General features: G+C 38.1%; 1 protein-coding gene and 1 long non-coding RNA gene across 2 annotated transcripts; one reads left to right on the top strand and one right to left on the bottom strand.

Moving 5' to 3' along the window:
- Positions 1-54,149: 54,149 nt before the first annotated feature.
- On the bottom strand, positions 54,150-112,867 carry ZBTB10 (zinc finger and BTB domain containing 10). The gene is made up of 6 exons (XM_036759919.1): positions 111,869-112,867; positions 101,654-102,572; positions 80,651-80,749; positions 58,347-58,523; positions 57,328-57,500; positions 54,150-57,001 (listed from the first exon to the last, which is right to left on the bottom strand). Exons 1-6 carry the CDS (start codon positions 112,865-112,867, stop codon positions 56,696-56,698), a joined length of 2,673 nt encoding a protein of 890 aa, XP_036615814.1. The 3' UTR covers positions 54,150-56,695.
- A 236-nt stretch (positions 112,868-113,103) lies between these two features.
- LOC118833497 lies at positions 113,104-114,797 on the top strand. The gene is made up of 2 exons (XR_005009321.1): positions 113,104-113,572; positions 114,108-114,797. It is a non-coding gene; the product is annotated as an uncharacterized LOC118833497 (long non-coding RNA).
- The last annotated feature ends 29,382 nt before the right edge of the window (positions 114,798-144,179 follow it).

Here is a 144,179-nt window from a genome sequence, read left to right as displayed (position 1 = left end):
GTGTGGTGGATAGATAAGGTTGTTGTTGGTTGCAGCGTTTGTCCTTTCTAGAAGAGGACCATGACATCAAGGAAATGATGACACGACTTGCATTTGACTTTGATTTGAGTGAGGGAAAGCTGTGCAAGATCACTAGCCTCACTTTCTCCTCCAGAGCCGTCTGGGTCCAGTGGCCTGATATTCACCAGGAAAACTGGAGATGGCCCAGGATGCATTGGGAGACCCTGGCCCTTCCAGGCTAAGGTGTTTTCAGGTTCTCATTTTGAGTGAGCTAACGCCCATTCAATGAATAGGCCTCTTTAAGAAGTTAATCAAGGGATGGCCCCTTTGAGCAAAAACTCAAAAAACTGGACCCAGAAGGCTCTGGAAGGGAAAGTGAGGCTAGTGATCTTGCACAGCCGTCCCTCACTCAAATCAAAGTCAAATGCAAGTCGTGTCATCATTTCCCTGATGTCATGGTGCTCTTTTAGAAAGGACAAACACAACCTGTGAGTAGTCTCTCCTCCCCTTTCCTCCTCTCCTTACCTGAGGGTGCTTTGCCCAAAGGAAGGTACATTTCGATGGCCGAAGGCTGCCCCCTTAACTTTGGCTTTACTGGCTAGATTTCTTTCTCAAACCCAGCCTTAAACCCAACTCACTCTGGAGCTCATAGATTGGATAATAGGTCCCTGCCCTCCTAGAACAGAGTGAATGTGAATATTAAATAGTAACTGTTTCTCTTTTGGGCAGGAACCCTGAGGGTCTTCCCCTCCCAGTTTGGATAAAGTGATTAAGGTGACAAAGGTCTAAGGTTCTAGCCCTAAGTCTGTAAAACACATGATCTGGGAAAGTCATTTAACCTCTTTTAGCCTCAGTTTCCTCATTTGGAAGATGGGACAATAATACAATACTTCACAAGGTGGTTGTAAGGAAGAAAGGAAGCATCTATAAATGCTTTGAAAGACTCTGAAGTGCTGCATAAATGCGGATATTACTTACCATATCCCACATGGGATCTTTAATAAACAATTATTGCTGTGTTTCTGAGTTACTAAAACCAAACCATGGAATATTGTGAGGTATGAATTTGAGGTTGAAGATTACAGATCTTTCTGTTAATTTTCAACAGGCCCGAATTTAGTGACCATGTCAAAACTGGTCATATCTGGTTCTATCCAATCCAAACCAGTTTCACTTGGTCCTAACCAGTTCAATTCAGTTTAATCCAGTTCAAACTGGTTTAATCTGATCCAGATCCAGGACAAACTGGTTAAATCCTTCTTAGAATAATTTTATTTACTGAAAGAAATACTGGATTTCAATTAGACGCTAGTGAAAATAAAGATATAATCTTTCCCCATACAAGTTCCTGGACCTCCTTATGTCTATTCACATATATTCCCTTGGGTGGGGGGTGAGGGTGGGGTTCATGGACTCTAGATTAAAAATCATTGCTTTAGGGCCTCCCTCATTTAGGAATCTGAGAAAGTCCAGAGGGTTGGTAGCTCCCAGGAGCTTGATTCACTTAATTTCTCTAATTACAGAAAACATTTTTGGATTTATCCCCTACACTGTCATGGAAGCTCAACTTTAGGCTGACCAAATAGCATTGTCTTTTTTTTAATTGGGGGGTGGGGCTAGGAAAACTACAGTACGGGATATTTATATTATACCACAACTGCTTCCTCAAGTTTTCTAAATATCTCTTTAGATCTTTGGTTGTGTTTAAAAAGCCCAAAACCAAAAAACACCAGGTGGTTCTATGACCTTGCTAGTGCACTCATCATTTCCTTTGCCATTGAATTCAGATGTAGTCATTTGAGGTCAGGTTTTCTCCTAACAGTCCTTTACAATTACTCATCTCTTGATTTTCTAAATGCTCTTTGTCTTTCTTGACACTTAATCCTTTGATGGACGTGTAAACGTCATCAGTGTGAGTGTTTCCTCCACTTTCTTAAACTGGAAAGATCAAAATGTCTGCATGCTGTGGAGGTGGAAGTAGCAAGCTGTCTTTCTTGTTAACCGAATGAAAAAAAAAATTTACCATTCTCTAATCCTGAAGAATATGTTCATCTGTTGCCTATCAGTGGTAGAAATACTGTGGAAAGTCAGATTCCCTCCCTGAGGAATGAGGGTTTTGAATTTGGGGTCCGGAGATTCTGGATTTCTTTTCCTAGAGAGTGGCCAGAAAGGGATTAGAGGTGCCAAGTAGATCACTGGACAATAAAACAATGGCAAGCCTGTCTTCCAGTTCCCAACTGTGCATTGGGAGGAAGTATTCTAAGCACAAGGGGAGATCCCATCCTTAGATAAACAAGGTAATTTTACACGAAGCAACGGCCCTATTGAGAGCTTGTTTTATGATCACTCCAGGCTTGATAAGGTCAAGGTAATTTGGAGAATTAACAGCAATATTTTTAAAAGTTGAGCAAAATTATTTTCCCCTCAAACTCAAAAGGATTTAGAATTCTGAGAATTCCAAGGTAGGCCCAAAAAATGCAGATAGGTTTTCGTTCCTTCCTTATCTACCTCCTCCCTTAGTTTTCTGCCCTAAGGCCAATAGGATGCCCAGACTGCCAGTTTGGAAGTCTCTAACTGGAATGAAGAGAAAGACTTCATCCAATCAGATCAAACTTCCCCCAGGGCCAGGTGAAAGCTTAATTAGCTTAACTAGTTCTCTACAACTTATTAGCACCTTGTTAAGTTGAATTGCTCTCCTTTCTGGAGGAAATGAAGCTTCTTTGTGGTGTTTTAAATGTAAGAAACTACTTGTTTTCTTATATTGTTATTGGTAGTTTTAAGAGGGCATAAACTGAATCCTATTCATCTACCCCAATTCACCTCCACATCCTATCCCGCCAGCCTCCCAGGAAGAAGCCTTGCAAATTATTGGGGGTGGGGTGTGAGCCAGGGAGTAGGAGTGGGTGGGGATGGGTGATGGGAAATCTTTCGTGTAGAGAAATCCTTGGTTATAGAAACCCTCTTTCCGAATTCAGATCAGTCATTTATAATCTTTGGACACCGAGAGGTTGTCACTTGTCCAGGGTCATCAGGTTGTGTTTCATAGACTTAAACTCGAACTTCCTTTTTCTTACACGTTTTAGATAGTCTGGTGTAGTCTTTTTTTAAAATTTCAAAAAAATTTCTACTTGTGAATTTCAGCAAATACAAGCATTGCACTATACAAAGAAGAACAAGAGGCTTGCATAAGATTAAATGGAATAATATGTACAAAACACTTTTGCAAACCTTAAAGTGCTAATATAAAGTATTATAAGAAACTATGAACTTCTGTTATGGACAATTTGAGCACAATATATGTTTATATAAACACATACATAAATATGCAGCATGTCCCAAGTCTTTCTGTAATTTTAAGCAATGAAAATTTATTATATATGTATACATACATGTATTTAATTTAACAAGGTAGTATCAAAATTTCTATTTGTGTCTCCTACAATTTTTTTCATGCTACCTTTCTATGTGTAAAATGTTTCCCAGGGTTTTGGAGTCTTTGGAGATTTTCAGATGTCTTACCTTCTTTTCCCATCCCCCCCTGCCCCCCAACTGCTACCAGGAATCCCTAAATATTCAGAATTTTAATGGCACATTTGCAAAGAGTGGGTGGTGGTAAACTTTTGGATCTCTAATCCAGTGAAGTTAGTAAGGGAGGAAAAGGTTTTCTGAAGGCAATTAAGTGACTGCTGAGTTTTAATCTATAACTCATGTCTATTTTGATTTACTATTGCTTAAAATACTTCAATGTAACTTCATAAACTTTTTCCTTTTAATTTAAAGTTATCTGCATCGAAGGATGTAATTTGGATTTCATAGATAATTAAATCTGTGCTGGTAGCAAAGAGCTCATACTGAGGTGGCTTTTAAAATTCAGCAGATTGTCTTCTTTTTATTGTATTTTTTTATGCTACATGTTGCTTTTGGCATCAGCCTTACTTTCTGCATAGTGTATGTAGTTCAGCTAATGTTTTATTGTTTATTGTTGAACATCTCTTTATTAAGAGATTTTGGAAAAATTCATCAAACTCAATAATGAATTAATTTTTTCATAACATACTTGAAATTATTCCTGATAAAATTATAAAATATAACAAGATATAAAGTTGACAATGATTCACATCTCACTTTCCAAAGTATCCTTTTCTGTGGTTAATATTATCTTCTCTCTCTCCCATCTATCCTACTTCTCCTCTTTAATTCTATGGGAATCCCCCAAAGCTCAGCCCTTTAGTCCTCTGCTTTGCTTTCTCTACTTTCATTTATTCTCAGAGCTCACGTAAGCTCAAAATATCAGCTCTCTATGGGACTGGTGTCTCCATCTTCACCTGTATTTCCAGTAACCTACAGCATATTAGATCATTGGGATCATGTCCATTTGGAAAGTCTGCCATGAAGATTAATCCTGGACATGTCAGAAACAATAGATTGATCCAGTCTGTCATGAAACCACTCTCCTCCTTGACTCCCAAATTCACAACCTTGGTGGACATCTTTGACTCCTCCCCCTTTTTCGTTCTAGTTAATTCCTGAAAAATCTTCCAAAGGTGTCTCTTGAATTCCAGCCCTCTCCCCTTTCCTCAGCCAACACTGTAGTCCAGGGCTTTGCCATCCCTTGTAACAGAATCTCTCAGAAGGCCTTCTGGCCTTGGTTCCCTCAATTCGTCCCCTCAATTCTTCATCCGGGCATCTAGGCATCACAGTGGATAGGAATGGTGGACTTTGAGTCAGGACGACCTGAATTTAAATCCAGCCTCTAGCTGTGTGACACCCTGGGCAAGTCACTTCACTTCTCTCTGTCTCAGTTTCCTCATCTGTGCAAAGGGATAACAACAGCACCTACCTCATAGGGTTAAAAATACTATGGAAATGCTATTATTATTTATAACTATGATGGCTGTGTTTCTGCACTAAAGACTTCTAAGTCGACCTCACCTTGCTGCCACAACTACATCTGCTTATACAAACCGAAGAGCGGCTCCTAGCCTTTGTGATGATTCTCCCTTACCTCCCACCCCAGACAAAGGTACTACAGACCTATCTAGTACAGACCAGTAAATTCAATGCATGTGTTTGTGAGTAATTGTTTCTTCAACTCGCAATTATTCATCTTTTGTAGATCTTTTTACTGCCTATCGACTCTGCCTCCATCCAGTTCAGGGGATAGTGGTAAGGGGGATGGGGAGAGAGATAGACAAGTAAGGACACAGAAGCACCCTGGTTCCTAACCTTTTATAGGTGTCATGGATTCCTTTGGCAGTCTCATGAAGCTCAGAAAAACATTTTTAAATACATAAAATACACAGGATTACAAAGGAAACTACTGCAGAATGCAGTTATAAAAAAAATTTTATTCAAAAAAAAATCCAAGTTCACAGACCACAAGTTGAGTTTGCCCCAGAAGAATTCATGACCAAACAAGAGATAAAGAGCATTATGAAATACAGGATAGAAAATTTTGATAATATTAAATTTAAAAGCTTTTGTACAAACAAACCAATGCAACCAAGATTAGAAGGAAAGCAGAAATCTGGGAAACAATCTTTACAGCAAATGTCTCTGATAAAGGCCTCATTTCTCAAATATATAGGGCCCCGAGTCAAATTTATGAGAATACAAGCCATTTGCCAATTGATAAATGGTCAAAGGATATAGACAGGCAGTTTTCAGATAAAGAAATCAAAGGTATCTATAGGCATGTAAAGTGCTCCAAATCACTTTTGATTAGAGAAGTGCAAATTAAAATAATTCTGGGGTACCACCTCATACCAATCAGATTGGCTAATATGACAAAAAAGGAAAATGATAAATGTTGGAGAGGATGTGGGAAAATTGGTACACTAATGCATTGTTGGTGGAGTCCAGAACTGATCCAACCATTCTGGAGAGAAGTTTGGATCTATGCCCAAAGGGCAACCAAACTTTGCATACCCTTTGATCCAACAATACCACTAGTAGGTCTCTATCCCAAAGATATCATAAAAAAGGGAAAAGGACCTACATGTGCAAAAACATTTATAGCAGCAAAATATTGGAAATTGAGGGGATGCCCATCAATTGGGGAACGGCTGAACAAGCTGTCATGTGTGAATGTAATGAAATACTATTATGCAATAATAAGAAAAGATGAACAGGTACATTTCAGAAAAACCTGGAAAGACTTGTACAAACTCATGCAAAATGAAATGAACAGAACTGGGAAAATATTGTACACAGTATAAGCAACATCATGCGATGATGAACTACTAATGACTCAGCTCTAATGACTCCGGATCTAATGACAAGGATCCAAGACAAGTACAAAGGACTCAGGAAGGAAAATGCTATCCACATCCAGATAAGAACTGATTGACTCTGAATGCAGATCGAGGCATATTTTTTACTTGCTTTATTCTGTCTTGTGTTTTTTTTTTTCCTTTTTCTTCTTCCACAACTGTGATGAATATGGAAATATGTTTTACCTGATAGCATATGTATAAACTATATCAAATTGTCTACCGTTTTCAGAAGAGGGGAGAGGAGGGAGAAAAATCTGGAACTCAAAATCTGGTAAAAATGAATGCTAAAAATGTTCTTGATATGTAGTTGTGGGGGAAAAAATACCATTTAAAGCAAAAAAAAAAAATCCCCCAATAGAAAGTAAACTCCTTGAGGGCAGAGACAGTTTCAGCTTTTAGTTTTGTATTCTGTGCCTGCCCCTCCACCCACTACACTGGGACAGAATAGGCACTTAATAAATGCTTGTTAATTGATTGTTGAGGAGAAAGTTGTTTTGTTAGAGGCTAGAAAAACTGGGGGAGGGAGAGCAGGAACCTTTTCAGGTCATCTAGGAATCTCTTTAGGGGGAGATGGAGCCAAGGAGTCATAGTTAGAAACCAGAGGCTCGTAGACTGACTTTGCTTTCTGTTGTGGCCCATGGGCTATCTTTATGCACAAATGCAAATTCTACCCATGCCTGAGCCTCCTTGCAAATCCTTTGCATTGTGCTCCTGTGCTGAGAGGGAGCTTGGATTTTAACCCTCTCTTGCTTAAATTGGGTTTTAAGTGCCTTGTGGGGCTCATGTTGTTGTTACCTGCCCAGCTCCCAGTGCTCTCCTACCTCTTCTTAGCCATCTCCTCCTTCATAGCCAGCTTAAGACTCATTTCCTCTGGAGCACCCTCTTGCCTAACCTCTCATTCACTCCTTCTTGCACCGAAGTGCCAGGCCTATAGCAGGCAATGGGAATACATTTGCCATAAAGACAAAAATGGAAAGTCCCTGCCCTAAGCAGCTTACATTCTACTGGAGTACAGCTGGGGTGGGGCTGGGGAGACTAGATAAATAGATACTCATTATATTCCGATTAGCTTGTAGATCCGAAGTGCTAACATTGGAGTGAAAAGATGCTTGTAGGAGGTGGCACTTGAGCTGATGGAGACAGGGATTCTAAGAGGTGGAGATGAAGAGGGAGAGCATTTAGGGAGTAGCATGTGCAAAAGCTTGTGAAGAAAAGAAACAACAGGTCATGTTTAGGCTACAGCAAGAAGGTCATTCATCTTAGATAGAAATCATCCTATACGGCTGGCATTACAATTATTTCCTCCAATTATTCTGAAGTCTGATGTTAAGAGACCTTGTATTCTTAGAATTCTAGGATTTAGAATAGGAAGGAAGGAAGGGAGAGAAGGAAGGAAGAAAGGAAGAAAGGAAGGAAGGAAGGAGGAAGGAAGGAAGGAAGGAAGGAAGAAGGAAGGAAGGAAGGAAGGAAGGAAGGAAGGAAAGAAGGAAGGAAGGAAGGAAGGAAGGAAGGAAGGAAAAAGGAAGGAAGAAAGGAAGGGAGAGAAGGAAAGAAGAAAGGAACAAAGGAAGGAAAGAAGGAAGGAAGAAAGGAAGAGAAGGGAAGGAGGGAGAGAAGGAAGAGAAGAAAGGAAGGAAGGATTTATGAAGCACCTACTAAGTGCCAGGTACTGTGCTAAGGGCTTTACAAATATTATCTCATTTGATCTTCACAATACCCCGCAATGAGGTAGGGAACTGTTATTATCCTCATTTTATAGATGATAAGTGCCTGAGGCCAGATTTGAACTTAGGACTTCCTGACTTCAGGCCCAGCACTTTATTCACTTTGCCAACCGGTTGCCTCCCTAAGGAAGGGACCTTAGACATCATCAATTTACAGGTGAAAAAACTTAGACCAAGGAAATAAAGTGACTTATTCAAGGTCACATAGACACTAAATAACAGAACCAGGACTCAAACCTAAGTCCTCTGATTCCAAATTCAAGGTTCATTCCTTTATATTGTACTTAAATGTGATGGCCAGCAGAGTAGAAGCTGTAGGAGTTCAGATCAGAAAGCCTTCCCATGCAGGTCCAATATCCAGATGGCCATCCAAGGACAAGTCTAGCTAAGCGTGGAGAAGCTCATCACCACAAGCTGTATATCTAGTGGTTATTTTTGGCCACAAGCAACTCACAATACAGTCTATTATGGTGTAGAAGGGGTTGGGATTAGTGCCAATGGAGGGAGTAGCATATAAAGGAAAGTACAGATCCCTGAAGGAAGGTTAATTATTTATGTCCTTAAACAACTTTGAAAGATACAAGATGTCTGATCAGTGCCACGACCAACTGTGATTCCAGGGGACCAATGATGGAGCATGCTACTCACCTCCTAACAGGTCAGTGATGGTCTCAACATACAGAATAATGAACATTAAATTTTTCACATGCCCAATGTGTGGATTTGTCTGATTTGACTATGGTTATTTGTCAAAATAATTGTGTTTTTCTTTTGTTTTTTTTTTCCCCATGGGGGAGGGGGAAGAAGAGAGGAAAAGGGAACTAGTTATCATGGTATCTAAAAAAAAAAAGAAAAGAAAAAAGGCAGTCATTGAAGATTTTTTTTTTACATGCATGGAAGAGGACAGAAAGATGTTAAGAAAGAAAGAAACAAATAGGACAGTATTCAAAGTAACATAATGAATTTATTGTATACTTTAGTTTTTCAAAGAGCAAGTTGTACATAATTGAGTTGTGGTTTCCCCTCTATTCCTTTTTATGCTCTACTTTGTATACAGAGATGTTCTTAGTATATGTATATTTGTAAAGTAAACACATATATATGCATATATATGATTAATTTCAAAAATTTACATAGGAAATTTTTTTTTTCCCCTTGGAGAATATAATCTACCTCCTTTAGTAGATGATAGACTTCTTGAGGAGTGAACGTTAGCCTTTTACATCTTTGTAGCTCCCAGACTGTATAACCTACGGCCTCATATATAGAAGGTAATCAACAAATATATATTGAATTAATATTGTCTGTGTTCCCAAAGGATGTGGTGCATAGTTTGAATAACTTTATCAGGCACTTGGTTTGGCTTGGTACTTGTTTCTTGTATTTGTTTCTTGCTTTTTAAATAGATCATTAAGCACCCAGAGACAGTGGATCATAGCTTCTACCTAATAGTAATTCACATTTATGTAGCACTAAGATTTACAAGAAGGTTAGCTCAGCATAGAAGACTCTTCTTGAAATCAAGAAGGTTTGAGCTCAATTATACCTGCCTCTGACACTTGATAGCTGTGTGACCTTTGGCAAGGAACTTGAAGTCTCCCCGCCCTAGACAGCTCTGTAAGACTTTGCACTGGACATGACCTAACAAAAATGACTAACAGGGAGGTGATACCCAAAATAAGGAAATAGTAAGAGAAAACCTAGTTGCTTATATTAAATTCAAGTCACCCAGCTCAGATGAACTCCATTCTCGGGTACTGGGGAAGATATGACTGATGAGACACTGTGGGTGATATTTGAAAGATTATGGAAAATGGGAGAGGTACCACAAGGTTGGAGAAAGGCAAATGTCCCAATTTTCAAAAAAGGGATCAGAACAGGAACTGCAAACTTTAGAGTTGTGGGTTTGACTGCTTGGTGAAATTGTACAATAGATCATTAAAGAAATGGTTGGCAAAGCTCTACAAAGGGAAGTGGTGACTATAAGAGCCAACATGATTTCATCAAGAACAGGTCTTGTCAGACCTACCTCATGGCCCTTTTAAACTAATAGATGAGTCAGTCAGTCAACAAGTATTTATTAAACCCTTACTGTGTGCCAGGTCCTGTGTGAAGCTGGGAATACAAATACAAGGGAAAAGAAAGATGGTCCCTGTGGTCAAGGAGATTACATTTTAATGGGAGAAGATAACACCTAAAAGGAAGCTGAGAAATGAGGGTAGGTGGGGAGAGAAAGAGCATAGTGAGAGTCCAGATTGTAGCCTGGTGAGAAAAGAAGATACGGCTTACCTGGCCACACTCCTTCAATGGAGGTTCTGAGAGGAGCCATCCAGTCAGAAGGAAGGGGGAGGTGGTACATGGGCAAAGGGCACTTCTAATGGGTGAATTCCAGTGTGGGAAAATTTTCTAGGGATGATAGATGAGTTCAGATTGAAGCCTGGTGAGAAATTAAGATGAGAATGCTATCGACATAATTTACCAAGATTTTAGCAAAGCTTTTCATAAAGTATCTCATACTATCATTGTGGAGAGAGTAGAGAGATGTGTACTAAATAATAATACAATTAGATGAATTCAAAACTGGTTGATTGGGCAGATTCAAAGATTCAATGTCAACGAGGCAGAGGTCACAGGTGAAGGGCCCTAGGGAGCAGTGATTGACCCCAGGCTATTTAACTTTTTTATCATTGACTTAGATAAAGGCAGACTGGTATTTTTCTATCTTCACAAAATTTGTAGATGACACAAAGTTTGGAAGGATAGCTAAAACACTAGATGACAGAAACACAGACCCCAAAAGATCTTAACAGGCTAGAGTATTGGGCTGAATCTAATAAAACGAAATTCAACAGGGATAAATGAAAAGTCTTATATCTGGGTACACAAAATCAGCCTCACAAGTATAACATAGGGAAAGCAGAGTTAGACAGTACTGGTTCTGAAAAATATCAGGTGTTTCTAGTGGACCACAAGTCAACATCATGGTCTGGCAGCCAAAAAGGCTGAGGTGATCTTGGGCAGAATTAATAAGAGCATGGCTCCCAAGCGTAGAGCAGCCGTAGTTTCATTGAATGGTTCTCTCGTCAGACCTCACCTAGAGTATTGTATTCAGTTCTGGGAACTATGTTTTAAGAAAGTTATTAACTGACATATGTCCAGAGGAGTGGAACTAGTATGGTGAAGGGCCTTGCATTCATGTCATATGAAGATTGGTTGTAGGAACTGGAGATATTTCATCTAAAAAAGAAAAGAAACTCAGGGTAGTGGGGAGATAAGAGAGCTGTGTTCATATATTTGAAAAACTGTCATATGGAAGAATCATTAGATTTGTTCTGTTTGGTCCCAGAAGGCTGGACCAGGAACAATGGGTAGAAGTTACAAAAGGCCAATTTAGACTTGATTTCAGGAAAAACTTTCTAACAAAGCTGCCCCAAAATGGAATGGGCTGCTTCAAAGGCATCTAAGTGGTGGCAGTGGATGGGGCCTGGAGTCAGGAAGACCTGAGTTCAAATCTGCTCTCAAATACTTACTAGCTGTGTGATCCTGGACAAGTCACTTAACCTCTGTTTGACTTAGTTTCCTCAACTGTAAAACAGGGATAATAACAATATCTTAGTTCACTCACAGAGTCTCTGTGAGAATCAAATGAGATATTTGTAAGTGCCTGGCACTGAACAGATAGTATAGAAATGTTTATTACCTTCTCTCTGCTCCAAGAGGTGGTAGGTTCTCCTTCCTCAGAGATCTTCAAGCATAAGCTAGATCGCCACTTATCAGCTATATTTTAGTAGGGATTGCTTTTGTGTATGGCTTGGACTAGACAGCCAACACAATCTCTTCCATCTCCCAACTTCTGTGAGGTACAAATGAGTAGACCCCTAGAGGGAGTCCTACTTCAAAGGAGTCACAGTCTCACATCTTGGAGTTGTCTCCAATGAACAGGATAGACCTCACCTCACCACAGTATATCTGAAGCTATGCGGTAGAGATTCCATTAAAGCTACCACCTGATGTCCAGTCAAGGCTCCATAGGAGTCTCACATCTTGGAGTTGTCTCTAATGAACAGGATAGACCTCACCTCACCACAGTATATCTGAAGCTATGCTGTAGAGATTCCATTAAAGCTACCACCTGATGTCCAGTCAAGGCTCCATAGGAATCTCATATCTTGGAGTTGTCTCCAATGAACAGGATAGACCTCACCTCATGTATTGGCAATCAAAATGGGTTTGAGTGACATGTTTGTGACATCAGAAGCTTTTAGACCACGTGGGTTTAAGTCACATTTTTGTGACAATTTTAGGTCATGTGGGTGAGTCACATGTGTGACTCACCCTTGACCCTGAAAAAGATATAAAACCAGGGGTTGGCTTTCCTTTTCTGGAGCTCTGAGCTGCAGCAGTAGTGATGCGTGACTCTGAGCCAGCCGTTGTCAAGCTCCCTGGCTGAACTCAGATGTTGGTAACTACGAATTGTATTAGGTCTGTTTATAATTTGCTTGTATTTGCTCTGAAGTTCAGGGTGTTGGTTTTTATCCCTGAACTAAGTGAATAATATTTGTGTGCTGGATTAAAGTAAGGTTGTTAACCCCTTAATGTTGCTTTCCTTAGTAAAGCAGATCAAAAGGACCTGGGCTTTTGCAGCGTTCTGTGAGCTGGTTGTTGTTGGTTTTACACCCCCACAGCAGCTGCTAGCCAAATTGTTGAAACACCTCATTACGGTGTACCTGAAACTTCACTGCAGAGATTCCATTAAAGCTACCACCTGATGTCCAGTCAAGGCTCCATAGGAGTTTCATATCTTGGAGCTGTCTCCAAAGAACAGAATAGACCTCACCTCATCACAGTGTACGTGAAGCTTCACTGTAGAGATTCCGTTAAAGGCAGACTCTCCCTGTGATATGTATTCACCTCTTACCCCTTCTCTTCATGCCCAAGTAGATGACAAGATCTTTGTGGGAGGCAGAGTCATGTGTTATTATTTAATCATTTTAGTCTTGTCTGACTTTTTATGACTCCATTTGAGGTTTTCTTGGCAAGGATACTGGAGTGCTTTGTCATCTCTTTCTCCAGCTCATTTAACAGCTAAGGAGACTGAGGCAAACACAGTTAAGCGACTTGCCCAGGGTCATACAGCTGATGTGTCTGATACCAGATTCGAACTTGGGAAGATGAGTGCCACCTAGCTGTCCATTCTACATACCAGGCACTATGTTGGCCTTAAATGGAGGTTTTGGGAGGAGCTCTCTGCTGTACAGGCAGCCAGATGGGTGTAGTGGATAGAATCTGGGCCTAGAGTCAGAAAGTCCCCCTTGTTTTGAGACTTCTTTTCAGTATGCCATGACTCCTTTAAAGATAATTAGACATACTCTTGGGGTATCATGAAGGCAGAGACATCCGGAAAAGGTTGAAGAATTTAAAGTCAAGGGAACCAGATACAAAGAGTGACTCCAACACTTACCAGTTACGTAACCATCGGAAAATGACTCTGTCTCTTTCAGCTTTGGTTTCTTCACTAATAAATGGGGATAATGATAATGGTATCTGTAGGATACACCTCAGAGTGTTATTGTGGAGATTTTTTTTAAACAATAACATGTGACTCTGCCCCCCACAAAGATCTTGTCATCTACTTGGGCATGAAGAGAAGGGGTAAGAGGTGAATACATAGCCCAGGGAGAGGCTGCCTTTAACGGAATCTCTACAGTGAAGCTTCAGGTACACTGTGATGAGGTGAGGTCTATTCTGTTCTTTGGAGACAGCTCCAAGATATGAAACTCCTATGGAGCCTTGACTGGACATCAGGTGGTAAAAATTTGGAAAAGGAAAAAGAGAGGATGGTAGAGGTGGCAGAAAAAGATAAACAAGTTGAATAGGGCAAACAGGATGAGAGGCAACTGACAGGGGTGGGGCAGTTTTGTACTGGATAATAATAACCTCATATTTATTTAGCATTTATTTTACTGTTTATTTAGTGGTGAATAATAATGATAATAATTCACATTTATTTCGCATGTCAAGGTTCAAAAGGTACTAAACATTTATAAACAGTACCTTACTTGATCCTTGCCAAATCCTCAATAGTGTGTTGGGACTTGGAGTCAGAAAGACCTCAATTCAAATCTTCTCTCTGACACTTATTAGTCGTGTCAACAAAGGCAGTCAATTAGCTTCTATGAATTTCAGCTTTCTCATCTATAAAATGTGGGAAATGCCTGTTGAACTTACTTTACGGGGTTTTTTGTGAGGCTCCAAAAGAGATAATGCAGATAAAACACACTGCAAAATATGTAAACTTCTCTATAAATGTCAGTTATCATTACTGGTGAGCTGTCATGAGATGGACGTGCAAGCCGCAAACCTTGTTTGGAGCAGAGATACATAAAATGTTCATTCCATGGTATATTCAAACCTAGACAGAATCCCGATGACTTTGCAGACAAGCTAAGAGTCTTTAATATATGACAACCTGACTTGAGAAGTTAGTAGTTCTCCATATGGGTCATTGAGAGATGAGGAAACCAAACAGCAATTTTCTCACCCTTTCCCCACATGCTGATGGACAGTTTCCTTACCCCCTCCTCAATAATATTCTGTAGGAGGTCTCTGGAGATATAGGAAATTGTATTCATTTGCTTATGGTAGGCAGATAATTATTCTGCTACTTGTTATTTACATTGATTTTATGTCTTAATGCTTTTACTACTGGATTTACGACTCTTTCATGGTCTTATAATAGAGAGTGCTGTAAAGGATGGGGGCTCAGGCCATGATATAAAACCCAATCCTGAAAACACCCACAGTGAACCTGGGAGAAGTAGCAAAGGGCCATAGGGCCAGATCTCTCAGAAATGTCAGGGATCCAAATTATAGCCACATATGATTGTTAGCTAAATTAGTATGTTATTAAGTGCATCTGAGACATCATGTGGATTGACATAAGAGACTTAGACATCCCTTTTAACTGGAAGATGTGGGTCTTGAAGGCAGAACCAGAACAGGATAGGACCAGATCAGAGAATGACAAGTAGTTTCATTTGGCTAAAGCAAAGAGTGAAGGAAGGGAAGTAATATGAGTAGTGAGCTCCCTGTCACTGGAAATGTTCAAGCTGAAGGCCAATGACCACATCAGGTATGTTATAAAAGGATTTTGGTATTGGCAGGAATGTTGGCCTAAACAACCACAGGAGATGCTTGCCCCTCTAAGGTCCTAGGAGTATCCCAAAATTAAAGGAGGCTAGGGGATATCACTGTACCGTCATCCTTTAATGAGTCACAGCTATCAATGAAGTGCATGAGGCAATCAGGAGGTCTTTGATTCTAGTAAGGAGCTTATCTATAGCATCATAAGATTATGAAGTTGCAGTTGGAAGGGAACTTAGAGGTCAGAGCTCAAACTGATGAATAAGACCCCCATCCAGGAAGGAAAATGGTGTCAATTAATTTCTGCCATTCCTTTTCCCCTAAGTTTTGCTTTTAGAGGAAATAACTGAGGTCCGTGAATCCTCTGGCACACAAATGACATGAAAAAGTGCTATAGAATAAAAAGTCAGTGACTGTTTTCAGTAAACATCATTATATAATACTACAGTCTGTCCCCCACACTTGGAATATAATTCTCCCCAGCCTCTACTTCTTAGGATTCCTAGCTTCTTTCGAGGCTTAGCTCACGTGTACAAAACCATGATCTTATCAGTTAGTCTTTCCTCTCTCCTCATTGTGGATTGTATATTCTTCAGTTTACATATTATATACTCCCAGTAGAATCCTTGTGGGAGTAACCATTTTTCATTTACTTTTTATCCCTATCACTTACTGTAGGGCCTTGCATGTAATAGGTGATTCATTGTTGTATTGGATTGGATTTCGTGATATATGTTGGGGGGAGGGGAAGAGAGAAAGAACCTCTTCCTTTTGTTGCTGTTGAATCCTGCCCGTGGGATGTGTGAGGTGTTCAGGGAGGGCTAGCACCTCTGCTGTGTGGACCATGGAGCCCTTTTCAGGGCTGCTCATCCACCTTTGGTCTCTACCTGATTCACCCAACTCTCACCTGTGGCTCCAAGAAGCTGTAACACACATAGCAGCCACACCCCAGTGAAATGGTCTCAGCAGAAGGGCTAAACCAGGTTGAGGGTAACCAATAGGCCTCGAACCTGTTAGTGAATTAGGGGGTAACTACCTGTGAAGACTTCCTGTAGTGGAATGGGCAGATGAGAACAATTTGTTCCAGTGGCCTTAAAGGTGGCTGAAGAAGGCACTGTGGATCAGACATCAAAGACACCAAGGTCATCTACTGCACCCCAGGTCATCACCAGTTGTCTTGACTTTTGTATTGCCACTGGACTTTGATGACTCTGGAAGAGAGAGAAAGGCTGATGACTTTGTGCAACTCTGCCTCACTTAAACCCAATTCACACACAAGTCAAGATATCACCCCATGATGTCATTGGTTCTCTTAAAAAATAAAGGAGGAACAATCCTGCCTGTGTGAGGTAAAATCAAGTCAGGAGATTTGGGGTCTCATGTTGTATGATTTTTGATTCAGTGACCCATCTCCTACAGTAAAGAGAATTTTGGCTCTGGAGTCAGAGGTTCAAAACCCAGGTCTGATTCATACTGCCTGTGTGACATTGGCCAAGTCGCTTAGTCTCCCTTGGTTTCAATTTGTTCCTCTGTAAAATGAGAAGGTTGGAGTAGATGATCTCCTACCTTCCTTCTCCCTCTAGGTCTGCACTTCTATGATCTGAGAAGGAAGGAGGGTGACAGCTTTCTAACAAAAGAGAATGCACAGTCTGGCAATTTAGAACAAACAGCCAGATACAGGCACTCTATCACTCTATCAGTCTATTCCTGCTCACCAACTGCTAGCATCTTCTCTCCCTACCTCCACTAAACTCCTTTGTATTTATTTTATTTTTATTCTATATAGAATTACATATGCACTTGTCTCCCTTTTAGAATGTAAGCTCCACAAGAACAGGTCCTATTTTAGTTCCATTGTTACATTCCCAGCAACTACCACAGCACCTGGTACTTCATAGCTGCCTAATAAATGCTTGTTGATGGATCGATTGTTTTAGGCAACCAGAGTCTGAGGTGGTACTCTCTTCTCTAGTGAAGTCCAAACAAGTAGGAATAAGCAACTAGAGGGATTAATGTAAAATGGAAATACTTCCCCACACTCTGGGACTGTGATGCATCATAATGCATTATCCAGAAGGAAAATGAAAACCAGCCCAACCCAACAGTTCTCTGATAACCCACTCTTCATAAAAGATACATAGGAGGGTGTGCCCCCATTGTAAGAACTAATGATAAATGGCTGCTTCCAAGATGAAGGAAAAGCAGCTCCTAATGGAGGGCATGACCAAGCCCAAAAAGCTGGAGAAAATTCCAGCACAGGGTTGCTCACAAAGTAGAGCTGCCTCAAACCCGGGCAGATATCCAGAGGATGGTGAATTTGAGGACAAAGTACCAATGATTTGGATTCCGGAGCCTGAATGATAGGAGGTGAATCTAGCACAAGTGACAGACATCATTCTCCAAATGAAGACTCTATTTTACAGATGAGCTTGACTTTCACATGGTGTCCAAAAAATAAAAATCAGGCAAATGAGAAAAGAGTAAAGTGAAAAGACAGTAAAGCAAGCTCCTAATAGTAATTTTCATCTGTATTTACATACTGATTAAATGAGAAAACATATATGTAAAGTGCTTTGCAAATTTTAAAGTGCTTTATAAAGACGAGCTATTATTATTTTTGAGTGGATGAGAGAAGAATGTTTTTGTTTTTTGTGGGTTTTTTTTTAACTGGAATGCCCTTTTCTGCATTCTCATGCTTCCTGGTCTTTGTTTGTGCTCTTCACTATGCCAGTATTCCTTCCTTCCTCCACCTCACATGTTAAATCACTCCCCACCCTTTAAAGCCTAATTAAAATGTCACCTCCTGTAGGAAGCCATCCCTGATTCCCTAGACCTATAACAACTTCTCCACTGAGACCTCACAGTGTTTTGTGACACTAATGGACTCAAAATCATACATTGCATATTATAGCTACTTGTGTGATAGGCAGCTAGGTGGTTCAGTGGAAAGCGTTCTGGGCCTGGCACCAGGAAGACTCATCTTGGTGAGATCAAATCTGACCTCAGACACTTACTAGCTTTGTGACCCTGGGCAAATCACTTAACCCTGTTTGCCTCAAGTATCTTCATCTGTAAAATAAGCTGGAGAAGGAAATGGCAAACCACTCCAATATCTCTGCCAAGAAAACCCCAAATGGAGGTCATCAAAAGTTGAACACTACTGAACAACAAACTCATTACCCTGCTAGAGTATGTCTTGAAGAGAAGACCTTACCTAAACCGTGTATCCTTCTAAGAGCTTAGCCAAGACCTGCACAACTTTAGCAGTACGTAGGGGCCAAAGTTAGAATAGGGTAAACTTCTTCTGGCCACAGGTAGGTTAGACTAGAGACAGAATGATGATGGTTGGTGACAGACAGAAGCGCGAGCAGTGGCATCCCTACGTTTTTCACCGGCTACCCGAAATCCTTTGGCGGGTGGCAAGGGGCCTGTGGGCTGTATATTGTGCAGGCCTGGCTTAGCCCAATGTTCTGCACAGAATAGGAGTGTGATAAATGTTTATTGAATTTGTTATAGGGTTGGTTAAATCCAGAAGTGTGCTGGTAAATGTTTAACAACCAGCTTGGGGAGGGACAGGAGGGAAGAGGGTATAGTACACAATCAGCAGTGTGTGTGAGCCTGATTAAACTTAAAACTGTGTCAATGTGTACATTTTTTTCCTCCAGAGAACTGGTTATTAAACATTTACTAGCATACTCCTGCACAGAATACACTTTTAAGTTTAATTTGCATTACTGGCATTTTTTTCATCACTTTGCTAAGTCTATACAATAATTAGCAATACAATAAATCAATCCCTGATTTATAGTGTTTGCCCATGTCCAAGGTATCAATGCTCACACTGAAAAATTAACCATAATCTTGGGAGCCTGTCTGAGCTATAATAAAGCAAAACCTTATAAATTCTAAATTTGTAATACTTTGGGCAAGGTTTAGGGGCTCATGTTGACCTTCAGTCCAAAACAAAGGGGCTGATAAGAAGCAATGTATAAATGTAACAGAGACAATAGTTTTAACTTAAGCAAATAAATTATTTTGAAACATTCTAGAAACAGCATTGGTATATGACATATTAATTGCTAACATTTCTGATCTAATCACCAAAATAGGTCTTGGAAGACTTCTACAAGGCAAGCTTGTTGACCAGTAGACTTGGTTGGTTACAAAGCAACTTGGTTGGTTCCTTCATTCTTCTTCTGGTTGCTCCTGATTCTCTGGACTTCTTTCTCCATTATTCTCTGGCCCAAGTACTTGTCCTCCTTTTTTCTTTTATGTCCTCCCCTTCTAGAATGTAACCTCCTCAAGGTCAGCAACCACATTTCTATTCATTTCTCTTTATATTCCCAGAGTTTAGCAAAGTGCTTAGAATTTAGTAAGTGCTTAATAAATGCTTATTGACTCGTGTTATTGTATACACACACACACATTTAAACACACAAACCAACCTAAATTTCTTTTAAAATATTCCATAATTCAAATTATCACCAATTTGCACTGGCCTTCTCCTTATTTAGTTCTATTGAATTTTTTTATTATACATAGTTTATAGCAATATCCCAACTGATGATTATGAGCTTTTTAACTACTTTTGAAATATGAAATACAGTATATAGTGACAGCACATACATAGATAACATCCCTTCCTAAGGATCTCCCAGCTATCTGGGATTTATCCCATTTACAAGTCACTTAAAACAAAATAAAGTGACATTGATATACCAGGTGTCATCCAGTAAAGGATTGAAAGTTTGGACAAAAATCCAGGTCTCCTACCTCCCAATTCACTCAGTAGCTCTCTGCCACTATTCAGAGCAACTGTTTGAACTAACAACATGAAGAATGTAGAGGGAGTCTGAAAATACAAGAGCTATTTAGAAGTGTAAATAAACAAGCATAAATACATGCTCTTATTAATAAGAACATGGAGTCATTCATGTTTCCAGAAGGGTTTCCAAGTAGCCTGAGCCAGAGCAAAAAATTCCATAGCCTTGACTCTTTAGCCACAAAGGGAAGGGGAAAACACCCTTTGGTTCATACATGTACTTATTTTAAGTTTCTGCTAATGTCTGCTATTAGCTACTGAATTATTATACTGCTGCTCCCCTTCACTGATCCAAATCCTACCTACCCTTCAAGGCCCAGATCAAATCCTAGCTATTCTGTGAAGACTAACCACTTCATTCTGTATTCATTCCAAAGAGCTCTGTCAACTATCCACATAGCAAAAACCATGTGGATGAAAAATGCCTATCGTTGAAACCATGGAATAGAATAGGATTAACAACTCATAGACTTGATCAGTAAGTATATATACACACATACATACACACATATAACATATATACACACGTATATAACAGACAGACAGACTTTACACATATATAACAAACTGGATGTAAAACTAAACAGGATGGTGGTGGACTGAATTACATTTGGGAAAGTATACAGTAGTTTTTTTTGTCAATGATCCAAAGCTTCTTCTGGAAACAGAGAGCTATATTTTCATTTTTAAATTTAATTATTTTCACAATTAACAAACATTTATTTTCTCTCCCTTCCACTTGCCGACCCCAATGAACAAATTTAAAAGAAAATAAAACCCTTATTTAAAAATTTGCTCATTTTTCTAGCCTTGAATTTTATATTAAAATTGAACTCTGATCACCTTGGAGTGGGGAGAAGGCATTGTCCCAAGCTTCAAGCTTTTTCATGCTGCTGTTTTCAGAGCTAGTTTTGGGAGTCTGCAAGTTTTTGGTGCTTCCAAGATGGTATGATCCTGGGAGAGGTGCGGTCACTGCTCTTCCAGTCTGTGTTTTTTACCTAGGAAGGTCCCCTGCTCCCCTGCACCTACAAGCACTGGTACTCCTCTTTGCTTTGGAACTGAAAGTAGGTCCCCTGCTCCCTTGTGATGGACCACCAGGGCTCCTCTCTTCCCTAGAACACCAACTTGGAACTGCAACCCAGAACTGCACATGGGCAAGAGTTGCCAATCAGTGCCAGCTGAACCCAGTACCAGCAATGGGTCCCCTGGAATCTCTTTCTGACCAGTTGTCCAACCCTCTTGATGTCTCTGGGCTAAGAGATGCCGAAGCTGCTGCCGCTACTGCTGCTGCATATGGGCTCTGGACAGGCCTTTCACCCACGTCACCTTGCCAACCTAATTTTCCTTAGGCCAGAAAAATGTCTCACCTTGAACTTTTTTTGGCTCTGCTACTCCAAAATTTTATTTGAGAGGTTAAAGTTTTTTGGGGGGGAATGTTGACTCAATTCAGCTGGATTGTCTCTAACCTGCCGTCTTCTGCCTCTCTTTTTGTGGTGGCAAAGAAATGGAAATCGAGGGACTGCTCGTCAAACGGGGAATGGCTGAACAAGTCATGGTATAGGATTGTGATGGAGTACTAGTGTGCTGTGGGAAATAATGAAGGGGGTTGGCTTCATAAAAACATGATAATTCTTATATGAACTGATGCAAAGTGAAATGAGAAGAGCTGGGAGATCATTGTGCACAGGAACAGCAAGGTTATAAGGATGATCAACTGTGAAAGACTTGGCTACTCAGATCAATACAGTGATCCAAGACAATTCCAAAGAACTCATGATGAAAAAAATGCTATCCAGTTGCTTACTCTGAGTGCAAACTGAAGTACAATTTTCTCACTTTATTTTTCTTGCTTTTAAAAAAATATGGCTAATGTGGAAATGTTTTATATGATTTTACATGTATTATTAATATCATATTGTTTGCCTTGTCAGTGGGTAGGGAGAAGGAGTGAAGGGGAGAGAATTCGGAACTCAAAATTTAAAAAGAAAAAAAAATCTTTAAAAATAAATAATAAATTTAAAACAACAACAACAAATATTTGTTATAACAATCATGTACACAAATACTTTAGAACTTTAATCAATGCAGTTACAAACCATGATTCCAGAAGATCAAAGATGAAACATTCTATCCTATCTCCTGATGGGTGACAGACTTAAAATTCAAAAAGAGACATACACTTTTGGATATGCCAATGTGGGAATTTGTTCAGCTTATCAATTTTGGTTTGTCATTGCATTGATTCGAAAGTCATTAAAGTTGCTTTTTCTTCATATTGTTGTTATTGTATAAATTGTTCTTTTAGTGAGGTTATAAAAATATAAATCAAGAATTCTCTTTTGTTCCCCTCCAGTCCCCATCTAGGAAGTTCTCAGAGGTTATCGAATCTCAAGCTCTTTTGTGCAATAACAACATATCTCAGTTCAAAATCTCCTGTTTCCTTCTTCTGTGTGCTTTACTACCTGTGGCCATCGATTCAAATGGTTAATTAAGCATTTCATATTAACACTAATTTAAAAGACTGTGTGAACAGGGGATTTAAAGAAAATTTCACTTTTGCAAAACAGAGATAGCTTTGAAATAAGCCCATGCTCTCCCAGGGAAGGAGAAAGAAGGGAAATGTAATCATCTTGGATCTGCCCCTCTGGATGAGTTCAGCAAACTAGTATCTGCCCAGATAAGCCTCAACCTGAAGCCAGATATCATGTAATAATGAGATACCTCATTGCTGTAGCTCTCTCTACTCTCGCTTTCCCCATAGCTTTTGCCTTCCTGGTCTCCCTACTCTGGGCTGCTTCCTTGGGTGGCTCTCTTGTGCTCACCAGTCCCCAGCATGGGTGGTGGTAGCAGCGCCTCTGCTTGCTTCTCCTAGAGGACATGGAACCTTGGGTCCCCAGCACAGCAGTCAATAGCAGTGGCAGCTATCTCCCTCCAATCTGCTCAAGCCAATCTCTCTTCCTTGTCCTTCTCTCCCCAAGTCACCCCATCAGGAGTTGTTCTTACTCCTCCCTTCCCCCCGCCCATCTCTTCCCCCTCAGGAATGGGAGGGGATCAGTCCACCTGGGGCTCAGTAGATAAATAATGTGGAATTCCTGTGAACATATGATTACATACATGGAAAGGATTTTGCAAATTTAAACCTCTCTATAAATGTCAGCTATAAATTATTAGAGACTGCTTCTTGGTGTAGTGGATAAAGGGCTGGACTTGCAGTCAGGAAGAACTGAGTATGAAAGCTGCCTCACATACTTAATAGTCGCATAGTTGTGTAGCCCTTGACAACTCACTTAACATCCCTGAACCTCAATTTCCTTATCTGTAAAATGGGGAGAAAAATAACACCCATTTCACAGGACAGTTATGAGGATCAAATGAGATAATTTGTGTAAATATTAGATAGTGAGCTCCTTGAGGGCAGGGACTGTCTTTTGCCTTTCTTTGCAAACCCAGTGCATTGCACAGTGCCTAGCACATGGTAAGTACTTTATAACTGCTTATTGACCAACTTATGGACTGACCAAAATGCTTTGCAAACCTTAATTTAAAGCTCTATAAAATGCTAATTATTATTATTAGTATTATTTATGACTTTGGACAAGATACTCCACATTTTCATAATCCTCAATTTTCTCATCTCTAAAATGAGAGTCTCCTAAAGTCCCTTCCATCTTTGAAGCTCATGGAATCTTGTAGAACCACAGACTTCTATGCTTCTCTCAGGTGACAGGGAATCCATTACAACTGAAATGATCCCCTGTTTCACTGGGGGAGGAGGAGGAGAAGAAGGAAGTGGGGTAGTGATGGTGATACAGAAAGAAAAATAAATGAAAAGAAAAAAAATGAGTTGTTGAGACATATTAAAAAGTGCACAGAGGAGTCCAGAAGGAAGTACAGACTAGCAAGGCAGTTTTGAAAGTAATGGACTGAATTTGTCATAGACATTTAAAAAAAAAAAGCAAACTGTATAGAATAGAAATTCACAAATTCATATATAGTCCCTTTTTTTGTGTGTTCTACTTTGTATGTAAAAAGGCTCATTTGGGGGATTCAACACTCCAAATGTAAACAATTAAGTTCTGAACTCAAATAGTTCAGAATTTAATGTTTTTTTTTTCCAAAAGAGAAGGAAATGGATCATCAGGCTCCATTTGTAGAAAAGAAAAGTCTTTCAGCTCTTAAAGCTTAAAACTGCATTAAGACTTTGGGCATACACACACAAACTTTCCAAATCCTCAAGTGCTATATAAATGCTATATGTTTTTATTACTATAAATTGACTCATAGTACACGCTGGGTAAATCTTGAATAAAAATGTCTTTTCAATTAGCCCAGTGACTGCACAAATGTGGGAAACAGGCAACATGCCCTGCCCCACTTTATAGCTTGCAAGTAAAAATGAAGACTTTACAGCTTCTGGAGTTATCAGGCAGGGTAACAGGGAGTGCTCTACTGGAAAATAGGCCTAAAATTTTGAATATTTTGTTGGCGCCAACAGAAATTAATTCTGTGACTTAAATGTTATAAGAATAGGATATTTCTATAACACTACAGTTTATACAGTGCTTTTTACCAGTACCCATCCTATCTTCTTTCCTGAATCAATCAATCAACCAATAAACATTTATTAAATGCTTACTATATGGCAGGCACTGTGCTAAGTGTTGAAGATATAAAAAGAGGCAAAAGACAGTCTTTGCCCTCAAGGAACTTACATTCTGATGGAGGAGACAACATGCGAACAAATATATACAAAGCAAGGGAACATGGGATCAATAAGTAATTGACAGAGGGGAAGCATTAGAATTAAGAGGGGTTGAGGAAGACTTCTGGCTTAAGAAAGGATTTTAGTTGGGACTTAAGGGAAGCTAGTGACAAGAGAAGCAGAGATGAAAGTGTGACCTGTAACCCAATAGTCCCCACGGACTTTGTACCCACACAGACTTGGTCCAAATGGTGGGTGGACCTATAAGGGCCAATTTCTCTCTTTGGCTCATTGCCCAAACTTGAGGTTCACTCTTTGTCTAGGTTTCCACAAATGTGTGTAACAGGATCCTCAGCCCCCATAGAGGCACTCAAGGTAGGAAAATGTATGCTTAGAAGAAAGCTTCTATTTTACCCCACAAAAAATATGCAAAGGATTCACAGGAACAAAAAGAGAAACATTCAAGACCCTTAGAGAACTCACAGCAGTCCACAAAAAGTTTCAGAAAACAAATGAAGTACTTACAGTAGCCCATGAGTTTCTTTTTCTTTTTTTTTGGAGGGGGGAAGGGAGAAGGCAGGGCAATTGGGGTTGCAGCTAGTAAGTATGTCAAGTGTCTGGGGCCACATTTGAACTCAGGTCCTCCTGACTCCAGGGCCAGTGCTCTACCATGAGTTTCTTTCAGAAGGGAACTGAACTTGCATTTGCCACAGTAGGGCAATTCCTTGTTACTGCTGAATTCTTTCTCATGAGATCCTTGACCCAGTCCCTCAAAGACTCAAAACTTGGACTCCCCCTAGAAGGCAGGTACACCTTAGTCCTGTTGAACAGCCAGTCCCTTTCCCACTGGACCTACACTGTCCAAATCTTCCACAGCAATAGCAGGGAACAAAGTAGCAGTCTTTTGCTCTCCCATCCAACAGCTTTATTTTAATAAGCCAGTCAGATCAAGAGGTACTAATGAAGGACATATTGTCTGTCCAGCCCAGGACTAGGTGCTATTGAGAACATAAAAGAAAGAGAAGACTTGGATCCTGTCTTGGATCATGCTGCCAGGAAACAACAACTGAATTGGTAAGTCAAACCAGGCGCCGATTTTTTAAAAAGACCAACAAGATTGACAAACCATTAGCTAATGTAACTTATTTTTTTTACAAAGGAGAATGCAAATCCTAATCCGCAAAATTACTAATGAGAAAGGAGAGATCACAACAAACACAAAAGAAATCAGGAATGTTAGGGAGTGCTACACATAGATGCAGAGAATTGGAGAATTTATAGTAAATAGATGATTACCTAAAAATGTAGCAAAAACTGACCCAGCAGGAAAATAATTTCATTTAACCAATCTCAGGGGAAGAAATAAGGCAAGCCATCAAAGAATTCCCCAGTAAATAAACATCTGGCCCAGGCATATACAAAGCAGAATTCTGTCTCTGTTCAAAGACTCTCATAGCATCATTACATCTAATTACAAGAAAACTGGAAACAACCTGGAAGTCAGTCAACAAGAACTTTATATTAAGAGTTTCCCATGTGTCAGGCACCATGGCAAATGTTAGGAATACAAAGAGAAGCAAAAATGTTCCCCGACTAACAACAAGCAGTTCATATTCCAGTGGATGGCACAACCTGCAAATAACTATATAAATGTAAATATGTTGTGTAAACGGAAAGTAATCTAAGAGAGAAGATATTAGCAGCAAGATGGACCAGGAAAGATCTCCAGAAGAAAGTATTGAAAAAAGCCAAGATGGAGGTAAGGAGAGAGAGGACTCCAGGCATGGGAGACAGCCAGTGAAGAAGTATTGAGTTGGGAGATGAGAACTGTCTGTAAGGAACAGAAAGTAGGCTGGTGTTGGATAATAGAGTGTGTGGAGAACAGTCAAGTGTAAAAAGACTGAAAAAGTAGGAAGAGGTCAGGTTACAAAGGGTTTTAAATGCCAAACAGAGGACTTTGTATTTGATCCTGAAGGAAACAGTTTATTGAGTTAGGGCTGTGGCATATTCAGACTTGCTTTTTAGGAAAATCACTGTGGCGGCTGAGTGGAAGATAAACTGGAGTGGAGAGGTCAGTTAAAAGGAAGGAAAAATGCATTAAACACCTACTTTGCACCAGACACTATGCTAAATGCTTTTAAAATGTTATCTCGTTTGAACCTCACAACAACCCTGGGAGTTAGATGCTTATTATCCCCATTTTTACAGTTAGGGAAACAGGCAGACAGAGATTAAGTGGCTTGCCCAAGGTCACACAGCTATTATCTGAGGTAGGATTTGAAATCAAACCTCCTTGACCTCAGGACCAGTGCTCTCTATCCACTGCATCAGCTATCTGCCTTAATTACAATAGTCTAGCTAAGATGTACTGACACCCAGTACTGGGGGTAGTGGCTCTGTGAGGTCAAAAGGCAGTAAGGCAGAACTGAAGTTCAGGAAAGAGATGAGGGCTAGGAATCATCTGCATAGAGACAATAAATCGAACCCATGGGAATAGTAAGATCACTAAGCTAAGTAGGATAAAGGTAAAAGAGAAGAAGGCCCAGGACAGAAGCCTGGGGGAGCACCCCTAGCTAGCCAGCATGACCTGGATGAAGATCCAACATGGGGCAGAGAAGGGGCAGTCAGAGAAGTAGGAGAAGAACCAGAAGAGAAATGTCTAGGGAAAAAAAAAACCTAGAGAGGAGAGAGTATCCAGAAGGGAAAAGATGGTGATTGATGGTGGCAAAGGCTGCAGAGAAGTCAAGAAGGGTGAACTTTGAGAAAAGGTCATTAGATTGGACAATTAAGAGATCATTTGGAGAGGGCAGATTCAGCTGAATGGAAAAGTCAGAAGTCAGACTGCAGAGGATTTAGAAACAAAGGAGAATCAAGCACAAAAAGACAGAGGTAGCTTTCACTGTAGTGTATTTTCACACCATAAGAATGTTGGGACTCCTTTTGGTACAGTAAAAACAAGGCTGTCAGATGCTCCATGTCTCTCTCATCCAGAGTTATTCCTTCTACATGGCTGCCTGCTGGTGTGCCTTTCTAGAAATGACTTCCTCCAGATTGCCTCTCCCACACTTTCCTAAGCTGGATTTCCTTGTCTCTATTTCTAAACTATCTTATTCTCTGTGTACCAGTTAGTTCACTGCTTACCAGTGCCTGAAATTCCCCACAGTTAAATCCTTACTCTCTGAAGATTTAATTAGTATTCTTTCGAACATATTTATGAAGACCCTTAATAATGATGTTAAAGAAGACACAGTCTAATACCAAACCTTACGGTACCCATGAGGCACCCTCATAATCTCGCTACTCAATACGATTCTTCTCGGGCATCACTACAGTATGCAACCTTCAATGAGCTCTTCACCCTCTGAAAAATGATCAGACATGTTCTGGTAGTACGAATCTTTGTATTAGGCCACAACTTTTAGAAGAGGCAGCCTCATAAGATGAGAGCCTATGGTATGTGAATTTAGGGATCCAAGGAAGGTTCGCTTGACAGCATCCCCTCTAAAGACAGGTTTTAATTGCTTCCTTTAACTTAAGGTGTCAATCCCAGTTAAAAAGTAAATCCCTGTGAGAGAGTCGGATGATATTTCAAGCTGTAATCCCAGTTACACTTCATTATGAATCAATTCAGAGCATTTCTTGTGAGCACCCTGGAGCAGGAGACACCTAGAGCTGTTTAAATCCTGCCTCTGACACGGCACAGGCCATGTGACCCTGGGTCAGTCACTTCTCGGTGCCCCAGGCAACTCTCTAAGACTATAAATCACAGAGGAGGTTCTAATATGAAATGTTAGAAGGTTCCTCAGTAGGACTTCCCTATACCTATGAAATCATAGGTCCAAGCTCAAAATCAAAACCAAAAACTTTGCAAGCAAGTTTAGCTCTGAAGAGAAAGTCTAGACATTGGGCACTAGGGGAAAAGGAAGGGAAGGGAGAAGCTGAGAATGGGGAATCTGGGGAATTAAAACCCTTACTTCACAATCCTGCCTGGGGCCAACAACTTAGCTCTGTAGAAAACATTTACCTTGGCATTTGAGACCTGCCTGCCTACTATTCAACCTAATGTCTTACACACATATACTCTACTCCAGCCAGAGTGTTCCAAAGCCTTATTTTCCCTAGAAGTAGTCTATAAATTCTCTCCTCCACTTTACTCAAGTCATTCCCTGGAAAAGCTTTCCCCTTTCTTTCCGCCTATCCAAATCCTGTTCTCCCTCTCTTAACTCAGGTCAAGATTCCCATTTGCTTCATGAGGCCTCCTCTGAACCTATCAGTACGTGACTTTTCTTCACATGCACCCCTGTGACATTTTTGGTTTTGTATTATTGAAAAAAAAAACCAGTATGTTGTAGTGGAGAGTGTTGGATCTGCTGCCTGAAGACTAGGTTCAAATGGGCAAGTCATTCATCCTCTTCCAGTCTTAGTTTCCTCATGCAAAATAAACCCACAGGGTTGTTTGAGGTTCAAATGAGACGGTGTACGTAAAATGCTATATAAATGTCAGATATTCTTACATTGTTAACTCATATTATTATATAATGTTTTTTGGTCCACAAGCAGCTGCTAACCAATTGTTAAGGAAGTAATTTTTCATCATCATTCAATGAAACTGTATTTTTCTTTTCTTTCTTCTTCTTCTTCTCCTCTTTTTTCTCCTCCTCCTTTTTCTCCTTCTCTTCCTCCTCCTCTTTCTTCACCCAGAGTCAATAAGACCCAAGTTCAAATCCAGCCTCAGACATTCACTAGCTGTATGACTCTAAGCAATTCACTTAAACTCTATCTGCCTCAGTTTCTTCTTCTGCAAAATGAAGAGGATAACACCTGCCCCTCAGAGTTGTTGGGAAGATAGTATTTGTAAACCATTTTGTAAACCCTAAAGCACTGTATAAATGCTAGCATTATTGTTACCGTAGTTATAGTTAACTTACAGCTTTAGACAGTTACTTAGGGAGCCGAGACCTTAAGTGATTTGTTCTGAGTCACACAGCCAGGAGGTTTCAGATGAAATCCTCGAGTCTTCCCCATTCTGAGGCAGGCTTTAATCCCCCGCAACATGCTGCCTCTCTTGGATTTCATAAGACATTCAAATTTCTTAAGCTTTCTTATTTTATGCCCAGGACAGAGGCTTAGAAAGCAACTCATGATTTGTGTGTGTCTATGTATTAACAAATGCCTCTTTGTTTACATAATTTAAAAAATAGCACTGACAATTTGGCAAAAGGCAAAAACAAAATATAATTCACGAATTTGGTCATTTTTCTTCCCTCACTGGACTTCAGCCAGAGAAACTCTAAAAGTGAATTGGATTGGGTCTTCAGAAAACCTGCATTCTGACCTCTGAACAACTTTCACTTTACAGAAGAGGAAGCTGAGAGCCCAGAGAAGTGAGTGATTTTCCCAGGGTCACACACATAGTAACTGGCAGAACTGAATTTCAAACCCAGGTCCTTTGTTAATCCAGTACTTATTTCCTATCAGCACACTGCCTCCTGTAATGTGTATGATTTTTGTTTATGGTTATTTCATAAAAATTGTTTCATGAAAGGCTAGAAAGATAAGTGGGCAGCTAGGTGACACGGTGGATAGAGCTCCAGGCCTGGAACCAAAGACCGAAGTTCAAATCCGGTCTCAGATACTTACTAGCTGTGTGACCCTAGGCAAGTCACTTCACTCTGTTTTACCTCAGTTTCCTCATCTGCAAAATGAGCTGGAGAAGGAAATGGCAAACCACTGCAGTATCTTTGCCAAGAAAACCCAAAATAAGGTCATGAAAAGTCAGAAAGGACTGAAACATCTCAACAACAACAACAAAAGAGAACTAAGTTATTCTGGTGGGAACAGCCACATGGTAAGGGAGCGAGCCCATCCCTGTAGCCCAGGCCATGAGGCTGGGCCTACATGGTGTGTGGGTGAATGAGGTCACTTTTTCAAAAAGGGCTGACTGGGCTGAAAGATTGAGCTTAGAGAAATCTTCTTTAGAGGACCAATGAGAACAAGTAGCAAAGGAGTGAACAACTTCTGAAGACACCAGGGCATGAAAATCTCTAGACAGGTGTCAATTCAACAAGTGCCTACTATGTACCTGGCATTGTGAGTGACAAAAATGAAAACAGTCCCTGCCCTCAAGTTGTTTATATTCTAATGGTGGAAAAAAAAAAAACCCACAAAACCATGTACACAATTAAGTGAATACAAATACACTCATTCACACACAAAGTAAATATACATATACTTTTGGGGTACGGGGTACTAATAACTGGGGAAATGAGAAAAAGCTTCCTATAAGAAGGTAGTACTTGAACTAAAATGCTGAGGCCTGAATCTAATGGATTAGTAATTTTGGGACCAAGCAAGAGAAGTTATTATTGAGAAGTCTGAGGGAGTACAACAGACTTTTCTAGGCCATGGGCAGGACTCAGAGGGATAGATCCTAGCCTGAGAGTTTCTGTCAGAGGAAAGTATAGGCCTAGTCTCGGACTCCTGTTAGAGAAGAGCTGGGAAGATGAATAGGATCACAGCATTTAAAGCTGGAAGGAATGTTAGAGGTCATCTAGTGTAATCCCCTTGTTTTATAGACATGTAAATTGACATAGAGAGATATTATGTCACTTGCTCAAGGTCCTCCAAGGTACCTGGTAGAAACAGGCTTTGAACCCAGGTCTTCTGACTCAAAGTCCAGCAAATTATTGAAGGTAGAACCAAAACATTTATTCAAACACCAGAAAGCCAAATCCATCATAGCAACAAAGAAATCTATACACAGTATCAACGCAGGGTGCACCGCCATCCCCAAACCTTCCCTCCGTTAGGGCCTCTCCATGAACAAGGGCAAAAGCACTCCCTCTCTCACTCAGGCTTGCTGCTGCTCTGTGTGCGTGTGTCTCTCTCTCCCAGCTCTGATTGTTCTACCTCACTTCTTCTCAGCTCTGCTCCACCCACTGGACAAGCTCCTTCCACCACAGACTCATGTGGCTCAGACAGGTCACATGGGCCTATTAATGGATGGGAAAATCTTCAAATTGTATTAACAATACACTCCTTTACTCACAGTGTCTCCTGAGAGACTATGTTTTAAAGGAAGAGGCCTAGAGTTAGAAGGGTCATTTAAATCAAATCCTTGATTTTATAGATAAGGACATTGAGGCCCATGAAGGTTAAGTACTTGCACAAGGTCACACAGGTAGTAAGCAACAGAGCTGACATTTGAATTTAGATCCAGGAACTCCAAGTTTAGAATTCTTTCCACTATTGGAAAGAGTTTCTGCTCACTACACGGAATGTTTATTAGATCATTTTAAATATGTTTTTAAAAAGGACTTAACGGTATCTTATGTCAAGCAGGAGAAAAGATAAAATTACATCACAGAAAGGGAGCTTTTTATTTACTTGACTATTCCAAGAGGTGGCAACAAGATGTCAGCGTAGTATGAAGCAGTACAGTGAGATTCTCCACCCCCCTGCCTCCCAGCTTCTTCATCTAGATCCAGAAAATGCCACAGATCAAATCCTGATGGGGAAATCTAAGAAAAAAGTCACAATGAGTCATTTTTCTAGGACAGGTTGGCAAAGGGAGACAGAGAGGTCTGCGGACAGTGGGGACCAGGTCTGGCCAGGAGGCCTACGCAGGGAGCACCGAGAGCCCTGACCCATTCTAGGGTACCTCCAGGCTCCTATCAGGGTACTAAAATTGGAGTAGGTGTCAACTGGCAGCATTATTGCTCACGACTCAGTCAAGTTTGGCAAAAGAGGTACAAAACCTTGCCCAACCAACATACCCTAAAAATCGGAATGGACAAAATAGAATCAGTCATTTCATGAGATAAGAAATATTAAAACAGTCAAAATGCTTGAAAAAAATAGAAGAAAATGTAAGGTATTTCATAGCAATGATAACTGACCTGGAAAACAGAATGAGTAGAATTTAAATTAAATTTAATTCTGAATTAGAGAATCATAGGACTACTTGAATGCCGCAACCAAAACAAGAGCCTATGCATTATGTTTCAAGATATATTAAAAGAAACCACCCAAATCTCTAAGACCTACAGGGTGAAGTGGACAATCCATCAGTCACTTCCTGAAATCCCCAAATGAAAACTCCCAGGAACATTATAGCTAAAATCCAGAGCTTCCAGGTTAAAGAAAAAATATTGCAAACAGCCAGAAAGAAAAATATTTAAGTACTGAGGAGCCACAGTCAAATTCACACAGGATTTAGGTGCCACCAAGATGAAGAGACAGAGAGATTGGAATATGATATTCCAGGAAGCAAAGGATATATATATATGTTTACAGTCAAGAATAACTTACTGAGCAAAACTGAATATAATGCTCCAGGGGAAAAATAGACTTCTAAAGACAGAGGATTTCCAAGCATTTCTGGTGAAAAGCCTGGAGATGTATGGAAACTTTGAAGTTCAAACAAAAGAGTTAAGAGAAATGCAAAAAGGTAAAGATGAATGATCATGAGGGACTAAACAAGAATAAACTGTTTACATTCTAGTAAGAGGAGATGATACACATGTGTCCCTACTGAACTCTATCATCATCAGTGATCATGGAGTCTAATTAGATAGGTCTGGGAGGGGTTCTGTTATTTCATGATGATCTTAAGCAGTGAAAGAAAGGAGAAGAGGAATACAGTGGGAGAGAAGGGAAAGTTAGATTAGAGAAAATTATTTCACATAACGCAGCATTAAACATCTATTATGCAAAAAAAGGAGAAGGGGATGAGGGAATGGCTAATACTTGAATCTTTGTCTCATCTGAACTGATCGAAGGAGGGAAAAATATACACACACACACACAGGATTGGGCACAAAAATACATTTCATTCAACAGGGAAATAGGAAGGGGGTGGGGAGAAAGCAAAATTAGCAGAAGGGTACATTAAAGGAGGGGTTAGTCCTAAGCAAAACAAAATCTAAGGATTATATTTGTAGCTCTATTTGAGATGGTAAAGAATGAGAATCTGAGGTGTCCACAGATTGGTGAACGGTTGAACAAGCTATGGTGTGTGTGTGCACGTGTGTGTGATGGAATACTATTGTTTTGTAAGAAATAATGGAAATAGTTTCAGAGAGGCCTGGGAAAATTTACTGAACTGAAACAGAGTGAAGTAAATGAAACAAAAAGAACAATTTATACATTAACAACATGGTGAAAAATAAGTTTGAAAGAATTAGGAACAGTAATTAGTGTAATCACCAATCGTGATTCCAGAGGACTAATGATGAAACACTACCCACCTCCTTATAGAGAAGTGAAGCATTTAAAGTGTGTAATAATCTCTTTTTCTTTTGACAAGGCCAATGTAGAAATCTGTTATGCTTGACTATGTATGTCTGCAACAGGGGTTTTGTTTTTCTTCCATTCTCCCCTCAGGAGGGTAGGGGGAGGTTGGAGAGCGATGGAGAGAAGATAAATTTATACTGATTGAAAATAAATAAGATGTAAAAAAGAATGTTGCATAGAGAAGCAGCATGGCATAGCAGATAGAAAACTGGCCTTAGAGACAGAAAGACTTTGGCTCAGGTCCGGCCTCCAGACCAAGGGTTGGGAACCTGTAGCCTCAAGGTCACATGTGAGTTGGTTGGTCCTCAAGTGAGGCTATTTGACTGAATCCAAACTTCACCCAACAAACCCCTTAATAAAAGGAATTATTCTGTAAAACTTGGACTCAGTCAAAAGGCCACACTCAAGGGCCAAGAAGGCCCCACATGGTCTCAAGGCCACAGGTTGCCCACCCCTTCTCCAGGGGCAAGCTGTTTAGTCTTTCAGTATCTTAGGCAACTTTCAAAAACTCTAAAATGTAGGCAAGGGGTTTATTGGCATTATTAGGTGAAGTTCCTCACTTGGAGCTCACTATGCTGATGAAATCACAAGTCTCGTAAAACAAAAATTCTATAATTTTATACTTAAGGCAATCTCAAAATTTAAAATTAGAGTTTTTAGCCAGTTTGGAGATACAGCATTGCTTGTTGAACTTGGAACTCTCCTCACACTGTGTTGGAAAAACTGGTTGGAACTGACCATGAAATTAGTAGCAGGTACTTTTATAGCAAGTTCCTAAATATAGCCTTGGGCCTTTGGGGCCATCTTGAACAAGAATTAGTATGAGTCATTTAAAGAGTCTTGCACCTAACAGGAAGAAATTTGCACAGCTTTTTCCTGGTAAGGGCAGAGTGGAGGAGCTACGGTTTACATCCATGGTAAGAATAGTTGAAAAATCAGCTGAGAGATAGGTATTAGCTTGTGTATGTGTTTTTAAGTGCTTTGGGCATTCGCCCAGACCTGTGGCTTTATACTATTCCAGGACCAGGCATGTTCATAGTGGAAACAAAGAAAGGTATTCAAAGTCACTGAAATCCCCACAACACAGAACTGGGAGTTTACTCATAAATGCTGCTCCACCCACCCCCGCATTTGAAATAATAGATCCCAGCCAATAAAATACTTTAGGACTGTACTCCTTTGGACCCTGAAAGAGAAGCTGTGCAGAGACTAAAAATGGATCAGTATTTAAATTTATAGCCACACGTCAGGGTAAGATCTGTATTTCAGGCTTAATCAGGGTTAGCACAGTCTTTTAGAATGGGGTACTGAAGTCAAAGCCTCCCTTACGAATCGCAGATGTAGCATGATCCTATATGGGCAAGTTGACATAAAAATTAACTCACTTCAGGGGTCTAAAATATTATTACTTTCCCAGGAAGTATTCCTTCTCACTAAAGCTAGTGTTTCTGCCTGAACTTTCTTTTTAGTCCTGCAAAACGTATCCATAATAGTCATGTTGTGAAAGAAAACAGACAAAAAAAAAAACCAAACTCAAGGAAAATAAAATAAAAAAAAAAGTACACTTCAATCTATATTCAGACACCATCAGTTTTCTTTCTGGGGATAGATTGTGTTTTTCATCATAAGTCCTTCAGAGTTGTCTTGGATTATTATATTGTTGAGAATTAGCTACGTCATTATGAGTTGATCATGTTACAATATTGCTGTTACACTGCACACAGTACATTTCACTTTGCATCAGCCCTTGCAAGTCTATCCAGGTTTTTCTGAGAGCATCCAGCTCATCATTTCTTACAATACAATAGAATTCCATCATAATTATATACCATAACTTGTTCAGCCATTCCCCAATTGATGGGCATCCCCTCAATTTCTAATTCTTTGCCCCCAGAAAAGAGCTGTTATAATTTTGTACATATAGGCCCTTTTCCTTTTTTTATCTCTTTTGGGATACAGACCTAGTAATAGTATTGCTAGGTCAAAAGGTATGCATGGTTTTATAGCCCTTTGCACATAATTCCAAATTGCTCTACAGAACGGCTGAATCAGGTCACAATTCTACCAACAATGCTTTAATGTCTCATTTCCCCCACATTCCTTCCACCATTTGTCTTTTACTTTTTCTATCCTGTAGACAATCTAATAAATATGAGGTAGTACCTCAGAATTGTTTTAATTTGCATTTTTCCAATCAATACTGAGTTAGAGTATTTTTTTCATATGGCTATAGATAGCTTTGATTACTTCATCTGAAAACTGATCACATCTTTTGACCATTTGACTCAGTTCTATGTTTGAGAAATGGGGTTTTTATCAGAGAAACTTGCTTCAAAATATTTTTCACAGTTTCTCTTGCTTAACTGTATTTCCCCCCATCCTATCCCCACTATTTATTCTATTCTCTCTCTCCTTTCACCCTGTCCCTCCTCCAAAGTGTTTTGCTTCTGACTACCCTCTCCCTCAATCTGTCCTCCCCTTCTCTTATCCCCTTTCCCTCCCAATTTCCTGTAGGGTAAGACAGATTTCTATATCCAATTGCATGTGTATATTATTCCCTCTTTGAGCCAATTCTGATGAGAGTAAAGTTCATTCAACTCCCTCTCATCTCCCCCTTCTTCCCCTCCACTGTAAAAGCTTTTTTTTTTTGGTCTTTTTAATAATTTACCCCATTCTATCTCTCTCTTTCTCTTTCTCCCAGTACATTTCTCTCTCACATACCCCTTAATTTTATTTTTTAGATATCATCCCTTTATATTAAACTCACACCTGTGCCCTGTCTACATATACTCCTTCTAACTACCCTAATAATGAGAAAGGTCTTTTGACTGCCTGAACTTTTGATCTCATTTCTTCCTACCTCCTCTAGGCATCTCTCCCCCCTTCACTGGCTCCTTTCCATATCCATATCCTCAATAATAAATAAATAAATAACTCCTTTCTTTGTCCTTACTACCTGTATCTCACTTTAATTCTATTCCTTTCCTCTCCTTGATGGCTAAACTGCCTGAAAAAGTTTTCTCAAAGATCTAAAGGGGTCGGGGTAAGGCACGTAACCCTGGAAAGTGAAGGTAAGTGCAAGAACCCAACTGACTGAGGATAAGACCAAGAAGGACTGATCATCCTACCCCAAACCTCAGAAGTGTGCAGAGCCTGGCTCTAATACAAAGCCCCAATTCTGAAACTAAAGCCAGACAGATGAGTAAACCAAATTAGTATTTAAAAATTTGTATCTACATAGTCTTTCTGACCACTTATGGATATATCCTATGACCTTGGTGGGTCTTTTCACTTTGTGTACTTTCCCGAAGCAAATTCAGTTACTAAGGCTTCACCTCCCATCTCAAAGCATATAGGCTAAAAAAAAATCTCTACTCCTGACTTTGTCTAAGCTCCAAAACCCGAATCTCAAACTTTGTACAGGAAATTCAGAGTACTAGGTTTAGAATCAGAGGACCCAGGTCCCAATCTTAATGCCTCTACTTTCTAGCTCTGACCTTAAGCAAATCATAATCTGTGACTGTTTCCTCATCTAAAAAATAGAGGGTCAAACTAGGTGACCCTCTAAGGTCCTTCCAAGCCATCTATGATCAAATGATCTCCACCTGGATGTATCTCAAACAATATGTAGCACCATATGTAGCACCAACTTGTTCATTCCATTACCCATGCTCAAAAGCTTTAGGGTCCTCTTTGATCCTTTCCTCTCCTATGTAAGGTTTCCACGTATCCTGTGGATTCTACCATCACACCCCTCCCATCTACACCTTCCTTTCTATTCCTACTGCCATCACTACCATCCTTCCAACCCCCCTACTCCCATTACTGGAAAAACCCAATAGGTGCTTCTTCTCTCTGCTCACTCTCCCCTCCAATTGGTCCTTAAGAGTCCCAACTTTTTTCATCCTTCTGACAATGCCTACAGGCATTTACGAATATAGCTGTCTGAGAACACAGGTTCCAGTCAAGCTGTTCTACTTATTCTTTGCCACTTGAAAATGTCCTGTTATTCTGCCTCTGGACCTCTGTGCATGGGTTTCTCTATGCCTAGGATCTCCCTCTCCCTGACTTCACCTGCTGAATTTTCACCTGTCTTTTAAAGTTCAACTTAATTCAATATCCATTTATTAAGCACCTACAATATACCAGGTGCTGTACTAGATCTTGGATACACAAAGACAAAACATTTCTTGCTCCCCAGGGGAATGTAATCTAGGAAATTGGGATGGGTGGGAAGAAGATACACACATGCAAGTATAATCCAAGGTAAAATGAGGAAGGAAATGGATGGCTTTAAAGGAGCCCTCAAGTGGTTCTAAAGATAAAGATGAGGAAGTAGTGTTTCTCAGGCATGTGGATGCTTCCCATATCCAACTGCACAACCAAAGGTGGGATATGGACTGTTCACTTTAGGGAATACCAAGTAGTGCAGTGTCCTGAGGACAGTTCATAAAAGAGAATAGAATTAGGCTTTAACAAGCGATTGGATGTTGGTGAGGCAGAGAAGATTTAAGGAATGACTGGGAGAATGGGGGTATCAACAGAAACCGGGAAATTTGGAAGGATAACAGATTGGGAGGGGGTGTGTGAGGGGAGAGGACAGGTTCTATATGTTTGAGAATCAACTGAATTTGATTCAATAAATATTAAGTAAGCAACAATTATGTGCAAAGAATCAGGGATAGGAAATCAAAAAAGTAATACCTGCTCTCAAGGAAATCATTCTACTGGGGGAAACATAAGTAAATACTAGATAGCTTCAAAATAAACCAAATAAATTTGGGAGTCGGTGCCAGGGCACCAACTTGGGGATCAGGAAAGGCCTACATGTAGGATACTGGCACTTGAGCCAAGCCCTTTAGGAGCCAGGAAATCAAGAGGTTCTGGTTAGGGATAACATGTCAGGTATGGGGGTGGGTGGGAGTTGGGGCAGCTTGTGCAAAGGCAAAGAGATGGGAAATGTAGTATTATTTATGGAGAACTGCAGATAGACCTATTGGGCTGAAATGGTGAAATTGTGAAGGGGAGTAATTAAATCAGTCTGGAAAAATAGATGGGACCGGGATTGTGAAGGGCTTTAAATGACAGGAATTCATAGTTCATCCTAGACATAATAAGGAACTAAAGCTTTCTGAGGAGTAACAAGTTCTGACCTGTGCTCAAGGAAGAAGGAAGGATACATACCTATATATGAATTTTTAAATTATAAATATTTGAATTCAGTGATCCATTACTCTTCCCTCATACCAATCCTATCCAAACAGTAGTCGAGACTTGTCATTTTTACCTCCAAATATTATTAAACCAGTCCCCTTCTCTTCAGTTTATCTCTTTTTGCCAGTAGTAATACAATAGCTGCTAGTCCCCTCTTCCCTTTCTTTAACCTAACCTCCCTTTGACTACCAATTTAATCTTAAAGCACAACTCTTGGCTCCCTATTACCTCCAGGATAAAATAGAAATTCCTCAACCTGCCATATTAAGTCCTTCACAACCCAGGACCAGCCTTTCTAGACTTTCACAATATTCCCCTCGATGCTTCCAAAACTTGGTGAGATTACTCCTACCTCCACGCTTTTGCTCAGGTCTTTCTTCTCCTATATCTGGAATGTACTCCCTAGAAGTGTATTTTCATTATTCTACAGTGCTCTCCAGTCTCAAATCACCTTGTATCTGGTTTACATGTTGCATCCTCCTGCAAAATGTCAACTTCTTGAGGCAGGGACTATTTTTCTTTTTGTCTTTGTATCCCCAAAATTGAGGGCAAGGCTTTGCACATAGTAGGTGTTTCACATTTGTTGAATTAAAGGACCAAAGTTACAAACCTTGGTGACTTGGTAGATGGCACTCAATGAGAAACAAACTTTGGAGCTGTAGGAAATAATCAGTATTTTGAGCCTGTGTCACCTTTTTCATCAAATCCTTCCCTAACACTCCCTTTTGTTAACAATCTTCCCCTACCTTTTCTAGTTCTCTGTTTTGCATGTTTCTAACGCACTGACAATGCAAAGTTATAATCAGTTACCTACAGCTATTTCTTATCTCCCCACTAGACTATGAACTCCCTAAGGACAGAGATTGTCAAAGAATTATCTTCTATGTGACAGTGTTTTGCACATAGTGGATACTTGTTAAATGCTAGCAAGCCTTTAGTGGATGCTTATTACCATCTGCCAGGAAATAATCATAACCAAGACTGAAAGAGGTTGGGTTTTTCTAACGGATTTCTCTTGGACACTGGTGGACTTTCATATACCTTACTGAGAAATGAAATTGGTGCTTCTAGCAGAATTTGTTTTCTGTTTGGCAGGCCAACTTGTTCTGAGAAGGGAGGGCCACAATCAGTGTAGGGACAGAAAGACTTGGGGCATAGTTTCATACCAACACACAAGAGGTACAGAAATGGTTAGTAAAGAAAACCTCCCTGAAAGGCAGGTATTAGAATCACCAGATAAATTTACATGATCAATTTAAACACAAAGTGCTTTTTCAAAGAAATTAAATTGTAGTGAAACATAGCACGGGTCTTTCAAATTACCTAAATCTAGTTTTCTCAAGGTTTTATACATCAAACATGACTAAATCTGGTTTAAAGATTTGAGCCAAAAGAATGTCAGAAAAAATAAGGGTCTGTTAAAGTTAGATCAATTGGAAGGAGGAGGAGACTGAATTAGTAATTCAGAGAGTGGTTCTAAAGCAGACAGATTTGAAAATAGGGAACCATCCTATGTAGTGGAACTTGGGAAAGAAATCTGAACTCCCAAACAATTTATTCATATTTTTATTCGAATTTTACAAATCTTAAACCAAATCATACAAACACGAATACTGTTAGTAGTAACTATCCTGTAAAGTATGCTTTTTAAAAAAAAATCTGGAATTTAAAAGATATCTCAGTGTATTTTCATGGCTTATTCTACCCTAGGTACTATAGAGTACAGCTGATATACACGGATAATCACTTGTTTATCAGAAGGAAGATGAAGGGTTTCTAATACGGCAGAAGAAACAAATATGATCTAAACTATCCCTGGGTGAAGGATACAAATGGTTTAATCAATTGTTCACCAAATTTACTTGCTCAAACAAGTTAAGCCAGTTTTAGTGAAACTCCACAATTTACACTGAAACTCTTTAAATCATAGCTAAATACCACGGAACTTATACTTCACCGGTTTAAGGATCAGCTCAGGAAAAGCTACTTCTTTGTATTTCGTGGGATTTTCAGATTTTCATTTCCAGTGTCTACAACTGACAGAACAATATATTAATAAAGTTTAGACTTACTGATTCATAAAACTTTGGAAACTTCAGCTCTAAAACTGAAATGTAGATTTCAAATCATACCAAATAGAATCTTTAACCACATATTAAGAAGCTTTTAATTGTAAAGTTCAGAATGACCCAAATGAATAGATGATGTTATTAAATTACATAATATATATCTAGTCTTTAATCTGCCTAAATCTTTACTTAGTTTTTAAGGATATTACCAACTTTTGTTATCCACGTATATGAGTATAGCTGAAAAAAAAAAAAAACAGGGGGCAGAGCCAAGATGCTGGCTGGAAGGCAGGGACTTGCGTAAGCTACCCACCAGGTCCCTCCAAAAACCTGTAAAAAGGGGCTCTGAACAAATTCTAGAACTGCAGAACCCGTGAAGTAGCAGAAGGAAGCAGGGATCCAGCCTAGGAAAGCCTGGATGGTCACTGGATGAGGTCTATTTGGGCACGGAGCTGGGGGCAGAGGAGAGTGGAGCCCAGCATGGGCAGCAGCAGGACCAACCAGACCAGGAGCCGGGCCAAACAGGCCCTAGCGCCCTGAATCAGTGAGCTGTGGCAGTTACCAGACTTCTCAACCCACAAACACCAAAGACAACAGGCAAGGTTAGTGGGAAAAAATGGGGGGGACAGTGAAAGGAGTTCAGGGCAATGGGGGTGGTGCAGCTACAGAACTACAGCTGCAGTTGCTTCCAGCCCCAGGCCCACCTGGTGGGAGGAATTAAGTGGCAGATCAGAGCAGGAGTGCACAGCCTGCTTAAGATCCCAGTCAGGTCCTGGCTGGCGGTTCTCGGGGAAGGAGGAGTGATGGGGTTGCAGAGCTGGCTGTATAGAAATAGCTCCAAAAACAACAGTGCATCCCCTCAAGCTTGGAACAAAGTACTCTTTACTCTACAAGCAGTCATACCCCGAAAAAAAATTCAAGGGTCAAGTAAGTTGGCTGGGAACATGGCCAGGCAGCGAAAACGCTCTCAGATTCAAACTCTGACTTTGGAATCTTTCTTTGGTGACAAAGAAGACCAAAATATACAGCCAGAAGAAGTCAACAAAGTCAAAGAGCCTACATCAAAAGCCTCCAAGAAAAACATGAACTGGTCTCAGGCCATGGAAGAGCTCAAAAAGGATTTGAAAAAGCAAGTTAGAGAAGTAGAGGAAATATTGGGAAGAGAAATGAGAATGATGACAGAAAACCATGAAAAACAAGTCAATGACTTCCTAAAGGAGACCCAAAAATGCTGAAGAAAATAACACCTTAAAAAATAGACTAACTCAAATGGCAAAAGAGCTCCAAAAAGCCAATGAGGAAAAGAATGCCTTGAAAGGCAGAATTAGCCAAATGGAAAAGGAGGTCCAAAAGACCACTGAAGAAAATACTACCTTAAAAATTAGATTGGACCAAGTGGAAGCTAGTGACTTCATGAGAGATCAAGATACTATAAAACAGAACCAGAGGAATGAAAAAGTGGAAGACAATGTGAAATATCTCACTGGAAAAACCACTGACCTGGAAAATAGATCCAGGAGAGATAATTTAAAAATTACTGGACTACCTGAAAGCCATGATCAAAAAAAGAGCCTAGATATCATCTTTCAAGAAATTATCAAGAACTGCCCTGATATTCTAGAGCCAGAGGGTAAAATAGAAATTGAAAGAATCCACAGATAGCCTCCTCAAAAAGATCCCAAAAAGAAAACTCCTAGGAATATTGTCACCAAATTTCAGAGCTCCCAGGTGAAGGAGAAAATACTGTAAGCAGCCAGAAAGAAACAATTTGAGTACTGTGGAAAAACAATCAGATAGCACAGGATCTAGCAGCTTCTACATTAAGGGATCGAAGGGCTTGGAATATGATATTCTGGAGGTCAATGGAGCTAGGATTGAAACCAAGAATCACCTACCCAGCAAAACTGAGTATCACGCTCCAAGGCAAAATATGGATTTTCAATAAAATAGAGGACTTTCCAGCTTTCTCAGTGAAAAGACCAGGGCCGAATAGAAAATTTGACTTTCAAACACAAGAATCAAGAGAAGCATGAAAAGGTAAACAAGAAAAAGAAATTGCAAGGGACTTACTAAAGTTGAACTGTTTTGTTTACATTCCTACATGGAAAGATGAAGGGAATATGCATATATATATATATACATATATATACACATATATATGTGTGTGTATGTATATATGTGCATATGTGTGTATGTATATATGTATATAGACAGAGGGCACAGGGTGAGTTGAATATGAAGGGATATCTAAAAAAATAAAAGCAAATTAAGGGATAAGAGGAATATATTGAGAGAGAGAAAGGATGAGATAGAATGGGGTAAATTATCTTGCATAAAAGTGGCAAGAAAAAGCGGATCTCTAGGAAGGGAAGAGGGGGCAGGTGAGGAGGAATGAGTAAACCTTGCTCTCATTGGATTTTACCTGAGGAGGGAATACCATACACACTCAATTGGGTATCTTACCCCACAGGAAAGAAGGAGGAAGAAGATAAAAAAGGGGGGACAATAGAAGGGAGAGAAGATAGGGGGAGGAGGTAATCAAAAACAAACACTTTCGAAAAGGGACAGGGTCAAGTGAGAAAATTCAATAAAGGGGGATAGGTTAGGAAGGAGCAAAACATAGTTTTCACAACATGAGTATTGTGGAAGGGTTTTACATAATGATATGCATGTGGCCTATGTTGAATTGCTTGCCTTTTTAGGGACGGTGGGTGGGGAGGGAAGAGGGATGAGAATTTGGAACTCAAAGTTTTAAAAACAGATGTTCAAAAAAAAGAAAAAAGGTTTTTGCACACAACTAGGAAATAAGATACACAGGCAATGGGGCATAGAAATTTATCTTGCCCTACAAGAAGGGAAAGGGGGCTGGGAGGGGAGTGGGGTGACAGAAGGGAGGGCTGACTGGGGAACGGGGCAACCAGAATATACGCCATCTTGGAGTGGACGGGAGGGTAGAAATCGGGAGAAAATTCGTAATTCAAACTCTAGTGAAAATCAATGCTGAAAACTAAATATATTAAATAAATTAAAATTTAAAAAAAGCGTAGGGACTATTTTATGTGTATCTTCAGCATCTAGAACTGTGCCTGGTGCATAACAGACACCTAAGAAATGCTAATTAAGATTGAAGTTAACCTATTCCAGGAGCAATACTGGTTAACTACTGTCAAGTTATCATTTATTAAAGCAGACAATACATTATTTAATAAAAACTGATACATCTCTTTAAAAACAAACAAAAAAAACCCCAAACCTTGCCAGTATAATACCTTAACTAGTTATCTCTAAACACATTAGTAACAAAAATGGAGCTCAAAGGTGTAAGGATGCTACATAAAAGCAAAACATTCACAATGGTGGTATAAATTAGTTGGAAGAATGCCCAACTTTGACTTTTAAGTCACTTCAATATTATATGCCCCAAGGACACTTAACAAGGGCAAATTAGTACATGTGTATTGATTATTCTTTGTTCAAAATAAAGAACATGCATGTACTATTCAGGCCCAATTCTTAAACATGGTTGTTTGGGTTCTGGAACTAAATAGTCACAATAAATGAAAAGAAAGTGCTTAAGTTAAACTTGAGTTTAAATATGACCTATTGACCTGATGTCAGAGTACAATTAACATCTACTTGGATTGTTAAACATCTCACATTTTTCTACATAGCTGAAAATTTTTGAGAACACCTACAAAGAATACAACTTATATTTCAGCAGCCTAAGGTTTTGGAGTGGATAAGAACAATTAGACCAGTTGTGGAAGCAATGAACAAACTTGCTAACAGTGTGTAACTACATTTACAAAAGCTTTGATATAGATGACCACAATTTAATATGAAACTTCTGAAAGAATACTTATCAAGTTTTGACTTTTCAGGATGAGTGAACTGGTGGCTCAATGAGGATATTATTTATATTATCTATCTTTGTGATAGACACATTAGCATCAGACTTCTAAAAAGCTAAGAGTAGTTCTACTGTTTCCATTTAAAGGAGAGTGACAGGCCTGCAGGAACCAATTTTTTTACAACTTAAATACAAAAACAAATCTTATTTAACTTGAAAATAATTTAGAGTGACATTAAAGAAAAAATTGGACTGAATGTTTTTTCCCATTCATTCTGTCAAATTATCTAAAGCAAATGTATGAATGATTGCATCAAGAACACGTTAAAATTATGTTGCAACTATGAAGCTAATTAGCTAGCAATCTTGAAGGCCTGGAGCTAAATAACAAGTTTTTAGTGCCAAAAGACAGAATGAATCTAATATACCTGTTGCATTAATAATAGAATTAATTGTAGGACCATTAGCAAATATTCTGGTTGACATAAATTCTACTTTTTCCAATTCTTTTTAGATCCTCAATTCATCTCTTATTTCTCAACACTCAGATTATCTAGAGTGGACATTAAATAGGGGAAAGGAAATTCTTCTACCTCCTCTTTAAAAACAGAGCAGCTATTTACATACAGGGAAAAAATTTCCTACCTGTAACCTTGGTATAAGACACATTATGGACTAGATTGCTAATGGATGACTATAAAATTTTCATATTGCTCATGTAGAGGCTACAAAGAACATATTAGACTCTATGAGCTCCATTAATACTGGGGACTTCATCTTATCTAAACTTAACAACTCTCCCAGCTGCCCATACAATGTTCCCTACACAGGAGGGGCTTTGGAGATGTTAAATGGCCTTGTGGGTTTCTCTGTAACTGTCTCAGGACTGCTACAAGGAGTTAGTATCTAATGTCAATTGTAGGGAGGAAATTTCTGACCTGGGGGTGGGGAGAGGTACACGAGTTGCAATAATAAGGTTTATTAATTATAAGGTACCTTGTAGCCAGATGGAATGGGTCAGTTTGCCATGGTTTAAAAATTTTTGGAGAAACAAAGTAATAGGGAGGCATCGTGGTGTGGTAGAAATGGCACTGGAAAGGTGTCTGGAAACCAAGAACTGCCACTGTCTAATTCTGTGACCTTGGAAAAACTGTTTTATCTTTCTGGGTCTTAGCCAGATTAGAAGACCTCAAGGGCTCCTGCTAACCTTATTTGTAATGCCAAATAATTTTCTAGTGAAGACTAAATAGTGGACCATAAACTAAGGAGGTAAGAGAAAGGATTGCCAAGAGAAGCAATCCTAAAGAAATCAGCCAATTCCAAATTAGGATTGTTGATAGACCTTAACCATAAAACAGTGGCTAATGAAGAGATGCATTAACGATCAGATTGTCCTATAGGTTTTCCTTGTGTCTTAAGATTGCTATCACATCCACTTCAACACTGAATAATTTACCACATGAACACTTAAGCTGGTTCTGATTGGTTTTTGCTTGTATACAGCTTAACGTTGGCATCTTCAAAGGAGGGTTTTATCCCTTTGGAAAGGCTTTAGCAAGAATGTGGTCAAAACCACTTGGTGACTAATTTAGAAACTGCATGTTAAGTAAAAATTTTGAGCATGTGAAAAAACAATGATCAACACTGGTGTTCCACATTTATCTATCCATCTATCAATCATCTTTGGACCAGACATGTGATTGATCAGTATACGGAGGAATTTCTTCTATCAACATGGGTTAGCACTTCTCTGTAATTATAATCTTGTGTTGCTTGGGGGCACTGAGAGTTCAAAACTAGTCAAAGATCACACAACCAGTTCCATCTCAAGGCAAGAATTCTAATCCAGGCCTTTGATTCCAAAGCCAGTTCTCTATTTCCTCTAATTCTATGTATTTTAGAGTGGTGAAGTGGTTACAAGCCCAGCTTCAGAGCTGAATTCAAGTATTGCCTTTGGTACATAGCTGTGTGACTATAGGCATCTTGGGTGCCACCAAGCAATTCCCTAAAACTAAATTAGATAAATGGCCAACTTGCATTATTAGCAGATTGAGTTTCTATACCAGGAATTCCTTATTTGGAAAAAAAAAAAAAAGGCTATACCACATTGCTTTTCAGTAGTTGAACTGGAAGGGAATTTTCTCAGCTTATTTTAGATGTTACTAATAAATACCATTCTTACCACAATAATATCCCAAAAGATAGAGGTCTACTGTTAATTTGTTGGTAGCTTCCCCTTATTCTCATTTTCTAAGGAAAACCAAAAGTATCTCTAAGTGAAGGAGGCACTCAAAAGCTTTTTAAAAAGAACATTCTGAAGTAGAGGTGGCAGCTAAGAAGGTCCAAGTTAGCTCTAAGTAGCAAGAATTTAAATTTCAAATAGTTTTTCCCTCAGGAAAGTGTGTCCCTATGATTTATCATTTGAAGAGGTAGGATAAAAAAGGTATATGCCAACTGGTGGCATGTACCTATGTTTCTATTAAAAAAGGGCATTCTTTACGTGGATAGTGTATTCCATCCTTTGAGACCATCTCTGAGAGTGAGGTTGCCATCACCATAAGCAGCAGCGGTGGCACCCAAATAAGTTGTCTTCACAAGAGAAAGGGCTGGAGAAGGGTTAGTGCATTACAAGAGTAGGGGTGGTGGGCAGGAAGGTATCCCAATATTTACTGCTTGGTAAAAGACAATTAGCGTGAGTAGTTTTGCCAGTTTACACTATATACAGAATCTTTTATGGAAAGGGAAATTTGCCCATGAGATTTTGTTGTTCCTGCTTACTTCCAATAGATAGTTAAAGAAAAATGCCTTCTTTCTAAAGTAAACATAGTTCATATTTTTTTCCTGAAACTTAAGTTTCCTATTTCTGCACAAGAGAAAAAACAATTCTCCATTTTGGCAATAATATTCAATTCCATACAAAAACTGAGAGCTAACAGATTTCTCCACTTAGAAAGGTTAATTGTATACTCTCCTTTCAATTATTTTAAAAACAAATAGGAGTTAGTAAATGGACGACTGAATAAAATAGGGAAATCATTCTGTTGGTCTTGGGCATTTAGGGCACGACCATTTTTAAAGCTTCCTTAGAAACTTAATTCTTATCCCCAAATCCCCTTCAGCCCCAATAATCTATAAACAGCTGGGTTGGTGCCAACCGTTAAGATGGGGAGGAAATGAATACTTGTAAAGCTCTTAGCACAATGCCTGACATATAGTAGGTGCCTAATAAATGTTCCCTTCCCTCATATCTGATGGTATCTTAAATCTGAAGGTACCATATCAAGTCATTTAGAATACAATTTCCTTTCTTTGGTTTTTACCTCCACCACCTAGCATGGTATCTGATATGTAGGTGGTGCTTGATTAGTACTTATTGGTGGAGACTAAACATCTTTTCCCGTTTCAATTGCCCATTTCAAAGGCACAAGAGTTTAAAGCCAAGAGGACCACATTGCAGAAAAGAAAATCCCCAAGATTTCTCTTCATTCTTAGAAAGACAGCAATGACAAAATGTGGACAAATTGCTAAAGGCTAAGACCAGTACTAGATTTGGATGTTGTATGAAATAGCAATAGCTATCAAGAAAATAGCAGAAAAAAATATTGATTCAGCAACCCAAGAAATTCAGTTGATTTTGAAAAGCACTTCATTGATTGTATGGAAACATCCATAGGTCTTAAATATTAAACACCACTAGTTAAAAAAAAGGGAGTGGGGGCGGGAGAGATAGTCAAGAATAGCACTAAGATAGCTCTCAGCTGAAAAAGTGCTGGAGTATAGAGCAAAGAATAATTTCTTTCTCAAAACTGTTAAGCGCTCTTGCCTAAAGCACTAAGAAAGTTATTCTTTAAAGTTGCTTTTCTAATAAATGCTAAGAACCAAGCCAAAGAAGGATCAGTTGAAGAAACAGGGAATGTTTAGCTTGAGGAAGGCATTTAGAGGGAATAGGATAAGTATCTTCGAGTATTTGAAGGGCTACCATGTTGAAGAACCATTGAGACTTCCTCTATTTGGCACCAGAGGGCAGAACTTGGAACAATGATTAGATGTTGCAGAAAGGTGGAATGGGCCGCACAACAAGAAGTAATTGCTTCTCCCACACTGGATATCTTTAAGTAGTTTGCATAGCTTTTGGTTATGGGATTCCTATTCAGGTATGGATTAGAGATAGCTTCTAAGTCCCTTCAAACTCTGACTTCATAGTTACCTCAAGGGGTAAAAGTCCCCTAAGGTTATGGTCAATTCACAAACAAGAAACAATTAACTCAAGGCAACTTAAAAGACTAATTTAATAGTTTTCTAAGACTGAGTCCTATTCGTGACACAAGTAGAATTACAGTACCTCCACATAAGTCACAAACAACATAGTTTTGGGTTAAAATCATCCATGTGGACATCGGTCAATACTCAAAATTTCCATGTGAAACGGTAGACACCATCATTCTTAGTCTCAAAAAGTCTGAGCATTTAAGATTTCAACAGATTTTGTGGTTGGACTCATTCTTCTAAAGACCGAAATGGAGCTATCAAAAGACTGCTAGATGTGGTGTCCCACCTACCTATCTCTCATTTTCAATAATGGGTGTAATGTAAAGCTCTGCAAGTTTTTCATTATTTCATTCATGCATGATGTAATATAAATACCAATACCTTAAAAAACACTGAAGTAGGAATCAGGAAGTCCCTAATCCCAGCCCTGCCACAAACTGGTGACTGTGGACAAGCAATGTTAACCGCTCTGGGCCTCTGTTTCAATTATGAAATGGAGGGTTAGACTGGATGAGCAGATTCAGAGCTTGACGGGAACTTACAAGCCATACAATGGAGCAACTTCATCTTAGATATGAGGAAGCCAAGACCCAGAGAGGTTAAGTAAACTGCCCAAGCACACACAGATAATAAAACACTACAAGCAGGATTTTAACTCAAGCTCTGTTTCTAGAGCCAAGGCTCTTTCCATTGTACCATCCATTCTCTGATAAGAGCGACAATGTCTCAGGGTACCTAGATCTCGTCCTTCATTTCATTGTTTTTGGTATGTGTGTTTGGTGATGGGGTGGGAGAGAGGTCAGTAGTCTAGGCCTGTGGTTTTATCAGTGGAGGGCACTCCCAGAGAGGATACTCCTATTAGAGCACGTGGTATGTCTATAGGCTGAATCATCTAGCTCAAGTGTGTGTAGAGCATGAGTTACTTCCATTCAAAAGACCACCTTACACTAAAAAATGACAGCTCCCCTACAGTAAATTTCAAGAGCTTCATCTCTGAGGTCAAAGTAAAAATTCATTCTACATTCTCAATCTGAAGTATAATATTAACCGAACTGAAAAGATGAAAAGAACCTAGCTGCTCTTGATAGACCAGGTCATCTCAAAAATTATATACTCTTTTGGGACACCACGTATAAGTGATTGCAACATTAAAAACTGGTATGGAAAATCTTTGGAGAATTACACGTTGCTTTGTGAATAAAATTTTTAAAAAAGTTAAAATGTTCCCCCAAGTTAAAAATTTGAAACATATTCAAGCAATTCACAATGTTCTAGCAGACGTGGTGGGAAAGAGCAAAGGAGAGCACATGGGCTTAGTCTGGATTCTGCTACTGATTTAAATTGGGGAAGCTGCTTAACTCTTTAGGCCTCAATTTCTGTGTAATAATGGAACATAAGATTAGATAATCTTTCTATATCCCCCTTCTAGCTTCCAAATTTTTTGATTATATTTAAAACTTAACATCCTCCAAACTGATCTATGTTGTTAATAAATCAGGAGCCTGATGTGGTCAGAAGAAAGCTGGTTAATAATGCGTCCATATGTGCTCCCCCCGCCCCTGCCTTTTAAGGTACTTAAGTAGGCTGTACAAAGGCAGATATTATTAGTTTCTACGATTAGTTTTCAAACTTTAAATATTTTCTTGAGGAACAAAAATCTAAGGACCAATTACATATGCAATTACCACAAAAGTAAGTTTAACTATATGGTCAAACTTTATAATCTAACCCATGTATCTGGAATTTGGGGGAATCATAGGCTGGACTACATTTTGCATAGTAAACCCTTTTCTTCACAGATAGTGAAATTATTGTTGTTGTTAAGGATCAAAGCAGCAGGGGAAAATAGCTAACAAAACAAACACCCAAAAATCCCACCCTTGGGAAACTAATTTCAAGTACCCTAAAAACTACTTCTAAAACAACTATTAATAATAAATAATATATAAGGCTTTAAAATTTTTAAGGTGCTTTGACATCTGTTTTAATTCTCATATTAATATGCACTAGGAAATAAACACATATATACTAATATATAATAGATTATCCTAGTTTACATGTGAAGAAACTGAGGTTTAGAGATTGAATTGCACAAAATTTCATAGCTTGTTCATGGCATAGTCTGAACTGAAGTCTTTGACTCCTGGTCCAGTGGGCTTCCCATCAAAATATACCAAGTAAGTCTTAGACTGTTAGAGGTAGAAAAGACCTGAGAGATCATTTTAATTCAACTTGTTATTTAAGAAATGAGAAAACAGAAACCCAGAATGCTTAAATGACTTACCCTTGATTACGCAAAGTGATACAGAGCTGGCATATAAACTCAGGTATCCTGACTCCTAGTATAGTGCTGTTTCCACTGCATATGGATGTTTCCCATAACAGTATCTACTCATTGAAACAGTTCACCATGAATCTTTATTTTAGGTAATACTGTAATCCTAATGAGTTATTCATGCATTTGAATGTAATAAAAATTACTTTGAAAAATTAAGTTTTCCTCCTCGATGTATTATAAATGGAGAAAAAACCCTGAAAAATTAGTTAAAAAATTAAAATAAATTCACAAGGCAGGAAGGAGTTTAGTGCTCACAAGTTTGTATTTTTAGGTTTGATCAAGAATATTGTGTATTTTCTAAATACACTGACATAACAGTTTTGGAAGTTTACAAACATGTCTTAAGACACTAGGTAGGTAGATTACAACAAAAGGTTGATTTTTGTAAAAGATCTTCCAGAAGAACTTTTACAAACAACAGCATTTAGAAGAACATGTTTTTATGTTTACAGTGTTTTAAAACAGATACTCCCCCATTTTATAATTGCTCACATCCATCCTCCCACTCCAAAACTTTTTTGTTCAATTCAAATTAAAGGACCCTGATATTATAAAACTCAAGAGCTATTAAACAGTCCTTTTAAAAGTATGCTTGTCCCTGACTTTGAAAATATTGGAATTATTCAAATGAAGAGAGGGACAAGGTTGAAATGAAGAGCATCACACATTAAATACTACAGAGACTAGTTTTTTTAAAAATTGTATTTATACCAATAATTATACCATAGAGTTAAGGATCTGGGTGACTGAATGGCACAGGAAAAAGTATCTCTGGTTCCCCAGTTGAAATCCAGCCTTCATAACATGAAAGTGGGACATTTGATTAGTAGTCAGTGTAGCTCATATTAATTGGGCCAGGTAACAAACAATACTACCCTATCAGAAGAAAATAGCGGAAATTGAAGGATTTGGGGTGAGAATGAATCCTATGACCTTGTAGCAAAGACTCACAGGATAAGGAGAGTCCACTGTTTTTAATGGGAAATTGTTTGTTCAGGGCTTTTAATTCATCACCTTTCACTGAGAAAAACTCATGGATAATATGTAGGGAAATTAACTTCATAAGGGTGGAGAAGTAAACCTAAATCCTTCATATCACATTCAGAAATAACTAACATTCAGATTTCATGCATTTAAAAAAATTATCAGCATGGGCTTTAAGGGATAACCAACTGAACAAAGTGAAGTTTACTCCACAAGTCAGACTTTTAAAAAAAATCACGATAGAATTGTTTTTAATATATAATTTTATAACATATTAAACCTTTAAATAACTTTGCCAAGCATACATCATTGGAAATCTCTTTAAAATTGCGCTTACAATTTATTTGTTCTTTAATTGGGTGTAGATGAAAGTTTACATAAGCCTTAAAGATGTGTATCTCTTCTTCCTTGCAACTCATCACACACCTCTGCTGCTCTATTCAGGTCCTCCAACAACTTTATTAATAGAAACTAATTTCACAGTGCTTAACATTTCCCACTTATTCTAAATTTTCTGTTCTATTCCCATTCTCAAATCTATCTTTTCATTCTTCCTGGGTTCATTCCTAGTCTCTGCCTTTAATTACCAATGACCATTACATATTTCCCAGAATCTCAAACTTCCCTTCTTTCTTTAGTTTTCCCCTTCCTACAAAGGCATTCCATTTTTAGCTTAAAATAGACCTAGATGTGGAAAAATAGTATAATGATTGGCAAATATTAATAATGATGACCAATGGCTACAATAATATAAGACCAAAGTAGAAGCAATCCTTTTTGTGAATTAAAAAATTTAACACTTGGTCTTAATTTTAGCAGATATTGTGTGGACATCCATTTCCTATGGAATGGAATGCTTTATGCTCTTCACTCCATTAAATTATTTTCCTTTTACTTCAATAAATGTGAACCTTCTAATTTTGCCAGTGGCTCCTTAACAAACATAAATTATTATTCCATTGGTATTGCCTTCAGGACTGAGAAAGAAGCTTTCAGAATTTTCCAACAAAAACAACTTCCTTAAATTGCACTGCAAGTCAAATAAAGGAACACTTATCAAAATAGAATCCTCCAGTAGTATAACTTAGTACTAAGTGATTTAAAAAATAAGACCTAGAAAGGGAAAGATGGCCCCTCCAAGATCAGGAGATAAAATAAGTTAGGCAGTCAGCAAGTAGAAAAATCTGTCAATTCCATTTCTGTTGTAAAATTATTACTTTTAAGAAATAACTTTTATAGGCTGTAGCTAATATATTCAGGAATATAAACACTTTTCCTTTGGATTACCCTTCTCAAAACAAATATTAAAAGTATCAAATATCACTTGACCAAGATTAAAGCCAATCTGTCATAACAACAGAAAAGGCAGTGGACAATTATAAAATATTTTAAATTATCAGTAACAAGCCATCTATATTAAACCTTGCTTTCAAATTATAACCGAAACAAAAGCACAACAATTCTGTAGTGTACCAAGTGTATATTTCAATTTACTGTATGCGATCTAACAACAAATTTGGTCATAATTTACCAGATATACATAAATGATTTAAGTAGTAAAAGAAGATTCAGTTTCAAGAGAATAAGTTCATACCTCGAGAAAAAAGTTAAAGTACATTAAGAATGAAAAGCCAGGTCCAGTTTCTATGCAGTAAGTGAGCTGTAGTCTAATAAAGCAGATTTAGGTGATTTTCAGATATATAGCTTTCTTTTTAATATATATATATATATTTATATATATAGACAGATCTACCAATTGTAAACTATGGTTTTTCTTTAAGGGGGGATAAATGGGATGGAAAAATCTTTATACTATACTTACATATTCACAAAGCAGAACATTTACGTTTAAAATACTTTTTCATTCATATTATCTTTGCCCTACTAATTTCTACTTTGGACCCCACCAAAATTACACATTACTCATTTCAGTCTAGAACAATGAGAACAGGATGTATGCTTCAGATTAAAATAAAAATCAAATCAAATCTAGCCATTTGTCAGGTATACAGTGATGCAGTAGCTACCAATGAAACAATTAGATGAAAAAGATGCATTTTAATATCCATATAACTGTAGTTTATCTCAATTTCATCCAGCAGAAAACATCAGTGTCTAACATTAAACCATCATTCTACTGAAATAAGGGACAATGATAAAACTTGTCTCTTAAAATACATTATCAACTTTGATCGGATGGAGCACCAAAAGATTATGACAGATTATGTCTGTCAAAGCATACTTCAAAACTTTCCACACAACTAGCATAATTTAGTTACCTGATATTATAAAATAGGAAAATAGTCATTTTACACTTAAAACAAAGCTGAAAATATGGTGACCTTCTTACTCTTATACAGTACTATCACACTGGCCTAGCTAAGTGTTACTGGTAAATGCTGTGCATATTAATATTGTGGCACATTAATCCATCATGTCAAATGTTCTTGGTGTCCAATGATCAGTTAATTCATTTGCCACTAGGCAACATTATGTTGATAAGTTTAACTTAATAATACAGTACCCTTTTCTATCCCAAAGAACCTTAAATAGAAAGTATAGCACAATAAATCTGGAAATATGTTAATGGTTTTTTAAAAAAGATCCAATTTCAAAATTTCATGCTCCCCAAGTACCCCCAAACTGCAGTATGCTGAAATAGGCACAGATTATGTGAATTAGTTACTAGTAGAAATAAATATAATAGCAAGGTATCTTTTTAGTTTTTAAAAAAGGTACTGAGAACTAAGTTAAAAATCATTTACCATAATTCTGAAAACACTCAATGGCCCAGAAAATGTGAAACAAGAAAAGAAGAAAGCAATTTGTTGTGTTAATTTTAATGATGAAAAAGGGCACAGGAAGTAAAAATAACCTGATGTTTGACTTATACTGCATAACAAACTAGCCAAATTGGACACGCAGGATAAATTATAAAACAAATCATGTGGCTTAATAATTCTATGACTCTCTATTAGAAATTTATGCCTTTTATAGAGGACTGAGGTATATACACTGGCCAGATAGGAAGGGTAGCACAGGAGGGAGAAAGAAAGGGAGGTGGGAAGAGGGTAGCTAACAAACAGTGCCAAGGTAACAGATACCAAAAACTAGACGGACATGTCAGAAAACGTCATATAGTAACCATTCATCAAATTAAACTAAAGCAGCAGGAGAAAGTTACTTATAATCAATCATTTTAGTGGTATTTTGTCAACTTCATTGGAAAATAAAGTTAACTTCAGCAACATCATTCCACATCTCATGAAGTAGTGAAGTTTTTGCAATTCAAACTATCTGAAGGGAGGAAGGGAAAGGGGGAGTCAGTTAGCTCATTCCAATAAATAACCTCTCCAGTTCTTGTAAAGGGACACACAGGAACAAAGAGCTGGGAAACCATAATATCAATACCAAAAAAGAACTGTTTTAAGTTATGAAGCAAATGATACTGGACAACTGAAAAAAGTTGAACCACTGGGGGACTAGAGCCCCTCACAGATAATCTGTACTACTTTTTCTTTTAAAAAAATTTGTTTAAAAATAAAAAATAGAAACAAAACTCTACTAGCACAAACTAGCCTGAGTGGTTTGATGACAGTGTGATTGGGTTTGAGGAAGCTACTTCTGTACTTCCATAAAATTTTTCCCCATTCATGGTAACAAGTAACACATGAATGTAAAAACACTACGAGGACAGTTACTATGCTTTTAATATGACTCAAATAGCTACTGTATATCCTATAAATAATAAAAAATATTTTTACTTTGATAACTGATTGGAGATGTGAGTACTCTGTATAATTCAACCAAAAGGTTGTTTGCTGTACAGTCCTGTGCAAATATAAAAATTTAGTAATATTTTTTGCTATAAGGCTTTGACCCTACAGTTTTCACAGCAACATAACTACCATCCAGCATGTACCATATTTTGCAAGCCTTCAGTTCAAGAATTCAAATTGTCAATTCATATTATGTCCAACTGCAGCATCCTTGAGGAGTATGCTAGGTCAGTTAATCATCTAGTGACATACAAACATCCCCCGATTCGTCCCATCGAGATGGATCAGTCTGTTCTTCTCCATCATCAACCAACTCTTCATCAGCTTCTCCTGCTTCATTCTCCTCATACTCTTCATCTCTAGTGAAATCTGTGTCCTGCACCTGGTCTACACCTTCTTGACCTCCTGGTTGTGATTTATCTGTACATTCTACACATACTCCATAACGTCGAGATCCATGTCTTATTCCAACACTGGCTGCTAACATGAATATCTTCTTACACACCATACATTTATATTTTTTATCCTTTTTATGCACCTGATTAAGAAAAAAAAGTTTTAAAAATAGGTTGATGTACAGAATATTTAAAAAGGTAAGAGAATATTAAAGTAATTATAGAAATTAAATAATAGCTATTCCACAAAGTAGGTAAACAGGAGAATAGAGCATGGTATCTGACTCTACTACTTGTAGAGTGCTATATAAATTAGTTCAATTCTTACTTCATTTGCTATTCAAGACTACATTAACAAATCTATGGCAATTATTCCTCTCACGTAATGATTTTAAAATATTTCAAACCTCACAAATATATATTTAACAAATATAGTTAAATTTTCAAGTCAATATAAGAAATTACTTACCAGGGAATGTCTTTTTACATGTTCTCTTCGAGTAAACAATTTCCCACAGATATCACAGCTAAATGATCTCACTCCTGTATGAATGAGCAAGTGTCTTTTTAGTGTTCGTCTGTATTTGGCTACATAGTTGCAATGAGGGCATTTTAATTTGTTCATGATTATAGATGATTCACCTTTAGGAGGAAAAAAAGACCAAATAGAGCCAATGTGAGAAATGGTAAAGATTTATTAACACTAAAATAATTACCCAAGTTCCAAACTTCTTCCCAAATCCACTCCTCAAATTGCTAACAATGAGAAAAATAGGCAGACCTTTGCCCCACTTCTGTTGATATGCAACAGATAAATAATGGAAAGATCCCAAAACAGGAAGGGAGAAGGGGTAAATATTTTTATTACACACATAGTAAATAATCAAACCTTTAAAAAAAATTAAACAGGTGTTTACTTCCCTGACCTATTACTTCAACAAGGATTCTATAAATGATAGTCTCTCACCTGACCATGTCAGATTTCAATACAGCATCACTTTAAAGAGGATTTAAAATGGGGGGAGAGGGGACAAAGGAGAAGAAATCCCCCAAGCCTATTTAATTGCTAAGAGTATTTTTAATATTTCTTTTATGAGAAAACATACTTATCAAGAATCGGCTGGCTATTTGTCCATCACACTATAGTAAAAAGCAGTGCCCTCATGATGATCTGTAAATTCTAAAATGAGTCACGCAATTATCATTCGCTAACTTTGTAAGAGACTTTAAACCAAGGCAAAATGCCCAGTAAACTAATAAGTACGAAAAATTTTGGGCCCCTAACTAAACAAATCTCAAGGCTCAGAATACTAAGCTATTTTCCCAGTAAGTGAAATGACACAGTCTACCGGGCAAGGTGTTTCTCAGTTAAGAGTATGAGATTGTGCACAGGAGGAGGTGAAAACTGTGGGCAATTCCAGGTTAAGATTTTAAGCAAATTTTAAAATTTTTAAGCAAATTCTCAAAAATACTGTTGGTTTTACTTGCCATTTTCCCAGGTTTCTTGTTTTGGCCAAGATTCAGGCAACAATCCATACTTGAAATCATTTGAAGTACCCGGCAACAATCCATACTTGAAATCATTTGAAGTACCCGGTAACAATCCATACTTGAAATCATTTGAAGTACCCGGCAACAATCCATACTTGAAATCATTTGAAGGACCTATTACAAATTAAAAGCTTTTTTTTAACATCTAAATATCTTATTTGCAATACAATGTTACTTGATACCTAATTATTTTAACAAAGTTTAAATATTGTGCACGTCTAAACAAAGCACCAAAGGGTAGGATAGGTTTGCACTTCCAATTTTATTCCAAATGTTTTATTTCTCTGAATTTATGTACCCATTTGGTATGTTCTAAGTTAGTAATGTTAAATGAATTAATAACACAAAAATAAAACAATTATACCTATGCACTTCAATTTCATTAATAATTTTTTTTCATTCTAGCAGAAACCCATTAGTTTCATAAGCTACTACTTAGAGGGTATGACTACAAAGTCAGTTATATAGTAGGCTATAGTAGTATGTATTTTCAGAGAAATACAATTCTAAAAAGGCAGATGCTATCATTCCATTTAGAGACAGAATGATGCATATTGGCTTTTTGCGGGAGATTGAATATAGCTTTGGCCATCTGACTCATTCTTTCAACAGTAAAGAATGAAGACACCTAGCTATGCCTGAAATGATGCAGCAGATTCTCTCACAGTTTCACCACTTACGTGCTTTCCTAGTGGACTCCTCCACTGGGAAAGAGGCTATATTATCTTAGAAAGCTGCTTAAGGAATTCAAATACAAACGGGGTGGCGTTATATGTGGGCGGAAGGAGGAAAAGCATATGTTATGTGGCATAAACACTTAAAACATGTAGATAGGGATACAGGATACTGGTTTAAATGACAAATCATTGATGCAGTGTGGCTCATGCTACACTGCTGTACGTCCAGTGAAAAAATGATTACTGTTAAGGCATAATTAATGGAGAATAACTTGATTGACTGCAAATCTATACTATAACAGATGCAGGTTCAGCAGAAATAGAGGGGGAGGGGCAACATGTAGTACTCTGGCTTCACTGGGCATATACATTCAAACTCTAATACAGGCAATTGTTGGATCAAACTCTAGATTGATAAATCATTTATACTCGATTTTAATCCATATATAAAATTATGATATCTATGAATCCCAATAGTTCAGATTTGCATATGTAGAGGACTGCACTATGGAACATAAGCGCTTATTGCTGTGAGGTATTTGGCAAACAATCAAATAGCAATTTTTCTCAATGACCACCATGCTCCAAAGGAGGAACACATATGAAAAGAAGTGGGATCTCCTTAGTTTCCAAATGAATGAAAAGTTCACTTGGACAGCTGATTCAGATACAATTAAAGAGAGATGCCAAAGTAACTCACAAATTCAATGTCAAAAGAACAAAATAGTTAAAAGGATACTTTGGGGAATTAATGAGACAAAATAAGTTCTTAATTCAGGCCAACAAGGTCATAAAAGTCCTGGCCAAGAAATGGTCCACTAAGAATGAGTCTACCAGGATGCTGCTAATGACTACAAAAAGAATGAGTCTGACTTCTGAAACAAGAAACTTGTAGTCAGAATTGGGCTACACAGGCAAACCCAAACATATGAATTATATAGCTTAATCTACCTAGATCAATAGAGATGTCAGAGTGGAAAGGATTGGTAGTGACCTATCTAAATTCAAGCCTATAATGAGTGCCATTATTTAAAAATAAACCATCAGTCTTTTGTCACTGGCATGAATAGAAGCTAAAAGGCCTGCCTGGTAAAGTTCCCAGGCACTGAGTCAAAAAGCAAATAACGAGAAAAAAACCTGACCTCCTAATCATTCATGGGGACAGTAATTATTTCTTTTATTTCTCAAGGTTTCTGACACTATCTGTTGGCCATGGGAGGTTTGCACTGAACATATTACCGGATGACAGTGGTACCTGGACTAAAAAACGATGTTCATGCTTTGCAATGTATCATGACAGCCATGTTTTTTCTTTTCCTTCATCATAACTTTTAAGTCTAAGTGAATTCTATTTTGCCTATTGTATTAACTCAAATATTTCACCTATTAAATTTTTCTTGCCTCTTTGCTTGTATTTACTTGAATACATTCAGTTTTACTAAAATGCACTTTTGTTTCAGAAATACTATAAAATCAATATTTTAACCTGGATTTGGGGGGAGGGAGAGATTAGAAGCTAAGACTTTATTTCATTCACGTGGGGAACTCCAGGAATGGAAACCTGTCCATAAATACATGGGGGCATCTTAGCTTGTAAGTCTTAAACTTGCCTGGGGCACTGAAAGATTAAGTCCATGGTCACATAGCTAATAAGTATGAGAGGTAGAACTTGAATTCCAATCATCTTCCTGCCTCCGAGGCCAGTCCTCAATATCCACTATATATCATTAATGCATTTTTATCAGTTTAAAATTGGATATAACTTCTAGACAAACATAAATTTTTGGAGAGTCAATGTAGTGGGCTAGGGTTTAAGAGACCAGAGAAAGGAAAACTAGATTTTGAGTCCCACCTCTGCTCCATCCTGGACAAGAGAAGACTTGCATGTACTGATGCAACGTGCAATAAGCAAAAGCAAGGAAACAACATACACAAGCGCAACAAACTGAATGCTGTGAAATTAATTATAGTGACCAACCTTTACTATACCAATTGATATAAAGAACAACATGGCTCCCTCCCCCTCTTAAAAGAGGCATACGGCACTGCATATATTAGACTTATTCAATAAGCTCGTTTTTTGCTGGACTGGTTTCCTGCCCCCTTCCCTTTAACATTTTTTCTTATGGGAGCACGGAACACATTAGAAAATGAAAAAAAAAAAAAGGATTATCAATAAAATTTATTTTTAAAAAGTGAATGCAAATACTACGGGGAGAGGCAAAGTCCTTAGTTGTTAAAAATATGTTCTTTAGAAAAATAGGGCCAAAGATGGCAGAATTTCAAATAGGCCTGGAAGGCTCAGAGAACACCTGTATTACCTTTTTAAAATTTGTTCGGTTATTGTTGGTTCTTTTGATTCTGTCTTGTCAAAGTCTAAAGATAAGTTTCTGCTCCCATGTTTTTTAAGTCTGAATGCTTCTTTTGGTGGTTACTGAGTTTATAATTTGGAAAAAAAAAAAAGTAAAACCTTCCTTTTGTGGGCAGTGTATATATCTATATCAAAGTATTATTCTAAAAACATGGAAATTTTATAAGTTCCTTAGTCTTGTCCGTGCCCCCTTCCCACCGTACCCCTGAATTGTTTCACTAATTTCCAGAAGTCATCTACAATAAGTTTGTTGGTTTTATAAGAAGAGTGAAGGAAGCAGAGCAAATAGGTTACAAAAAAGTTTATTCAAGCTTTTACCAGTAAAGGACTGGCATCAAATACACAAGTTGTATATGAAGTATGGAAAGTATCCTTTTTAAAAAAAAATTAAAGATTGATCATATTTTCCAATAACTTATAGCCAAGTACACTAAATGAAATATTTAAATTGTTAGGTACTGCTATCTTCTCCAGGAATATTATTGTTTCATCTCCTGTAACTGACTATAAAACCCACTTTATGCTTTGGAAGTCTTATGAAAAAATATGAAAAATGAAGACAAAATAAACTGATAAATTTTAAAAGACCATAATCTGCATTGGACTGAGTTAGATCTGCATTTAGTTACTCTATAGTGGTACTACCTCCCCCCACCCTGTTCTTTAACAGTAGATATAACTTTGCACAATCACTTTTTACCTTGAAGCTATACCACAAAGGAAAAACCACAAGAATGACAGAAACAAGACAAAAGAAACTTAGAATACAGTACTTCAAGAAACTTTTAAAAAAACAAGGAAATAATAAGTTGCATTTAAATAAACTTTTAAAAATGCAAATTGTAGATAATTCTAAGGGCCTATTATTATGCGACAGAATTTGAATTGATGATATGCTGGAATTTTCAATAAATGAAATAGGTTTCTTCTGAGGAGGCAATATTTGATGCAAAATTCTAAACATAGAATCCTATTTTTCCACTGCATCATATGGCACTTGGGGGAGATATGCTCCAAGCATTAAAATGGTTCCTTCTAATCCTTCTTTAGCATTTCTTGGCTTGAGGGAATTTTTCATTTCTGACTACCCTAATAAGTACTTATTTGTTATACTTGGGAAAAAAAGCCACTATAAAGCAAGACAGTTCTCATTCTACAACTGAATACTATGGTTTTAAAAGCGATAACTTTCCAGACTTGGTCTAATAATGGAAGGAAACAGGAAAATTTTAGAATTTTTAGATGTGTGTGTGTGTGTGTGTTTCTATGAGCTGGTGGTGGTGGTCATCTATGTTTGTACGCATACTATCATAGCAAAGCCATGGATCTTGAAATTCCTCATACAAAACTTTCAATTAATTTAATTCTGGAATGCCCATGTTTCACAACTTTCTTCCAAGTAATAGACAAAGAGCTGATGCCAAACTATTTAATACCACAAACTTGATTAACCTTTCAAAAATAATAGTCTTACTGGTAGTTCATAAGATAAAAGTGACAAATTTTGCAACAGAACATTCTTCCATGAGGAACTAGGGAACTAATGTCCTAATGAGTATTAGAAGCTGAATGGCTATATGGTCTAACACCTGATTAATCTACTGTTTTTTAAAAACAGTATGTGTATCAGTATTACACCTCAGGGTACCTATGTTCCAAATACCTCAAAAGATTTATGATCATTTCTATTTTCCAACGTGGCTATATGATATCCCACCATCACCTTTATACAGTAAAGTATACAAACTGTGACTTAGGAACTCTGACACAACGGCCAACCATTATTCCAGAGGACTCATGATGAAATATGGTGCCCACTTTTTGATAGAGGGGTGACAGACTCAAGAGTGAAGACTGTGACACCTTTTATTATTTTGGCCATAGCCAACGAAGATTTCCACATTGTTTTTTCTGTTTGTAAGAGGCTTTCCATTTCTTTCTTTCACAGCCATGAAAGAGGCAGGGAGAGGAAGAATGGAATAGAGGGAGAAAACGCAGATTTTTCCCCTGAAAAAAATTAATTTATTAAAAAATCAAACTTCCAGATCAGTTGACCGCCATCTTAATGTAAGGCAGGCAGATCCACATCCCCATACCTCCATACTCCAGGAAAATACCAAGGTACAGATGAGATTGAATAACAACAAAGAAATTCAATAAGAAAACTACAAAAACTTACTTCTTCAATGCTATAACTGCACAAAAGGTCAGTCAGAAGCCCCAGAGAAATAGGAAAGAGTGCCTACCCAAAGGCCAGCTTAAGGTAACCAATCTCCAAGCCCTTGGTGTAGATTTTAATAACTGAAGCAGTCTGACTCAAAGAAAGAAAGTGAAAGACTTTCCCACAAGGAGTGAAGAGCTCTAAAATAAAGAATTGGAGGACAATAATTAGCTAAAAAATCAGGTAGCAAATTCTATCTATGAAATAACTTCTTGAACACTCAAACAGACCAAATCACTGCAAGACTGCAAGAAATAATCAAAAAGCAAAAGATAGAAAAAAAAGACGAAAAATAAATTACCTAATTAAAAAAAACTAATTAAAAAAAAAAACCTAACCTGGGAAACAAGATAATTTCAGAATCACCAGACTAATTGAAAACCACTATGTTTTTAAAAATATAAATGAAAACCAGAAGGACAAAAATAGAAAGAACCTCCTCCCAAAAGAAACTCTAAAAGGAAAAGTTATAGGAATGTCAAACAAAATCCAAAGTTCCCATGTTAAAAACAAAAATACCAAAAGCATATAGGACCACAAAAGAAATGGCAATTTCTACTTGATTTTGGAATACAGTATTCCAACTGGCAAATAACCAGGAATAACTTAGCAACACAATACATAGTGGGGAAAATGGACCTTTAATGAAAACAATACTTTCAAGCATTCTTGATGAGTAAATTGGAACTGAGTAGCTACTTTGAAATGCAAACACAATAACCCAGAAAAGCCTAGAAAGGTAACTGAGTATGTATGCTGATGCAATGCTAACATTCTAACAGGAAAAGAAATGTGTCCCTTTTAGAACCTTTATGACTTCAAAGGGTAGTGAGGGAGTTAAGAAAAACAAAAGGTAGCTTGGAGGTGGGAGTGTATGTGTGTTCGGTGTTGAGGGTTTGAAGGAGGAAAAAGAGAAGGGAGGGTAGAAAGGAGGATGCATTGCTATTATCTCTTAATTGGGGAATATGAGAACATACAAACAAGGAGGAAGGTGTGTAGGGGAGTGGGTATCAGATGAACCTCATTTTTATCTGAAACAAAGGAGGACTGAACACACCATACAGAATATGGGGTAGAAATATATCAGAGGACAACAAGTACAGATGATGGGGTGGGGGGAGGTAAAAAAGTAGGAACAGTAACAAGCAAAATAAACTTCCTGATGATGAATGGGATATTTAGAGGGGGAAAAAGAGGAGAGACCTTAGACAACCGAGGGTTGGGCAAACAAATTGTGGTTTACAAATCTAGTGGAATATTATTATGCAGCAGAATCCTAGAAAGAATGAAGTGATGCAGAGTGAAGTGAGCAGAAGCAGGTCAGTAGAACAACATCGAAAAGACAAGAATTTTAGGTCAACACAGTGATAAGTCATTTCTCTAGAGGAACTGGAGTTTCAAATTGTTGTGCAGAGAGCTGGACCATCAACGAATAGTGCACTAATGTGCTTGTCTGTTCCAAAGCCCTTCCATTTCATTTTCCTCTTTGTCAACTTTGGCAATGACTACAAAGAATGGATTCCAGGGGACAAACTGCTGAAAGGATAAGGGGGTACACACACACACACACAAATGTACAGTTATGTACGTATTGACGTATATGGCTTTATCTTCCTTGTCAAAATTTACAATCAATATAATTGAGTATTAACCACCTTTTTTCAGCTCGAATAAAATTCTGTGAAACTACCTGTGCTAAAAAAAAAAGCCTTCAGAGAAAGGAAAGACTGAATAATGAAAGCATGAAACTGCAACCAGCTTTTTACAAGGATAATTTGATGATTATTCCACCTGCTTATCAACTCGCTTTCATGAGGGGGGAGGGAAGATTAATCGCACCTCCCTCTGATAATCTGTCATATGCTTTTTAAACTTTCACTTTTTAAATTTTGATTCCACATTCTTTCCCTCTAGCTCCTCCTCCACTGGGTTGAGAAGGCAAGCAATGATGTCTATTATTCATGAAGTTATACAAAACATATTTTCATATTAGCCATGTTGCAAAACCAAAAACAAACAGAAAAAAACAAAACAAAAAAACCCATTCAAGAAAAATTGTGAAAAAAATATATACTTCAATGGGCACTGAATGGTTCATCAATTCTCTCTCTGTGGAGGTTGACAGAATTTTTTATTATGAGTCCTTCAGAATTCTCATGGATTGTCATGGAATTGTCTAATCATCTCGGTCAGAGTAGCCTAATACCTCAAGTTGTCCTTGCCAAACTCCTAATGCCCCTGTTAAAATAGCAACTGTACAAAGGATATGAACTGGCAGTTTTCAGAGGAAGAAATTAAAGATATCTATAGGCATATGAAAAAATGCTCTAAATCACTACCAATTAGAGAAATGAAAATTAAAACAACTCTTAGATACCACATCTCTCCTGTCAGACTGGCTAAAATAACAAAACAGGAAAATGATAAATGCTGGAGAGAATGTGGGAAAATTGGAACATTGTTACATTGCTGGTGGAGTTGTGAACTGATCCAGCCATTTTGGAACTATGCCCAAAGGGCTATAAAAATGTTCATACCCTTTGATCCAGCAATACCACTTCTAGGGTTGTATCCCAAAGAAATCACACAAGCGGGAAAAGGACCCATATGTACAAAAATATTTATAGCGGCTCTTTTCGCGGTAGCTAAGAATTGGAAATCAAAGGGATGCCCATCAATTGGGGAATGGCTGAACAAGCTGTGGTATATGAAGGTAATGGAATACTATTGTGCTATAAGAAATGGGGATGATATGGACTTCATAACAACTTGGAAAAACCTACACGACATAATGCTAAGTGAGCGGAGCAGAGCCAGGAGAACATTATACACAACCACAGATATATGGATTCTGTGAGGCCAACCCTGACAGACTTCACTCTTCTCAGCAACACAAGGTACAAAGACAACTCCAAAGGACTCATGATGGAGAATGCTATCTACATCCAGAGAAAGAACTATGAAGTATGAATGCATATTGAGGTACACTTCATCCTAGCCTTCCCCCGCCCCTTTTTTCTTTTTTTCTCTTGTTTTTGTGTTGGTTTTTTTTTTGGACCTGTTTCTTCTTTCGCATGATTCATTTCATTGATCACAGTTCTTCTCCATAACTTGACTAGTGTGTAAATTAATTCAATGCAAAGTTATACATGGAAGCTATATTGGATTCCATGCCGTCTTGGGGAGGGAGGGAAGAAAATCTGAAACTCAAAATTATGTAGAACCGAGTGCTGTAAACTAAAAGTAAAAAAAAAAAATGCTATAATTAAAAAAATAACAGCTGTACTTTTTTCTTACCAAGGCGGAAATTGAAAAGGATCAAACTTTAACGAGGAACCAAGAAATGTAAGACAATCAGACCCTATATTTGTCTAATGAAAGGAGAGAGTATTAAGAAAAGAGCTGATCCCTGAGTAGGACTTTGATAATCCATCAAACATTTATTGGGCACCTAAAGTCACTATGCTATGTACTGGGGATACGAAAAGACAGAGGCAGTCCCTGCCCTCAAGGAGCTCACAATCTAACTAATGGAGGAGACAACATGCAACCAAATACATACAAGGAAGCTATATAAAAGGATAAACAGGAAATTTAAAGTATTTAAATTTAAAGTAGTCAGAACAGAGAAGAGAGAGTGTTCTAGGCATAAGAAACAGCTAGAGAAAATAAATACCCAGAGAGAAAAGATGGAGAATCTTGTTCCTAGAATGGCTGGGAAACCAGTGTCACTGGATCAAAAATATCTGTCAAGAAGTAAGGTCTAAGAAGACAGGAAAGGTAGGAGAAGGGGTATGTGATGAGGGCTCTCAATACCAGAGAATTGTGTATTTGTTCTTGGAGGCAACAGGAAGCCACTGGAGCTTAAGCGAGCAGGGGCGTATGCGCATATGTGAGGGGGTGCTGACCTGACTGTACCTGTACTTTAAGAAAATCTCTTTAGAGAGTGAATGGAGGATGAATTTGACTGGGGAAGAGACTTGAGGCAGACAGACCTATCATCAAGCTATTTCAATAATCCAGGCTTGAGGTGATGAGGACCTACTGTACTAGAGTAGTGGCAGTGTCAACAAGGAAAGAGATGTAATCTTTGAGGTACTAATTAGATGGTGTCACCCTCTACAAGAAGATACCTATGGGGACAGGTACATGAACATAGTGCTGGACCCAATAAAAATTTCTCAGAATGCCATAGTACCGTTGAGACAGTCGGGTGGGTGGTGGGGGGGAGAGAAGCAAACAAGCAGGAAAATCCAGAGGCTATGATCTTTAATGGTCTTGTTATATTACAGAAGAAATATGAATGGCAGAATCTCAAACTATATTCCTGGATGAAACATTTAAATATTTTTCTTCATTTAACATTTTCAAAGTACCTTTCCAACATCAGATTCTATTCTAATCAAACAGAGTAATGCACTTAAATTGCTGCCTCTGAGTGAATGCAGTGCCCATTACATTTCCAGTCCTTTGAGGCCTAGTCAGGAAGACAGACATGATAGCCAATCTCCAGACCAAAAGAAAATTAAAAGGAAGCCCATAAGCAAAGAAGGTACTAAACAATTCTTCTTCCTTTTCTCACACAAAAAAAGGCCTTCCTCTCTGGTATTCTCAAAGGGTATTAGGCTGTTCATTTGCAGGGAGAATATGACATCTATGCATTAACAGTATTTTTTGGTTATATTCATTCAGCATTCCAACTTGGGATACGAGAAACATACCAAAACTAGAGATATTCATTCAAGTTACTTCATCCCACTATACAAGTCTGGTAGAATTAAAACTGAAACAATGGTGCAATGACTGTCCTGATATCAAATCTAGGGTTTTCGATGTTTATCTTGAAATACCTCATTTAATAAATTGTTTCAATTTCCTCATACTCCCATAACACTATGAGTCAACAAGGAGAACAGAGACCAAGACTGTTTTTGTTAGTTTAAATAAGTACTATAAAAGATTTAAAAATGAAATTTTCTTTCTTAAACTTTACATCAAAGAACTTGTGTGTTTTTTGGTTCTATGCCCTACTCTTCAGGAAAAATACTTAAATACCAAACTTAAAATATTCACCAAGGATGCGTATTGATGGCAGAAATCAAATGTGATGCACATTGATGGCAGAAATATTGAAATGTGAACATGTATATCCTTATAAAATGCAAGATCCTTGAAGGTAGGTATGGTTTCAGTTTTCTTTTGCATTCCTTATCACTTTATACATAAAAATGGCTTAATAAATGTTTGTTAACGTGAAAAAAAAAGGAAAGAAACACTGAAATGTGATAACTCTTACATTCTGATCTCTTTCAATCTCTGCTCTATGCCTGGATGCTTTTACCCCCATAGCAAAGACTTCACTTTATTATTTACTAATCTCAACTCATTCATTTATAGTCTAAGCTTTATGTTTGTCAGACAGAATAGAGTGACAGGAGTAGATAGAAAGTTACCCCACCATAGTAAAATATAAAATAAATTTTAAAAAATACCACTTGCTAATTTGGATAACTTTCTAATCCCCTCTGTGTCTTTTCCTCAAAAAGGTAAATGGATTCAATGGGTTTAGCAATGAAACTAGAGGTGGCAATGACAGGAAATGAAGTAGAACCCACAGAATTTAATTTGCTTAGCACACAAAAGTCAAGAAAAGGTGAAAATGAATTGTAATGTTTCACCTCAGTTACCCATCATCATTGCTGCACAAGTGAAAATATTGTTTTCTAAACTAAGAACTGATTATGTGCTAGAGGACATTCTTTCTTTTGCTCAACTTAAGTAAGAACTGTAATTTCCACCTGCAGACAGATCCACTGATCTTTAAAACTAGGTTTCTGAGAATGTTATTTTGTTCTTCAAGTAACCGCTTCAGGTACAATTCATGTTGAGATGTTTTGAGGTTTATATAAGTGCTTTCTTCATGACATCTTGTAATATGGGGAGTACATATTTCTGACCTTCATTTTACAATGAGAAAATTCTAGAGTTCACAGAAGTTTAAGTGAAGTAGCCAGTCACAAAACTACTGGGTATTAGAGCTAAAACCAGCTTCTCTCCACAGTCCAGTGTATCCCTCCATATCTCAAACAAATTCCTTTCAAAGGCATTTAGTTTCCTGGGATATAAAATACTCTGGGAAATTAAAATGCCAATTGTTTGTAGTATATATAGTAATATATAACAGTCATGGTAGTAGCAATATTTTACCTGAATATCATTTGCAAAGTGAGGCAAACTTGAACCTAGGCCCAGCTCTGAGTCTTTATTACTCTGTCCAATGTGCCCTTGGTAATACAAGAAAGAAAAATTACCAACAGGGTTAAAAAGAAGGTGTACATTGCAGGAAGCCTAAATGTTTTATAGTGGAGCTTGGCCTGGGTCCTACTGTTGGCTAATCTACAGGAGGCAGAGTGATTTGGGTTTAAGACTTGGTCCTCAAGAAAAAAGCGATCAGTGATCAAATCAAAAGGGGGGAGCAGGGCAGGAGAGAATGGAAGGAAGGAAGGGAAAGGGAGGGAGCCATGTTGCCTATCTGCCCAATTCCAGTTTGGTGCCCAGTGGGGAAGTTCCTATTTCTATTCAGAGATTATTGTTTGTCCTTTGTTCTCAAAGAGGACCATGACATCAGGAAGGTGATGTCATGAGATGCAAGTGAATTGGATTCAAGTGAATGGGATTTAAGTGAGGAGAGAGCTGTGCAAAATCATTAGCCTCACCTTCTCGCCCGGAGCCATCTGGGTCCAGTGGCAAGACATAGATAAGGACAACTGGAGATGGCCCTGGAAGCTCCAGTGGGCAACCTTGGACTTTTTAAGCTAAGGTCTTTACCAGATCTTAGTTGGACTGAGGGAATGCCTATTCAGTGATTAAAGCTAGGTAAAAATGAGGCAAAGAATGGCCTCTTTTACCTAATCTAAAAAGAAAAAAAAAAGAAAAAAAACCTTTCCATTGACATGTTATTCTCAGCATCCCATCCCATTAAGGGGTATATCCCAGATATTTCTGGCTAGCCCACAAACCTCTCCTTAGACATAAACCAAGTGCCTGGGCAAAGACTTAACCTGTTGTTGGCCATATCTACACTGGGGAGCATGGCACTATAAGCCTAGTCATAGAAATCAAGGATCAACAGGGGAGCTCTACATCTTCCCAGAAGGGAGGCCCTTATGCTAGGATTGTGGCCAAAAATCAAGATTTTATAGCCATGTCACCTTTCTCAGAACTTCTTAGTACCTTCATATGTGAAATGGGGCTATCTGGGGCTACATGAGAAGAGTCGTAAGTGTGAAGTAACTTTAAAGAAAACCTTTAAGGAATACAAAGAAGATACAAAAATAAAATACAAAGGAAAAAAACCTTTAAATACAGAAGAGACACAAATACATATCACAATGCTTTAAAGTTTACCACGTACTTTCATTCCTCAAAATAACCCCAAATAGGTACTGAAAATACTATTGTTTTGATTTTACAAACAAGGAATGCTTGGTTTCATATCAGCCATGATAAAATACCTTATGAAAATGATACTTGGCTTTCTGGAAAGCATAGCTTAAAATATAAAAATTATGGGCTAAAGAGCCCATGCAAGAGATGAAAATGCACCTGATAAGAATCAGTAAAAATACTGCTGCATAGAGCCTTGCTTTTTGAAGCAAGAACTTTGTTGTTGCTGTTTTTAAATCTGAAAACAGAGGGGCAGGGAGTCCATACTGATCTGCTAAGACAGATATCATAGACAGTACAGATACAACATAGGAAGAATACTATTTATGGAGCTTAATATGGTAGCACTAATCGAAACGTGTTCAGGAGCTGAGGAGAAAAAGACCAAAAAAAAAGCAAGACAGGCAGGAGGGGGTTAGGCATCAATCAGCTGGGGCTCTATTAAAAAATTAACTATGGTAGTTATAGTTTATCTTTAGAACTGTCTAGTCTCATTTAAAAAAAAAATTAACAAAAATCCAACCTTCTCTCCCACCTCTCAAAAGAAAACATTTGTAACAAGTTTGCATAGTAAAGCAAAACAAATTCCCACTTTGGCTATGTCCAAGAAATGCCTTAATCTGTACAGAGACCATAACATAATAGGTGGATAGCATGTTTATCCTAGCATCATTATTTTAAAAGCATTTTAGACCCACATGTACAAAATTATTTATAGCAGATCTTTTTGTGGTGTCCAAGAATTGGAAATTGGGGGGTGTTCATCAACTGGGGAATGGCTGAACAAGTTGCAGTATATGTATGTAATGGAATAGTACTATGCTATGAGAAATGTTGAGCAGGCAGACTTCAGAAAAAACCTGGAAAGACTTGAACTGATGCTGAGTGAAGTGAGCAGAACCAAGAGAACACTGTACACAGTAACAGCCACATTGTGTGATGACTAACTTTGATAGATTTAGCTCTTCTCAGCAATGCAAGAATCTAAGACAATTCCAAAAGATTCATGATGGAAAATCTCTCCACATGCAGAGAATGAACTCTGTTGTCTGAATGCAGATTGAAGCATACTATTTGTTCCTTTTTCTTTTGTTTTTTCTTTCTTGTGGTTCCTCCCATTCATTCTAATTCTTCCTTACAACATGACTAATGTGAAAATGTTTAATAACAATGCATACGTAGAGCCTATATCAGATTGGGGAGGGGGAAGGGGAGAGAGGTAGAGAAAATTTAAAACTCAAAAGCTTACGGAAGTGAATGCTGAAAACTAAAAATAAGCAAATTAATAATTTTAAAAAATACTTTGCTCCCTGCTTATAAAGTTAGAGATGAGTACCTGGCACTTCCTAACTTAAAGCTAGAGGCAAAGAAGGAGATCCAATTGCTTCTTTGTCTCCATAAGCTAGTACCACTATGGAGTGGTAACTGCACTATTTGGAAGGTAAAGAAACCCAAACACCTCACACACCGACTAAAAGTAAACCCAAGGTTTTACCCAATCTGCCCTTGGGTGGCTGAGAACCAGCTGTACTGTACTCTCCTCCAATGATGAAGAACTTGTGTAATCTTTGCCGCCACAAAAAAACAGCTGCTATAAGTACTTACAGCAGCCCTTTTTTGGGGGGACAAAGAAGTGAAATTGGGGGAATGTTAATCAATTGGAAAATGGCCAGACCAGTCATGGTATATGATTATGATAGAATATCATTGTGCTATACAAAAACGATGAGCAAGATGCTTTCAGAAAAACCTGGGAAGACACATGAACTCATGTAAAATGAAGTGAGCAGAACCAGGGGAACACTGTACACACTAACAGCAGTATTACAAGGATGATCAACTGTGAAAGACTTAGCTGCTTAATGCTCCAAGATGACTCCAAAGGACCCATGAAGAAAAATGCCATCCACCTCCAGAGAGAGAACTAATGAACTCTTAACGCAGATTGAAGGATTTTTTTCCACGGAGGGTGCGGGGGAATGCCCCATATTCATGACTAATGTATGACTTTACATGTATAATCAATATCAAACTGCTTGCCTTCTCAAGGAAAGGTGGGAGGGAAGGAAAGTATTCAGAACTAAAATTTTTTTTTAAATATATGTAAAAAAATTTACATGTAATTGGAAATATTTAATGAAATAAAATATATTTCTAAAAAGAAAAAAAGCATTTTACTTTAAAAATAAATACAGGTATGGGCAAGATGAATCCTTGAAACTGAGATCAAATTAACATGGGGAACATATGTCTGATAGAGGACAAATATGCCTTACTGGCTATGAAGTCCTGTCCTAGGAGAAGTTCTTATTTTAACTATGTTTCATGCTACAAAGAGGTTTCAAACTGCTGTTGGACTGAGTCTATGTGGGACCTGCTCAGGTTTATGCTATTCCCAACCTGAAGTCACAGTGGGAGGAGAGCCTGAAAACAAGTGAAGGGACCAATAATTCCCAGCAGAGAAAACTCAAAAAGAAATGAAGAAATTAAACCCATATTTTCAGTTTTGGACATACAAATCAATAAAGCGGGGGTAATAAAAGAGACACAAACACAAAGAAACAAATTTGAAATCATAAGTATCATAAGGATTTGGTGGCATGGATATGCAAGTAGTTCTAGAAGAAAATTTCTAATTAAACTAAAAATGAACAGGAAAAAGAGGTCACAAAGTAGTTAAACTCACAGGAGGAAATTCTCAAACTAGAGAAGAGATATTTAGGTGAGGATAAAGGGAGAAACAAAAACAATATTGTTGTGGGAATGAATATATCAAAGATCTCTTGAAAAATGAAGACTTAAATAAAATGAACCATTACAAAAATATAAGATACTTAGAGATTAAAAGAACAAGAACAAAAAGAATTAAAACAATTCAATCTCAGAACAGAAACTTAACAAGCCATAAATGAACTGCCAAAGAAAAAACTCTAGGTCCAAATGAACTTAAAAGTGAAATGAAATCAAGACAAAATAACTCCTATATTACATAAACTATATGCAAAAATATAGAAGGCACACTGCCAAATCCCTACAGAAATCCTTTATCAAAATAAAGCATGCATTTGTATCAATTTTTAAAGGACTAAAAAGAAATAAGAATTAAAATAAAATAAAGAGATTAAAATAAAAGAAATTAAGTTAAAAGAATGAGACAAAAATAATTCCTATATTATATAAATTGCAAAAAATGAGACAGCACATTGCCAAATTCCTATTCAGACAAGCATGTTCTTGATATGGTACTTAAGCTACGGGAAAATAAAGCAGAAAAAAGAAAACTACGTATCAACACCACTAACAAAATTTGATCTTAAAATATGTAATGAAGTGTTAGCAATGGGTCTAAAGGGATACTGACCAGTTTATTCACTACGACGACCAGGTTAGACTGATACCAGGAAAAAGACATAGTAAGGAAAACTGTAAGGCTAATAGACTGTATTAATAACAAAAACTATATAATTAGAGAAATAAAGAAAGCCTTCATCAAAATACAGCATGCATTTATATCAATTTTTAGAGGAAAGGAATAAATTTACTCAATGTGAGAAACAGTTTTAGCTAAAATAAAAAGTTAGCATTAACTTGTAACTGAAGGTCAGGGACAATGTAAGAATGTCCCTTTGTTATCTATAGTATTTGATTTGATATTGATAGAATTCAAGAAATAGCAATGAGATGAGAAAAAAAGAAACTGAAGGAATTAGAGATAGGCAAAATTATCAGTATTTGGAAGCAATAAGTGTGGTTTCCTCAAGAGAATCCCAAAATTAGAACAGGAAGAAAGCTCTTGGAAAAACTTCAAAAAATCTGCTGTACTACCACCCCACTAAAAACCAAACCAAACTAAACAAACAACACCTAGCCAATAAATTTGGGACTTGCCCAAGTACTCTTAGCATTTCACAGAGTACATTTCAAAGGATTTGGACAAAGTACTGCTAGAATCTAATGCTATATACTTTATGAAAGAAGCCTGTTCTAAGAGACATCAAGCTCTAAAGATTGAAATTCTACCACCACAAAAAATTATCCCAATTAAGAAGAAAATGGAAATCTTATGTTCTTACTTCATTTTCAAGAAGAATGATCTTTGGACTGAGAAGTAGATAACAAAAATGTTGAGTTAAAATCTAAGCTCAATGAGGTCTCACCTAAATGCCTCCTTCAATGAGTTTAACTCTCCAGGCCCAAACTGTATTCTAGCATACTAGGAAAAAAAAAAAACCCTGGTAGATATGACTGAGACCCTATCAGTGCTCTTTTTCTCAAAGAATGTTAAGACTAGAACAAGCCACAGTTTTGGAGAACACAATACTGATCCAATTTTCTTTAAAAAAAAAAAAAAAAAAAAAGGGAAAAAAGCCAACATACATACAAACCAATGATCATGGTGTTGAGAGACAGTTTGCATATATTTAGAAAAGGCATAACTTCTCTAAGTGCCACTATGGCTTCATCAAGAGGTTATATAAGTAGTACTTAATTAAGGATCCAATGGAATTCCACACATTAAAATAACAAAGAATGATGACTTTTAAAGAATATTAATCAAGCATAAATAATAACTAATAATTTTTCCCCCTGAAAGATGTCAGCATGTGCCAGGTAGCTCAAAAGTACCTTGACCAATAGCTTTACTTCCAGTTTCACCCATGCAGTCAACATAAAGGGTAGCCAATTTTTGTGGAGAAGGGAATCACCATCCCTGCCTCCCCACAACTACAAAACAACTTCCACTGATATGCAAATAAGTCCAAGTACGCCTGTGACATATATTATTATTGGCTTGACCTAGTGGAAAGATGTGGTATTCTCCCATTTACTTATCTCTAATGAATGGCTAGCTGGGTAATGTCGAGGTAATCTAGTCCCAACCCTTCAGTTTCCTCATCTACAATATGGAACAACCTAAAATGCTGAAAAGAAGCAGCGAGACTAAAAAGGAATTTGATCATCACTTCTCTGAAAGTAGGTGGAAAGCATCAATTCTATGTACAAGCTACCGTATCACATTCTTGCTGTTCTACCTTAAATGCCTTTATTGGTTTTGGAAATAATAAAAATAAAACAGGCATACTATTACATTTCTGCTTACCAATCTGTCAAAGGGTTATGAGGATTAAATGAGATGAGTTCAAAAGCTGTTAAGCAAAAAAAAAAAAAAATCTCTAAAACAGGAACTACTCTGAAGGAGATAACTCTCATTGTAACGTGGCTCAAAATTCTCAAACTCTACGTCAATGGTACACAAGGAATGCCAGGCCCTACCAAGCCAGAAATGCCTCCATATTGAACTTTGTAATGGACTATATATCAACTGCTGGTTCTGAGACTCATCACCACCAACTAATGAATTTTTTAGTCACAACAACCTAGGAAGACCTTCGAGTATGAAGTTATAACACAACAGGTTGTAAAAAGAAGCAACTTGGAAAAGTTCTGAGTAAAGTGCAGATAAAATGAGTCCCTGGATCATTTCATCACACTAGAATGTGAGCTCCTGGGGGCAAAGCCAAGATGGAGGCTGGAAAGCAGGGACTTGTGTAAGCTCCCCACCAAGTCCCTCCAAAAACCTATAAAAAATGGCTCTGAACAAATTCTAGAGCTGCAGAACCCATAAAATAGCGGAGGGAAGCAGCGCTCCAGCCCAGGACAGCCTGGATGGTTGCTGGGTAAGGTCTATCGTGCATGGAGCTGGGAGCAGAGCACAGCAGAGCCCAGCGTGGGCTGCACCAGGACCAACCAGATCGGGAGCAGGGTGGAACAGGCCCTAGTGCCCTGAATCAGTGAGCTGTGGCATAACCAGACTTCTCAACCCACAAACACCAAAGACAATAGAGAAAGTTAGTGGGAAAAAGTGGGGGGGCAGGGGGAAGACAGAGTGAAAGGAGTTCCTGGTTCGGCCACCTCCCCCAGGGGCAGCGGGGGTGGTGCAGCTACACAACTACAGCTGCAGTTGCTTCCAGCCCCAGGCCCACCTGGTGGGAGGAATTAAGTGGCAGATCAGAGCAGGAGTGCACAGCCTGCTTAAGATCCCAGTCAGGTCCTGGCTGGCGGTTCTCGGGGAAGGAGGAGTGATGGGGTTGCAGAGCTGGCTGTATAGAAATAGCTCCAAAAACAACAGCGCATCCCCTCAAGCTTGGAACAAAGTACTCTTTACTCTACAAGCAGTCATACCACGAAAAAAAATTCAAGGGTCAAGTAAGGGCCAGGCAGCGAAAACGCTCTCAGATTCAGACCTGGGAATCTTTTTTGGTGACAAAGAAGATCAAAACATACAGTCAGAAGAATTCAACAAAGGCAAAGAGCCTACATCAAAAACCTCCAAGAAAAACATGAACTGGTCTCAGGCCATGGAAGAGCTCAAAAAGGAGTTGGAAAAGCAAGTTAGAGAAGTAGAGGAAATATTGGGAAGAGAAATGAGAATGATGACAGAAAACCATGAAAAACAAGTCAATGACTTCCTAAAGGAGACCCAAAAAAATGCTGAAGAAAATAACACCTTAAAAAATAGACTAACTCAAATGGCAAAAGAGCTCCAAAAAGCCAATGAGGAGAAGAATGCCTTGAAAGGCAGAATTAGCCAAATGGAAAAGGAGGTCCAAAAGACCACTGAAGAAAATACTACTTTAAAAATTAGATTGGAGCAAGTGGAAGCTAGTGACTTCATGAGAAATCAAGATATTATAAAACAGAACCAAAGGAATGAAAAAGTGGAAGACAATGTGAAATATCTCACTGGAAAAACCACTGACCTGGAAAATAGATCCAGGAGAGATAATTTAAAAATTACTGGACTACCTGAAAGACATGATCAAAAAAAGAGCCTAGATATCATCTTTCAAGAAATTATCAAGGAGAATTGCCCTGATATTCTAGAGCCAGAGGGTAAAATAGAAATTGAAAGAATCCACAGATAGTCTCCTCAAAAAGATCCCAAAAAGAAAACTCCTAGGAATATTGTCACCAAATTCCAGAGCTCCCAGATCAAGGAGAAAATACTGCAAGCAGTCAGAAAGAAACAATTTCAGAATTGTGGAAACACAATCAGGATAGCACAGGATCTACCAGCTTCTACATTAAGGGATCAAAGGGCTTGGAATATGATATTCTGGAGGTCAATAGAGCTAGGATTAAAACCAAGAATCACCTACCCAGCAAAACTGAGTATCATGCTCCAAGGCAAAATATGGACTTTCAATAAAATAGAGGACTTTCAAGCTTTCTCAGTGAAAATACAAGAGCTCAATAGAAAATCTGACTTCCAAACACAAGAATCAAGAGAAGCATGAAAAGGTAATCAAGAAAGAGAAATCATAAGGGACTTACTAAAGTTGAACAGTTTTGTTTACATTCCTACATGGAAAGATTCATAAGACCTCAGTATGAGGGGAGCTGAAGGGAATATACAGAGGGCACAGGATGAATATGAAGGGATGATACCTAAAAAAATAAAATCAAATTAAGGGATGAAAGAGGAATATATTGAGAGGGAGAAAGGGAGACATAGAATGGGATAAATTATCTCACATAAAGGTGTCAAGAAAAAGCAGTTCTGTTGGGAAGAGGGAGCAGGTAAGGAGAAATGAGTGAATCTTTCTCTCATTGGATTTGACCTAAGGAGGGAATACCATACACACTCAATTGGGTATCTTACCCCACAGGAAAGAAGGAGGAAGGAGGTAAAAAAGGGGGACAAGGTAATCAAAAGCAAACACTTTTGAAAAGGGACAGGGTCAAGGGAGAAAACTGGATAAAGGGGAACAGGATAGAAAGGAGCAAAATATAGTTAGTTGTGGAAGGGTTTTGCATAATGATACACATGTGGCCTATGTTGAATTGCTTGCCTTCTTAGGGAGGGTGGGTGGGGAGGGAAGAGGGGAGAGAATTTGGAACTCAAAGTTTTAAAAGCAGATGCTAAAAAAAAAAGTTTTTGCATGTAACTAGGAAATAAGATATACAGGCAATGGGGCATAAAAATCTATCTTGCCCTACAAGAAAGAAAGGTAAAAGGATGGGGGGGGGGAAGTGGGGTGACAGAAGGGAGGGTCAACTGGGGAAAGGGGCAATCAGAATATATGCCATCTTAGAGTGGGTAGGAGGGTAGAAATGGGGAGAAAATTTGTAATTCAAACTCTTGTGAAAACTAATGCCGAAAACTAAAATATTAAATAAATAATGATTTAAAGTGCTTAAAAAAAATGTGAGCTCCTTTGAGGGCAGAGACCAAGTTTTTACCCAGCTTTGTATCCCCAGTGTTCAAAGAAGTGCCTGGTACAGAGTTAAGTACTTAATAAATGCTTATTGATGATGATTCTTGTCTCTGTTCTCCCTTAAGTGGCACAGTGTTGCTGTAAGTCTTCTTTAAGGAGCACTTTCTAATCACCTTAACATAATCACATAGGTTAACATATTCGGTACTGTTGTAAGTATAAGAAATTAAACATCCACATTCCAACAACCCAGTACAAGAAGAATGTATATTCCCATTCCATTATGAGATAACAAGACTTTTAATACACTAATTACATATGTACTTATGCATATATCCTCCTCTATGAAAGAACTACAGTGCTTCGTCATGTCATGGAGTTGATTCTGAGTTACTGAAGGGAGAGTTATGGCAAGCTCTAGCAAGTCCTTTTCAACCTGGAAAGCTATGTGCCTTCTACTATCTGAAGATCCCAGCCTAACTAAGTTCAAGGGGGTTCATTACTAGGTTGCTTGCAGAATGAGGTTTTTGCTCAGAAGAGGGAGCACACAAGCTAATAAAATTTGGGGTACTGAAACATACACACTTTCAAACAATTTTTTCCCCTAGTATAACTTAAAAATCATTCTTGTCTAATCTGTTACTGGTTCATTTCTTAACATATTTCCATAAAGCATTTCATTTTCATACATTACTGCCTTTACACACACCTTCTTTCCCATAAATCTGCATAATTAGTAAAAATTGTTCTGGACCTCCAATTTCACTGTTTCAGGGAATACCTGATAAGGAAATCCCCTCTACAAATGCAGACCAAAATTTTTCTGCAAACATAATCTTATAAGAGTTGCTTAGAGTACTGAGGGATTAAGTGACATGCCTGGTTCACACAACCAGAATGTGTCAGGAGTAGGACTCTAATGGTTGGGTCACCCTGACTCCTGGGCAACACTAAAGAATAAATCACAATGCCTTTGTAAACAAAATATTTACCTACATCTAAAACAGCACAAAATTCAAAATGCTTTTAATATTCATGTAATACTCAAATAAATGGTTTCAGTTTTGCTCATTTGTTCAATACAGAGAAATTAAACTGGTAAATATTGTGATTCCATGTTCTACAGTTAACTGCAATTATAAATTATAAATTCCTTGAGTTATAAGGATGACTAGGTAAAATCACTATAAGTCACAGACATATCAGAAGAAAATTAATCCATCTCTCTTCTCTCTAATCTGTATGATACTTATTCTCCAAATCCTTTTAATGTCACCTTCAAAGTTCCGACTGTACCTAGTACCTACCAGCATCACCTCCATCTTGACTTGAGTTAGCTTCAGCCAGCAAACCTGAATTGATGTTCCTATCACAATCCGGCCCTGAAAGTAGAGCACCATCCAAATCTGAAAAGGATATATAAAATACTGTTATTCACAAAATACTTTTCTTCTTTTTTAGTTTCATAAGCACATTAATAGTATGTCTACTCTATACTCAACACTTTGGAAACACTCATACTCAACAGGGTGGCAGTAGGGCATTACACTCTAGCTGAGGAACCAAGACGGACATAAATTGAACAATCAATGCCTAAAAGACCATTAAATTCATATATTATGACTTCAATTGGTGTTGACGGGAGAGAGAAAAACGTAAGAGGAAGAACATTCAGAAGTGTTCATGGATAATACAAGGTCAGATCTGGGCATTAAATTATGAATGAGATTTTGAGAAGCAATATATTCTGAACCACATCAGTGAAGGCATACAGGCTTGGGCAAAACTGAAGGATGCAATACTATGTATGGTTAAAAAGGCAGACTGGCTTTGAAAACCAGGCAGAATTTAGAACTAATGGAGTAGGAAGTAGTAAAATGCTAAAAACAAAATAAAACTATATTTTTAATATGCAAAATTGCCCAATAAATGTATAAGAATACAAAATTATCCACACAAGAAAAAAAACAAACCATTCTTTTAAATTAGAGGAGATTAGGTATGAAAAATTAAGAGGTGGGGAACAAGAAGGTAATAATAGGCTAATAGGCATTTCTATATTATCTATTATGGACTAGGCACAGGGGCAAAGTGCTTTTTTTTTTTTTAACAAATATTATCTCATTTGATCCTCATAAAAACCCTGCAAAGTAGGTACTATTATTATCCCCATTTTACAGTGACTGTTCAGGGTACACAGCTAGTAAATGTCTGAGGCCAAATTGGAACTTGGGTCCTACTGACTTCAGGCCCAGAGCTTTATCCACTGTGCCACCAGCTACCTCTGGTAGCCAAATGTATTGTAAGACTTCAGGTGGCTTTAGTTTAGAGAAAAGACTAAGGAAGGGAAGGAAATAGCTGCTGAATAGATACCATTAGTTAAATATAAGTCTACATAATATCAATTGTTCATTCTGTGATGATAGAAGAAATTTTATAAATGATACTTTGATCAGTAAGTCAAACTGCTACTTTACAAATACTTAAGTAGAAACATGTCACTATTGCTTGTGGTCATCAAGTCCTTCAATTAGAAAGATTACAGGGTACTTCCAGGTCATCTTCAGACTTTAACTTTAGCAAAATATAATTAAGTCCTTTGATTCCACAGAAAATAAGATTTATAAAGAGGTATGAAGCAGACCCCAGAGGTTAAGATGAAAAGGGGACAAAAGAGACAAAGGGAAGGAAAGTAAAAGAAATATGTCTACTTGCTTAAACTGTTTAGCCTTTTTAGTTACTAATGTTTATCCACTGTATTTAATACAGGAAAGGCTACACATTTTTATTTCACTTATTCTTTAGGCTCTCCTAATTTTCAAAACTGAGTATAAAAAAGAAACTACCTATCTTATGGGTTTCTTTAATCAACAGTATAAAATTCCCAAAATGAACTTGTTTATTGTCATATAATTATTGAAATCATATAATCATTGAAAACACTGGACCCGACAAAATGTTTAAGGGTGGCCTTGCTTAACAGACCTAATGGCCCTGATTCTCGCCTTGATACAACTGCAGAAAGAATTACAGGATGTTTCAAAGAAACTAGTGGAAGAAAACCAATTTATTTAGTCTAAGGGTTCTTAAACATGTGGTCTGGGAACTAGTTATTAAAATTTTTTTTTAAACTATTTCCTTTACCAACATGTATTTCCTTTATATATCTCATGCTATTTTAAAACATTGTGCCTCAAGTCTCTCTTCACTCCAGTACATCTTCCACTCAGCTCTCAGAATAATCTTCCTAAAAAGTCCATGTCTGACTCCACCTCCATTTCAAAAAAAAGCCACTGATTCCGTGATCAAATGTAAAAAAAATCCTGTTTGGCACCGAAAGCCCTTCATAACTTGGCCTTTTCCCACCTTTCCAATCTTCTAACATCTTATTCCCTCCCATCTTACACTTTGATGGTGACACTGTCTTGCTGTTCCTTGCACAAAATACTCTCCTGACTCCTAGCATTTTCACTGTCTGTCCCACATGCCTGGAATTCTCCCCCTCCTCATCTCTGCCTCCCAGGCTAAAATCTCACCTTCTACAAAATCCCCCCTTAATGCTAGTGCCTTCCCTGTTGATTACCCCTAAATGATCCGGTATGTACAATCAATCCTCAACATTTGAGCTTTTAAGACTTCAAACATTCCTGTGTTCTTATAGTATCCTCATTTTCACTTTTGCTTTGGCAATTGCACATTCCCAGCTATGCACAGTAGAGGAAAAAAAAATGAGACATACATATCTGTGGAGATGTTGGCACCCTATTAGGCACTTTCACCGGTCTTATTCACCCTATTATGCATTCGCTCCAGATTTTTATTATTTGCCTTTAAAACTCAAGTTCTGTATTGCAATTATGCTCCCAAAGCATAGTGTAAGTCCTCTGAGCCCAAGGGTGCAAAGTCAGTGATGTGAGATAAACTGTCTTCAGTCACTGTAAATAAGCCCATGAGTTTGGTGTTAAGTCAACAATTCAATATTATCTGCAAAAAGGAGTACTGTAGATTTCGTGTGTTATGAAGTGAGAACTATCTTGAAATGAATTTTTTTATTGAAATGTTAGCACAAAAGGTCACAGAATTCTAGAGAATTACTACCAAGAAAAAAATGTTTTGCACGTTACCAATTTTATTTTGTATACTGCATTTTATGGGTGATTTCATGGTTAATGGGTTAAGGAAAGTATGTATTACCAGAATTAATGTTTTGTTTTGTTATAAAGAATTGTATGCATAAAATTATTTTCAGTAATCTTTAGCAGGAGTAGCTTTTCGTGGTTGTGGAAACTTAACCCCCTATTTCCTATAGGTTCAATGTATCAATAGTCACAGTTTTGACTTTCGTGCAGTTTTCTAGTAATATTATGCCAGCAAAAGCTGAGGATAGATTGTATTGTTTGTACAGTTATGTTCATGTTTTCTCCTCCATCAGACTAAACTGTAAACTCCTGCATTTCTTTTCTATCCCCAGCATACTGAAGGGATCTGCAGACCTCACACATGTCAAAGGGGTCTGTAACACAAAAATGTTTGACAACATGTGATTTAATAGACTCTCCCACCCACAATAAAAGAATCTCTTCTACAGAAGTCCTAATAGATAGTCGGTCATTGCCTGTATACCTTCAAGCTCATTACCTAAGAAGCCTATTCCACAGTGGAAAATTTAGATCAGGGCTGTCCAAGGTTTTTATTGAAACAATAGACAATATATTTTGATTTGCCATTTTAGTGAGAGCTCTGTGGTAACTCAGTTTCCTTTACTAAAGCATTTATGTAAATTTCTATGCTTGTAGGCTTATATTCTTCTGATGACATGGTTATAGGATCATAAGATCACAGGACTTTCCAAGGCCCTCTGTAGGGAGGGAGAAACAAAGCCAAGATTCAAATCCTGGTCCTTTGGTTCAAGACCTCATACTCTCAAAGTACCACTGTTTCAGACTCTACTGAATCTCCAGTGTGTCAGAAACCCTCTCAAAAATCCATCATCCAGAAAGAAACAATATCCCAGACCGACCAATGTAAGTGTAAGACCTGTCTTATATTTTAGTAATATATCCTAAGATTTGATCACAATATTGACTCATTTTGATCTGATAGGCAACTAAACCACTAAAACCTTTTCCTAGTGGTCCAATACTCTTTTATCTATTATATTATCTATTATTTCCAACTGTCATTTACAAGGCCGACTAGCATGCCTTCTCTTCTGTCTTCAGAAGACCAAAAGTTAAAGAGTTCTGTGACAACTCCCCTCCCTTCAGCAAGACCCAGAACCATTAATCAATTAACTCTTCTTTTGCATGACTCTTATTTATGCGGCCACCTAATGGTATTTATTAACTGGTTCATGTTTCAGTACCTTTCTCATAAAGATTACCGTAACACTTTGCTGTGATCAAGATATAATATATGTACACATATATGTAAATCATAGCAGTAGTAAACACTTGAAATACGATATTTCATCTGATCTTAACAATCTTTTGAGGTAAATACTACAGGTGGCATTATTACCATTTTACACACGAGGAATTTTACACACGAGCAAACTAAAGCTGAAAAAGACTATGACTTGCCCATTATAATATTTGTAAAAAAGTGCTTAGCACAGTGCCTGGCATCAAGTGGCATGTAAATGTTTATTACCTTTCTTCCCCTGCCCCTCTTCCCACAATCATAAACCTAAGTTTGTCTCAAAAGTGACATTAGAACTCAGGTCCAGGGCTTTCCACTCCAACATTGTGCTATGTAAAAGCACTGATGCCATCTGGAAACCTATTTAGCTTCTCAAAAAAGGAAATGTTCTTTGCAATGCTCATTCTGAGGGAATAAATTCATATTAGCTTCAACTTTCAACTGCTGCTTCATAGATGCCTTGAGGTAGATTCTAGTTCTATGATCCTATGAAGATAACCACATGTTTAGCAGAGAAGTTATCTGTAGCAATCAACATCTCAAGCAGCAAAAATGACTTATACCATCTCAATTCAAATTCTATCTGTAGACTGATCACCAAAAATATAATAAAGAGGTATATAATAAGGTTCTCTGAACTTAAAACCCAAAGTTGGACTACCCAAAGTAATCAGATCGCTTTTTGGCATTAAAAAAAAAAAAAAAAAAGAAAAAAGCTCATACGACGATTTCTCTAAGTAAATACTGGATTTCCTGAAGATTTTTTAAAAAGACTTCCTGGTACAATGAAAAGAACACTGGGCTCCAAATTCAGCGGTTCAAATCCCAGTGCCTACTACTTGTGTGACCTTGGGCAAATCACTAAATCTCTCTGTGGGCCTAACTTTTCTAATCTGCAAAGTAAGGGGGTTGGACTAGATGGGGCCTTGGTTATTCCTATGATCAATTGTACCTGTCCAGTCAATTCAATGATTTGAATTACCAAGATCATAAATTCTACAAACTGAATTTATTTTTAAGAAAAAAAAAAATCAATACCCTATTGAAATGCAAAATATTAATACACTATAAACCAAATATGGACAGTTCCCACTGTATTTCACATGTGCTAATTATGGAACATCTTGTCCTAAATGTAGTATTTTGGCAAGAAGTCAAGGGTGGGGTGGGAGAGATTCACTGTCAAAGAAATACAGGATTTAGTTTTAACCTTACCTACATGTTTATCCTGCCACATTACATTTTAAGGTTGGTAATTCTACCAAAATTAACAAAAGGCTAGAATTTACGAAGTGTGAGCCAATACTCAGTGTCCCCAGCAGATGGCAAATCCATATTACTTCTGTATACAATCAGCTTCTTCTGAAAACTAAAATCTTGATCAAAGCTGGAGACAAGCAATTTTGTTTAAAAAAAAAAATTAAATGATCCTAATTCTTGTAATATAGGTGAAAGAATACTGAACTAGTAGTCCTAGTCCATGTTTTGCTACTTGATTGCTATGTGACTTGTATGCTTCACTTTTCCCATATATATAAAATGGGAGTGATAATCTCAGAAGCGTTACACAAATTTATCTATTACTACTATAATTTCAAACAAAGGGAAAATCTAAGTTCACCTAAAATCTGCAACTCCCTAATACTGTTTTAGGTAAAGACTATAAAAAGCAATAAAACTTAAATAACTATGATTGTCAATGAGTTCAGCCTCAACTAGCGCACACCAATACTACTTACACAGCATTTGTATACCTATTAATCCATTTCAAACACACTAATGCATTCATCAGAGGGCAACCAATCATTCACCTGGCAAAGAAGTGTGTTTTTAAAAAATTCTTGGTGCTTAGAAAGCCCTACCTTGGGGCAGCTAGGTGGCGCAGTGAGTAGAGCACCGGCCCTGGAGTCAGGAGGACCTGAGTTCAAATCCGGCCTCAGACACTTGTCGCATGTACTAGCTGCGTGACCTTGGACAAGTCACTTAACCCCAATTGCCCTGCCCCCCCCAAAAGAAACCCCTACCTTAACATAAGAATCAAAGGATAAAAAGCATCCAAAATAGAACTGTTTCATGATTCAATCTTCAAGTCATGGAAAATGAAGGTAGAGCTAATACTAATTAGACATAAATGATCATAGATTTATAAGCTGAAAAGCATCTTTTAGGTCAAGTCCAACTCTCATTTTATAGATGAGAAAATGAAAGCAGCTGGCAAGTGTCTGAGACAGGATTCAAGCCCAGGTCTTCCAGGCTACAAGCTTAGCATTCCATATATTGGCCAGGATGCCCTTGCCATCAGCAAAAATCTATTTGAAAGGAATATTTCTAAGTTATTAGTTTCATCACTTCCCATGAGGCCTTTCCTGATCCCTAGTCCCCAGCTGCTAATGCATCTCCAAACTACCTGACTGCTCAGGGGGAAAATCTATATCTCTGAATACTTGCTTCAATAAAGAAAGAGCATCTTAACAAACTAGATGTAGAATTTAAAAAACCAAAATAGAAACTTTGAATAAAAGACTTAACAAAATTGAAAACAAAAATACCCCAATGAATGAAGCTATGAGCTAGCTTTAAAAAAAAAAATAGTAAGCCACTAGCTAACCAACTTGATTTTTAAAAAGTTACCAGTATCAGAAATTAAAAAGTTAACAATTAAAGAAGAACGAAAAGAAATTATGACAGAAAGAGATCAATGAACTGAGTATACAATAAAGAAAATTAATAAAAAGAACAAAACAAAACCCTGAATCTTAAAGAAATCTTAAAGGCAATCATAAGAAATCTTAAATTTAAAATTTTAAGAAATCTTAAAATTAAAGGCAAAAAACCCCACTAAATTTATAAATAAAGCCAGAGGCAAAAACCCCCACTAAATTTATAAATAAAGCCAGAGATTAGTTCTTGTATTTAAAAAAATAAAACCATATTATCAGTATCAAAAATTAAAACGGTAATTCCAAAATTAATAATAAATAATATTACATATTATACATACATATTATATGCATAAATAATAATGCAAAAGAAACTATTGAAAATTTTCACCCAACTGTATCCCAACAAAACTGACAATCTAAGTGAAATGGATTAATATTTACAAAAATACAAATTGCCCATATTAACAGAACAGGAAATAGAAGGCTTAAATAGCTGTATCTCAGAGAAAGAAATTGAACAATCCATAAATGAACTCTCAAAAACAAAACAAAGAAAACCTAGGACCAGGTGGTTAGAGGACAATTCCTATACAAACAATACTACACAAACTGAAAAAATAAAAAAAGAAGGGGTCCTGCCCAAATTTCTATAACACAAATATGATCCTGATACCCAAACCAGGGTATTTTAATTTTAAGCAAAGAGACCACAACAACATATCACAAAGATTACACACACTGTGGGCAGACTAGATTTATATCATCTTAGTAACAGAGGGCTAGTTTAATATTAAGAAAACTATAAATATAAAAAAATCATGACCATATCAATAGATACAGAAAACTTTTGACAAGACATAACACTCATTCCAGTTAAAAACATCAGAAAACAAGAAAACAGGGAAAAGTACAACTTTCTTTAACATAAGTAGTATCTAATTAAATCTAAGAGTCAGTATTATCTGTAATGTCAACAAAACTAGATGCCTTTCAAATAGGATCAGGGTAGAGCAGGGATGCCCAATTTCACCATTCAATATAATACTAGCTACAGTAATAAGAAAAGAAATGTAAGGAATAAGAATAGGAAAAGAATTAATAAAAACCACTTTTTTTGCAAATGATAGGATGATTTACTTAAGAACGCACAAGACCATTAATTAGAAAACTAACCAAACAATTTCAGCAAAGTTGAAGGATAGAAAATAAATCCACATAAATCATCAGCATTTCAGTATATAGCCAACAAAATCCAGCAGGAAGGTCTAGAAATTCCCTTTAAAATAAATTTAAAATATTCAGGAGTCTACCTGCTGTGACACAACAAGAATTAAATGAATACAATTACAAAACACTCTTTACATGAAGATCTAAATAACTGGAGAAGTATTAATTACTCAGTGATATTATTATGTCCAATAATAAAAATGACAACACCACCTAAATTTACTTATTCAGTGCCACACAAACTATCAAAGAATTACTTCACAGAGCTAGAAAAAATAATAAAATTCTTATGAAGAACAAAAGGTCATGACACAAGAGAAATAATGAGAAAAAAAGTAGAATGTCTAGAAGTACCAGATCTCTTGTTATACTACAAAACATCATAACAAATTAGCACTAGGTAAGAAATAAGACAAGATCAATGGAACAGATTAGGCACACAACATACAGAAGCAAACAACTAGTAGTATAACCTAGTGTTTGATAAACACAAAGATCCGAGGCTCCTAAGGCAAGAGCTCATTATTCTACAAAAAAACTGTTGGGAAAACTAGAAAGCAGTCTGGCAGAAATGGCAGAAAAGGTGAGGAGTGGGAGAGGGAAAGAGAGTGTGTGAATGATTTGGAGATAAAGAGTGACATCATAAACAAATTAGAGAAGCATGGAAGAAATTACCTGTCAGATCTATGGATAAGGGAAGAGTTCATAACCAAACAAGAACTACAGAGGTTCACAGGGGTTAAGATGGACAATTTTGATTAAATGAAATTCAAAAGTTTATGCATAAATAAACCAAGTTATCTGTATTAGGAGAGAGAAAATTTTGTAGTAAATTTCTCTAAGAGTTCTCATTTCTAAGATATACAGGGAGCTGATTAAGAAATAGGTAAGGGGCGGGGTGGAGGGGGGTGGAGCCAAGATGGAGGCTGGAAAGCAGGGACTTGCCTAGGGCTCCTTTCCAGGACCCTCCAAACACCGATAAAAAATGGCTCTGAACAAATTCTAGAACTGCAGAACCCATGGAATAGCGGAGGGAAGCAGAGCTCCACTCCAGGACAGCCTGGATAGTTGCTGGGCAGGGTCTATCGCACGGAGAGGAGGGGAGCAGAGCCCATCTGGGCTGCGCCAGGACCAACCAGACCGGGAGCTGAGCGGAACTGGCCCTAGTGCCCTGAATCAGTGAGCTGTGGCAGTTACCACCAGACTTCTCAACCCACAAACACCAAAGACAACAGAGAAGGTTAGTGGGAAAAGCTGCTGGGACAGAGTGAAAGGAGTCCAAGGTTCATAATTCAAACTCTTGTGAAAATCAATGCTGAAAAGTAAAATATTAAATAAATAAAAATGAGCTCGGAAAAAAAAATAGGTAGCAGATACATACAAAACTGTGGGACTCGAGGTGCTAAATAAAAGGCTTTCCTTTTCTCTTAACAACCTTTCCAAAGTAATGATTTAAAGTGAGAGGGTCACCTTAGCCCATTACAGGTTCCCCCTAAGGCAGAGAAAAATACAACCTTGAACTTCAGATTTCAGCAGTCCAGAAATCAAAATGTGCCTTGCAGAGTTGAAGAACATTTAATTTTCATATTAAAATACAAACATCCTGGGAAAGGTTCCCACCTTAGTGAATTACGAGTGAATTGCTACAGATACCAGGAAGTGATGCCAGAGTAGAAAAGGGGAATACAGGACTACTAAAAGGTAAAACTGGAATACAAAATATTGAAGTGCATTTCACAGTTTTGCCTGGGTTCTAGCCTCCACATAGGCTATGCCACTAAAAATTATTAAATGCATGTTAAGGTTATAAAATACCATTCCTATACCTATAAAATATTGTTCTCTCACTAGTCTCCAATTATTCTCCTTCAAAACTTAGGGGGAAAAACCTACTCAAAATTTATCCGTTCTGCTCACTGCTGCTTCATTATTTGTATTATCTACACAGAAAAATGTGCTGCTACCACCCACAGCCCACACAAAAATACAACCTATTATACCAATGTTATTCATACTTGGGATGTGTATTATACTAGACACTACAATGATTAGAGTAGTAGTAATAGAGTGTTTCTGGTTAATGATGGCAAAGGTGGCTCCCAAAACAGTTAACAGTACCAATCACTTTACACTCTTAAAAGAGTTTAGAAAAGGGGTTTAAAACAGCTGCATACAAAGGATCAGTGCAACAGCTAGAGGCCACGATGGTGTCTATGAAATTTTCATCTCTTTAGGCTGTTAACAAGCACGCTTTATCTCTAAAAACACACCTTCAGTTAGCTAAGTGAAACCATGATTTTTCATTGCTTAAGGGGATGTATTAAGCATTATTTCATTATCTACCAAGACAGGGTAGGGTAGAATTTTTCAATGAATTGTTTAAATGTTTTGTTTAAACTGTTATCTTAAGAACTTTTTATAAAAAATAAGTTTGCACTGAAAATGTATGGCTCAGAAGTATGTGGGAATATGGATTATAATTAATTATATTTGCCAATAGTTATATCCTTGTTTATCGTGACACAAAAAGTCATCTTTTAAAACCCACTTTTTTCTTCTAGTGATACTATATGGTGTTCCATGACTCATAGTCATAATCTTAAAAGAATTAAAATTGACAGAGACAAAGGGCAATGGAGAAATGTTTGGTGGGGTGTAAATGGGCTGACACATTACCAATAACGTTTAGCAGACAAGAAATAATAAGCATCATACAGGAAATCTATGGTCAGAAAAAGCTACATTCAGATAACTTCTGAGATTGCATAGAATGTTAAAAGAAAGAGAAGGGCCATGTTTCGTAGATAAGGAAGACAAGGATAATAATCAGGATAGGGTATAGGAAAGGGTTGAGTTATATACAACTCTAGAGAGGACCCACAGTGACAAAATTTCTCTCAATTTGGCTTCACATGGAGGCTGGTGACTGTAATCTTTTAAGTAAATGGCTTTCTTTAAACTCCAGGTTCTTGAAACTGAAAGCTTTTAAGTACAGAACTGTGTCATTTTCATAGGAGTACCAGCAGTCCCAGATCCAGAGAGCATTGGAGTAGTTCCATATTCCAAAAATTGCTTTCCCTCCAAAAGGTCATTTTACTGGTTCTAGAAAGGTTTTAAAATTGTTTCCTAACCAACTGTTTTCTAACCAAATACAGATAATCTACAGAGGGGAACAAAACACATAGGGTTTAACATTAACATTAAGTATAAATAGCAAGTATCACTATAGAGAGTATTACTTGTTTATCCCTCTAAGTTTTGCTTTATGATGTAATAAACAATACTTCACCCCAAAATGTCAAAGTCTAAACACATAAAACTCTTTCATACCCTCCTCAGATTAACAACCCCTTCTCCCACCCCAGTTGTGGAACCATAATTAAATCAACTAAGTCAATGTTCTTGGTAAAGGTACATATACTCCCTAGTAACTCTGCAAACCAAAACACTTATCTCTGACTGCTACCCATCCCCCACAAGGGTTGTCTTCCCCATTAGAATGTAAACTCCTAGAGGGCACTTTCTGTGTTTGTATAGATTGCTCTTAGCATAGCATCTGGTACACAGAAAGCACTTAAATGCTTATTCATTCATTCATTCATTCAAACAAAAGGACTCTTTCGTAAGGCTCCTAAAAACACTCTATTAAAAAATTCCACTAACTACATCTAGCCCCCAGCAGAGCACAAAGGCTCCTCCGTGCTACCATTAACATTTAGGTGAGGTTTACAAACTTTACAAAAGCTAAGTGTTGTTAGCATTATTATGCTTATTTTACAGATGAGAGAAAAAAGATCAAAGAGCCAGTGGCACAAAGCTAATATAAGAGGTGGAATTTGAACCCAAGTCTTAACAAACTCCAAGTTCAGTGTTCATTCCACTACTACATGGTGCTACCTACGCGGAAATACAAACAGTCCTGAGGCAGTCTGTTGCATGATGTGATTCAAATAAAGACTCCAAGCCTACCTAGCTTCCAGCTGCTCACCCACTTCTAGAGCTATTATCTCAAGGTAGTCGAAAATACTGTACACTCACCCCCATCTGTGTAATTTGTATATACAGTCAACAAGCATTTATTGCGTACTTACTATGTGCCAAGGTAATGTGCTAATAAACTCTAAAGACAGAGGAAAAAAAACAAAAACATTCCTATCCTTGAGGACCTTCTAATGGGGGGAGACAAAATATACAAAAACAGGTACGGATGCAAAGCAGCCTTAAAAAGCAAGGCCTCAGTACCTGGGGGATCAGGAAAGGCTTCCTGCAGAAGGTGGCATTTGAGCCACAGAAGACGGGAATCCTAAGTAGAGAAGTAAGGAAAGAGATGATTTCAGGCACTGAGATAGCCACAGATGGAGCACTGTGTGAGAGGAATAGCAAGTAGTCCGGTATTGGCAGGTAGGTAGCTCAGTCCATAGATTTGTTGGACTTGGAGTCAGGAAGAGCTGAATTTAAATCCTGCCTGGGATGCTAGCGGTGGCCCTGCCTGACACTTAACCTCTATCTTAGCTTCTTTATCTGTAAAATGAGTATAACAGCAGCTACCTCCCAGGACTGTTATGAAAGATCAAATGGACAGTGTAAAGCACTTTGCAAACCTTAAAGCGCTACAGAAATGCTAGCTGTTATTTATTATTTATTGTTGCGGGATTGTAGACTGAAGAAGTACTATAGAAGAACGGAAAAATAGAAAGGGGTAAATCAAGAGCTTTAAATGCCAAACACAGGAGTTTATATGTATGGTTGAACTTAGGAGAAGTAAAAGGGAAGCACTTAAGTTTATTGGTCAGATCTTTGCTTTAAGGAAAATCACTTTTGGGAGGGAAATCAGGTAAGGGTGTTATTGCTATAGTATATGCAAAGACAATACTTAAACTGAGAATAATACAAATTAAAGTTACATTTAGTTTATAATGATTTATTCAAGGCATAGACATAAATAACTGGGTTCTAAAAGGCTACTGAGCAGAACAAAGCAAATGCTCTGACAAGTCCAAGTTTCAGGTCTTTGAGGATATGTTCAACAATGGATTATTTATCTGCCCTATGTGTTCTTAATAACACTACCAGGTGACATTTTCTGGGCCTCAGAAACTCAAAGATACCCTCTACTAAGGGAAAAGGGACCTACATGTGTTGGAATGAGACTCTTCACCAAATCACATATAATAAAATAATGCAGATTTTTATTTAAAAGGTGATTAGATGATAATTCCTAACTAGTAAACTAAGTTGGGTTTGAATTGGGTACTTTTAATTTTTCTAGATATAGGCAGCCCTCAAACCAATTATAGGTACTTACTGCCACTTAGAGCAAACAGCACACAAATGAATTCATCAGACAGCTTCCTGGTGTTTCAGGTAAGGCTTCCTCCAGCGTGACTCTTGGTCAGAACCCAGCCCCAGCTCCTCCCTTCCATGTCATCCCAAGTCACTGCTCTCAAGCAACAGAATTGATAGCTTGGGGCTAATGGCTCAAATGTGGCAAAGGAAGGAGATAAACAAAGTGGGGCAAAGAGAGAAGGAATAAAAAGGGTAGGAGACTATGAGAGAATGTCCTATGCCTAAAGACAAGGGTGGGGTGGGGGTGTGTGTATGTGTGTATGTATGTATGTATGTATGTGTGTGTTTGGGTTGGTAAAATAGCTCTGAAGGAATTTCAAAAATGTTTTAAGTGGCTACTTGAAGGATAACACGTTTTTTGTGTGGATCTAATGTGCCCTGTTATAAGGAAAAATTAACATTATTTTATGATCCCAAATTAATGTTTTAAAAATGTTCCAATGCTACATAGTTAAAATTCGTGACCCCATTTTGGGATTTTCTTGGCAAAGATACTGAAGTGGGTTAATGCCTTAGCCAGGGTCACATAGCTAGTAAGTGTCTGAGGCTGGATTTGAACTCATGAAGTCTTTCTGAACTCCAAGCCCAGTGCTCTCTACCTACTATGACACCTAGCTGTCCTAACCTAGCATTATTCTAATTATGTTCATACTACATTATTAGAATCTTTAAGACTTATGGGCACATATATAACCCATATCAAACTGCTTGTTTTCTCAGAGAGGGGAGGGGAGGGAAAGGAGAGAATTTGGAACTCAATTTTAAAAAAACAAATGTTAAAAATTGTTTTTACATGTAGTTGGGGAAAAACCAACATATTAAACAAAAAAAAATTCTAGAAAGACTTAAGGTAAAGATTTTAGTTTTACATATATAAGATCAAATTTACTTCAAAAGAAGCACCTGTGTTACATGCAATGCCCTGGGAAAACAAAGGCAAATGTGAAAAAACAGTACTTGCCCTGGAGAAATTTACTCTTTTGGAAAGCTACAACAGGTACCTAACAAATAAATACAAAGTAATTTGAAGAGACAGCGCTCATAACCAGAAGATAAGAAAAAAGTCCTCGTGTAGGAAATGCCACCTGAATTTTACATAAGCTAGGATTCTACCAAGTAGGTGAAGAAAGAGTACAACTCAACCACATGGAACTTTTTGGGCAAAGGCAGTCCAGAAATGAAATGTTATGTACAGGAACAGGTAGCAAGCCAATTTGACTTGGAAAGCGTGGGTATGAAGGACAGTACCAAAATAGCTAAACTGCGAAGTATTTTAAATGCCAGAAGAGGATTTCCTATTTCTCCAGAGAAAATAGGGAGTCAAGAAATGTTGAAGGGAGGAGGGGTTGTAACATGGTAGATTCTGTGTTTTTGGAGTATTGATTCATATCGAAAGGATAGTTTGGAAAAGGAAGAGCCTGCAGAAGAAGAAACCAATTAGGTCATTGCAATAATCCGGGTGAACCAGAACTATAATAGTGGATAAGGGAGTGGAAAGATATGAGAGATACTGCAGAGGGTAAGCCCAAAAGAACCTCAACAATTGTGGGAATATAAAAGGTGAAGAAGAAAGGAGTCAAGGATGACAAGATTCTGAACTTGGGTGTGAATGGAAGCCTGGTAGTAGACAATAATAGTTAAGTTCAATGCTACTATATGCTAACTTGACCACCAATTCAAACCAAAGCTCCAAGACAAATACTATCAAGCAGCAGTATAATATTACAAAACCAAGTTAAAGCCAACTGACAGAGCTGATGAAACAGCGATAAGAAAACAATCTGTGTTCCTGCTTTCTGCCACACCTGATATATAAAATATAAAATTGTTGGTGTTTGCTTTAAACTATTTACAATAATGGATTAATAACAAGCATTAGCTAAATGGGGGGAGGAGAAAAACATTTGTTAAGTGCATAGTGTGTGCCAGGTACTGTGCTACAAAGTGCTTTTTACACATATATTATTTTATCCTGAGGGTAGGTGCTATTATTATCCCCATTTTACAGTTAGGGAAGTGGAGGCTGACAGAGGTTAAGTGACTTGACCAAAGTCATAAAGCTAGTAAGTGCCTGAGGTCAGATTTGCACTCAGGTCTTCCTGACTACAGGCCCAAGATGCTATTCACTGAGCCACCTACATGGAACTGTACTTAGATGCTAGGAATACAAAAACTAAAATCACGTCTCTGCTCTTAAAAGCTTACAACTTATCAGAGAAGGTAGAGCGTACATGTATTCTCCCATTCCCTCTCTTTTTCTCCACTCCCCCCATATGTAAAAGAGAAAAATAATTTTTAAGGGCATCAGGAAAAGCCTCATGCAGGGGGTGTGACTTAAGCAAAATGTTGCAGAAAACTAAGAATTCATCAGTTTAGTAAAGATGATTTTTTTAAAAAGAGAGTCAGTCAACAAACATTTATGAAGCACCCACTCACTATGTACCAGGCATTATGCTAACCACTGGGGATACAAAAAAAAGGCAAAAAATAGCCCCTGCCTCCAAAGAACACACAATCTAATGGGGGTCAAAACCAAACAAACAAGTATGTACAAACAAGCTATATACAAAATAAAGCAAGTAGACATAAAATAAGACTTGCAAAGAATTATGTCCAGGGAATACTACAAAGTAATCATGTTAAATGCAATTGTGATGGTTACTCCATTGCCCCCCATTTAATTTTTTGGGGGAGGGAGGGAAAGCAGATCAATTGGGGCTAAGTGACTTGCCCAAGGTCACACAGCTAGTAAGTGTGTCAAGTGTCTGAGGCCAAATCTGAACTCAGGTCCTCCTGACTCCAGGGCCAGTGCTGTACTCACTTCGCCACCTGGCTGCCCCTCCCATTTTATTGATTTTTATATACTTTAGAAAACTTTACAAGGGGCACAAATCATGATACTGATATTTCAGCTAAAATAGTATTTTTGGGAATTTCTAGAAAAGTTTCACATTATTCCCTGGTTGGGAATACAACCACTGTCTCTCCCCTCTCTTTACCAAAGTGTATGTGGGGGTAGGGGGAGGAGAAGAGGAGGACAGACACACCTATGTTAACTAATTTTTATAGTAAACATCAACATAAAGGTCAACAAAAATTCTTAGGGCTTACTCTAGCAAAGCACTATGCTCCTTGGTAGGAAGACCAAGGGACAACCTCTTCCCTCAACAAGTATAAGCGGCATTTATCACTCACTCCAGCTCTGCAACACATCTAGCCATAGAAGACTGGCGGATAGAGGGGTTGTGGTGGTAATGGGAGTGGCAAAGCTAGTTCCAAGCTATCTAAAATTAATGCTAAAAATACTTTTTTGGCACTTTTCAAATTTATTAATATTCTTTAAAAAAAATTGAGTTCCAAATTCTCTCTCCAACCCTTCCTTTATCCATTGAGAAAGCAATGATAATGACTATATATGTGAAATGTTGCCCTCCAAAAGGTAAGAAAAATAAAGAAAATGAAAGAAGTCTACACTTCAGTGTGCACTCAGGTCATCAGTTCTCCCTCTGAAGGTGGATAACATTTTTCATCTGGAGTCCTTTGGAATAGTTTGAATCATTGTATTGATCAGAGCAGGTAAGTCTTTCCTAGTTGATCATCCTTACAACATTGCTGTTAATATATACTATAACCTCCTAGTTCTGCTCACTTCACATAGCTCTTCCCAGGTTTTTCTGAAACAATCCTGCTCATAATTTTTACAGAATAATATTCCATCACAGTTATATACCAAAATTTAGCCATCCCCCAACTTAGGGGCATCCCCCTCAATTTCCAATCTTTGCCACCACAAAAAGTTGCTATAAATAATTTTGTACATATAGTTCTTTTCCTTTTTATTTGATCTTCATGGAATACAGAACTAATACTATTGCTGGGTCAAAGGGCATGTACAGCTTTACAGCTCTTTGGGATAGATCCAAAACATTTTTCAGAATGGTTGGACCAATTCATGATGTCACCAGTGTCCCTATTTTTCCACCCTCTCCATCACCTGTCATTTTCCTTATTTCTATCATGTTAGCCAATCTGATGGGTACCTCAGAGCTGTTTCAATTTGCATTTCTCTAATCAACAGTGATTTAGGCCATTTTTTCATGACTATAGATAGCTTTGATACCATTTTTACTTTTTACTAACTTTACAAACAAAAATTTCTACTTCTTAAAGTTTTTAAATAATAAAACTCCTTTTTCATTAACCCAAGAGTGATGTGTGAGCTGTAGAGGTAGAGCTTACACTAAAAAGACGTTTAGTTCTACCTGTGATAAATAATATGCAACCTAGAAAAATAAAAATTTAAGGCAGTTCACTAGAGAAATCTAATAATATGTAAAACTGAAATTCTAAATCTTCTGGTTTCTATATCAATAGTCTTATCTAGTAACTTCTCCCAAACACACACACACACAAGGAAATTTTAGAATTCCAAAAATTCCAGTCTTTGAATAGAATGACACCAAACCTTTTTTTAAGGCCTATCATTATCATAAAACATTAGTGCTAGAAGGGACCCCTAAAGATCGAACCTTCTCTATGCCCAACCTTCTCATTTTTCTTCCTGGTTTAGTTTTTCCATTATAATGCCTATAGATCTAAAAAAGCATAGCAACTAAAACATCGATTTGTCAAACTACCTATTAGAAGGATAATGCTCCTAAAAAGAAAATAGTCTCATTTAAATGCCAAATGCTGGTCAGACCATGTCTGTGGAATGTTATATTCCAGTCTAGAAGCCACATTCTAAGAATACTGAGAGCAGCATGGTGAGGTGAAAAAAAACCCCAAATATGGTGCTCCAAAGCCTGGCTTCCTATCCTTGCTCTGCTACTCTGTGGCCTGGGTACCTTTCTTTGTCTGAAAATGAGGAGCTAGGGACTGAATTCAATTTTCAGCTGGATGGAATTTTAGAAAGCATGTAGTGGAACCCATTAACATTTTACAGGTCAAACAAAAAATGATTTGCTCAAAGTCACACAGGAAAGTAAGAGGCTGAATCTGGAATTTAGCCCAGGCTCTTTTCCTCCAAATTCATCACTCTTTGCAGGTATATGGAACTTTTGAGGTCCCTTTCAGCTCAAAATCTATGCTACTACGAACCTGGAGGACTTTCAAATGGACATCTATCAGAGTTTGAAAACCACATTTTTGGGTTAGGTATAGGATAATATAGTACTAGAAATAAATATAGCCCAGTTAGAGCAGGGAGAAAAACCCATTTTACCTATTTAAGAACCACATGTAGGAATTAATGCCATTCAGCCCAGAAAAATTAAAAAGATAGCTGTCTTTTTAAATGAAAAGAAAAACATGTGGAAGAACATTTTTTTGCTTGTTGCTTCAGACGGCATAGATCAGGATTCTAATCCCAACCTTCTGTCCTTAAGCAAGTCTCTAACTCAGTGAGCTCACTTTATGGTTCTATGATCCTCATCTATAAAATGTATGTATGGAAGAGAATAGATGATGCATAAGGATCCATCTAATCCTATGACTATGATTTTAACTCGAACCAATGGGGAACAAGCTATAGGGCAATAGATTTGGTACTACTTAAGAATTTTCTAAATATTAAGCTTGAAGAAGGCTGCATTGTTAAATAGTTGTCAGTGGAAATATTCAAGCAGACTTGGACAGCCATCTAATAGAATACTGAAGAAGGAATTCTGCAGTATCACTATCCCTTGCCACAGAAAATTTTAAGTGCCCAGTATTTGGAGATACTGTTTAGCTGTGTAAAATACTGCTGGACTGTGCCATACTATTGAAAGTCATCAATCTGTAATTCAAGTTAAAACTCTTCTGTAACCAAATGAATTTAGTAATTTCTATTCCTTCAAGACAAGAAAAAATAAATCATGTTAAGGATTTAATTCATTAATTCAACATGCAGTTATTTATCAAGCACCCACTAAGGGTGATTCGCTGTGCTTTAGGGTAAGAAGGAAACACAAAGACAAAATGTCAATTCTACTGCTTAAGAACATACTATACAAAATAAACTTTAAGAAAAATTAAGTCATTTAACAGTAAGCCAGCGATAACAAAATTTCTAACAATAGCTGACATCTATGACACACTTATTTTTTTATTTGATCCTCATAAGGTTCAGAGATCAGTTACCGCTGTTGCTATTCCCACTTCACAAGCTTAGAGAGGGGTTAAGTGGATTGCCTATGTTCACATAGTTTGTAAGTACCAGAATCCAGCTCTCCCGATTTCAAGTCCAACTTTTGTAAATAGCTCATAGCACTGCCTGACACAGAGTAGGTGATATATAAATGCCTAGTACCATCACCAATGTCAGCAACTCACCTTTCTACACATACTGTATAGCATGTGCCATCTGCCTACAGTACAGTTCTTTGAGATCCTCTATATTAACAATTAGGCAGTAGGAAAAAATTTCATTTTCTTTTTAAAAAAAGGAAAACATTGGCTTTTACTGCTCAAAACATCATCTTAAAGGGCTTTTTAAAATTAGTTCATACCCTTAATAAAATAGAAAGAGTTGTAGAGCAGAAAGTATTTGTTATATACAGTCAATGAAAGTACATTTCTACCCTAAGAAACACAAAACTAATAACATGAGATGAACCACTTCACAAAAAAAATGGTGTTTTGACCCCTGGGGAACTAGAGATAGGGCTTCTTTACTAACAGAAATTAGACAGACTAGCATGGTCACTGCAGCTATGTTAACGTGGTTGCCACTAGCAACCAGATTTTTCAAGCATATCACACTTCGAGCAAGTCACAATTCTTTGAGGCAACATAAGCATTAAATCATATCTGACAGTGGTGGACAAGTCTGAGGCATGCATAGGAAACCTCAAAGCCACTGGGCTGCTTCTTCAAATAAACCGGAATTAGAAACAGATAGTGTTGCAAAGGAAACTCATCAACCTAAAATCTTTCTATAGAAAGGCTTTGCTCTTGCCTCACCTCACACCTCACTCCTTATTCCCCTCACAAAAGGAAAAAAAATCCCTGCTCTATATTGGCTCATTCCTATCCTAAGGGCAAGAAAAACTGTTGCCAATCCCTAAAAAGTCTCAGGACTAAGACATACCTGAAAAAAAAAGGCGAGGGCATAAAAAAAGGGAGAGCATAAATAACATAATAATAGACATCTAGCTCTTCTAAGTTTATTGAGGCAGAAGTACTGAGTTTAAACAAACTCAATTTGGTTTATAATCTGCCCTATCACATATGCCACAGTTACTAAATTTCTAAAGTAGTCATGACTCTTTAAACATATGAAGTAAAATCATTGGAAAAAGTCAAATTATTTATATTAATTGTTAAATAGATATATAACACTGCCTGATAGTTCTGGATCTGTTAAGCTGGAGGAATTAACCAAGGGAAATCCCAACTACATTTCTACTCCCATACTCAATTGAATCTAAAATTAAGCACAGAGCAAACAGCAAGGAAAGTGAGGGAAGTATTCTTAGCATGCTTTTAAAAATAATATAAATTGACCGATCAAGTCAGTTCATATACAGATGCATTTACAACAATATTCTAATGCATAATGCACATCTTCATTAAAACATACAATATAAACAGTATATTTTCAACAAAAAACAAATAGAATTAAAATACTTCTTTCAAAATCCAAAAAAAAAAAAATCACAAAATAGTTACCTGGCTCTTCCTTAATAAATTGCAAATCCTCTTCTTGGTAAGAAGCAGATGTCTGCATCACTGAACAATCTTCTAAGTTTTCTTCATTATTAGGTGGTATATTATAAATAAATCTTTTTGTAGTTTGGTTTTTTCTTCTTGTTTTGCCAGTTTCTTGTATTCCCTGTGATCCCATATCATTCCAAACAAACACTTTTGACTGACCTTGGGATTCACTCTCAGCAGTTTCAGGCGAACTATCCTGGACCCAACTACAGTCATTCATTTGGTAGTTTTCTATTTGGCCCTCATCAATACTGCAACCATCATTTTCACTTTTTATACTACTCGCCAAATTCGTAAGATTTCGCGTTGCCCAAAATCTGGCAACCTTCTGATCCCGTGATGAAGGCAGACCATCTCTACTAATAGATCTCCGGTTATAGTCCACAACTACAGACTCTGGAGCTTCTGACTTTATGCTTATATTTAAGGCATCTTTAATAAAATTGCGGCAAGATTGAACAACTTCAGTCATCTGAAGGTAGCTGGCCACTGACATTACTTCAATGGCATTTTGGCTAGTAAGCACCAGATTACCAGAATACAAGAAGTCCAAGATGACTGAAAAACCTTGAACTGCAGCAACATCTAAATGGGTAACAGTGGTTTGGTTACGGTTTTCTTTGTTTGGAAGGTTTTCTTTGTTTGTAAAGCAATATAGAGTCTTGAAATAACGGCTGCCTGCAACCAGGATGTTCTTGTGAGCTCTGAAAATTCGTCCGCTCACCACAATGTCGACATCACAAAGAATGCCTTTCTTCCTCTGCTCATTTAGTTCTTGAAGAAGTTGATAACAGTAAGAGTTCTCATTTGGCCGACTGTTATAATCACAGTATCCCTCTTCATTAGTTGATTCTGATGGTACTCCCTCTGATTCCTGCAATTAGACAGAAAAACAAATATGAATTTGAAATCAATTTCCTTTTCAAAGTTCTAATGCTATGTTGAATAAAATGAGTAATTTGCAGTGCTGCTATTCTCTCATTTAAGAAAACAGTAACTAAACTGACCCACTTGTTAATAGTAACCACGTTTTGGAATTTCTCACAAAGATGGGAGTGAGGAAGAAATGGGGAAAGAGACATTCTCTCCCTAAGAAAACAAAACGAAGTTCCAGTATACCTAGGAGTTCTGAATATGGGTCCAACTTCAGGAAAATACTAGAAAAAAATGATTCTTCTGATCAATCTGCTTGGGCAGATACAGTAGGGCATTTTAAGGAGTTAAAAATCAAGGTTATAAATTCTTTCACCATTCATAATGATTATTGGACGCTGTCCAAAGGTATTACCTTTTTTCTATCTCATCTCCCCCCTCCCCGACTCTCTTTCCTCAAGACAATCCTAAACAGTAGCTTACATAGCATTATCCATGTTTTACAAGTGTGGAAACTAAGCTAAGTTATCAGAGCTAAAAATCCAACCCAGGACTCTAATGTCAAACCTAGTATTTTTTCTACTACACCAACCTGACAAATTGAATTTCTTAAATTTGGAATGTTTATTATATTTATTTTTCCCTATCTGCAAAGATTTGTTTAACCTAGGAGTAAGATTTAAACTTTTATTTCTGAATGAAGAGCCAGCACAAATAAAGCTTATGCTATTTTGAAAATGCTCAGGTTTTCCTAATTATCAGATATAAAAGAATGAGAAACCTTTTCCTGCCTATATAAATCTTACAAATCCTCTTTACACTGTTATTCTCTCCTTAAGAGGTGTAAGGTCAAAGTAGAAAGAAAGAGCACTGTAATCAAGAGAGAAGTGTATTCAAAATCTCATGTGTACCTATGGTCAAATCACAGCTGAGTTTCAGTTGTCTCATCTAAGAAATGGGAATTTTATCTGTAGCATTTGCTTCAAAGGGGAGATGATAGTGACATAATGTGAAGCACTTCTACAACTCCTTTAAGTACTGTGTAAACAGATGGTAGGTACACTTTAAAATCTGAAATCAATAGTTCTTAGCTTCAGGCAAAGCTTATGCACTGCTTTTGGTAAAAAAAAAAAAAGTACAACTTTACTCATAAGAATCAACTATCTTTTTCAAAAAGAAATATTTTGTTAACTATAAAGGATGAAAGAGAAAAATGCTGATCTCATTTTAAACTAGGAAAGTATTTTCTCTTTAGCAGTATTTTTAAAAGTTTACTGTGAAGGGGAAGAAGGCAGTGTGTTGCCAATCCATAAAGCCTGGCCTTGGAATCACAGAACCAGGTCCAAGTCTAGCCCATTTTATTAGCTGAGTGACTATAGGCAATCACTGGACATCTTAGCACCTCCAGCAGAGAGTCCAAGACTTCAAATTAGGGATGAGTAGTTAATATGCAGAGGTGGAGGGAGCTCTCACTTACCAAACAAGTTGCTTTTATACACCAAGATCTGCACCGCCCCCCAAAATAAAACTGGGGGAAGGAGAACATGAATTCTAGCATCATTCTATGCTCTATACTATAAAGATAAGAATTAATTGCTTTCATTCACATCTAAAAATTTATGCCATCTATTTTGGCACATCAAATACAGAAACAAAGCAGAATATTCCTGAATTAATTTATTTTCATTGTTTGGATTAGTTGGTTATCAAACAGTTTTAAAGAAGTTTTCACTGCTTTTGTGTTCAATACCTCCTACTCACATTTGAATAGTAGCACTGTGCCATATGTTTGTTATTAGCAGCTGTTAAACATGCCCTTCAATTGAAGCTTGTCAAGTCAAGATGTGTACTCTTGAGGACAAAAACTGGAAGTGCTTTTCCTTTAAATCACGTGTCCCCAAAGAGAAATTTGATGATTTTATTAAAAGACAAGAATCAGCAATTACATAGCACCATAAAAAAGGTGACAGTATGACTTAATAAAAAAGAATACAAATTATCAAATTCTTGATGGAACCTAGAAGAAATTAGAAAATAGACCAATAAATTTTAAAAGGTCAACTAAGCTTTATATTTGTTTTTCATAAAAATTCATGTTTAGTAGGTAACTTCTGAGTAGGAGGATTTTTCTTTGGCCTAAGGTCATCAGTATGCAGAGGTGGGATGGTAAAAAAAAATTTAAAGCACAAATGTACCCATGACTAGCCTGTTTCAAGTTCCAAAACAGTTAACAGACAAAAGTTCACCTAGTTATTAAAATTAGATTAACAAGAACAATTTGAAGACTCGGATAAGTCCAGCACTTTGTACAGGTGGGCGGAGTATTCGTTTAACTTTCTGAGACAAGTATAGTCATGAAAAGGTAAGAACTAGAAGTTAAGAGAACCAACCCTACTTGAACATCTATAATATTTCCTACACGTGGTCATCTAGCTTCTGCCAGAACACCATCAATGCCAAGGGTAAGAATAAATTACTGAGGTTGAGAGATTAGGTTAAATTATTTGCCTAAAGCCATACAGAAACATTTTGCAATGCCCTTTCACAAGCTTCAAATCCAACGTTCTTTCCAATAAATTTTTACATGGCTCAAGTTGTTATATTATAAAGTTCCTCCCTACATGGAACTGAAATCTATCTCCTCACAACTTTTTCACCCAACTGGTTCTATTTCTCTCCTTTGAAACCAAGCATGACAGTCACTAATTACTCTTGTGGTTTGTTTTTGTTTTTAAAAAGCACAGAGTTCTGTGAATAGATCAACTAATTTAAAGATCCATTTATAGAAAATTGTGGTTAATTTTAGATACAGAAAAGTTCTTGAGGAAAACCTAGGCTCAGAAAGTTTGTGACCTGTTATTACACCCCTCACAATTAGTCTAATATTTACTTATTCTTTCTGATGTGGTTCAGAGTCCTGGCTTCTCCAACTAATAGCTATGCAGTCTAGGGGGTAATCACAAGAAACTACAACCTGAGTTGCTGTATGGTGGAAAGAGAGACGATTAAGTCTTGACTCAATGATCTTGGACTTGTCACTTAAGCTGTCTCTCAATTTTTTTCATCTATAAAATGAGGATTTTGGACTAAATGGTAAAACAATGTCTCTTCTAGTTCTAGATCCATTTCCTCACCTACTAATGAGTCACCACTACTTAAGAAATAGTGCTGGATGTGGAATCAACCCTAAACTTGTTTTGCAGTTCTTTGAATTTACTAAGCAAATCACTTTGCCTTTCTCAGCTTTGGTGTCTTCATGAATAAAATGAGGACAATACTTGCACAATCTAACTCACAGGATTGTGGAAAAAGAACACTGTAAAACCTTAAAACATACCAATGGAAGGTAGTATCAATTACCTTACCCATAGGGTTGGTATAAGAATCAAATGAAATAATTAAAGTACTTTGGAACTTAGAAGCATTAATCACTGACTATTATCAACCATACATTTTGCTTTTAAAATGTCATTTAAACTTTATCACTTGATCAAGTAACTTATTACTTTTGTGACCAGGAGTAACAGGGGAAGAAAATCATGCTTTGTAGCTAATAGCCAAGTTAATGAGTGGTAAGCATCTAACATGGAGCTCTACAACTAACCCACTTAAAAGCATCTTAATAAAACTAAAACCTGAATACATATGAAAGGGAAAGGAATAATTCTTAAGAATTATGTTATATAACAAAACAATTTGTAGCAGCAATTTGAAGACACAGACACGCGCACACACACCCCTAGCACCTTCCCTCACCATTTCTTCCACTTCCATACGAAGAATCATGAATATAAATTAGATAGCAGAGTTTGGACAGCAAGAATTAAGAAACAGTATAGCTTAATTTCCATTTGCCTGAATTGTTTGCTCCTGCATCTAAACAGTTATATATGTATGCATGTATACAAATACATAGTTATAGATATAGACATATGCATATAGACAAATATACACACATACATATATATATGTGTGTGTGTGTGTGTGTGTATATGTATATATCTGTACACACACACACACACACACACACACACACACACACCTTCCAAACCAAACTCTGTGTGCATGCTGTACCCCTATGCCCAGTAGACACACTGCCTTGAAAACAAGTGCCATGAGGTTAACCGGCTATATATTACAATTTTTCTGCAACAAATACAAAGCGGCTTTTGATCCCCTAAATGAACAGCAAAACTAAAACTTCCCCACCATTCAAAGAGACAATATTCACCAAGATCACATCATTCCAACAGTTTACCCAAATTATATCTAATTAATGTGGGCAACAGAGCAGAAAGATCAAAATCTTAAGATTCTGACTAAAATGAAATTTTTAGGTTAGGTTTAGCTTCCTCCTACAAACCAAGGTGAAGCCAGGTAACAAATTTGATTTTGAGTTTTTGTTTTCTTTTCCTTCCTCTTCCCAGAGTCTATTTAAAGGCTGTAATGGCCAGGGAAATACCTAAATAGTAAGGTGTTTCAACAATCCGGCTAGCAGCTTCTCTGGGGGTGTAAGATCCACCCACAGCCAGCACCCAGAAAGCTGCCAGCACGCTGGGAAAGCACAGGTTCTTTTGATCTGCTTTAATAAGGAAAGCAAGGTTAAAGGGGTTGACAAGCTTACTTTAATTCAGCATACAAATATTATTCACTTAGTTCAGGGGAAGAGACCAACACACTGAACTTCAGAGCAAAATACAAACAAATTACAAACATTAACAGACAGACCCAATACAGATTCACAGTTACCAACATCTAGGTTCAGCCCAGGGGGCTCAGAACAAGGGCTGGCCCAGAGTCACATGCCACCACTGCTGTGGGTAAGAGAGCTCCAAGGAACAGACAGCCAACCCCTGGTTTTTATATCTTTTTCAGCGTCAGGGGTGAGTCACACATGCGACTCACCCACATGACCTAGAATCATCACAGAGAGGCGGACTTAAACCCAAGTGGTCTAAAAGCCTCTGCTCTCCCAGACATGTAAACTAGGCCCTCCCTGGAGTTAGCCCCACCTTGGGCCCCATCTTAGTTGCCAATCCACACCCACTAAGGTTTTACACCTAATAGGGGTTTGGGCCTGGGGCTTAGCACCTAGTAAGGCTCAATGAATTACTCAAAAGGAATAAAAGCCAAACTATTCAAGGGCACTCGTTGAACTAAGTGCTAAGGAGCCCATTTTGATTACCAACACATAAGGGATATAAAGTAGGTCCAAATCCTGACAGAATGTTTAACTGACATTAAATAATCAAGGATGGATTTTATTAAACTTTTTATGAAAAATAAAAGTTTAAATCATTAGTGGTGTTCGGCAGTATTTTTTTTTTGCTGTTAAATTTGGAAAATGTTTCCAAGGCAAAAATTGTACAGTATTATTATATATAGTTAAGACACTAAGTCTATACCAAAAATATCAAGACTGCTTTTAAGCTCATAGAAAATAAGTTTAAGCAAGCCTAGCAGCATATCCTGATTTTTCACAAATGCTGAGGAATTCACTTTGGCAAACCCAACTAATAGGTATTATTTACACTTGCTAAAGAGTAACTTCAGGCTACATATCCCAAGGTAAACAACTGTGAAAAGCCTTGGTATATTTTTTATATTTCTAAAAATTTTTTTTATAGAATATTATAAAAGGCTAGACATTTTATTCTCACCACAACCCATGCTTAAAGTATAAACATATGTGAAATGTATAGTAAAAGACCCTCTTAAGAACCCCAGCTGAAGACACCCTAATTAGTTTCAACAACTGAACAAGCAACCAATAACGGGTTTGTTGCACCCCATTCCCCCAAACTAGAAGGCATATATTGTGCTGTATATTATAGCACACCACAGTATATCATATAGTGTTATCATTTAACACTTTGAAAATTGAAGTCCAGAGAGGTCAAGTAACTTGCCCAAGACCACAGTGCTACTTAATGGTACGGTACACCTCCCAATTAGGACCAGTCTCTCAGTCTTCCTTTGACCACACATGGTAGCTATGCAATAAAGAGAATACCACTTACATAAACAAAAGCTATTTTCTAATATTTCAAGGATTCAAAAAATAAATTGGAGAACCGTTTTAATGTAATTTAGAAGAAGCCAAGAGATAAGAAAGCATTAATAGTAATCATATTCCTACCACCTGTACCCTCCAATGCCTTATTGATGTAAACTTAAAAGCAGGAGAGACTTGGGCAGCATTAATGCTAGGAAAGACTGTTACACTAAAAAATTTACTTTAGTCTGAGGGGAATATATAAAAAGAATGCTGAAATAGAAAATTTAGGCAACAATATTGGTTTTTAAGTAAGCTTCATCTTTAACTATTTCTCCCTCTTGCTTCCTGGGTAAAGGTCTCTCACTTTGTTTCTAATTCATAGAGATGAAGGAGTTCTATTGCTGGGAACCATTTATGCCAAATGAAGGGAAAGAAGACAAATTTGCTTTACCTTTTTATCTTCAACTTCCATTCGGCTCTGATCCTCTGATATAATATCAACAAAAGAACTCAAGCTGAATGGTCAATCAGAAAGTCACTGGAGACAGACTGAAGAAGAGTCACTGGTCTGATCTATCAATTAACTCTGAAAATATTAACTACAGATTTGAGTGTGCTGTCCCTTTTATAATAAATATGTAAAAGGGGACTGCTTTAATTTCGATTTTCAAAAATTTTCAAAACCTAACAACTTACCAAAGCTATCCCAATAAAAACTTTCCCTATATTCAGACACAATCACTGTTATCTCAAATCCTTCAAATATACAAACTAGTAAGAACTTCGACCAGCATTAAAATACAGCCACCTATGGGCAAGCACAATACTGCAAACGATGGCTAAGGATGGAAACACTCACCAGAAGTTTAGAATAGGAAATGAAGCCAATTTAAGCACCTGGAAATACCTGAAGTAATATGAACAAACCTCCCTCAACAACCAGTTCCCTCATATGACTACAGGGCCGCTTTATAAACAAGTAATTAGTGGTCCAATTTTGCATTTAGCCTAAAATAATGGTGTGAAACCTGTCAGTAGTTTGCGATTTGTAACAGTAAAATATTTTGATGAATTCTGACAGTAGAAGCAATCTCTGGACATGAGTGAAGTTTATCCTATAAAGGTGCAATATTCTTTGATTCTGGCACAGGAATAAAGAGGGTTATAGCTAGAATGGATTAGGAATAAAGAGTAAAGAGACAAGTAAGCACTAATCCAAGACTTGATAAGACTATACCCCCAAAAAGTTACATACTGTGGAAGACAAAATACAAGGATGCATTGTACCCAATACAGAGGTTCATACCCTCTCACACAAATGTGTGGTACATGAAGGATGTGCCAAAATGCAAGTGTGAGCTTACAAAACTTAAGGGCTGAAAAGGACCATCTAATTCAGGGGTTAGTCCAAAGGTTATTAACATCTTTTTTTTTAGGTCAGACCCTTTATCGAAATGTTCCAAGTGCATAAAATAAAATATATAGCATTCCAAAGCAAACGGATTAGACTGAAATAGTTTTCAAATTACAAGTTACCAGATCTTAGGTCAAGAACTCCTGATTTAGCCCAACCCCATCATTTTACAAATGAAGACTGTGACCCAGAAAGACTTAGTGATTTGCCCGAGGTTACAAAAGGTAGAGTACTGGAGGTAAAAATTTGAACTCTGGTCCCCTGACTCTAAATTCAATTCTGTACCATATCAGGTACAAGAAAAACTTTTGTTAATAACATTTTACTTAAAATAACATTTGCAGAAAGCCTTTAATTTTCAAGTATTGGACTAGGAGTTAAGAAACCTAGAATCTGGTGTTAGTTCTCCCACTGCTAAGCTTGTGTGATCTTGGTCAAATCATTTGGGATTAATCTCATCAGTAAAATGAAAAGATTGAAAAACTAATAATAAGGTCCCATAAAAAAATAATGAATTCCAAGGTCTTGCTTATAATATACAGAGGTCCACCAGAGGTACTTCTTGGCTAATTAATATTTATGTCATTACCATGTGCAATTGTCTGTTGGTAAGTTAAGAGGCTTGCTAGTGCTATAAGGCTAGACTTAGTTACTTACACTACACACTTATGTTAAAATTTTAACTTCTGATTCCTATGCTGTTATTAATAAGAGCCTGACCAACTACAAAACGAGATCTCTAAATATGGATCATCATTTTAATCACTTCAATTCACAGCACTGACACCTGGGAGACTGCATCTGTATACTTTAGTGATGTTGTGACAACTGCCTTTCTAAAGATGAATTCCACTTAACTGAAACACACCGGTTACACCATATCCCCAAACCAGCTTAGCTTTCAGCTGGATAAGATCAAGATAACATGCCAGAACTACAAATTTCTATTATTTCATTATGTTTGGCTCTGGGAATAATATCATGCAGCTCAATAGACAGCCACCACAAACTAGTCTATTCATGACTTCTGTCACTTTGGCAAATAGTCAATTACTTTGGAAACAAAAACGCAGAAGTCAACGGCCTGATGTAAATAGTTGTATCTGCTCACATCATCCTACCTCTAACAACACGGAGGAAAAAAAGAGTAAATAATAAGCAGTATCTAAAAGCTAGTTTACAACAGCTTTAAAAAAAAAGAACATCGCCCAGAGATAAGCCTGTTAAAAATATTTATTTAAGCAAAGGAGATGAGTTAAAAAAATTCATTCCCAAGTCAAAAACAAAGTGCCTGTTCTCAAAGAACTTCTCCTATTCTACAATCTGTTCAAAACTTCAAATTATCCCGATTTAATTAAATAAATCACTGAAGGGGTTGTCCTAAAAGTTGAAGCAAAGGATGTCATTCTTAAATCGGTAACTAGCCTTCAGACTTGGCTCAGCACTCACCAATCGTAATACTAACATTAGTCAGGACCCATAAAGTCACAGGTATATTTTAAATGGGTTGTCAGTGCTGATAAACTCAGACGAATAGAAACTGCAAGCTTTTAAGTAAGAAACAGCAACCTTTTATGTGCCTAAGGAAATCTAATCGTGATCCAATCAGATAAGATACAGCAAAGCAATCTGCTTATTAGTCACAGAAGATAAAACTGGTCTTTAACGCTAATTCTGCATAACAATTAGAATTGTCAGTCACCCATCAAACATTTCAAAACCCAATTCCCAGCACTGCTCCCCGAACCCCGACTCCCAAAAGGCTCCCACTCCAAGCCTATAGTCAGAAGGACCCCTCCACCGAGAGGTAGGAGTTCCTGGGGAGATTAGCGTTCCCCGCAGTTAAGGGCTCGGAGAAGTTAAGGAGGGTGTGCGCTCTACTTACCTGCGCGTGGGATTCGTGGAGTCTGTGCTCGGCGGAGAGATGGTGCCTGAGGAGGAGGGCTCTCTTGTAGTTTCGAGTACCCCTCGAAAGCTCATCGTGGCCCACTAGGGGCAAGTCCCCACTGCCCCCATCCTCGGGAGTCTTTTGGCACCAGGAGCAGGACATGAGGCCGGTGTCCTGGCAATACTGCAGCCAAGAAAACTCCTTCAGCCAGGAGGTTTGGAAAGAACAGTGCAGCTTCTGCAGGAGGGACTTGGGCCGGGCCAGCGGGAAGTGCTGGACGCTCTCTCCTTCCCCGGCTCCCACGCTGCTGCCCTCCGCCTCATCCCCCCCATCGCCTCCCGACCGCCTGCTGCTGCTGCAGCTGCCGCCTTCCGCCCCGCTGCCGTCGCCCAGACTCGCCCCCTCCTCCTCGTCCTCGCTGCTGTCGCTCAGGGACGCCCCGTCCTGCACCAACTCTTTCCCCTCCAGCACATCCAACTCGAGGTCCTCGTCCGCCGTCCCCCGCCCATTGAAGTGCCTCGAGGGCCACGCCGAGGCCTCGGCGCTGCCGCCGCTGCCATTGTTACTGAGACCCCCGCCACCGCCTCCACGGAAGGCCAGAGTCCGGCGGTTCCTCTCGGCGAACATGGGGCCCCCGGCGCCGCCGCTGCCGCTGCCGCTGCTGCTGCCGCCGCCACCGCCCAGCGAGGCGGGGCCGCCCCCGTCCTGCGCGAGAAGCAGGTCCTTCCCTTCCTCGGCGGCGGCGGCGGCGGCAGGAGCAGGGGCGGCCGCGGCGGGGGCCTCCAGGTCTTCGGGTTCCAGGCCCTCCAGTTCCACTTCCTCGTCCGCCCCCCGCCCATTGAGCTGCTGCTGCTGCCGCGGCTGTTGCTGTGGCGGCCAGGCCGAGGCCTCCCCGCCGCCACCGTTATTGTTCGTGGAGCCGCCGCCGCCGCTGCTGGCGGTGACCAGCCCGCCTCCTCGGAACGCCAGCGTCCTGCGGTTCATCTCAGCGAACATGGCGCGCGCCGCCGCAGCCGCCCGGTGCCCCCGGCTCGCGCCCGGTCTCGAGCTCCGTCTCGCGCTCGCTCCGTGCCCCCGTCTCGCGCGCTCCCTCGCTTTGCTCCCCCCTCCCTCCTCTTCCTCCTCCTCCCCCGCCCCCCTCCCACCCACCCACCCACCCCCTACCCCCGCCCCTCACGCCCGGGTCTCGCGCTCCTCTTCTCTCCCCCCTCCCTTCCCTCCGGTCTCGCGCTCACGGTCCCCCTCACGCGTCTGGCGCTCGCCTGGCTTCTTCCTTGGGCCGTTCTCCTCCTCCGCCCCCCTCCGTGGCGATTTCGAAAAGCGCTTCGCGGGAAAGGTTAGGGGGCGGGGGGAGGTGGCGGAGGCAGCGGCGGCGGCTGCGACGGTGGTGGTGGCGGCGGCTGTGGAGGAGGAGGCAGTTGGGGGTGCGTGGGGCCTTCAAAGTTGAGAGGCGGAGAGTACGGAGACCCTCCCCTGCCCCCTTCGGAAGGCCAGCGAAAAGAGAGAGCCTTCTCTCGGGGCGCACGAGTCCGGACCCCGCCGCCAGCCTCGGGAGCCGAGAGGACCCGCGGCGCGCCGGGCGGCCGGCTTCCACCATATAAAAAAACCGACAATGAACCCGGCCGAGCGTTTCCGTCCGAGCAGGCCCTGGCGGAGGTCGAATGGCAAATGAACAACGGACTGCGCCCACAATGCACCGGGGTAGCAGTAACCGCTGGAGGGGGAGAGGGTGGGGGCCGGGCTGGGGAGGGGGGCTGGGCTTGGGGGTGGGGGGGCGCCAGGGGAACGGGAAAGGGGCTGGGCTGGGCCTGTGGGGTGGGGGGGGAGCGGAAAGGAAGCCGGACCCCGGGGGTGGGGTGGGGTGGGGGCGGGGGCGGAGGAGGTGAGTGGGGCGTGGGAGGTGTCACCCAAGAAGGTGAGAGGATTACTGGGGGCTTGGAGGGAAGGGGGCCTGGTCTGGGGGATGAGGAGAAAGGCCGGGCCGGGCGCGAGGAACAGCTGGCGAGTGTCAGGTTATGGTGCGTTTCCTCCAGCCCACTCGCACCTCCTTGCCCTCGGCACGCCTGCCTGCATGCCCATTTCTCCTTTTCTCCAGCCACGAGCTAACAAGCCCTTAGACGAAGTGTTTTGAAAATAATCTCCGGGTGGGGAGCCGGGTTATCCAGCCTTTGGCGTTTGGTCCGTGGTAGGGGGGAGTCCCCCGAGTAACTGAACTTATTTTCGTCCTTTCACAAAGGCTGGACCGGGCGATGTGTTTGGAGAGAGATGATTGCACCATGGACACCTCCTCCTCTGATGCATTGTGTCTGTGTGTGTGTGCCTGCGTGTGAGGGAGGCAGCACCCCGGGCCCAAGGCAATAATCATTTCACAGAAATGCACCGCCCCGAGTGTCTTATTGCTGTGATGAAATGGAAATTTAAATAAAAGGTCGAACACGTGCGTTCACTGGGAAGTATTGACATGGGTGTTACATCACCGGCAGCCAATCAGATAGCTCCAGTTGTGTTTATATTTCTACAACCACCTTGTGAGTATTACAGTATGTCATAACGTTATAAATATTAGGCAGGGTTTTCCCCGGAGTGGGGAGGAGTCAAGCTCTTACGGTATTAGTGTGTGGCGGAGAAGATTGTGCTTTTAAGATAACAGTCTTCATTTAAAAAAAATCCGCCAGAATGTTTTCATTTTTACTGTTAAGTCAGAAGTAATTAGAGGGACAAATTTAAGATGAAAATAAAGCTGCCTAACAGTCTTAGAAAAGGTTTTCTAACTTTTACTCACTTGAAGATGATGGTTACTGTAGGTAAAACTGCTTGTGTATCTTTAAATGATAACTAATGTTTATTGAACTGTACTTAATCTGTTTTTAAATGTGAACTCATTAATTTTATAAAACTTTTTCAAGTAAAATTATTATTTCAAATATGGAGTTTGATCGTGTTTTTTTTTTTCCTTACCATTTCAAAATCAATGTTGATCGTTTTACTCTGTACACTGGTGTAGGGAACTCCCCCTATCAGTACAGGTCCTGCAGTTCTTATGCAGTGGTTTGTCATTTTAAGAGTCTTGCCTGGGGGCACTGAGAGGTTAAATGACTTGCTCTGGGTCATATAGGTAGTAGATTTGAGAGTTGAGACCTGAACCTAGGTTTTTCTGGCTATTGCCTTTCTGTAAGTAATATCCAGGGGTGATAAAAGTTAATAAAAATTAAGTGACTTTTGAAGTTTTAAGTATTTTATGATTTTTGGTTGTGAAATTCTTGCTCTGGTTGCTAGGGTATTTTTTACAATTTAATTTTTTGTATTCTCATTTTAAAATAATACTGCCTTCTATCTATGCATTATTGAGGTAATAATTATGAAACCTTAGAAAGCATACCATATATCTAATTAATTTGCTTACAAATTAAAATGTGATTTTCTGAAAGAAATTTTACTGTTTTAACATTTTTAAATTGATGTGTCTTTATATCATTGGCTTAGTCATCTACTAAAAGCAATTTTGATTTAATACAAAGTTTCAAATAGAATGTTTAAAATTAACTCTCTTAAACATTAGACTTTTAACAAAATCCTGCTTTGTACATTAAGTAAAGATGACACTACTCACCACTGGTAAAATAATGATTTTTGATTTTTGTGGTCTTTGCCCAGTGAGGTCGATTAGTTGATTCAGTTGTGATATCCACGTTATTACTTGGCTCACTTTGTGGCCAACAATAGAGATATCTGGTCTAGTTAAGAGTGTAACCTGTGGCCCTGGAATTAGGGGGTTTTGTTTGGTTTTTTTCCTTCCTGAATCAGTTAACTAGTCTTTATGATTGTCTCTTTGGCTTTACCACCATGTTCTAGCTGTACATTTTAGGAATATCTGATATGTTTCCATTATTTCTGATGAACAGTGACTTAGCATATTAGTAGTACATTGCTTTTTTGTCCTATTTAAAAAAAAGTCATGGCATTTTGCAGTGATTCATCACACTAAAGGAAAAAAGTAACAAAGAAGTAACTTTTCCAGGGTTGGGGTTAATAGGAAGTTTTGATTTTGCCTTCAGTACTTTCAATATTGAAATTTTCCTTTTTTTCCAAAACAAAGAATTAAGACTTTCTTTTCATCTTCTATGTTGTTTGCCTGTGATGGTAAAGCACCAAAAATCTGATGTGTACCAAGCTTGTCAATATGCCAGGAAGTGACTTTTTGACATAGTTCGTATGTTTTTTGTAATATGCACATTGCCTTCTACCTAGTATTGTACTTAAACTTAGCTAGTGATAAGTGATTATCTTGTTCATAACAACCAGTGGCTTTATCATTTCACGAAATCCCTGAATCCTTAGCAGCCAGATAACTCTAGAACGCTGTCAGTTGTCATGGAGATCCAGAAAGGATGGTAGAAATGAGGCACAGGAGGGGTGACATGACTTACTCAGTATCTTCTAGTAAGAGAAATCTGGTAAGCAAATGGGGATCCCCTGCTCTCTAAGTGGGCACAGAGGAATTCCCCCACCCTTTTCATATTCCTACTAGCAAATAGAAATCCTCTCTTCTAACCCAAAAAAACCTTTCCTATTGAGGTTCTGTCAGATTAAGGAAATTCCCACTCTATTGGGGAACCCCAGAAGATGGGAGAACCCCACTTTAGATACAAACCACTGAACCCCACTAAAGAGATTGTAGATAGCCTCAGTAGTTATGGTTCATCAGATGTTCTTGCTTATGGCATCTCATTAAATTTGGATCTGTTTTGTGTGATAGCTATACTCCTATACTCCGCTGCTCTGTAGTTTATATTCACTACTCACTTGTTTCTGAATACATTTTGACCTGTAAACCTTCTGGAACTAGATCAGTGACTTTAAATCTTTTTAAGCCCCCTAAGATCCAATCTCGGGTTTTCCTATCATCACCTTGCTTTTTTTAAATGCAAATAGACACTTGAAACAATCTTAATTGCATCACAGTAACAATGATTTTTTTTCATACTTAATGCTTTTAAGGTTTTTTTTCTTCTATGGTAAGTTCAGAGGGCACAGGCTGGTATAGAAAGAAAATCTTGTAACAGTCATTTGGGTTTTGAGATTGCAAATTGAAAATCAAATTAGTTAAGAACAAAAGGGCAAAAGCTTCTAATAATAATGGCTTATGTTTGTAAAGCACTTTATAGATCTCCAAATAGTTCTTTCATATATAGCATTTGTTCCTCATAACCCTCTGAGATGGAACGATTTTAATTGCTCTCATTTTTAAAATGAGGAAACTGAAACTCGGAGAGAGATTTGGTCCATAGCAGTAGTCTAGTAAGTGGCAGACTCCAACCTTTGTCTTCTAATTCCAAGTCTACTGCTCTTTCTACTATGCCATACTGGATGTAATGTCACTGTATATGAAACAAGTGAGTTAGTGGCTAACAGTGCCTAGCACCTGGTAGGTGCTTAATAAATATTTATTGATTATTGATTGATTTAGTATAGCTAAGAAGTATTTAAATCTTACACTCTAATACATTTGGATTTTTCCTCTTGCCTTGAAGTATATTAAAATGGAGTTAGAAACTTTTAATATCATAAAAGTATTTGCCTGAAGCAAATGATGAAGACAGTTTGGGGGTCTGTATTGCCATACCCAATTGGGCACCAAAATATACTGGACTATCCTTTAGAGCCTTGGTATCAAAATCATTCATCTTGATGGCTTCCCCTAATTTCCTGTCCTCAGCTGATCCTCCAGTGGACTATTTAAAGCTGCCATAGGTCACCTTGACCCTGCCCCACTATTGCTCAGAATCAACTGGGCTGAGCTGTTGTAGCAAGACCCAAGTTCCACTGTCGATCCCCCCCTTGACTATACCAGATTATCTAAAGCTACCATGGCCCTGAAAATTGTCCGAATGCTGTATAGCACAGCAAGAAAAACCAATTATTAACTGCTGGCTTTCCCATTTCAGAGACAACCCAGAGTGACCTGTGACTTTGTCCATGGAATTGCTCACTTTTAATCTGCCTATTGGGCTCTTCTTTATTGGAAAATGTGGTGTTATTTCTTTCTTTTTTGATTAAAGAGAGCAAGGAAAAGAATTTCTTAAACTACCGAATTAAGTTTTGTGCTAAGTTTCTGTAAAATTTATATAATTCTTTTTGGGGTTACTGGATTTGTGATTTCATTGGTCTAGAGAAAAGAAGCATCCTCTACTAGTGCAGATCTTGGAATTGCTAAGCAACCTTCAGTCTTAGAGAGTTGCCTGGGGACACTGAAAGATTAGTTGATTTACCCAGGGTCACACAGATAGTATGTGTCAGAGAGCAGGACTTGTACCTAAATCACCCTGATTCTCTGGCCAGCTTTCTCAACTGCTAAGGTGCCTCCCATTATGGTAATTAAAATATATTAGTAATACTTTGTTACTAATGTCTGAACCACTTAAAGTGAATTACTGACACTATTTAGTTAATTCCCACAACAACCATATGAATTATTTAAGGAGTAGCTATTATCCTCATTTAACAAATTAGGAAACAAACATAGACAGGTTAAAGTTAAATGACTTGCCTAAGGTCATTCAATGAGTCAGAAGAAGTAAGTAGTACATAGGGCACCAGGTTGCCATTCCAGTGCATGGTGCACTACTATAAATTGCTTTAGCAATTAAATTACATATTCTACATTTTAAAATGTTGCAGAATACATGGTTGCATGATATATGTCAAACTGCAAAATATCTAAATGTATACTTCTAATTTTCTAAAATTAACAATGCCAATTTTAACACCTTAAAATGAAACCATTTTTTCCTGGTCATAATTTAATATCCTTACAAAAGCTATGAAATATTTTTAGTTGGTATTATTGTTCTTTTGTCAAATGCCTCAGGGTCATCTGTTTATCATCCTTGGGTGTGAGAATTCCAGGTGTTATCGTTTAAGCCTCATGCTCAGCTCAATTTTGCCTTTATTCCCTAATTTTAATACACATTAATTTTGAGAAAATCCACCTATGAAAGATATAAATTTTGGATTGATTCTAGAATTGAAGGGGGCTATCTTCCAAGATTTTATGTGCCATTCGTAGTCATCAGATCTCAGTTTTAGAGTTGGAAGGCACCTCAAAAGTTGTGGAAACTAATAAAGTAATTCATATTAAGCTACTCAGAGAAAGACACTAAAAGCATAAGGTAATTTTATTATTTTTATAGGAATTCTGCAAAAGCTTTATTTCAGTGCTTATGAAACTGAAAGTAGGAACCCCGTTCAATTTTGATCAACTCTCCCTCCACATTTTTTTAAATCCATCCCACCCTCACATCATCTTCATTTCCCTTAACACCTGTTGCTTGGACCATTGTAATAGCCTCCTAACTGGTCTCTATACCTCCAGTTTCTCCTTTTTCCTAGCCCATCCTTTACATAGTTGCCCAAATAATCTTAATATTTAATGCTTAATAATGTCTTTACCGTGCTCTAAAATCTTCAATGCCCCACCCCTGTCGCCCATAAGATAAAATACAGTCTCCTTATCCTGGCCTTATGGACCTCCACCTCTACTGGCCTTTCTGGCCTTCACACCACTTCCTTCCACATGATTTGTTGCATATTAATTTTATAATACATATATGTTCTTCACTAAGCAGATTCAGATTAATAAACCAGGAGATTATTTGCTTTTTAAAAGGACTTATAAAATATCTTTCATAGGAAGCCTCCTTAATATATCTAAACTGTGTTTCTCTTTACATTTTAACTTTTACATGCAGCATTTGAATTTTGGCTTAAAAAAGCAACTTCACGGGTACAAGGTAAGAAAAGTGTGTGACTTGATAGTGCATCTGAAAAAGGGCTCATATGAAGTTTTAGTGGACTGCCAACCCATATGAGAAAAATGGGAAATGGGATCCAAAAAAGATACTATAGTCTTAGGCTACATTGAGACAGACATAATATCAAAGAATAGGGAGTAAAAGGTGCAGCTCTGCTCTGCTGGGGTCAGGCTACTCAGCTGGAGTATTGTGTTTAATTCTGCATGATACATTTTAGGAATCTAGATAACTTTCAGAGAAGGACAACTAACTCCAGGGGCCATAAGTTCATGCCATTTGCATTAGTTTTAAGAAAGTTAAGGAGTGTTAATCTGAGGAGGAGAGAAGGTTTGAGGAGAGGAGGACATGATGGCTTAATTCTCTGCAGAGAGCATAGGATGTAACACATATGCTTATTCAGCCTACAAAGATAGGCTTTTAATTCTCTTCAACAAACATTTATTAAGCTTGTGCTATTTGGCTTCAGTTACAGAACTAGGTATAATGGGTGGGAGTTGCAAAAAGGGAACTTGAGGCTGGATGTAGGGAAAAAACTTTGTAACCGCTAGAGCTGTCCAATATTGGGCCAGTTTCCTTAGCAGGTAGTGAGTCTGCTCAGTAGAGGCCTTCAAACGATTGGATGATCACTTTTTAGAATTTTTCAGGTTCGGTTAAAGTCCTCCACAGTCTAACCTCCGAATAAAATAAAAACTCCTCAACCTAGCATTTAAACCTTCTTCACTCTGGACTCCTTCCCCAACCCCCACTCTCCAATAGAATATTAGCTCTTTAAGCTTTTGTAGGATCGTAAATTTACAGCTTAAAAGAACTTTGAGAAGCCATCTAGTCCAACCCCTTTCAGTTTACAGATGAGGAACTGAGGCAGGAAGATGTTATTTGCCCAAGATCAAACAGGTAATAAGCCCAGGTGACACTTGGGGATTGTTTTATTTTGTTTCTAACTGCCAATGCCTAGCATAGTTCTTCGCACTAGAAGGAAAGTAACGTTTGTTGAATAAAAGTACATCTTTGTAGGATGTACAATAGGGTATAACTCTTTGTACTGTTTGAAGTGAAGAATGTGTGTGTACATACAAGAAATATTAAAATACAGGGAAAATAACCTGACAAATCACGTGACAGAAATTGATATGATGAATTTTTAAATCTCTTCAGTTCTTTAAGCAGGACTATTCAGTAATTTCCTAATCTCTGAGTGCTTTTTGTACATTTTAAAAGAATTCAAATCACAGTATTAAGTTAAAACATTTTGGAATTTCAGTTTCTGCACTCTGGCCAATCACTATTCTCACATGACTTTGCTCATTGATTTATTCTCTGATAGTAGACAAAGTGGAAATTAAATTAACCTTTTCCCTCTATATAAACCCTTTCTATGCTAAAAAGTTTCACTTTATAGGCAACTATAAAATAGGAGAAACATAATAATAGATATTTGATGTTTAGATTTTTATTAAACTGCATTTTATAAAATCACATATAACAAAATCTTTTAAATTTATTTTAGTGGGTCTACTGTAAATATTTAGTCTGTGGCTGCTTAGCTCACTTAGTTAAAGCACTGTGCTAATGAGGCCAAGGTCATGGGTTTTATTCCCCCTGTGGGTGAGTTAACTTTGCTTTGTTCCATAGCTGGGGCCCTAACCCTCACCAGCTGTCTCACAAATGTAAACTCTTGACCATAAAGAGGACCATGTGTGAAATGTGAAAGGACCAATGGGATGACAGTGTCACAGAGACTATGCAGAATCATTTCAAACTGAAATTGTTGGTATATTGTAGTAGAAAGAGTGCTGCATTTGAAGTAAAAAAGATCTTGGGCTCTTCTACTTGCTTACTTATCCTTTTCTTCCCCATCAGCTTTCATGGTATCACTTGGTTCTTGTCTTCTCTTTCTCTTCATTCTCCATCTCCTTTGCTGTTTCTATTGTATCACCCTTTCCTCCCCTTTCAGCTCTGTTTTTGGACTTTCTTATCTCATCAGTCTCCATGAGTTCACTTATCCTGGATATCTATTCTATGCAGGCAAACCTATAACCAGCCTTCATCTCTCTCCTAAACTCCAGGTCCGTATCTCCAACTGCCTGCTAGACATTTCCACCTAGGTGTTTCATAGACACCTCAAAACAAAATTCATTATCTTCTCCCCCAAAACCACCTCTTTCCCTGATTTTCCTATATTTCTGTTGGGAGCATTGCTCTTCTTACAGTCATTCAGGTGCACAACTTTAGAGCCACATTTGACTCTTTACTCTCCTTTACCCTACATATCTAGTGAGTTGCCCAGTCCTGTTCATTTTACCTCCATTTCATCTCTCTCATCCATTCCCACTTCTGTCACATAGCCATTACTTGTTTTAGGCCCTCATCATCTCACCTGGACCGTTGCAATAGCATCCTTGCTTTCAGTCTTCCCCATTTTCAGTCTGCCTTCACACACCAATTTAATTTTCCTAAAGCACATTCCCAACTGCCTAAGCATATGACCATGTCACTTCCATACTCATAAATCTTTAATTACTTCAAGAAAATACAAACTCTCTAGCCTGGTATTTAAAGCCTTTTACAATCTGGCTTCCATCTACCTTTCCAGCTATACTTCACATTGCTCCTCTTTATGCACTCTACATCCTGCCTAAATTGGCCTACTAGGAGTTCATAAAACTTGATTTCATCTCCTTGCCTCATGCCTTTGCACAGGTTATACCCTGTGCTTCAAATGCAGTCTTTCCTCATTTCTGCCTCTTAAAATCTCAATTCAGGTACCACCTCCTACATGAACCCTTTCCTGATTCACCTCTACTTCATGCTTTCTCTTCAAAATGTTTTAAATTTACTTTTTGTTTATATGCTCTATTTCCCCCCTTTCCCTTTAGAATCAAAGCACTTGAAGGTGACACCTACTGTCATTTTTGTCTTTTTATCCTCAAAGTTTCAGATGAGTTCTAGGCAGTTGATAAATGGTTGTTGAGTTGACTTACTACTTGTGTGACTTTAGGAAAGTAATTTACTTCTGTAGACCTCAGTTTCTTCTTTTGCAAAATGAGGGGCTTGGCACACTGTGGGAGGTTAGAAAAGTGGGAGGGGTTTCTCTCAAAATACTGTGATGTCAAAACAGAAGATATCAATTAAACTTTTAAAAATGGGGGAGGAGTGGCCCTATTCATCTCAAAGCTCCTTTTTAGCTCTAAATCTATGATCCTAATTTTCTCCTGCTCTGAAGACTCTTTAGAATAGATGGTCACATCTTCATATTGGAAAAAAAAATAATTCTACGGAGATGCCAACACTACTTCAGCCCCTAAAGATGAATTTTCACAAAGTGTGGATGATCCAGAAAACATAGTAACTGCTGCTTTTACTTCGATTTTTGAAGAGGCCACCACTGATGTCAGACATAAAAGAATGGCTGTCATAAATATGCCACTGGGCAGGAGAGTATGGATGGATAAGCACATTGTAAACAATTCAAAGGACTTGCCCTATGCACAGCTCATCTGTGGTATCTTCATGTTTAAAGGACAACATGTTATTTTGATTGCTAAGAACTTTTGAATACAATACAAGAGTCGCTTTTTTTTCTACTAGGGTAATGGGGTGATAATTTAGAGTTTAGGAGTTCCTGGCCAACTGTAAGGTATATTACTTCTCTCCTGGGCCAGTCACAATTGGTGTTATGTTGTGCAAAGTTGTTATGCCTCCCTGGCCATTAAAATAATGAGGCTAACCGAAGAAGTACAATTTAAGTGCATGGCACATTTTCCCCCTTGATTTTGGACTCCTAACTGCAAAAACATTTATTTTTAAACATTTCAGGATTTTTAGTTCCAACTGGAAGATTGAATAACCAAATTTATATTGCTTTGCATCTCATGCTCAGGGTTACATTTATCTAAACAACTGTTGAGGAAAAGTGGGAAATGAGAGCAGAGCAATTGAGGGCTATGATATGGAATATGTTGATATATGTAATGATGATCCTATAACTACAGCACAGTATTAGGTGTCACAGAACAAAAGAGTTGGGATAATGTTCCTTATTTATTACTGAATAAGTATGAAGACTTACTATGAGTCACTAATTATACAAATGTCATCTTCAGTTTGCCAGGTGAGGTAAAGCATACTGGAAGATTGCAAAGGTGGCATACATCAGACTTTTTGATGTTAAGGCTCTGAGATGAATGGAGCCAATACTTTGGATGATAGAATCAGGAGCCTAAAGATCTCAAGACTGAAAGAATAGGTCAGATAAATGTAAAGGTCACTGCTTAAATGAAAGAAAAAATTTGTTCAAATACAGGACGGAGGGGGATGGAAGAGCGAAAGATACCTAGTTAGCAATTCATCTGAAAGAACCTCAGGTTTTTGTTGGATACGATGCAACATGAATCAATAATTTGACAGTAGCCTTAAACTATAGTGTCTAGAATGACAAAGTTTTTTTTATTTTTTAATTAATTTATTTTTAGTTTTCAGCATTCACTTCCATAAGATTTTGAGTTCTAAATTTCCCCCCCTCCCTCCACTCCCCTGTCCCCAAGATGGCATGCAATCTGATATATGCTATACACATATGATCATATTAAACATTTCCACATTAATTTTGTTATAAAAGAAGAATCAGAACAAAAGGGGAAAGCCATGAGAAAAAGCACACACAAAAAGAGAAAATATTATTCTTTGATCTGCGTTCAGACTCCATAGCCCTTTTTCTGGATGTGGCTAGCATTTACATCATGAGTCTTTTGGAATCGTCTTAGATCATTGTATTGCAGAGAAGAACTAAATCTAACAAAGTCAGTCATTGCACAATGTTGCTGTTACTATGTACAGTGTTCTCCTGGTTCTGCTCACTTCACTCAGCATCAGTTCATGCAAGTCTTTCCAGCTTTTTCTGAATCTGCCTACTCACCATTTCTTATAGAACAAGAATGACAAAGTTCTTAAGTCCCCCTTATTCAAAAAAAAAGAGTTCACATTCCTATTATCAGTAGAGTTGACTAAACATCTTAGACATAAGAAACAGTTGCACATTTATACCACCCAGAGAAAAGTTTCACAGCATTCTTATAGTCTGACAATCCTTACTGTCAAAGTTCTTATTTACATCTAACTTAATTCTTTCATGCTGCATTTTGTTAGGTTAAAAAGCAGCTGGTCACCAGCCTCCATATAATAACCCTTCATGTACTTGAGTACTGTTATTAAGTCTCCCTTTAGTGTTCTATAATCCAGGCTAAAAAAATCCCAACTCCTATTTTCTAACCCTTTAATCATCTTTGTGATTCTGTTTTGAATGCTATCCAGCTTCTACAAATCACTTAAATTGTGGAGCTCAATTCTGGATATAGTACTTTAGTAAAGAAAGTAACTTGCTGTTAAAAAAAAAAAAGGCATTTTTTATGTACCATACTATAGTACCTTTATTGTTCACCTGTTCCATTTTTGCTCCCCTTGCCCCATGTAAGGTCATTCCTACATCCTACAAATCACTTCGTGTTTGATATTAGTGAGCTTTTGAACATTTAGTCATGTATACCTGTTGAATATGATGTCCAGTACTCCTCTGATTTGACTAATAAGCCTTGTTGTTTTATCTGATGCTAGGTGAATTTCAGTTTTATCTGCCCACATAAATTTCAGTTACTGTAAATCCACCTTTCAGCTTTATTTCACATTACTTTCCTTTTTGCACAGTCCAGTCAAATCGGTCTTCCTGTTCTCATCTCCATGCTTTTGTACGAGGTAACCTCCATGCATGGATTGCAGTCCCTCCTTAATTCCTTCTCTTGGAATCCCCAGTTTACTTCAAAATTCAAGTGCCCTCTTCTATATGAAGCCTTTCGTATGTTTTCCCCAGGTACCATTATCTTCCTCCAGAAATTATCTTGATCCGTTTTCGTTTAATGTACTTATATGTGTGCATTAAATTTACCGCCCTCAACATCTTTTTGTCAGTTGTCATGATTATACCATCTACACTGCATCTCCTCACCCCCTTCCAGTGCTGTAATCATAATCAGATCAACTTTGGCACCGCTCTGGAAGTTTTGTTGATCTACTTCCCAGTTGTTCCATTCAAAACTAACTTTCCAAACCAAAATACCCATCCCCGGCCACCACACCCCTTTGTGTGTTGTCACTCTCCCCACCCTCCCCACTCCCCACACCCAATTAGAACGTAAGCTCCTTGAGAGTGGGGACTGATTTATTTATTCCCAGCTCCTAGCATAGTGCCTAACAAAAACAGGTGCTTAATAAATACTTACTGATTGATTGAGGGTGAAGTGGGGGTGAGGTTAAACTCAACTGAACATTTAATCAGTGCTTACTGTGTATAGAAAAATTTAGTAAGACAGTTAGCCAAAGTATTATCTCTAGACCTTACTATCCCATAGGAAGGTATTACTTACAAAAATAACTGATACAAAATAATACATAATAAATATATAAGAAGGTGCAAAGTATTCCGAGGGAGGATAAAAGAGGAGAAGGAAAAAGGTGATCACAGGAGGAATCAGGAAAAGCTCTCTGGAGAAGGAGTTTTAGTTGGGTTTTGAAGGATAGCTAGATAGAAATTCAAGTAACAAATAGGGATATGTAGTGTAGGAAGATAGAAAAGTGTTCACTGTCATTTTCAAAAGCAATTTGAAACTGTCTTTTGAGTCACTATACTTGTGTATACCCTTTGATCCAGGGTATACACTAGGCATAGAACTAGGCATATATCACAAAGATCAAAGAAAGGACTCCTATTTGCAAAAATATCTATAGCAGCACCTTTTGTTGTAACAAAGAACCAGAAACAAAATGGGTACCTATCAATTGTAAACACTTGGACAAAATTATATATTGGAATAGTATGCCATAAAAAATGACAAATGCTACAGATGCAGAGCAGCTTTGGAAGAAGTATATGAACTGATACAAAATGAAATCAGCAAAACCATGGAAACAATTTATACAGTGACATCAATAAAGTAAAATAAAACAACTCTGAAGGATTTCTGAACTCTGATTAATGCAATGACCAATCATAACTTCGGAAAGTTAATGATGGAATATGTTTCTCACCTCTTGGTAAATAGGCAGTGTACTAGAAGTGCAGAATGTGGTATGTGTTTTCAAACATAGCATACTGATTTGTTTTTTCTTGACAAAGTTGTTTTAACAGAGCTGGGGGGGTGGTGGGAGGAAGGAAGGAGAACTTGTAGATAATGATAATGATGCAAAAAAGTAGAAATGAAAGATATCAATTAATTTTTTTTTTTTAATCCACGGAAGAGAGGAGAAGAAAGTTCAGAATGTGACCCAGGGAAGCAGGACAGTTTTATTATTGTGTCAAATTTGTTAGACACTTAAAATTGCTAATTTTGTACAGAACAATAAGTAGTCCCAGTTGAGCTAGAAAACCAACCATATAGAAGGGAGTAGCAAGATACAAGACTGAGTAAAGATTGTGAAAGCTAAGGAATTTGAACTTAGTTGGCGATTTACAACTATTAAAAGGTTCTGAGCAGAGGAATGAAATGTGACCAGCAGGACAACCCTTAGCTGTTATGGCAACGATACTAGAAAGATGGTAATGGGAATAGAGAGTAGGGTATGAATACTAGAGATGTGAAGGTAAAATCAAAAGGACTAACTAGCTAGTGAGGGGAAATATATTCATGTTTTCAAACATGGAAGTTTGGGTGAAATGGCGCAGTAGTGAAGTCAAAAGGAAGTGCAGATTTGGGGGAAAAGATGGTAAGTTCTAGTTAGGATGTGGGTTTGAAGGACACACAGTGGAGCATTCAGGAAAAGATGAAGTTCTATAGCCCAAGAGAATTTAGGGCAGGAGATAAAGCTTGTGGAATCATCTATACAGAGTGATAGTTGAAGAAAGGAGCAAAATGGGGTTACCAAGGGAGTAAAAGAGGACTGAAGAGAAATGCCTACCATAGGAGGCTGGGAGGAGAATGGGCCAGAGGTACAACAGAGAAGAAACTGTTAGAGACATAGAACCAGAAAAGGGTAATCAAAGAGGGAGTATCTTGGAGGAGAGGATTGTAAAGAATGTCCAATGTTACAGAGAGAGAAATGATGATAAAGGCAGAAAAATGCTGTTGAATATAGCAACTAGGCAACCTCAGAACAGTTTCAGTCATATAGGGATGGGAAACGTTTCAAGGAGCTGAAGAGAAAGTGAGTGGTGAAAAAGCAGAAGCATCGGGCATAATTTTCTCAAGAATTTTCCCAATAAAGGGGAAAAGTATTAGTTGGGGAACAAACATTTGTTTATTCAGTTGTGCCCAACTCTTTGTGACCCCACTTGGGGTTTTCTTGGCAAAGATACCTGGAGTGGTTTGCCATTTCTTTCTCCGGCTCATTTTACAGATGAGGATGCTGAGGTAAACAGGGTTAAGTGACTTGCCCAGGGTCACGCAGCTAATATCTGAGGCCAGGTTTGAACTCAGGTTTTCCTGACTTCCTGACTCCAGGCCTGGCATCTATTCGCTGTGACACCTAGCTGCCCCAAACATTTATTAAGTACCTCTATGTGCTAGGCACTGTACTAAGTGCTTAGATGGGGTATTAAGGTCTAGGGAAGACCTTTTTAGAATTAGAAAGATATGACTATGTTTATAAGGCCAGTTGGATTTATGAAAAAGGGGATGAACTGTGATCATTATTTTCAGTTACTCTTGGCACTTGGATGAATGTTAATTTGCAGAGCTGCCCCATACACTCAGTTCTGAAATGACATGTCAATTTTATCTTATGATGCCGCCTGAAAAAAGTGCCCAGAGCACAATTTCAATGACTTCAAAGTCAACTAAATAATGGAAATTGTTGGAATTATGGACAGAATTTAGCTGCCACAGGAAAAAAAAACCCATCCCACAAAATTTGTTACTTGTTACCTTACAGCACTATTACTAAACTGTTACATTGACAGTGTATTGTCAAATGTTGCATTCATGGATGAAAAACTAGAACACTGAAAAGAGTGATAACTTGGGAAGACTTACAGGTTGAGTTTGGTATCAATAATAGACCAGAAAATAGAACATACAAAAGACTTACCAGGCGAGGGGCAGGAGATTGGTTAGGGAGGATGTGGGAGCAGCAACTGTCTAAATAGCCGCTGGCATGTCACATGGTCCTGCAGTGATATGCACAGCAGATTCAGTTCTAGACAGGTTTATTACTGCTATGTCTATATCCTGTGCAAGACAAAAGCCTTCGGATCTACGTTTTACAATGCAATCATTCCAAAGATGTAAAAACAGCGTTGATTGCAACTCAGATGTACTGAATCAATCATGTAAGTGTCATTGCATCTACACAAATCTTCCAGATCAGCACACTAAACTAAACTAATGTTTCACAGTTAGCTAAAGGGAAGAAATAATAACAAGGTAGAGAAATATCAAAACATGTAGTGAAACACAATTAGAAACAAAGGTGTCAATAAGGTTGGCAACAGACTGTTGACATGAATAACAAGAAATCTAGTGACTGTAGAAGTTATATGCTATAGGGAAGGAAGTAAGCATTTATATGGTACCTCCTATGTGCCAGGTGCTTTTTGCAAATGAAATCTCATTTGATCTTCACAATAACCCTAGGAGGGAGGTACTATTATTAACCTGATTTTACAGCAAGGGAAAACAGAAGAAAACTGAAGTCTAAGTGACTTACCCAGGGTCGCACAGCTAATGTCTGAAGGTTGATTTGAACCCTGACTCCAGGCCTAACACTATCCACTTATACTACCTGCTGCCTCAATTTTTTTTCATTTACCACCTAGCTATAGCTAGGTCAGCAAATCATGAGTCCTTTGGAATTGTCTTGCATCATTGTTTTGCTAAGAATAGCTAAGTCATTCACAGCTGATCATCGTACAATATTGTGGTTACTATGTACAATGTTTTCCTAGTTCAGCTTACTTCACTTTTCATCAGTTCATGTAAGTCCATGTTTTTCTGAAATCCACCTGCTGCTCATCATTTCTCTCTTTTTTTTTAATTTGGAAGGGGGAAGGCAGGGCAATTGGGGTTAAGTGACTTGCCCAAGGTCACACAGCTAGTAAGTGTGTCAGGTGTCTGAGGCCGCATCTGAACTCAGGTCCTCCTGACTCCAGGGCTGGTGCTCTACTCACTGAGCCACCTACCTGCCCCATTTTGTTTTTTCCTTTTCTTTTTTTTGCTCATCATTTCTTATAGCACAATAGTATTCCATTACATTCATATGCCACAACTTTTTTTTGGGGGGGGAATTTGGGAGCAGTAAAAAGACTGCAATCTCCCCAAAGCAATTCACTCCATTCTTTCTTTTCAACTCTGGGCCTAGTTCATTATCAGTTTGTACTATCTGTTCCAGATCTACATATTTTTGGACATACTTTTTTTTAGGATGTCCATCCAAATGCATATTGGAATCTGGACAATTATGCATTCTTCATCCACTTAGTCTTTCCTTTGTGAATGGACAAGCCAAATTCCTGAGTAATTACAGATCTCTTCCAAGAGGCTCTGCAGTGTCTTAGGGCTTGATGCAATCAGCACAATTTTGTCCACAACACAGAAGCATCAGGAAAGTAAATGGAGTAAACAGTTCATTGAAGTGGTTTTTGCAGATCTTTCCTATTTTTCTTCTGTCATCTTCCATTGATAATCCATTTCCTTAATGGAACCATTGTTTTCACTTCCTAAATGCTTCTACATCAAGCATTGACAATGACTTCAAACTATCCTTTGTGTCTGTAGAAAGTTCAAAAAGAAAGAACAGTATGAAAACTTATCATTTCCAATTCATGGGCTCTAAAGATTTCTCCTTAGTTTGTAAGTTTATTTTACTTTTTTATTTACTCCTTGAATCTAATTGATTTTTTACCTAGGTTTTCATTCTTCCTATGATCTTATTTATCCTTAGATAGCTGTGGTTGCCCAATGTTCTATTTTTTTTTCATTTGGCTTGCCACATTTTGTACTAGTATCTTCTACAAATGCACTAGAAAAAAGCTTTTTATAGAAAACTATTCAGAGAATGTAAAATAGCTACAAATTCAGCCACCTGATAATTTTTATTTCTAAAAAGATAAAAGAACCCAATCAGTTGTCAAATATTCTAGATTCTACATGGCATCTTTTGTGTCTTCTCTCTACTCATACAGTCATCACCCTAGTTCGGGTCTTTATTACCTCTCCCCTGTACTATTTCAGTTGGCTTCTAATTGGTCACTCTTATTCAAGTATCATCCTGCTCCAATCCATCCTCTGCACAACTGCCAAAGTGATATGCCTAAAACATAGGTCTGACCACATCACTACCCAGCTGAAGAAATTCCAGTAGCCTCCTAATACCTTTGACATTTTGCCATCTGGCTCCAGCCTACATTTCCAGATTTATTATATATTACTACCCTTCATACACTATAAATTCTGATCCAATTGGCCGTCCTTTATATGTCCCGTCTCTATACCTTTGCGCAGACTCTTTGTTACAGTCAGGGTGTGCTGGAGCCATCTCCATCCACCTCTCAAGACCAGCTGTTAAATTTAGAGTGTGAACATTTACGCCTTGGAAACTGGACTACAAATCAGAGCTTGATGTATTGTTTTGTTGATTGTCTAGACTGAAGAAAGTGATGAAGAAAATGTTAATAATAATGAATGTTAAAAATATCCTTTACATGTAATTGAAAAATAAAATAAAATTTAAAAGAAAAAGATAATAATTAAGATTAAATTAAAAAGTCACACATACCCCTTTCCCACCAGAGAGCTGGTTGTTAAACATTTACCAGTACTCCCCTGAGACTCACAGGCCTCTCTCTCTGCTTCTGTTATGGATACTAAGGGATTGCTGCATTTTCTTCATCTTAAAATCTTCAATCAGCTGAGGATATGTTCCTGGAAGTGCTCAGGAGGAGCTCATCTCCATGAATGCTGTTGTGAGCTACTCTCATTGCATTTGTATCCTGAACACTTAGCACAGTGCCTTATACATAGTTATCACTTAATAAATATTTGATTGATTGGTTGATTGCAAGGGAACTCAGGGTTTATCTTCTAGCTCTGTCCAAAATGCTACCCACAGGGCAATTTATGAGGCCCTCCTACAAGCATAGAAATTTACATAAATGCTTTAGTAAAGAAAGCGTAGCTACGCAGAGCTTTCACTAAAATGGCAAATCACAATATGTTGTCTATTGTTTCAATAAGAACCTAAGGTTGGACAGCCCTGTTCTAGCTCAACTCTTTTATTCTACAGATGAAGAAATCGAAGCCTCAGAAAAGGAAAGTAATTCACCCAATGTCCCAAAAGAAAGTTTACTGAATTCTGTGTAATTGAAACATAGTATGATGGAACTCACATCTCATAGATTGACAGACCATTACAGCTAGAAGCTATGTCGTCCAGCTTCCTAATTTTACAGAGGAGGAAACAGAGAAACTAGGGTTAATGTCAGAGAAAAGCATAGAACCCAGTCCTCTTGACTTCTAGGACAGTGCTCTTTTAGCTAAGTTGCTGAAATTTGGCCTTCTGGGATATGGCCAAGGATTACTTGGGGACACCATCCTTTCCTTGGGCACCCCTACAGCTCTTATGATTTGGGCCTAACAAATAAGTGCCTATACCCTCGGTATTTTGGTTCCTGTGTCCTCAATATTTTTATTTTTGTTCAAAGCTCCCCCAACCATCTAGGACAGCCTAGCAGCCTCCTCCATCTGCATCTCTGGTAAGTTTGGATATGGATGGAAAGCATACCGTTGCTCAACAACCTGGGCTACGCAGTCACTGCGGGGCTGTGATTGGGCCGGTGCCAGACCTTTTACTCCACTGCCTAGTTCAGAGTTTAGTCATTTGTTTAATGGCTTCGTCCTTTCCCCTTTCTTGTCTGGAGAACTTTCATAGCAAGAGCTGAAGCCACAGTGCGTAAAATTTGGGTAAGAGTTCTTCTGCCTTTTAAGTTGTTTGCAGAATATCTACAAAAAGAGAGAAGTCAAAGCAAACACAGCAAAGACAGTGTGGTGTGATGGGAAGATAAAGTGGCTCTGGGTCCTAATTTGGCTGCTCGCTGCTTTTGTGAACCTAAGCAAGTCTCTGAGCCTTAATTTCCTCATCTGTAAAGTGAGATATTTTAACCAGATAATGTTTATTTTATACAATGCTACTAATATTAATCTGTTTAAAATGTATTTCCATCTTGCCAGCTGCCTTACCAGCTGGACAAGAGACTTAGCCCCCTTTAGCTCTGGAACTCCCTCCCTAGGGCCTCCACTGTACAGGTTAACAAATGCCCACTATAGCTAGGCTCAGTCTAGCCAAGCTTCACTTTACTTCCAACCGTCTTCCCCAAACTACCTTGCTACCACATGAATATCCTCAACATCCTTCCTTTCCCCTCCCCTCATTACAATTCTGGAAGTATATTCAGATCAATATTACCATTGGTACAAAAAAAGGTACATGTATCAATCTGCTCCCTGATGGCTGTCTTCACCAAACCTATAACTTTCTAAACCAAAATACCCATCCCTGGCTACAGCTTGCCTATAAATGTCTCCCCCATTAGAATCCCTTATTAGAATGACAGCCATGAGCATCGCCCAGTCCCACTGGTGATATTCAGAACTGAAACAACTGTTGATGCCTCACAGAGACTCTAGTTTAGTAGCAGCTTAACTTTTTTTTTTTCTATCTTGGTCACATTCTCAAACATCCAAATGATTTAATTTAATAAATATTCACTAAGTGACTACCATGTGCTAGGTTGGACACACTACTAGAATAACTGGAATTGGATAACTACATGCTACTTTTTGTCCATATTGTTTTCTAGTAAAAAAAAAATCTAAAAAGTTAAGGAATGTTGTTTTTATGTTTTTAGTGTCTTTTGAAGCTCTATTTACATGTTAAATGTGCTTAATGATGTGTTATATTTTTTAAAGAGTTTTTCATTTGCTTTGTGGCCTGGAATGGGACTAAAAAAGAGTTTAAAGCCTGGAGAAGTTGGCATTGAAGGTGAAGGGGATAGAAAGGCATCCATGATCTATAGTGGAGGTAAGAGAAATGATCCAGGATAGGATAGAAATGCCTGGGTCCCAGAGCTACTATGCAGGAAGAGAGAAAGGAGAGGTCATAGGCTTGGAGACCCTATTTTCAGAAACAAAATTTTTATGGTCCGTCAGAGGATTTTTGTTATTGTTATAAATTTGTTATCACAGTCAATAGATTTCTATCTTAGATATAAGGCAGGTTGTTTAATAGCAGCCCGAAGCAATAGTCCTTTTAAAATATACTTATTCTTTTTCATTTTTTCTTTTTAAGAATGGAAATCAATTTTAAGTTGTGCTGGAGTCGGGGAGGTGTTAAAAGTAGTGGCTGGGAAATCAAGAATGATCTACGAGTGCCTTTCCATTTTAAATTAAAGGTAGGGGATAGATAATGTCTAGAAAAACCCCTAGGGGAAACAGAAGGAAGATCCCCCAAACCCTGTCTACTCCCGGTTGACACCCAGAGAAAGAATGTCTTCTACTAAGCCCCACCCAACCACTGATTGTACTTACTAGAGCTCGAAGCTCATCAATATCCTTTGTGTTCCCCTAAAGGAAAACCATAGATAAGTGGCTGAACAGGCTTTGTGTAGTCCCCTCCCGCTCCTTCTTAGTATCCACCCCCCTCCCCACCTCCCCGCCAAAAAAACCACAAAGCTTTTACTATTGCTATAGTTTAATTTGTTTCTGGAAGAGGACTCTCTGGCTTCTGAAAACCAAGAGAACGTTTCTTTCACTTTGCAAAAGAAACACTGCCTTTTCTGGAATCTTGTATGTGCAGGTAAAATGATGATCCTGAATTTTTGTTGGGGCCCTGCAGGTCAAAGGGCTGCTCCAGCCAAACTTGTTTTCCTTATAACAAGCACGTAAAATGCTAGAGGTCTGTTAAAGTTGTAGTTTAGCTTATGATAATTAACACTAAATTCACACCCACAAAGTAAGACTGCTGTAGATACAAAAGGTTTTCCATGGATAAGATTCCATTCTACTAAAGTATTCATGCAGGTAAAGGACCAAATGCTATTCTAAAGCTGAAGGGATTTCAGGACTGAATTTAAGCTCCTTGGGAGCAAGATTATTTAATTTCTTATATTTGTATCTTCAGGCCTAACACAGTATCTGGCACATTGTAGGTACCTTATATGAATGCACAAAATGCGCCTTATATGGTTCACAAAAATGAACCAGTCCCTGCCCAGTGAAGAATTGTACAGAATGGGTGGAAAAGATATTGTCAAAGTTGTAAGGTTAAAAAAAATCAGTTATCATTGTTTTCAGTTTTCAGGTACATGTTAGTCATTATTTCTTTCCTTTATTAGAATATAATATATCTGTTATTTCCTTTGCAAATTTCCACAGCGTGCAGTGTCAGCATGTCTAGGAGAAAGCCCTCAGCACGTCCAGTGGACACCCTGGGGAGTATTTTCCAAAGTTCATGGACAAGAGTAGCACATTGGAGGGAGACTCATTTAAAGTCAAATATTGTGTACTGGAGACCAGGAAATGTTATTCTGAGAGAGATAGAGGTAAATGTATCTTCCCCCAGATAATCATACAATCATAAAAGCCTAAGTTTAGCTGGGACCTTGGGGGTCATTGAGATGAGGAAACCCAAAAGGCCTGAGGGTCACACTCAGTGAGTCATGGGAAAAGTCCTACCTTGTTCTATGAATAGTCTTGATTCATTTAACTTGGAAAAGTGACGTTAAACTATTTTAGACCTAGCTAAAATCTAACATAGGACAATAGAAGTTTAGAAATAGAAGACACCTCCTATCTGAGGCTTTTCCTGATAGCCTCATCTGCTAGTGCTTCTTCACCCTCCAAATGTACCTTGAATTTATTTGACATGTATTTCCTCTATACTTATACTTATAGATTATCACCACCAACCCCCAAGCCCCATAGAGTGTAAACTCCTTGAGTGCAATGACTATTTCCTTTTTGTCTTTGTATTCTCAGTGATTAGCACAGTACCTGGCACATTACAGAAATTTAATAAATCCTTGTTAATTAATTAATTGATCTTTAAAATCACAAAGTTTCCACAATTGGAGGTTCCTCCAGGGTCATAAAGTCTATCCCATGCCCTAAAGAAAATAATCTACTTCAAATCATTTTGCAGGTGAAGAAACTAAGAGCCAGAGATTAATTACTTACCCAAAGTCACAAGGTAGTTAGTAGCAGCTTAGTGCTCTTTTTTGGCTTCTCCATGTTACATAGCTCTAATTTCTTAAGAGATATTACCTCTTTTTTAATGAAAAATTAAAACTGAGGCTTTTTCAACCAGTCCTGATCATGCCAGTGACTCAACAAATCTCTTAGCTTTTGTAAATTTACAATATTTTTCTATAGTTGTCATTAATTATGAAGTTTACTTACGGTCTTTATGTATATTTTAGCCCATGTTTCTTTCCCTTGTTAGATTATAAATTCTTTAAGATCAGCTATTCTTTATTCCCATTGTAACTTCACACAGTTTGTTAGTACATTTATTAATTTAGCATATATATATATTGAGCATCTATTTGTTAAAAACAGAGTCACTGCAGTCAAATAGTTTATAGTCTAATAGGGCTTGTAAGAGGTACACAGATAATTATAATACAAAGCAGAATGGAATGATTAATGCTTACTATGTGCCAGGCACTATACTAGGCACTAGATTTATATATGTATATGATTTATATGTAAATGCATATTTAATTTATATTATGTATATAAATAGATGTATGCATATATAAATAAGACATTCCTGTCCACAAGGAGCTTACATTCTAATCTGATGCCCAAGGAAGGAAGTTTTAGCTTAAGTTAGAGGGATTGTAAGCAGAGCTATAGAGTAGTAGGTTGTGAAGCCCTTTGCAGTAGCAGTGGTCAGTAATTTAATTGTTGATCACAGAGTAAGAGGCAGTGTGGGTGGAGGGCAGTGGCAGGGCAGATGGCAATATGTCCATATTGGATAGTCCCTGTTGACCTTTATGGGGATGTGTAGCACAGTCTGGGGGTGGATAAGCTCACCTCAGTAATAAGGCAGAAGACCCAAATCTGAGTGGATTACCTGGCCCTGGGGAGGTGTGGTGTTCCAGGAAGGACAGTGAGTGCATTTAAAGATGTCTATTTCATATCTTTTCACCCCTTCTGTAAGCTTTCCAGTGCTGCCCCACCTTCTCAGCTGAGACCTTGCCTCAGACTTCCTTGAAAAAAATTAGATCTACCTCTAAGAGCTTCTTCTACCCTTCTCATCTTACATCACTCAGGCTTCCCTGTCTCTTTTCTGCTTTACCCCTGCCTCATGAAGAGGCAACCCATCTCCTTGATAAGGCACACCTTTCTACATACATCCTTATCCATGCCTTTCTGTCTTCCTCATTCTCCCTCTAATCTTCCTTCTGTTCTTGTCTACTGTTTACTGCCTATGTCTCTCCATCCTCAAAAAACCCTCACTTGATCCGATCATCTTTGCTAGCTATTGACCTTCCTATATCTCGCCTCCCTTCTTGACTCAACTCCTGGAGAAAGTGGTTTACACGAGATGTCTCCACTTCTTTGGAATCCCTTCTTGACTCCTGGAGAAAGTGGTTTACACACGATGTCTCCACTTCTTTGCTTCTCATTTGATTCTAAACCCTCTGTAATCTGGCTTCCATTCTCATGCTTCAACTAAGACTGATGTCCCCAGAGTCACCAGTGATCTCTTAATTGCCAAATCTAATGACCTCTTCTCTTGGGTTTTTTGTTTTTTTTTTTGTTTGTTTTTGGCAGGGCAGTTGGGGTTGAGTGACTTGCCCAAGGTCACACAGCTAGTACATGTGTCAAGTGTCTGAGGTCAGATTTGAACTCAGGTCCTTCTGACTCCAGGGCCAGTGCTCTACTCATTGTGCCACCTAACTGCCCCAATGACCTCTGGAGTTTACTAGTTTACTGAGTCGGGGGTGGAGGTAGGGAGGTGCAGGGTTGGGGGGTGGGGAGGGGGAGACCTTGATAGAGCTGCACTTTAGGAAGGGATCATTTTGGCAAATGAATGGAGTATGGACTAGAGTGGGGAGAGGTTTGAGGCAGGGAGATTATCCAGAAGACTATTGCAATAGTCTAGGCATGAGGTAATGAGGGCCTACACCTGGATGGGACAGTGTCAGAAGAAAAAGGTATATACAAGAAATATTACAAAGGTAGTGGTTCCCTATTATCTCCAAGATCAAATATAAAATCCTCTGATTGGCTTTTGATGCCTTTTACAACCTGACCCCTTCTGACCTTTCTAGTCTTCTTATATTTTACTCCCCTCTACTTTCCAATCCAGAAACTCTGGTGATTCCTCTTCACTGGTCATTCCCCATGCTTGGAATACTCTCTCTCTCTCTCTCTCTCTCTCTCTCTCTCTCTCTCTCTCTTCCCTAATCTTAATCTAACTGGTTTCCTTCAAGTCTCAGATTAATTCCACTTTCTACAGAAGGCCTTTCCCAGTCCCATCCCCAGTGCTAGTGCCTATTCTGTGGGATTACCTCCCATTTACACTGTATATGTCTTGTACGTACATAGTTTGCACACTGTCTTCCCGTTATAGAATGCGAACTCCTTTAGGACTGAGACTTTACTTTTTACTTTCTTTGTATTCCCAGTGCTTAGCATAGTACTTAGCACATGGTAAGCACTTAGTAAACTTTTTCAATGATTGATTGATATACTAGAATAGACCTACCTCTCTTCCCAACTTCTTATTTCTGTTGAGGGGAAGGGAGAAGGGAATAAATTTACTAAGTGCCAGGTACTGTGCTAATAAGCACGTTACAAATAGGGTCTCAAAGTATATGAATGTAATAGAATATTATTGTGCTATAAGAAATGATGAGCAGGAAGATTTCAGAAAAACAGAAAGACTTACATGAACTGATGCTGAGTGAAGAGAGCAGAACCAGGAGAACATTGTACACAGTAACAGCAACATTGTGCAATGATCAACAACGAACACCTTAGCTCTGAATTGATCCTGTCCAAAAATATATGTCTCATTCTGCATCCTGGGTCCATCTATTTTCTGTCAGGAGGTTGATAGCAGGCTTCATCATAAGTCCTCTGGAATCATGTTTGGTTATTGTGATTATCAGAGTATTGCAATCTTCCAAAGTTGGTTGTCTTACGATGTTGTTATCGTCTAAACTTTAGACAATCAATTAGACTCTAAAGTATTCTGGGTTGGCTCACTTCCCTCTATCAGTTCATACAAGTCTTTCCAGCCTCCAGAATTGTTTCTTTCACAATTTCTTATGGCACAGTATTTACTATTCCATTACATTCAGATGTTATAATTAGTTTAGCCATTCCCCAATTGATGGGCACCACCCCCTTCACTTCTAGTTCTTTGCCACTGCAAAAAAAGCTAGTATAAATATTTTTGTACATAAAGGTCCTTTTTCTCTTTGGGGTTAGAAGTGAGTCTTAAAGTAAGCCTGGGGAGCAAGGGGAAGAAGTGAGGAAGGAGGACATTCCAGGTGTGATGGAATCATGCCAATCAAATTAAAAGTGGGATACTTTGTAGAACTCAAAATCATAAAAAAGTCATTTGAAAAAACAAAATATCTAGAATATCAAGAGAAATAATTAAGAGAAGTAGGGATAAAGAGAGAATAGTACTTCTATTCCTTAAACTACACTATAAAACAACAATCATCAAAATCATCTGATTTTCTTTTAGATAGAGAGGTAGGTCAATGAAACAAATTAGATAAAAGAGAATTAGAAACAATGGAATTCAATATCCCACTTTTAGGTAAACTGGAAAACATAAAGATCTTGGGAAAGAACTCCTTATCTGATAAAAATTGTGGGAAAACAACATGACAGAAATTTGGCTTAGACCAATACCCTTCACCATATTCTACAATATATTTTAAATGGATGTGTGACCTTATTATTAAAAATTATATTATTAAAAAAGTAGAAGAGAAGTAGATTATATGCCTTTTACAGGTATGGGTAGAAGATGTATTTGTAGTCAAACAAGGAATAGAGGCAATTACAGATGATAAACTTGATAACTTTGATTACATGAAACTGAAAACCTCTACAGAAACAAAATTAATTTACCTAGGATAATAAGGGAAGCGGTTGAATGGGAAAAAAAATCTTTGCATATAATTTCTCTCAGAGTTTGGTATTCAATATGTAACAATTAGCATATATACATGCATATATATGCTCAACAGTGGTCACTGGATTGGAAAAGGTCAATTTATGTCCCAGTCCTAAAAAAGGGCAATGCCAAAGAATGTTCAAATTACCAAACAATTGCATTCATTTTACATGTCAGAAAGGATATGCTTAAGGTTTTGCAAGCTAGGCTTTAGCAATATGTGAACCAAGAATTACCAGAAATCCTGGCTGGTTTTCAAAGAGGCAAAGGAACTAGTGACCAAATTGCCGACATTTGATGGATTGTGGAGAAAGCAAGGGAGTTCCAGAAAAAAAAAATCTACTTTTGCTTCATTGACTACACAAAAGCTTTTGACTGTGTGGATCACAACAAATTGTGGCAAATCCTCAAAGAGATCATCTTACTCATCTCCTGAGGAATTTGTATGCAGGTCAAGAAGCAATAGTTAGAACCAAATATAGAACAACTGATTAGTTCAAGATTAGGAAAGGAATACAAGTTTGTATACTGTTACCTTATTTATTTAACATATTTGCAGAGTATATCATGTGAAATGCCAGGCTAGATGAATCAAAAGCCAGAAATAAAGTTGCCAGGAGAAATATCAACAATCTCATATATATAGATGATACCACTCTGATGGCAGAAAGTGAAGAAGTATTAAGAAGCCTGTTGATAAGGGTAAAAGGGGGGAATATAAAAGCTGACTTGAAGCTTAACATTAAAAAAAATCCACTAAAACCATGGTATCTTGTCTCATCATTTCCTGGCAAATAGAAGGAGAAGATGGAAGCAGTGTCAGATTTTATGTTCTTGGGCTCAAAGATCACTGCAGAAAGTGACTGCAGCCCTGAAATTAAAAGATAGTTGCTCCTTGGAAGGAAAGCTATGGCAAACCTGGACAGCATACTAAAAAGCAGAGACATTACCTTACCAACAAAGGTCCATATAGTCAATGCTATGGTTTTTCTAGTAGTAATGTATGGCTGTTAAATAAATTTACTGAAGCTTAAATACTTTGTCCATTTAATGAGAAGACAGGATTCATTGGAAAAAGACTCTGATGCTGGGAAAGATTGAAGACAAAAGAAGAATGGGACAACAGAGGATAGAATGGCTAGATAGTATCATGGAAGCAGCAAATATGAACTTGGACAGACTTCAGGAGATAGCGGAGGGCAGAAGAGCCTAGAGTGCTATGGTCCACAAGGTCACAGAGTTGTACATGACTGAAAGACTGAACAACAACAACATATATACATATATAATTTTTGAGAGCAAAAGTCATTCCCTGATAGTGGTTAAAGCATAAAACAGTTCTCAAAAGAAAAATTAGAAGCTATTAACCACATAAGAGAATGCTCCAAATCACTAATATTAAGAGAAATACAAATCAAAACAATCCTGAGGTTTTACCTCATACCCTGAAAATTGACAAAAATGACAAAAGATAGGAAGAGTCAATAATAGAGGGGCTGTGGGAAGATAGGCACAATAATGTGTTGTTGGTGGAGCTCTGAATTAACACAATCATTTTGGAAAGTGATTTGGAATTATGCAAAAAAAAAAAAAAGACTAAAATGTCCATACCCTTTGACCCAGAGATTCCACTAGTAGGCTTATACCCTAATGAGACCACTGATAAGAAAGTCTCCATATACAACAAAATATTTTTCATAGCAATTTTTTTTTGTGATTGCAAAGAATTGGAAATAAAGCAGACTCTCATCAAGTGGAGAATGGCTAAACAAATTGTGCTTCATTAATGTAATTAAATATTATTGTGCTATGAGAAATGACAAATGTGATGAATACAGAGAAGCATGGACAAATCAACTGATGCAAAATGAAGTTAGCAGAGCCAAGAAAACAATATACATGATGACCACAATGTAGATCAAAAAAGCAACAAATAGACAAAAAATCAGAAGTAGATATTGCAAAATTATAAAGAACAAGCATGACTCAAAAGAAGAGATATGAAAAGACATTCCCATTCCACCCCTTTGCAAAGGTGAGGGGTCTACAAGTATACATTTTGCATATTTTTAGACTTTTCAATGTATTGAAAAGTTTAGCTGATTATTTTTCTTTTTTCTTTTTCTTTGCTTAAAAAATACTATTTCTTATGTGGGATAGCTCTCTGGAAAGGGGAGAGAAAGGTGAAGAATGACTTGTACTTAGAGAACAGAACTGGATGAGACTGGGCTTGGATGAGACTTCATCTGCACCCACGCCGATGAAATAACAGATTCATTGACGTATGGAAGAGAAGTCGTTTCTTGATAATTTTGATGACTGAAACATGTCACTTCTAGAAATAGCTTACTCTTCCAAGTATTCTGGATGAGTCATCCTTTGCTTACATTTTTCAAACCTCAGATATGCTAGCTAGGAGTAAGCAACCAAAGTGACTGTGCCAGGGAGTTCTCTCTTCCCACCATATGTACTTTTCTCTCTATCACATGTTTATTTCTTTGCTGGGGTAGAGCAGGTAATGGGTTGATGAAGGTGGCTACAAGAGAGTTCTCCCACTCTATGAAAGCACATTTTTCTCAGGGTGAGAGGGACCAGGGGTAGTCTAGGGAGAGGCATTTTTCCCACCAGCGTTGGACCATGGAGAAGGGAAGAAGACCTGGTTGAAAGTGTGATAGGCTGCCTTGTGAGGCGAGAGAAGGCACTTCAAAGTTGGGGCCCACAGTGACATGAGTTGAACTGCCCCAGGGAAAGGGAAATATTTTCCAGGACTTCTCACCCACATATGCTTTGAGACAGGGTTGTGAGGCAGTGTAAAGGGAACTGGGGGTCAACGCCTGCTGGAAGGCCATGCCTTCATGAAACACCTCTGCTTTCCCATCCCGGGAACTTTTACTTTCCCTTCAGTTTTATCATGGTGGGAGGGTGAGTGTGTGTGGAGGGTGTAGAAAATGGGAAGGAGAACTAGAGATTTCGGGGCCAGAGTGTACCTGGAGGGATAGAGGGGCCCTCCTACCTGTTCAGCACCTTGTCCTGAGTCATGATACCAAGAGCCGAAGCTCTGAAAGGGCTAGTGCCCCTAGGGAGTTCAAATAGCTCCCAATGGGGGCAAAATTCAAAGGGTGCTGAACTGGAAGTGGAGAGATCTACTTTCTAGGCCCTGATTTGACACTAACTCTCAATTTGTTGACTACTCTGTAAAATACCAATAATGATATCCATTTAGCAATTAAGTAAATAGCTAAAGACATAAATAGCCAACATATAAATAGCATTTATGTAAAATGTCATTTATATAAATTGTATATAATTATGTATACATAAAATTATATATATATATAAAATTATATAAATTTTATAGCAAACTATATAAATAGCATTTATAAATCACTAATATAAAAGAGCATTTATATAGCACTTTAAGGTTTGTGAAATACTTTAGAAATGTTATCTCATTTGATCCTCACAATGACTCTGAGAAATAGGTGCTATTATCATCTCCTTTTTACAGATGAGGAAACTGAGGCAGAGAAAGGTTAACTGACTTCTGCAGGGTCACACAGATAATATGTGTCTGAGGATTGAATTTGAACTGAGACATCTAGTGTCCTAGTAGAGAGTTGTACTAAGCGGTCTCTATGCCCCTTCTAGCTTTGTTATTGTGTTGTTTTGGGCTCTCCATGACCCCATTTTGGGGTTTTCTTGACAAAGATACTGGAGTAGTTTGCCATTTCCTTCTCCAACTCACTTTACAGATGAGGAAACTGAGGCAAACAGAGTTAAGTGACTTGCCAAAGGTCGCACAGCTGGTAAGTGTCTGAGGCTGGATTTGAACCCACAAACTTCCTAATTTCAAGCTTGGTGCGCTATCCACTGTGCTGGAGTTTTGTTGTTCAGTCATTTCCGATTCTTGATGACCCCATTTGACATTTCTCTGGCAAAGATACTGGGGTGGTTTGCCATTTGCTTCTCCAGTTCATTCTACAGATGAGAAAACTGAGGGAAACAGATTAAGTGACTTGGATAGGGTCACACATTTCCTGACTCCACGCCTAATGCTCACTCTATTGCATCAACCTGTAAGTCTATGAGATTTTGGCTCCATTTGGCTCCATGAGAGCTCAGGCTGGATGAGCCTTTTTATGTGACCTTGGACAAGTCCCTCTCTCTCTCTGGGACTTCAGTTTCCTCCTCTGTAAACTGCATGCATTGTTAGGAGTAAAAACTGATACTATAAGTAATTTGGGAAAGCAAGGAATAGTTTACTTATCAGATTTATGGAAAAGTAAAGAATTCATGACCCAACAAGAGATAGA

The sequence above is a fragment of the Trichosurus vulpecula genome, chromosome 1 (assembly GCF_011100635.1).
Source record: "Trichosurus vulpecula isolate mTriVul1 chromosome 1, mTriVul1.pri, whole genome shotgun sequence".
NCBI lineage: Eukaryota > Metazoa > Chordata > Mammalia > Diprotodontia > Phalangeridae > Trichosurus > Trichosurus vulpecula.
Note: the sequence above shows the minus strand (reverse complement) of the source record. Positions and strands in the feature narration are given on the sequence as shown.

Coding starts and splice junctions, on each gene's coding strand:
- ZBTB10 (XM_036759919.1), bottom strand. CDS start 112,867: ATGTTCGCTGAGATGAACCGCAGGACGCTGGCGTTCCGAGGAGGCGGG. Junction 102,573..111,868: donor TCCACGAATCCCACGCGCAG/GTAAGTAGAGCG, acceptor GTCTAATTGCAG/GAATCAGAGGGAGTACCATC. Junction 58,524..80,650: donor TCAAGATGGAGGTGATGCTG/GTAGGTACTAGG, acceptor AATTTGTAATAG/GTCCTTCAAATGATTTCAAG.